Source organism: Leucopleurus acutus, assembly GCF_964270905.1.
Source record: "Leucopleurus acutus genome assembly, chromosome: 3".
NCBI lineage: Eukaryota > Metazoa > Chordata > Mammalia > Artiodactyla > Delphinidae > Leucopleurus > Leucopleurus acutus.
Window position 1 is genome coordinate 50954437 of NC_139145.1, and position 144179 is coordinate 51098615.

General features: G+C 43.7%; 2 protein-coding genes across 2 annotated transcripts in view; one reads left to right on the forward strand and one right to left on the reverse strand.

Moving 5' to 3' along the window:
* Positions 1-5079, reverse strand: part of ABLIM3 (actin binding LIM protein family member 3) — a 143912-nt gene extending 138833 nt beyond the window's left edge. Inside the window, exon 1 of the mRNA XM_082835738.1 lies at positions 4641-5079. Coding sequence (XP_082691864.1) covers positions 4641-4653 — 13 coding nt within the window. The 5' untranslated portion in view covers positions 4654-5079. The remainder of the gene's footprint in view (positions 1-4640) is intronic.
* Positions 5080-56093: 51014 nt separating this feature from the next.
* SH3TC2 (SH3 domain and tetratricopeptide repeats 2) lies at positions 56094-119550 on the forward strand (the record flags this gene model as incomplete). Its single annotated transcript, XM_082835736.1, has 17 exons — positions 56094-56160; positions 73304-73402; positions 76855-76982; positions 80146-80251; positions 81896-82039; positions 83097-83298; positions 84076-84149; positions 86327-86522; positions 92032-92165; positions 94952-94993; positions 95130-96827; positions 96936-97116; positions 111983-112133; positions 114202-114324; positions 115563-115713; positions 117492-117688; positions 119359-119550. Exons 1-17 carry the CDS (start codon positions 56109-56111, stop codon positions 119548-119550), a joined length of 3870 nt encoding a protein of 1289 aa, XP_082691862.1. The 5' UTR covers positions 56094-56108.
* Positions 119551-144179: the final 24629 nt, after the last annotated feature.

Genomic DNA, 144179 nt, shown 5'->3' on the forward strand with positions numbered 1-144179 from the left:
TTGGCATGTCAATCCATGATAACAACCAAGGAAGGGGCCATCAGAAGAAGCCAATGAAATGAGGGAGAATGCCTCTTGGTACCACTGTACATGGTATGCAGGACGCTCTCCAACCTCAAGGATGAGCCAGCGCTGGCTCTGTGCCTAGGAAAGCCACAGGCTTCAGAAGCTCTGGGAGTTCCAACCCAAGCAAAGCACAGCATTTTACGACACACAGAATTGACTCTGGTGCTCAGGGCCTCTGATGCTCTGGGGTCAACTCGGTCTCCCCTGGCTTTGATTCCCAGGTCTTGGGAACTCCTGGGGCCAACAGGGAATGGGAGACACTGACAGGGAATAACCAAAGACTTACTGTTGCCTAAGAAAATGCACATTAGGTAGTGAGGCCCTCATGGCTCTGGGGATTATGTGAGAGCAAGGGGTCTGGGGTCAGCTCTTTTCTTGCTCTGTAGGTTCCGGAAAATGAGACCCAGGGGTGAGTGTGTGATGACACAGACAAAGCTCTGAAGGAACAGGGCCAAGGTGCACAGAGGAGAACGTCATCAGGGACTGTTAGCTGGACTGGGGCTGGGAAGGTAAGGAGGGGCCATCCTGGGTGAGCAGGGGTGGTGGGCAGAGGGGCTGGTGCTGGTGGCAGGGAACTTTCCAGGAGGGAATTGAAGGAGGCAAACATGACAGGAACATGGAGACTGTAGAGGCACATGTGGATGAGGTTGGGCTGTGAGCAAGGCTGGGCCACAGGGGACCCTCCAGGCCTTGCTGAGGGGTTTCCTCTTGCATCTTAAGAGCAATGGGATCTGCATTTTAAGCGAAGTGTGATTCGGAGGGTGGATGAGGAGACTGAAGGGGGCTGGAGTAGGTGAAGGGAGACCAGTTAGGAGGCTGCCTCAGCAGGTTGGAGTCAAATAACAGATCCCTGGAATTAGGTTGGGTGTGCAGGGGGAAGGAAAGGTTGGACAGTAGACACACCCCACAGAGGCCAAGGTACAAATGATGACTCTGTTTTCCCAGAAGCCCTTGGCCCAGGGGAGGTACCATCTCAGTACTAGCCCTGGGTGGCCTGCTCATGCCTTTGGTGTCTTGTTCTCTCTGCAAGGAGCCCTCCTCCCCTTTTCCTTACTGGCTCAGAAGGCTGGAGCCCACCTGTTGCATTCTGCCAGGTCTGGACCACCATCCCACTCTACATCTCCAAAATTACCCATTTCTCTCATAGCCCTGCTTTGTGGTGTGCTAAAGCTCAGCTAGAATTCAGAAGAAAGAATTCTGATGAAACTAAAATGTACTCTGAGGAGTCACTGACTTGGCACTCCCCTGTTTTTGCCATCTGAGACGTGTTTCTTATTAATAAAAAAAAAATTACAGGGGCTTCCCTGGTGGCACAGTGGTTAAGAATCTGCCTGCCAATGCAAGGGACACAGGTTCGAGCCCTGGTCCGGGAAGATCCCACATGCCACGGAGCAACTAAGCCCGTGTGCCACAACTACTGAGCCTGTACTCTAGAGCCCGCGAGCCACAACTACTGAAGCCCACGAGCCACAACTACTGAAAGCCTGCGCACCTAGAGCCCATGCTCTGCAACAAGAGAAGCCACTGCAATGAGAGGCCCGTGCACCACAACGAGGAGTGGCCCCCACTCGCCACAACTAGAGAGAGCCCGTGCACAGCAGTGAAGACCCAGAGCAGCCAAAAATAATAAATAAATAAATAATAAATTAAAAAAAAATTTTACATATACTTACAAAGCAATCTCTCACAATCCTGTTTAATCCTCAAGATCACACTTCCACATTCCTTTCAATTTATGACAAAGATGTGACATCCGAGAGGTTGAATGACCTGCTCGCTAATTTCATCAAGTCAACAATGACAAGAACCACACTGACTACTGCAGTGACAATGACAGCCTGGCCACCATCGCTGACATGATGCCAGCTATGTCCCGGTTACCACTCTCTGAACTTTACACGACACATGAACAACTATCTCCATTCCACTCTGAGGTAGGTCCCATCATTCCCATTTTGCAGATGACACAACCATGCTGAGGAACACACAGTTAATAAGTGAAAACAGGAGAACTAGAACCTGGGCCCACCTGATTGCAGGACCCACCTGATTGCAGGGCCCGAGCTATATCAACTCTTATGAGCTGTAAGACTGTAGCCGAGGCTCCTCTTCTCCAGATGAAGTGATTAGCAATGTAATAATAAGCGCATGCTTTGCCCCCACCTCAATGGTGACATCTGAACTGTTGGTTAGGCATGGCACACACTGTCGAAAATGCTATGCATCCAAGTACGTTTCAAAGTCCAACAATCACCTGCACTACTTGAAGAAGTTATTGAACATTAGCTAAAAGGTTTCACCTGTAAAACTGGAGCAATAATGCCCATCTCACAGGTTGGATGTGAGAGCCTGGGTAGATGGTGCAGGTGAAATGCATAGCCCAGTGGCTGGTAAAGAGTGAGGACTCAGTAAGTGGAAGTGAAAGAAAAACCGAGGAACAGTTTCTCTTAGGTTCAATTTCAGGCATGATGAGGACTGAGTTAAGAATTTCACATCCTAAAGGGGAGAGCATTTTTGCTTACATCAGGTCACTCCAAGGACCTCATGCCAACGTTCTGTCCCTCTGACCTTATGACCCTGTCACTCCTTCACTCCTGCAATGTCTGATTTCTACCCTCTCCTTTTGCAGACTCCCAGGGTGGGGAGGAACCTCAATGATGATGAAGCCCAGCCTCTAAGCCTGAGCGTGAGTTTCTCCAGTGTGCCCCCAGGCAGCCCTTTAGAGAAGCACTTCCTCTTAGGGAACCTCAAGAGCCCCCAAGACTGTCCAAGTCACTCTGTTTATTTTCCACCACTCCCAGAAAATAAACACACTCTCCCCACTTAGAAAAAGTATATGAGGCTGGAATGGCATTTTTGTTAGTCCTCTTCTTCTGCAGTATTCAATTCTATTGGTTGTTATTTGAAAATTTAAAAGAAGTAAAATCTGTTTCCTTCTTTCAGGAATACTCAGTGTTGCTAATGGGACAAGAGTTCCTTATGATTCCAAAGAGAGAAAAGGGCAGGGTCTGTTGCTTGTTACCTTATTTCTTAGTTCCTTGAAAAATAAATGAGCCACCTTTCTCTCCTGTCATTTAGTGAGAAAGAACTCCCATAAAAAATTTTTTCCCCTGGAGACAGTGAGAAGCGACAGGCAGTTCACATCCTTACTTGTCTGAGAGCACACAGATGCAAATATGTGGCCCATTAGGTGATCAGTTCTACCTAATTTTTGCTCTTTTCCTGAGCCTGGTGTGAAGCCGCAGCCCTGTTCCAGATTGTCAAAATCAAGAGGCAAAATTCTTGGGCTGTAAGAGGCAGAGGGAGTCCAGCTACACTCGCTTGCTTAGCATAGCTATGTAATACACAAAGGAAGACAGCAGAGAGATGAGTCATACAAATACATAGTAAATAAATATATTTCATTTCCATCTCCCTGGCTTTCGCTTTGTTTTCCCCCCTTCCATGCCATAAGCCTTAAAATGGAGGGAGGGTGAGGAAACTGGGTTTGGTCTGGGCACAGCCTCAGAAGGTATTGATTTCTATGGCCTTGCTTCTCAGCTCTAGCTTTTTTAGAAGAAACTTGCAGATTCTTAGATTAGAAGGACCTCTAATTCAACCCTTCTCATTTCACAGATGAGCAATTTGGGATCCAGAGAGGAGATGGCAAAGTCATAGACCCAGGGAAGTGAATGTTCCTAGGGGTTCTCTGGTTTAACAACCCCGCCTGCTGCTAAATAACCCAGACAAGCAAAGCTGGCCGGGAGGCAGGAGGGGGGACTTGAACCCCGACCTCCTTCCAGGTGGCACCCATGCCACCCGCCCCAGCAGGTGCCCATGGTCAAAGGTACTATATTGAGGAGAAAGGGATTGGGCCTCGTATTTCTTACTGCATTTCTCAGCAGCTGAGGCTCAGCCCAGCAGCAAAATGTCTGGTGCTGGCTCTGCAGAGCAGTTGCTGCTTCTGGGATGTTAAGAGACCTTGGCCGAAGGGCTTGTCTCTTTTCTCTCATTCGCATGATGGCTAAAGAGCCTGCAGGTGTGTGAAAAAATCAGCCCTGTGCCCCTGGGGCTGCCTGCACACAAGAGCAGGATATTTCACAATCTCCAGACCCAAAGGTGGCTTCCTGATGATTTGTTTATCAAACTGCTCATTCCTATCCCACGGCCTGCCCACATCCACTCACCCACCCACCAGCCCGAGGCCAGCCTCCCTGCTCCTCCCGGCTCCAGGACAAGCAGGGCCTTCCTTGGCTTTCCAGCTGTGAGCCCAGAGGTCTCCTCAGAGCCCCCCGAGTCAGACAATGGCCACACTACTGCTTCCGAGGCCTTGCCAGGCATTGCTAGAAGGAGACAAGCAGCCTTCCCCACACAGACAAGTGGCGCTGCCAATAAAACATGAGCACATCATCATGAAAAGCCGGAGCCACATCCCTGTGCCCAGGAGGGAGCACAGAAAGGACCAAAGAGGAGTCTGGGGGCCATGTGTCCCCCCGTGCCAGGCTTCTTCCTCCTTCCAGGCAGCCCCAGCGCCGGCTCCTGCACCTCCCGCCCCCACCCTGTTCCCATGGCAAAGAAGAGGAGGACCCACTTACTGCTCGTGTTCATGGTGATGCCTTCGCACTGGGTCTTTCAATACGGAGACTCCAGATGCTTTTTAAATCTTGCGATCTTCCGACCTCACTCATCACCTGGGGGTGAAAAGGGCAGTCCAGTGTCAGCTCTGTATCCTCAGGTGCTCTCTTTCTGCTGTCCCCCTGTCAGTCTGGGCTGTAGCCCCCGGCCTTGAAGGCGAGGGGGCTAATAGGCGCAGGTGAGAGCAGCAAGGAGGAGGAGGCAGAGAGGACGCGGGAGCCGGGTCCGTCCGCTCCTGGGACCCGACTGCCGGGCAGAAGCAGGGCTGGCAGCGCCTGCTCGCGCGCACCCCGACTATTGCAGCCCAGCGGCTCGGGAGCCCAAAGGGGGTGTGGACCACAGGGAGGCAGGGCGGGGGCAGCGCGCGGGGCGCCGGGCTCCGCTGGACAGGGCGTCCCCACCCGGGGGCCGCGAGCAGCGACCCGCCCCAGGACCCACCTCTCGGCCAGCGTCGGGAGCCAGAGGCCCCTGCCCGGGCCCCTGCGACCGATTCATGAATCCTGGTCCTCGTCTGAGGTCTCGAATTCCAAGGCGAGCGAAGCGAAATAGGAGAGCTCGACATCCATGATGCCGGCTCTCGGGGTGGCTGCGCAGGGGGCGCGGCCGCTCGCTGCTGCCACCTGCTGGACGCGTCGGCGCGTGTCCAGGCCCCGCCCCGCCCGGGCTTCTCCCTGGGTGCTGGGCTGTGAAGGGGGACGGATGGGACCCTGTGTCCTGCGGCCAACAAGGGGGTGCTTGAGCGCTGCTTCCCTTCCTTGATTCTGGGTTCTAAGGACTAGACCATGATAGGAGAATAGACCCTTCATCGGGAGGGGCTGTGAAGAAAGGATTGGCTTTGCAGGAAGCCAGTGTTCACTTCCAACTCTGCTTCTCACCAGCTGGGTGTAGTCTGGTCTTGAGCAGGTGACTGCTGTCTCTGCCTCTTCGTCCCCAAGTGTAGAAGGTGGCGACTGGACACGTGGATAAGAGATTAGGGGTTCCTCCAGTCTGCTAACTTCTGTCCCTACCTCCCCCTTCATACCCCTTATCACTGACCCATTTGTTACAATATTTTTAATCATCCCTCCTCTCCATGAGAATATTAGCTCCATCAAAGTATGGGTCTTGTCAGTTGGCATCACTGCCAGGCCCTCAATACCTAGAAGAGCACCTGGCACATAGTGGGTATCAATAAATATTTGTTGACAGAATGCCCCAGGTCTCTCCTGGATCTAATATCGTGCAGCCCTCAAGAGTAGAAGCCCCAGGAACGCCCGCCTTGAAACACCTCCCTGTCTGAGGCAAACAGCAGGTGAGTACCCTCATGACTCAACCTCACTGGTTCACCCAGTTTTGTATGGCCAAAAGTTTTCTTTTTCCTGGAATCAGTTTTTGTAGGTGTGTATTAAAGAGACCTAAATTCTGATTCTCTTGGTCATGGTGAATTCAGTGAGGTGAGATTTTTTACATTCCCCTGACTACTTGCCCTGTCACCTTCTGAACCTAGTTCGTCATCACAGAACCATGATTTTGGAGTGTAGAAGAACAAGACTGAAAGGACACATAATCCCTGTCTATACCATGTCTCTGGTTAGAGCACAGGTAGAATAAAAAAGCTGTGAACACTCACACCCCCAATTTGTAGACAAGGAAACAGTGGGTCAGAGAGGCTGAGCCACCTGCCCTCAGACACACAACATGTGGTGGCAGAACTGGACTAGAGCTTCTCGTTTCTAGGTTTGTCCCTGTGAGAGTGAGTCACTGCATCAGAGTCTGTGAGGCCAGGGTAAGGGTAGGTGGCCACCCTCTTAAAACTGGGGAAAGAACATCTTTTAGGTAAATACAATGTTTCTACCTTACACAGGGTGAAAAACTTTGATATGGCTCAGGACTCCAAGATGTGACAGCCATTAAAGGATCTTTAGATAAATTGAAGGGTAATGGTTGAAACACGTTTCGATAGCTTATTAGGAGTTGTTGCCAATGGAGGGGGAACCTCCTCACAATTTTGTTTGTATAATAATCACCTGAGAGATCTGCAAAAATGGCTCCTGGTTCCCTTGCTCTGCATTTTAAACAAGCATCCCAGGTGATTCACCACTCTTTGCTACTGAAAAGGCCTAGAATAACTTTGAAAACATAGTAGTGCTTAATACATACTTAAATGATTCCCAAAGATCTCTTTAGAGACCCCCTACATTTTCAGATTGAGATTCTTTATTCAATTCCCAAGTTACATGTAACTTGCTAGGTTCTAATTTTTTTTCCCCCTGGGAGAAAGTTCAGGTAAATTTAATATGTAAAATTAAGACTTTTCAGTGAACGTATTTAGTTATCACCCAAAACCTCAATGTTCAGAACTTTTCAGATTTCAGGTTTACATAGTCAAATAAAAGCATATCATTCATTCAGCAGTCATTTATTGTGTGTCTACTCGGTGCTAGGCCCTGTGCTGACAGCTGGGGATACAAGAAGACAGACAAGGACCCTGGCCTCCTGGAGCATAAATCTTTGGGGAGGAGTGAGGATAGACGGTAACTAACTAAGCCAAGTGTGAATTAGGTAAACCAGACGGTGGCTTGGTTAAGAGCTCAGGAGCAGTTTCCAGCCTGGCTGATTTTCAGTCTTAGCTCCATCGTTTACTAGCAAGAGACTCAGCCTCTATAAGCCTTAAATTCTTCATCTGTAAAATGGTTATAATAGGGTACCTACCTCATGGATTGTTGTGTGTATGATAATATTCAGTGTAATGCTTGGCAAATGAAGACGATGTATGCTAATTATTAATATCATCCCTCATTTATACCTACCCTCAGAGACAGCCCTGTCATTTTCTACTGATGTAGAACTTTTGGGCTTTTCCATAGAGTGGTGGCCATGAAAATATGCCTCAGGATTTTCCAATTACAGGGGGCTTAACTGACCAGTTCTTCTTGTCTAGGGTTCTTTTAATACTACATCCAGCTGGGTGCCGATGAATTCAGCTCTTTGGAGAGACCATTGGTCCAGTCTAAAAGCTCCAATTAGCTTCTGTTGGAGAAACAATCTTATCTTCCCTGCGCAGTTATTAGGATAGGAAGAAAAGGGTTAAAAGAGGCTAAAAAAGCAATACCCGTGAGGATGTCCACAACAATCAGAGGCAGCCAGGAAGGACGCAGGAGGAAGCTGGGGGTGGGATCCTTGGTGGAATCAGCTGTGAAAATCATCAGGAAAGCAGAATCTTGGCTCTGCCCTCACAAGAGAATGGAGCTGAGAACCGCAGAGCAGAGGGTCCCTTTGTTTGGAAGTTTGTTTTGAACTTTATGACTCCAGAATGGAGATAAACAAGTCTCACTCAGGCGAATGCTCCTGGTGTTGGAAAACCAGGTGGCAAAACCATTGGGAGACAGATAATGGGAAAGAGGAAAACTTGGGGGCTTCACCCAGGCCGCTGCCCCCACTATGCTTCTCTTCTCCTCAAAGAGCCCCCTTCTTTCCTGACTTCCTGTCCCTAACTGGGGTGGTCCCTGGCTCTCCTCTCCACTTTCTGCCCCCTCATTGCTATTATTGCCTAACACGGCCCTAGGCCCCAACTTTTCTTTCCAGTCGCGTTTCTCTTGTTCCCATCCAGCTCCATCCTACACTTCTGTCCTCCACATCAGCCTGCCCCCCTCACCCCACTCCTGTGCTGCTCCTGGCCATTCATGAGTATACTCTCATCCATCCTCATTTTGAATACAAAAATCCTTCTGGCCTATGAGAGGTGGGAACAGTGGGCAGAGATAGATACTTGTGATCTGACAGTTTCTACTTGCCATCCCTAGACTATTTGAATATCCCTCCAAGAGGGAGTACTATACTTATTTTTATTTGAAAAATAATATGTAGTTTTTAATGACATGAGACAGATCTACATGCAGTAGTGAGGGAAGATTTTCACTGTATATGATTAAGTAAGAAAAGAAAATTGCAGAAAAATATATACAGTATGTCCTTCTTTAGGATAATGTATATATGTGGGTATATTGTATTATATATGATATAATACATATATAATACAGAGAACATACAGCATATACAAAATATATCATGTAAAATAGTTAAACCATTTTTTCCACAAATGGGATCCTATATAGGTGCTATGTATACATAGATCTATAATGCATAGAGAAAGACCTGGAAGGGCACACTCCTAATTACCAGGCCCTCGGTTCAGGTGAGATTTTGGATTATGTAGGTTTAACAAAATCATTTGGACACATGTAAGACGAGAGATTTTGGCAGTAATTTATGTAAAGAACTAAGGTATGCCTTCCTTTTTTAGTTCATTCATTCATTTGTTCATTTATTCAACAACTTCTGATTGAGTGTTTCTTCCATGCCAAGCACTGTGTGGCCAGGAACAGTGGGGAGGACACAATACATAAACACACAGACTTATTATTGCAATCTGCAAAGTAAGAGAAGAGGGGGCAATCATGGACACTAAGGGATGGGTGTCTCCCTAACAGGTGACATTTGAGCTGAGGCTAAAGAGGAAGGAACCACCACCATGATTTGGTGTAGGGCTGGGGGAAGGAGAGGGTGCAGAATTAAGCGGCAAAAGAGAATCATAGGTCCGTGGGGGAGGCAGGACAGCACACAAGTGATGGGTCTCAAGGCTTCTTTGTGGAAGAGCTGAGTGGAATGCAAATAGTCAAGACCACGTTCAGGATTAATGGACCTGGAACGGAAGTGGCTCCACTGGGCTGGGAGGTTGGAGGTCCTGCTTACAGTCCTGACGCAGCAGGATGTGAATTAGCCTGGAGGCGGTGGAATAAAATGGTGTGAATTAGAGTCCTGACTCTGCTCTTCACAGCTGTGTGACCTTAGGGAAGTGACTTAACCTCTCTAGGCCATAGCTTCTTAGCATGTAAAGCTGAGATTATAGCAATACCTCCCTCACTGAGAGCATCAACAGCAATGACAGATATAACGACTTAGCACCATGTCAGGCATCCAGTACGTGCTCATACACCTGGCTCTTACTTGCTTTGGAACAACCAGACTGACTGGTAAGGTGACACTCTCTGGGCCAGAGTTTCTACATCTACAAATGGAAGACTGGACCACATGAGTTCTGAGGTTCCTTTCACTCTAATGCTATTGGTTCTAAGCATTTGAGTGTCCTGTGGTTGGAGTTTGGCAGAAGGTCTGACCATGTTCTAGGCTGGTGCAGGGACCCTTGATCCCCCAGGTTTGTGATGAGACCCAGGTCTGAGTGAAGAGTCATCTTCCCCCCAGGAGAGGTGTGGTAATTCCTAACCCCATGTCTGCACCTCTTTTCTTCCTGGGGAAGCTCCCAAAACTAAGTGGAATTGGCAGGACACAGGCCTGTTTTTCTGAGACAGCTTTGTGATGGGGGCCATGCTTTTCCTCTTGTTCCTCATATTGTTTTGTGGAGAAATGTTAAAAAAAAAAAAAAATCAAAGGGGTTCCTGAGGTCTTTGGGACGCTTCGGGGGGGAACAAAGGAACTGGCTTTGAGATCAGAGTGTCGGGGGCTGCAGCGCTGGCTGCGGGGGGCTCCGGGCAGACGGTCCCACTGCAGGGTTCTGCTGAGGACTCAAGCTCACATCCGACCGCAGCTTGAACCTCCTTCCTGACAGCCACCCTGCCGGCAGAAGCAAGGAGCTGGGGTGGAGCCAGCTCCGGATGGGAATCTGGGAGACATGAGAGCTGGACTCAGGCCTGCCGTTCCCTTGGCCAGCCTTCTCTGGGCTCAGTTTCCGTGTTGGTACAACCTAGAAGGGACCTCAGTGAACCTATCCTACTCTTCCACTTTACGGATTAAGAGATTGTCTTACCCAATTATTATTCACCAATAATTTCTCTTCTGCCTACGGTTCTGCTGGTAGTGCCCTCTTCTGCTGTGCTTCCCTTAGATAAAGTCAGTCATTTCCTTAAGATTCCCTCAAGTCTCATCTTCTCCTGGAAGTCACCCTCTGGGCTCAGATCAGTCATTAAGGGGGCCCCCTTATCTTAGACCCTCCCTCCCTTTGGCTCCCAGCACAGAGGGATTCCTTGGCCTTTCAGTGAGTTTGTCCATCTTGGAAACTGCACACATGCTCTTTGTTCCCTATACCTGGTTTGCTTTTCTCCTGTTTCTTTGCAAAGCTAGAATCTCCTCATCCTCTAGGTCTTAGCTTAATTGCCACTTCCCTAGAGAGGCCTTCCGTGACCAGCTAGCTAAAGTATCCCAGAAAGTATCTTTAATTAATGGGTGGAGTAAAAGCCTCTCAGACAACATGGACTTATTCACCTCTTCTTAGAGCTCAGTTACATTAGCTCCCATGGCCTCTTCCCCCAATTTTGGTTCTCTTCTCTCTTTATTCACTTGGCTCTTTAAGAGCTAAATTCCATTTTAAAAAAAAAAAGAATGTCTATATGTGTATAACTGAGTCACTTTGCTGTACAGCAGAGATTGGCACTACATAGTAAATCAACTATACTTCAATTTAAAAAATAAATATTTTTTTAAAAAAGAACTGAATTCTATCTCTGAATATGGTCTTCCACTAAGCCCTTTAGAATCTGCTGAGGATGCATGCCTTTCCCAGAATTAAGGATTACAAATGGGTCTTCACAGCTACACAGCTGGGAAGAACAATGCTACCCTGTGCACAAGAAAAGGACTGGGAATCAGAAGACCTGGGTTCCAGGTTTGCTCTCACGTCCTAGCTATGTGACCTTGGGCAACTAATTGATTCTTGTTGTCTCAGCCTCCTCAGCTATAATGAATAACAGCGTCCATTAAACATTATTATATGTATTATAATTCTCCCTTTCTTGTGTGTATCTCAAAGTTGTTCCAGGAATGAAATGAGAAACTGTGTGCTTTGTAAATTAAAGTGTACGCAGAGTAAGTAGTGATTATTTTTCCCTCATCTCATTATAACTTAGCGATTCAAGCTCAGTTATTTACTCAGAATTTGCAAAAGGTGACATCATATCCCTTGATATCCAGGAAGGCCACGGAAAAGGGCAAGCAGAACTCAGCAGTATGTGTGCACTAGACATTTCCCCAGGAACACCATTAGAGTGCATGCCACTGCCTGGAGTGATACATTGCAATCCATGGGCCTCCTGCAACACCTTATAACCTCTGAAAGGGAATCAAACCTCTACTTGTGAGAGAAACCTACAGGTTCACTACCTGGGATCATCAAGGTTTAGATCGCTATTACTGTGAGAGCTCTTAGTATTCATCAAAAATAAGTTCCTCCTCCTATGGAGTCCCAAAGGCGGTGGGAATTGGCTAACGTCATGCAGTGAACTAACGGTGAGGAAAGGTCTCCGGGGTCTAGATGACCACTAGGTTGCTAGAAATTCTCATGACTGATTTTCTTCCATTTGGGAATTGCATCTAAGAGTAAAGTCCTCCTTCTGTCATAGAGGAATGCCCACAAAGGGGACAGAAAGGAAATCCCATTGCAGCATTATTTCATTTGTAATACAAAGAGAACGGGAAACAGTTTAAATGACAATCCATAGGGAGGTTGTGGCATATCATACCAAGGAATATTACACAGCAATTAGCAAAAATGAGGTAGGTGTTTATATAACCTGAATAGCTATTCAAGACCTATTTTCTGGTGGGGGGCAAAAACAAATTGCAGAGCCACTACATACAGTATGCTACAATTTATTAAGATGAACCCATAAAAATCCCACTATCTTTTTCCAGGAGTAAACACATATGCATTTTAAGGCATAAGAAATGGTCTGGAAGGCTTCCCACTTAACTGATAATAACAGTATTCAGCTCTAGGTGGGACAGAGGTGCAGGGCTGACAAGATGACCAGGATTGGAGTAGGGGAGTTTAGGGGACATAAGCCTTAGGGACCATGTTTTATTTTATTTCATTTCTTTCTTTTTTTTCTTTTTAAAGAAACGTATTCATGAGTTCCTGTATGATTAAAAATTAATAATAATGATTAAAAAAATTATCTTCAGGGTCTATTGAGCCCTTCCTCTGGGTTGGCAGGGCTGATTCATGATTGACTGACGTTGTATGGGTCATGGTGACTAATGGGAAGGGAGGGTCCACTTTCCATCGCCATGCTGTCTGGTCACTCTGCTCCTGGGGGCTCCCTTGGCCTTTGGAGGCCTGTTCCATGCCAGGTCCTGAGAGTGAGCATAGCGTGGCCAGAGTCCAGTGCCGCAGGGTCCTCCCGTAACTGACCTGGTGACTCAACATGATGGGAAGGTCTGCCCATCACAGAACTATAAAAACCGTGAGCCTGGAGGCTCCAGTTCAAACCTCAGCCCTGCTTCCATATTCCAGGGGGATGTCGGGCCAGTACCTGCAGTCCCAGCAGGCTGCCTTGCCCAGGCTCTGACCTTCTCTCCTGGCATCTCCCCCTCACTCACCCTGTTCTACCCACACAGGCTTCCTGTCTGTGCACCCTGCCTCCCACCCTTGCCCTGGGCGTTCATGCTGCTGTTCCTTCTGATCTGAACTTCTTCCCTCCAATGTCCATGTGACTGGACATTCTTGTGGTTCCGGACTTATCTCTAGTGAAAGTTTCCTCCTCGAGAGGCTTTCCAAGTCATCCTTCCCTGGCAGTCCCTCTCTGTCACAGTGTGCTGTTTTATTTTCCCCAGAGAATGGACACCACTGGAAGTTATGTTGTTCAATTTGTTTGTGCACTTTTACCCACTGTGTCGTCCACTGGAAGCTAGGGGCATTAGGAGCAGGCACCTGTCCTGTCCTCCTCTGGAGCTCATGTACCAAGAATAGTGTCTGGCACATAGTAAGTGCTCAGTAAAGATTATGGGAACGTGCAACCTTTACAAGCCCAGTGAGAAGAGTGCACTTGGAGAAGAAGGACCCAAGTTTCCTTCCAGTCCCCTCCAGTCTGGAGTTGAATCCCTGCGTCAGGCCGGATTGGACCAAGGGACAAGCCCCATGGCTCCTCTTCCCAAGTTGGCCACCACAAGGCTGAAGGTGTGGGGCTTGTGACTTAATGCCCAGATGCTTTAATTTGCTCATCTGGAAGATGAAGGGATTGGACTAGATGCTTCTTTTCAGCTCCAAGCTTTTGCTAAGCTATAAAATATAAATGGTTTGGGTCCATGTGCTCAAATCAAGATATATGCTTGAATACACTGTCTTTAATATGCCCTTAATATCAATTTAGTGTTGTTTTTTTCCCCATTTTCCTCTTTCTCATAAAAAATGGAATGCAGAGTGTGTGGCAGCATGGTCTCTAGTGCACTGTAATACGGAGCCCTTTATGCAAAATTCATTATCGAATCAAAGGCTGCAGTTTTCTCTCCTCATTTGTTTCTTTGCTCTCCAAACAATTTTCAGCGTTGACATCTTTATTAGTGTCCTTTGGCCTTTTAGCAGAATGAAAATTCTGTGTATCTAGTCATTGGGGCCGTATTTTGAATATGACTAAGTGGGTATACAGAAGAATATGGAATTTTTGTTCCAAAACCGCTCGTTCAGGTACATGGAGTGGGGAGTAAGAAGGGTGAGTCCCTGAATTCCCATGCAGCAGAAAGGAGCTGAGTCAGCTTGGTCTCTGGGGCCAGATTCTGACTTCAGTACTGTGTCTTTACTTCTCATTGGAGAGGTAACTGAGCAAGGTGCCCTTGATTTGGAGGCTGGAGGCCAAAAGCATTATAAAGCTTCCTTTTACTGAGAGACTGCTGTGTGCCAAGCACTGGGCTAAGGGCTTTGCAGACATTATCTCACTTAACTTAAATTTTTCCAAGCGCCCTATGAGGTAGGAATTGTTATTACCCCATTTTTCAGATGGAGAGTTTGAGACTTAGGGTCAATCAAGCGTCTAAGCTCATGTAGGAGTGGAGCTCAGATTGAAACCCAGGCTGTCTGATGCTAGAACCTACAGTCTTTCCCCCTACCGATACTTGTACACGTGTAGTACAGGATTTAATGCATATCATGCAGTGAGGTCTGGCTCTGCTAGGACAAGGTGCAGTTAATAAAAATAATCCCTAACACTCAAGTTTCTAATTAAGATTTTAAAAGTAGCAATGATTTCAAAAAATGATTATGTTTATAACAAAGATACCATTCATTCCTTCTATAAACACACAAGCACTTGCTATGTGCCAGGAGAATATGTATACTTTGCTGCCCCAAATAGAGACAGTCCCTGCCCTCATGGGGCTTATAGTCATTTGACACCTGAGGAAATGAAAATTGAGACATTTTGCACAACATGTCCATTTTCATCCACCTTGTCAGTGACAGAACTGGCATTCAAACCCAACCATGGGACCCCTTAGCTACTAAATCTCCTGCTCAAAGGAAAGCAAGAACTCTAAGGTGTCCAATTTGAATAACTGCCTATAATCTCTTTCCCCTGATCTGTGGAAATATTCGAATAATTATTCGATAAGTTGCCAAAGATATGGATCAGTATGAGTGGATGGAATAGGGCAGGGTTTCTTCACAGTGGCACCACTGATATTTTGGGCTGGATAATTCTTTTCTATGGGGACTGTCCTGTGCATTGCAGGATGTGTAGCAGCATCTCTGGCCTCTACCCACTGGAAGGCAGTGGCCAGCTGTGACAACCAAAGATGTCTCCCAATATTATCAAATGTCCCCCTGAAGGCAAAACTGCCCCTGGTTGAGAAATACTGGAATTAGGTAATGAAAAATAAAGCACTCACCAAAACACCTTCCGTTGCTTCACGCCAATGTAGTGTTACATATATGGGATGCACATCATATCAGAGGTTAGGACCCCAAATCTCATTTAGTTAAAATAATTCTCGGAATGACTTAGAAGCCTGGGGTTGTGGTACGACCATAGTTTGCTCAGGTGTGATTATTTTTTCTGCAGCTCAAATGCCCTGCCTGTGCTACTCCCCTGCTGGTTAAGTCTTTAATTCTGGCGTGGATCAGAAGATTAAGAAAGGAGAGCTAGTCATTGAAAGATCCCTGAAGTCTATACTCTGTCCCTCATCCCTGTGAAAGGAACCCCTGGGACAGTATTTGCCAAAATTTCAGCTAATCAAAATCGTCTAGGAGGTATATAAAAAATTTCCATTGACCTTCTCTCCAGAGATTTTGATCGCCTGTTGTGCTGTAATCCTTTAAGGAGACACCTCGTGCTTCCTTTCCAAGGTCACCTCTGCCACCCCACACTTAGCTATGAATTTCTCCTCCTCTTCTTGTCTCCAACCACCTTCTTCTTTTGTTTATTTACATATTTACAATGACACATTCACAAGTAAATTATAGGTGCTAAAAACCTCAAATAATACAGAGTTCTTAAAAAAAAAAGGGTACGGTTATCCCTTCTCCTACCCCCACCCCCTCACCGGGCTACAGGAGACCAGGATGTTGTCTGCCCTGCTCACTGCTGATCCCTCATCCAGCGCAGTGAGGGGCACAGGGAGGGCACTCGATGCGCATCTGTGGAATGAATGAACAAATCGCTATCCTCAGGCAATGTGAGCCCTTTCCTATACAGCCGAAGTCACATATATAGTGTGCTTCTGTACGTAAATGGGACCACACCGTATGTGCTATATACAGGTTTCTTCAGTCTTTGCCTCAGAGTATGTCTTAGAGGTCTTCCCTTGACTCTCTATCTAGACCTGCTTCATGCTTTTTCACTGCTGACTAAATGCACCATCATATTTGCCCACCTCCACACTGATGGGCATTTAGGTTCCTTCCATTTCTCACTATTTCCAGCCATGCTGCTGCACGGGCTGTGGGTGCCCAGGTGCCCAGGAAAGACACCTGAGGTGGACTCGCTGGATGGAAGGGCTCCCCCTTGCTCTCCCATTCCCTGAAAACCAGACTTCCTCTTCAAGATAAGCTGGACTGAGGAGAAATTCTCTTCCCTGGGAGGGGTGGGGAGTGTCAGACCCTGGGCTTGTACTTGGCAAACATACACACACACCCCATCCTATCCCAGCCTGCTCACTAGGGAATCTACTTTTAAAACATGAACTGATTAATTTGTCATGTTTTGTGGAAGCATGCTGAACTGAGAGTCCTGAGGTTTGAGGTCTGAGGGAGGCTTTGCCACAAAATTGCCTAAAAGTGTTGAACGAATGACTTAGTCTTTATGGGGCTCGGTTTCTTTTATGCGGTACGCGGGCCTCTTACCGTTGTGGCCTCTCCCGTTGCGGAGCTCTGGACGCGCAGTCTCAGTGGCCATGGCTCACGGGCCCAGCCGCTCCGCGGCATGTGGGATCTTCCCGGACCGGGGCACGAACCCATGTCCCCTGCATTGGCAGGCGGACTCTCAACCACTGCACCACCAGGGAAGCCCTAGGGCTCAGTTTCTTTATCTTTAACTGGGGTTGGGGAGTGGACACGTTACTGTAAGGACACTTTCACGGCTCACCTTCCAGGGTGAGGCGTCGGTTGCCTGCCCTTGACCCCAGGTTGGATGTGGGAGCCAAGAAACAGGAAACTGACGTTTTGGAAAGAGCAGTCAGCAGTCCTGGGTGAGGTCAGAGCTGGCAGCGTGGTGACCTCTGCCCCAGTCAGCAGGTCAGCAGCCAGGCCTCCTCCCTAGCTGCTGGGCTAGTTCCTCAGCTGACCCCTGGCAAGGGCTCACTTTCACCCCTTGCAGAGGAAAGTCTGGGCGTCACCTTGCCCGTGGTGTGGTGACCTATCTGCACCTGTGACGGCCGCGTGTCTACACCGCACAGACGCAGATCAGTCCTCCTGGCAGAGCTTCGGGCACTGACCAGAGTGGTGAGGACCAGGGCCCCGCATTTCCCCTCCTGGGCTCAAGCCCTGACTCTGCTGTGCCCAGTGAGCGGGTAAGCTGGGGTGAGTCACCCAGACTCTTAGCTTGCTGATCTCTAAACTAAAGATAATGTTAGTATATTTCTTATGGGGCACTGTAAGGATTAAGTGAAGATCCTTTTCTTTTGTTTTTTACTTAATTGATCAAAATGTATTTATATTATTACACATAATATAAAAAGTTTTCATCATGAAAATATAAAATTTTAAATAAAACATTAGTTGTAAAAACCAAAGAATTGGCATCTGGGAGTCTTGACGTGGAAGGCAGAGTAGAAAATAGTTGAGAGATAAGCGGCCGTTGGACTAGGGCTGTAGGTGAGCCTTCAGAAAGGGCCCCTTCTTGCCAGGTGGGTCTTTGCTAAAGCTGGACAAACTTCACTCTGAAAGTTACACAATAGTAGGGATCTTGGTCCATTTCATTTCTTGGTCTATGCCTAGTGCCCAGAAAAGCATCCAGCACAAAGTTGGTGTTCTGTAAATATAGTTACTTTTTGGTTTTTACTGTCCTTCTATTTTTCTTTTTTTAAATTACATTTTTGCCAGTTTTATTGAGCTACAGGTGACATATAACATTGTATTAGTTTTAGGTGTACAAAATAATGAATTATTTGTATATATTGCAAAATGATCACCACAATAAGTCTAGTCAACATTCATCACCCCACATAGTTACAAAATATTTTTTCTTGTGATGAGAACTTTTAAGATCTACTCTCTTAGCAACTTTCAAATATACAAAACAGCATTGTTAACTATAGTCACCATGCCATACATTACATCCCCGGACTTATTTATCTTATAACTAGATGCTTGTACTTTATGACCACTGTGACCTATGTTGCCCACCCCATCATCCCCTACCTCTGGCAACCACCAGTCTGTTCTCTGTTTCCATGAGTTTGGCTTTTCTGGACTCCACATATAAGTAAGATCATACAGTATTTGTCTTTGTCTGACTCATTTCAGTTAGCATAATGCCCTCAAGGTCCATCCATCTCGTCACAAATGGGAGGATTCCCTTCTCGTTCATAGCTGAATAACATTCCATTACATACATCAACATTTTCCATTTATCTGTCAGTGGACATCTAACTTGTTCCCAGGTCTTGGCTATTGTAAACAATGCTATAATCAACATGGGGGTGCAGTTATCTTTTCAAGGAGTGACAATTTACTTCAGATATGTACCCAGAAGTGGAATTGCTGGATCATATGGTAGTTTTATTTTTAATTTTTTCAGGAACCTCTATACTGTTTTCTGCAGTGCCAGCACCAATTTACATTCCCACAAACACTGCACAAGGATTCCCTTTTCTCTGCATCCATGCCAGAATTTTTTAATCTCTTGTCTTCTTGATGCTGGCCACTCTAACAAGTGTGAGGTGATATCTTATTGTGGTTTTAATTTGTATTTCCCTAATGAAGAGTGATGTTAGCATCTTCTCATGTATCTGTTGATCATTTGTATGTCTTCTTTGGAAAAATGTCTATTCAGTTCCTCTGCCCATTTTTAAGTTGAATTCTTTGGGGTTTTTTTTTTGCTATTGAGTTGTATGAGTTCTTTATATATTTTGGATATCATCCCCTTATCAGATATATGACTTGCAAATAATTTCTCCCATTCCACAAGTTGCCTTTTCATTTTGTTGATGGTGAAGTTTTGTTTTTTGCATGGAGTACATAATTACTGCTCATTAAGTGTTTTTATTATAATATTCAGAACAGAGCATAGCTCCTAGGCCAAGTAGGTGGTAAATAATTGTTTGGTGAGTATATGACAAATGCATGAATGAACTAGAAGCGAGGAACCACGCTCTAGTTCCATTTCTGCCCTGACTTCCTTGAACAGCAAGGCTACAGCCCCTCCCAACTCTACTGGCCTTCCCCAAACATGCCTCCAGTTTCCTATCCTGGCATTATTACTAGTGGCTTTCCCTCCACTTGGAATGCTTTTCTCATTTATTTCTGCTGTCAAAATTCTATCGTTCAAAAGAGGAGGGAGAGGAAGAAAAAAAAAATTCTATCCTTCAAGATGCACATTACATGCCACGCCCCTCCCATGAAGCCGTCTTTTTTTCCCATTTGGAAGTGTTTCTTCCACCTCATATTTTCAATATATTCCTCTGTTGATGATTCCCAAATTTACATTTTTAGTTCAGATCTTTCTTATGAACTCCAAACTAGTCTATTCTACTGTCTACTTAGCATCTTCATTTGGACATCTAATAGACTCAAACTTAACATGTCCATCGCCCACCCACCCACCCATCCCTCCGTTAAATTAGCTTCACCTGCAGGTTCTCCTATCTCAGTTAAAGACAACTCCATTTTTCTAGGTGCTCAGACCAAAACATTAGTCACTTTTTTTTTAACATCTTTATTGGAGTATAATTGCTTTACAATGGTGTGTTAGTTTCTGCTGTATAAAAAAGTGAATCAGCTATATGCATACATATATCCCCATATTTCCCCCCTCTTGCATCTCCCTCCCACCCTCTCTATCCCATCCCTCTAGGTGGTCACAAAGCACTGAGCTGATCTCCCTGTGCTATGTGGTTGCTTCCCACTAGCTATCTATTTTACATTTGGTAGTATATATATGTCCATGCCACTCTCTCACTTCATCCCAGCTTACCCTTCCCCCTCCCCGTGTCCTCAAGTCCATTCTCTATGTCTGCGCCTTTATTCCTGTCCTGCCCCTATGTTCTTCAGAACATTTTTTTTTTTAGATTACATATATATGTGTTAGCATATGGTATTTGTTTTCCTCTTTCTGACTTACTTCACTCAGTATGACAGACTCTAGGTCCATCTACCTCACTACAAATAACTCAATTTCATTTCTTTTTATGGCTGAGTAATATTCCATTGTATATATGTGCCACATCTTTATCCATTCATCTGTTGATGGACACTTAGGTTGCTTCCATGTCCTGGCTATTGTAAACAGAGCTGCAATGAACATTGTGGTACATGACTCTTTTTGAATTAAGGTTTTCTCAGGCTATATGCCCAGTAGTGGGATTGCTGGGTCGTATGGTAGTTCTATTTTTAGTTTTTTAAGGAACCTTTTTACTGTTCTCCACAGTGGCTGTATCAATTTATATTCCCACCAACAGTGCAAGAGGGCTCCCTTTTCTCCACACCCTATACAGCATTTACTGTTTGTAGATTTTTTGATTGATGGCCATTCTGACCTATGTGAGATGATATCTCATTGTAGTTTTGATTTGCATTTCTCTAATGATTAATGATGTTGAGCATCCTTTCATGTGTTTGCTGTCAATCTGTATATCTTCTTTGGAGAAATATCTATTTAGGTCTTCTGCCCATTTTTGGATTGGGTTGTTTGTTTTTTTGTTATTGAGCTGCATGAGCTGCTTGTATAAAAACATTAGTCACTTTTGATGCTTCTCTTTCTCTTACATCCTACACTCAATCCATATAGAAATCTTTTGGATCTACTTGGATATATGCACAATCAGAACACTTCTCACCACCTCCACTGCTTACCACTATGGTCCAAGTCAGGGCCAATAGTCTGTACCCCTGTCTTTCTCTCAGCCACAGTCAATTTCTATAGAGCAGCCAGAGTGATTCTTTATAAATTAAAGGTCAAATCATATCAATCTTATGCTAAAAATCCTGCAGTGGCTCCACCTTTCACTTAGAGTAAAAGCTGACATTAAAACCAGAGTCATATCTCTCTGACTTCATTTCCCACTACTCTCTGTCCTGTACATTCTCCTTTTGTCCCTGTAGATTCATTCTCCAGCCTTTTCCACTCTCCTCTCTTTGCCAGGAGACTGGCCACAGGAATCCTCAAACATGCTTCACTGCTTTTGGCTTGGAGTTGATCAGTTGATCAGGCAGGCACTGGTACAGGATGGGGAAACGGGAACTGAGAGACGTTGGGGTATTTAGTCCTCTGTTTCTTTTCTTGCTAATCCTGGTTGTGGCCATGACTGTGTTGCTTTACCAAAGACCACATCTGCCAGCAGCCCTCTCCTACAGCCAGCCCTCCCAGGTCCAGAAATCCTGCTCTCTGCTGCCCCCTTCTGGCCCAGGAGTGCTAAAGCTATCCAGCTACTGCTACCTCTCCAGGTCCTGACCTTGCTGATTTATCTTAACTCTGTGACCAACTTTGTAAATAGCCTTTTTACTTAACACTCTTCAATTACTCCTTTTGAAGGTGCTCTCTGCTTTCTATATAACTTGATCACTTCCTCACCTTGGCTCACTCTGTTCAAGCAACACTTTCCACTCTGGGCTTCCTCTAGCATGCTAGGCACACTCCTGCCTCAGGGTCTTTGCACCGGATCTTCCCTTTGCTGGCATGCTGTTCTCCCGGATATTCATGCATCCCTTCTCATGTCCTTAAATCTCTCCTCAGTTGTCACCTTCTCAGTGACCACATCTCTCTCTGTCCTAATATTCATAAAAATTGCAGCCCCTCTACCCTGGCAGTTCCAGTCTTTATTTTTTTTTACTTAAAAAAAAAATAGGGGCTTCCCTGGTGGTGCAGTGGTTGAGGGTCTGCCTGCCAATGCAGGGGACATGGGTCCGTGCCCCAGTCCGGGAGGATCCCACATGCCGCGGAGCGGCTGGGCCCGTGAGCCGTGGCCGCTGGGCCTGCGCGTCCGGAGCCTGTGCTCCGCAACGGGAGAGGCCACAGCAGTGAGAGGCCCGCGTACTGCAAAAAAAAAATAGTACATATCCTCTTATAACTCACTACATTACTTATTTATTTGTGATTTTTCACTATCTTTATCCTCTCACTGGACTATAAGATCCTTGAGGGCAAAGGATTTCATCTGTTCTTTTCACTGATGAATCTCCACTACCTAGAACAATGCCTGGAATATGGCAGGTGATAAATGCATGTTGAATGAGTAAAAGTTTCAATATATTCCACTTTGTTCTTATCTCTCAATGGATCCCACCATGTTTTCCCTTGAAATGTATAACCCAAGTGCATAACTCACTACTCCAACTAAACTGTGAACTCTCCAAGGGGAAGAATTAGTATTTACACCTGAGGTTGCAAAGCAGAGGCCCTTGGGCTGGACTTGGCCTGCAGGAAAGTTTGTTTGCACTAAAGTACTGGCCCACACAGTGTTTCAAATATCATTTTGATTTATCTTTCCAACATTAAAAAATGGGGATATTTCACTTAAGATGTAGATTTCTGGTTTCCATGCCAAATCGGGTCTGGTCATATTTCACATCGTGTTTCTTATTTTCTAACCGTGTTTCTTATTTTCTAACGGTAAAGCAGGGCTTTCCTCTTTAGACTGGGCATGTCCGCTCCTGTGCATCAGGGCTGTACCTCTTCCTGTTGTTTCCCTGACCCCTATAAAGCTTGTGTCACCCAGCCAACTCCACTAACTTACTCATTTGCTTGGCCCTTGTAGACACAGGAGTTTGCAACCCCTGATGGTGAAACATATCCCAGGGAGACAATAAATGTTTAATGATAATGATGTGATACTGATGATGGAGAAATATGGGTTGAATTTCGACTTCTTTTATTCTTTTTTCTTGTAACTTCTCTTCATCTACTTGTTATATCAATTAGTGTTGATGTTGATGTCTCCAGATATAATTATATCCCCAGATATAATTCTTTTTCTTTTTCAAGTTACATCATTTTACTTCTTGTATTCTCAAATTCTATAATTAGGTACATACATAGTTATGATTATATGACTCCTGAAGAAGACCTGAAGGACACCGAGGGCACTTTCAACCAACTTGACTTAATTAACATGTATAGAACACTTAACAATAGCAAAGTAAACATTCTTTTCAAGTACACATGGAATATTCACCAAGACAAGTCATATTCTAGGCCACAAAATAAATCTCTGCAAATTTATAAGGACCAAAATAATACAAAGCATGTTCTCTGACCATAATAGCATTCAACCAGAAATGAATAAGAGAGAGATACAGCCAGAAATCTCTAAATAATTAGAAATAAAAAGATACACTTCTAAATTACCCATGGATCAAAGAAGGAATCATAAAGGAGATCCTAATACTTTGTGAGTTAGACATATGAAAACACAACCTATAAAAATATGTGTGATATAGCTAAAGAAATGCTATAGGAACATGTAGGACGTTAATTACTCATAAAGAAGAAAAGTCTCATTACAATGAGACTTAGCTGCCACGTTAAGAAATTATAAAAAGGAAAGCAAGTTAAATACAAAAGAATCAGAAGATGGAAATAAAGAGCAGAAATCAACAAAATAGAAACCAGAAAAACAGTAGAGAAAAATCAATGAAACTATAATTTATATTTATAAATATCCAGTATGTTCAATTTAAAAAGAGAGAGAGAGAAAGTACAAATTACCAATATCAGAAATTAAAGAGAAGACTTTAGAGATCCTATGGAAATTAAAAGGTTAATGTGGGAATATTATGAATAACTTTATACTAATAAATTTGAGAATATACATGAAATGGAAAAATTACCTGAAAGACCCAAACTCCCAAAGCTCACTCAAGAAGAAATAGATAGTCCAAACAATGCTATACCTATTAAAAAATTAAATTTGTAGCTAAAAACTTTCCAACAAAGAAAACTCCTAGCCCATATTAGTTCAGTGGTCAATTTTACCAAACACTTAAGGAAAGAATAATACCAATTCTAGAGATGTTTTCCAAAAGTGGAAGAGGATGGAATATTTTCCAATTTATTTTATGAATCCAGTATCAACCTAATACCAAAACCAGACAAAGACATTACATGAAAAGAAATCTACAGCCCAGATATCCCTCACAGACATAGATGCAAAAGCCCTTGGCAAAATATTAGCAAATTAAAGCCAGCAATATATAAAAAGGATAACACATAATGAACAAGTGGTTTTATCCTTGTAATGCAAGGTTAGCTTGATATTTGAAAATAAATCAAAAAAGGAAAGAAAATTAATCAATGTAATCACCGTATCAACAGATAAAAAAAGAAAAATGATTATTTCAATAGATTCAGAAAAAGCATTTTAGCAAAATTCAACATCCATTCATAATAAAATCTCTCAAGAAACTAGAGATAATAGGGAGTTTCTTTAACCTAATAAAGATCAACTATGAAAATGTATAGCTGGGACTTCCTTGGTGGCTCAGTGGTTAAGAATCCACCTGCCAATACAGGGTACACGGGTTTGATCCCTGGTTCGGGAAGATCCCACATGCCATGGAGCAACTAAGCCCGTGCGCCACAACTACTGAGCCTGCGCTCTAGAGCCCCCAAGCCACGACTACTGAGCCCATGTATCACAACTACTGAAGCCTATGCGTCTAGAGCCCGTGCTCCTCAACAAGAGAAGCCGCCGCAACGAGAAGCCCAAGCACCACAATGAAGAGTAGCCCCCGCTCGCCACAAATAGAGAAAGCCCGCGCTCAGTAACAAAGACCCAATGCAGCCAAAAATAAATAAATAAATAAATTAATTAAAAGGAAAAAAAAAAGAAAATGTATAGCTAACATCATATTTAGTGTATGAAAGACTGAATGATTATCCCTAAGATCAGGAACAAGGCAAGGATATCCACTCTCACAACTATTCAAAACTGTATAGAAGACAAGAACAAGAAATAAAGGGTATTAAGATTAGAAGGGAAGGAATAAAAATTGTCTTCACTTGCAGATGACATGATTATCTGTGTAGGAAATCCTAAAGACTCTACAAACGATATGTTACAACAGTACCAAAGACATGAAATACATAGAGGTAAGTCTAACAAAATACATGCAAGATATATATGCTCACATTTACAAAACATTGATGAGAGAAATTGAACTAGACCTACAAAAATGGAGAGACGTACTGCATACATGGATCGGAAGTCAGTGTTGTCAAGATGTCATTTCTCCCCAGATTGATCTATAGGTAAATGCAAGCCCAGTCAGAGTATCAGCACCTGGGTGTGAGCTGGTGCGTGCTCTGGACACTCCTGACCACTCCCATGAGGCCAACGCCCAGAGCATCCTTAACACTGAAGTGGTCCTCCCAGGATATAAACCGGAACAGGCTGCTGCCCTCCTTAATATGCTCCTGAGGCTTCCATGTAGCTGTGAGAATCAAGTTCAGAATCCAAGCAGCCAGAAACACAGGCCCTGTGTTTCATGACCTGGACCAACCTTCTCACAGCATGCATCTGCTTACTCTCCCTCCAGGAAGACTCCAGGCTTCTATTTTGGGACAGATTGATTTAGAAAACTTTCTGTCACTAAGTGGAAATCTGTGTTCCTGTAACACCCACCCTGGATTAAACTCCCAGAGACCAGAGAAGTACAATCTCTCACTCTCATGAGAGACTTTAAGCACTGAAATGTGACTATTCCCTCTGAGTTTTTTCTCATGTTTGTTAAAGGTCCTCTGTTAACGGAGGTATTCCTTGATGTACTGACTTGCTTTACTATTAGTGGCCCTTTTCTCAGGAAGTTCCAGTTGATAAATGTCTATTTTAGTATCTGTCACCTAGAGCTGAATGCATGGTCCCATCAGAGGGCTCAGAGTACAGCAGAATTTGCCATTTTGTTATCTTACACAGTAAGTCTCCTTGTTTGGTCTAAATTGCATTAATGTTTGGTAGCCTCATTTACGGATAATTCATGCTTGGAACTTGAGAGTACCTAAAACTCTGATGTGTTCCTTTTATGTGTTGTTTTTTAGCCATTTCCCCAGCTATACTTGTGTCGTATTTTTGAGTGTATTTTGAGTTAACATTTTTACATGTATTTTATTTGCTTGTTATTTACTGTGACATTTCCTTCAAACTTTCTGAGACAATGGTGAATTCTGTTTTTTCCTCTGCACTCTCTGTCCCCCCTCACCAATGGCTTTTTTTTTTTAACATCTTTATTGGAGTATAATTGCTTTACAATGTTGTGTTAATTTCTGCTGTATAAAAAAGTAAATCAGCTATATGCATACATATATCCCCATATCCCCCCCCACCCCGTCTTGCATCTCCCTCCCACCCTCCCTATCCCACCCCTCTAGGTGGTCACAAAGCACTGAGCTGATCTCCCTGTGCTATGCAGCTTCTTCCCACTAGCTTTCTATTTTACATTTGGTAGTGTGTATATGTCAATGCTATTCTCTCACTTCGTACCAGCTTACCCTTCCCACTCCCCACGTCCTCAAGTCCATTCTCTACATCTGCGTCTTTATTCCTGTCCTGGCCCTAGGTTCATCAGAACCATTTTTTTTTTTTTGATTCCATATATATGTGTTAGCATACGGTATTTGTTTTTCTCTTTCTGAGGTACTTCACTCTGTATGAAAGACTCTAGGTCCATCCACTTCATTAAAAATAACTCAATTTTGTTTCTTTTTATGGCTGAATAATATTCCATTGTATATATGTGCCACATTTTATTTATCCATTCATCTGTCGATGGACACTTAGGTTGCTTCCATGTCTTGGCTATTGTAAATAGTGCTGCAATGAACATTTTGGTACATGACTCTTTTTGAATTATGGTTTTCTCAGGGTATATGCCCAGTAGTGGGATTGCTGGGTCATATGGTAGTTCTATTTTCAGTTTTTTAAGGAACCTCCTTACTGTTCTCCATAGTGGCTGTATCAATTTACATTCCCACCAACAGTGCAAGATGGTTCCCTTTTCTCCACACCCTCTCCAGCATTTACTGTTTGTAGATTTTTTTGATTGATGACATTCTGACCCGCGTGAGGTGATACCTCATTGTAGCTTTTTTCTTTTTTTTAACATCTGTATTGGAGTATAATTGCTTTACAATGGTGTGTTAGTTTCTGCTGTATAAAAAAGTGAATCAGCTATATGCATACATATATCCCCATATCTCCTCCCTCTTGCGTCTCCCTCCCACCCCTCCTATCCCACCCCTCTAGGTGGTCACAAAGCACTGAGCTGATCTCCCTGTGCTATGTGGCTGCTCCCCACTAGCGATCTATTTTACATTTGGTAGTGTATATATGTCCATGCCACTCTCTCACAGCTCTAGGCACTGGGGACACAGCTGTGAGCAAAATAATACAAATTCTCTGCCCTCATGGAGCTTATATTCCAGCAGATGAGTGCAGCTCCTTGTGGCTCCCTGTACCGTTGGCTCACTGGCCCTTCATTCCTTCACACTAGTCATATTCCCTCCTGGCACAGGGCCTCAGAGGGACAGGCTGGTCTCTCTCTCTGGAATTCTTTTCCCTCTTGTCTTTGTAACTCTTAGGTATCTTTCAGAAATTAGCTTAAAAGTCACTTCTGTAGGGAAGTCTTCCTTGCTTTCCCCACCTAGATGAAAGTCTCCTTTGATGTGCTCTGACAGTACTGACCTTCCTCCCTGTCACAGCTCTTACTGTACAGCCATTTGTGTTATACTCTGATTGACCTCTAAGTCCTCAGGGGATTTTGGGTTCTGTGAGGACAGGGGCTCTGTTTTCACTCAACAGTGCCATGAGTGCCCAGTACAGAGTAGGCACCCATTCAATATTATTTAAAGGAATGAATTTGTGCCTTCATCCAAGACTATTAAAATTTGGCCTGGAATGGAATGAGAGCTGCGACTAAGAACCTGATCTGAAGATAGCATCCAAGGAAGCATTAAGTAATTTATTAGTAGTCTTTAAATCAGTCATCAATCTGTCTAATCTTATTTGGATTCCACCCATATTTTTTTCCATCTCATTTGCAAGCTCTCATGGGAGGCTTTTCTAAAGCTCAGCTCACTGTGTCAACTGCATCCCCCTGCTCGGCCGACTATCCAAAGAGCAAATGAGGTTTGTTTCATGCAACTAGATTTCATGCATAGCCTTAACATACTGGGTCCTCCATCCTCTCATCTGTGAGATGCTGGGCTACATCAGGTGAATTCCTGGATTCCTTCTGACAAAGACTGGGAGCCAGTGCTGGGGGTTGGCTCATTGATGCTGCTGGGGGTGAGGTGAGATGCTATGCTTCCAGCTCCAGCCTCACCCGGATAGCCAGGGGAGGTGTTTGCAGACAGAGGCTCGGTGGGGACCCCTTTCCCAGTGGCAGATGAGTCAGTGTGGGCCAAGCCAGTCAGGGAGGGAGCAGGAATAGCAGCTTTGAATCCTGGGATGCTCTCTGCCCTCCTCCCATGCCTTGGCTGCACCCACAGGAACCAAACTGTGTATCTCAATCTTAGAATGGGTGGAATGTGCCACAGCCTGATAGGCATGAAGCAATCTGCAGAGAGGCAGGGAGGAGCTCTACTCCCCAGTCAGAGGCCTGACAGTGCAAGGACTACGGGTCCTGAGGGCTGGGCTGCCCCTCCCATCCTCCCTGGGCCTCCTGCTGCAGCCAGGATATCAAAGGCTGCGTTGTGCTTTGAGAAGGACTTTGGGTCCTTCATGTATCTGGCGACCCAGAATAGCCAACACAGTATTGAAGGAGAATAACAAAGTAGGAGGACTGACACTACCTGACTTCAAGACTTACTATAAAGCTACAGTAATCAAGACAGTGTGGTATCGGCAAAAGACAAATATATCAATGGAACAGAATAGAAAGCCCATGAAATAGACCCCCATAAATATAGTTAACTGATCTTTGACAAAGGAGCAAAGGCAGTACAATGGAGCAAAACTAGTCTCTTCATCAAATGGTGCTGGAATATCTAGACCTGTATCTGTTCTAGACACAGACCTTCCATTCTTCACAGTAATTAACTCAAAATGGATCACAGACCTAGATGTAGAATGTGAAACTATAAAGCTTCTAGAAGATAACTATAAAGCTCCTAGAGAGAGAATGGGGCAGACGCTTTCTCAAAGACACAGATCCAAGAAGCTCAGCAAGAGAAATTAGAGAAAATTGTATCTAATCACATAATAGTCAAAATGTTGAAAACCAAAGGTAAAGAGAAAATGTTGAAAGAGTTAGAGAAAAAGACCCACTACACATAGTGGGATGTGACAGACTCTCTCCTTGGACCAAACTTGAATCAAGCGCCTCTGAATCCTCTTTCTGACTAGGATCCAACCGTGGGATTTGTCCTGGGTCCATTTAGTCCAGTTTTAGCAAGAATCCTGCTGAGTCAGTTTAGCAAAATCCCTCACTCAGTGTCTGATCACTCTCCGTATCTGACCAAATTCCTCATTCCCAATCCTCAATATCTTATCACCCTGGCATGGCTTCAGCAAGAATCCCCCTATCCCTGATTCTTTCCTCTTAGTAATTTTCCATTTACTGACCCCATCCTGTTCCTTGGCTGTAAGTCTCCACTTGTCCTTGTCGTATTTGGAGTTGAGCCTGATCTCTCTTCTCTGCTGCAAAACCTCACTGCAGTAGTTACTTCTTGAATAAAGTCTTTAACAAGTGTCATGAATAATTTTTCCTTAAAAAAGTCCATTCCAAAGACCTCTGACTTCTCATCACAAACCATGGGAGCTAGAAGCCTGTAAAACAACACTACAGGGAACGTCAGAATTGATTTTTAAAAAGTGAGACCCAATTGTATGCTATTCACCAGATACATATTTTAAATACAAGATAGGTTAAAAGCAATTGGATCGAAAAAGATATCATGTAAGGTGTAAGCATAAGAAGGTTGAAGTGGCTGAAATGGTACATGAAAAGACATACAATCAGTAATGTGTGTGCTGATAACAGATCTTTAAAATATACAAAGAAGCAATTGAGAGAATCAAGGGGAGAAACAGAAATTCTATAATCACAACTGGGGATCTTAACACCCTCTCTCAGCAATTAAAAGGACAACAAAATAACACACAATTGAAAGAACACAGAAAATCAGTAAAAATAAAGACGACCTGAAAAACACTTGCTCATTTTGACATAATTAATATTTATGAAACACTAAATCCTGTAACTATAGAATAGACATTTTTTCTCATTTACATGGTACTTTTACCAAGGCAGATCAAATTTGTGGGAGAATACGACTCATGCTCAAACTCATACCTCATCTGCAGATGATCTAGACACCACAACCAAATATATCTTTGTATTTTTGTAATACAAAAATTTGTAAATACATTAACTTTGTAAATACATCAACTTTAACTGGGACATTTCCTTAATTACAAATCTTCCATCACTCTCCATTGCCTACAAGGTTAATTTAAATACTTTCAGGCTGACATATAAAAAGTTGTGCAACCTGGCTGCCATTCTCACCCCCCTGTCATGACTCATTATACTCCATTCCATACCATTATTTTGGTCACAGTTGATATGGACTCTATATTATCAGTCAAACCTACATTGCACATTTGACTGCCAAGTCTTCAGACATTTCTTTCCCACAACTTTTATGCTCTCCCTCACATCTTCAGTCAGGCTTGCCTGCATCCTCCAAGGTACAGCTCAGTTATCTTTTCCTTCACCGTGTCTCCTCTGATCAGAGGCTGGAGCTTCTCTCTCTCTCTCTCTCTTTACTGAGCTTCACTGAATTGAGATTCTGTCACCTGTCACACACTGGTCAACTGGCTGATTCTTGATAAAATGACCTGACCTTGAGGAGAAGGGACCTTTGGACTATGGCTAGTTACAGTCAGAAGCAGAATTTTGGGCAAGCATGGAGCAGGCAGGCAAAGCGACAGCCACTTCCCAGCTCAGCCAGTCTGTAGGACTTGACATTAAAGAATTAATCTGGCTCTAAAAATTGCAAGAAGTAAATTCCTGAAGAGGACATGGCTGGTTGGCTTTTGAAACATCTCAAATAGTCTGTAAGTAAATCTAAAGTAAATGTTAACTATTCCTCTGAAATGCCATATGAAGAATTTGGCTTCTTTGTCTCCAGGGAGACCCTTCTTTATTAGATAACCAATCAAAGCTGGCAAAGGATTATTGATCACCTACTAAATGAGACTGGCGGCTTCTTAAAAATAAGGAACTAGCTTTGAGCAGTAGCAAAGAAGCAGTTCAGAGTATAGAAGTACCAGATACTCTACTCCATAGCTTTGGGTAGGAGATGGGAATTATCTGCTTACAGCAGGCTCAGGCTGCAGGGTTTTGCAGAAGGTAAGTAAGGATACTGGGGCACAGCACCAGTACTGCTGTGTTGGGAAATGGCTCACCTACCCTCTCCACGGAGGACAACTCATGATAGGAAAGTTACGGTGACAGAGCAAAACCAAGCAAAGCAAGGGGATGCCGCCTGATTTGATGCATGTTTAACATCTTCCAGAAAATAGTGGCTTCGTGTAGATTTACGCAGGAAGCGACCTTGTGCAAAGGGTAAAGGGTCAAGATGGCTCAAGTTTGAAAGGAATAAGGGAGAGATTTTTCTACTACAGTCTTGGAGATCTTTTGTTCTCCACACTCAACATCTCTTCCAGTGAACACTACAGACTCTCACTATTCAAAGTGTCGTCCATGGACCAGAAACCTCAGGATCACCTGGGAGCTTCACCTCAGACCTACAGAACTTGCATTTAACGTGATTTCAGACAAATGTTTTGCACATTAACGTGTGCAAGCAGCACAGTCATCATACATACCCAAGGACCAAATCTGGACCCACAATAGCCAGAACAAAAAGAAACAGGTATTTGTCTCTTAGAGATCAAGCCTAGAAGGAGGAAAATGTCAGTACACATAAATCATGTTTGTAAGTGTGCTTAGAGGGCTAGAAATTATTAGAATTTTAGAATTTCATAGTTTTCAGTCTGCTTTTTACAAGAAAAAGCTTACTGGCCATAGGATGAGAAAGAACGTAGGGCAAGCATCAATGTTGGAGTAAACCCTGGCTCTTGTGTGGGTTGTGTGCAGTCCGTTTTATGGGAATTTGAGCCCAAGGCAGAAGAACTTTAAGGAAGGCACCAGGAGATTGCACTCAACTTTGTAAGTCTGGAGCATTCCCATCCTGAATGTTTTAGAAGAGGCTGAATTTGGTTTGGACATCTCATTAAGCATTTAAGGAGACCCATAACATGTTAATAAATGTAAAGATAATTTCAAAACAACTTATATCTCCTAACTTAGGAAAGCACATTCATTCCAGAAATTTTCTAGCTGCCCCCAACCCTAACTCTCTCGTGTTCTTCCGATCCTACCACCAGGTGGGGCTAGTGTGCAGCCAAGGTGAGAATCACTGATCTAAACCACCCCCTCACTTTACTGCAGGGGGAAGTGAGGAACCCAGGAGTGAGAGGGATGAACCTAAGGCCTTGGGTCTGGAATTCCAGCGTCCTGACATTAAATCCAATGGGTGCTGCAACCAAGGTCCTGGTGAAAGGGAGAAAGAATAAAGAGGCTGGAAAATAGGCTTGGTGGGGGTAGAACTGGGAGGATGCCTCTATTTACAGAACAGAGGAAGAAAACATAGCAAAAGAGACAGGAGCAGGCTGAGAGGAAGCAACCAGCCACCAGGGAGGTGAAGGGATGGTTAACACTGTCGCAGGCCTTAAAGAGGTAAAGCGAGTAGACGGAGGAAAGGCCTTTGGGACTGGCCATTGGGAGGTCATTCGCATACAGCGCAGCTTCATGGTTTACATAGTTCCAGGGCCAGGCTGCCTGAAAAGCATTTTGGGGCCATGTGAGAACATCATGTGTCTCCGTTAGCTTACCAGCTCGGTAACTTTGGACAATTTATCTTTCTATCTCAGTTTTCTCATCTGTAAAATGTGTATAAAATATTAGTACTTGCCTATTGGGACTGTCGTAAGTTTAAATGAGCTAATACATGTAAAGCACTTAGAATGGCGCCTGGCACAGTGTGTGTGTATCATCAATATATATTAGTTCTTATTATTATTGTGGTTATTGGTGGTGAGCTTTGAGACATGATTTCAATTAGATGGTGGGAGAGGTGTCTGATTTTATAATGTTCTTATGGGGTTTTGCATCTCATCCAGCATCTCTGCAGAATAATCTCCAAGTTAGCAGTTACTAAAGAGTTCAGAAAGATAACTGCAGTCCTGTTTGCAGAAGTGAGGCAGACCTAACCAGGCCTCACCGAGGCCTTTTTGTGATAGAATGGATTGTCTACCCTGGTACTCCAGTATCTTATACCCCACCCTGAACTTCAGTAACCCAGTACTACTAAATTAAACTGATCATCACATTTTAGCTGGCTTAGTTGTACAGGATACAATCATCCTGCAGAATATCATCCCCTGTATCGCAGTGCTGGCAAGAGACCTACTCCTTACTTGCACAGAGTTGCCTGTTGGCCTCTACCTGGTCACCCGTGGGACCTCATGCACCAGGGACTGCACATTCGGTAGGGAAGGGGAAAGTGGACAGGACACAGGGAGGGGTGGGAGAGGGAGAAGAGAGGGAAACTGGCTCATTGCACACTCTAGAAATCACTCTTTAGATTACAGATACCCCGAAACACAACAATTGGAGGAAAACCCCACAAACAACCTGCTACCAGCAGCAGCCAGAGTGTGGAAGTCCTGGGAACCAGCCCTGTGTGCTGTGGTGTCCCTGTGATCGGGCCACTGGGTGTCACTCTTAGTGTATGTTCATTTGGGGTCAGGTTTCTGAAGATGGTCCAGCATTTGCTGAAGTCTCCATCCTCTTCCCCCAGCTTCCCTCCCTGTGCTGGGTGTACCGCCCCTGGAAGGCTTTTCTGACCACATGGGCAGTATACTGAGAGTAAAACTGCCCCAGAAGCTGACTTCTGATCTACACATGGGGGAATAGCCTGTCTGTCATGGAAGTAAGCAGAGTCCAGCAATAGTAACTAACTTATAGCAGTGGCAGCTTGAAAACGAGGTTGTTTTTTTTTTTTTTTTTGGCTACATTGGGTCTTCGTTGCTGCGTGCCGGCTTTCTCTAGTTGTTGCGAGTGGCCTCTAGAGCGCAGGCTCAGTAGTTGTGGCGCACAGGCTTACTTGCTCCGCGGCATGTGGGATCTTCCTGGACCAGGGCTTGAACCCGTGTCCCCTGCACTGGCAGGTGGATTCTTAACCACTGCGCCACCAGGGAAGCCCCGAAAACGAGTTCTTAAAACATAGAATTTCATTAATTTTGTCATTCGTCATTGTTATTTCCTTCTTTCTATATTCTTTATTTTATTAATTTATATTCTTATATTTTCATTTAATTCTTTCATTCTATAAAATCGAACACTTAGATGAAATAGAAATTAAACCCAGAAAGAAGGACTGGGAGGAAAAACAAGAACAGATAAAACCTTTAGAGAAACAGAAATCATGTTTAAAAAAAATCTTATACTGTTATTTACCCTCTTGAGAACTTAATGTACTTTTTCAGTATGAAGATTCATGTCTTCATTCTGGAATATTCTCAGTCATTTTCCCTGTGAGTACTGACTCCCTTTCAGCCTTTCCTTCTGGGAGTTCTATTAGATTATGCTGGGCCTCTCATTCTATTCTGTCTCGCTTGGTTAATCCTTTTGTAGTTTCTACAGCTACATTCTGGGTGATTGCTGCAGATCTGTGTTCAGGTTCCTGGATTTTTCTTCCTCTGCTGTGCTGAATCTTGTGTTTAACCTATCCAGTGGATCTTTAATTGCAGTGCACTTTTGTTTGTTTCTAGGAGTTGTTATTTGGTTACTTATCAAATGTGTCTTTTTTTAAATCAAATTTGCATTTTATCAAATCAAATTTTATCAAAAAAATTTTTGGTTGCTGTATTTGGCTATTGATCAAATTTGTCTGTCCATAATGCTCTATTCTTTCATGATGGTTCCTAATTTTAAAAATCTTTTAAGTTACTTTAACACACTTATTTTAGGTCTCTTTCATTTCCTGTTCTTTTATTTCCCATTCTTGCTATGCTAATCCACTGGCTGGTTACAACTGCTGGTCCTCCCTCCAGGTAGTTAATTTCCTTTTGGATTTGTATCTCTTTAACTGTGAACTACCCTGAATGAGTCTTCAACATTTAAAAGAAAAAAGGGTGTGGGGGCTTCTAATGAGCCTTGCACTGTGAAAGTATCCTTATAGAGTAGTTTTTGCAATTGTTTCGGTTGTCTTCCTAGAGAATCAACATCCAAGGGCCAGTTTTAATCACTTACTCCCCTGATTGGGATTCCTGTAGAGTGCAGGGTAAATTCAGATCCTACACCTTCTCAAGTAGCAAGTCTGGAGGTTTGATTTTTTCCTCACAGATGCATGGCTTCTTCGGGGTTTCCTTGGAAGGTGGAAGTAAGTTTTCTAATTCCTTTTTTGATGGAAAAACAACACTTTCAGGCTTCAAGCTTCACACAGGGAGCAAATGTCCAGCTCTCCTGCTTTACATAGGCCCATGGTCATGTCTAATAAGGGAGGGTGGGGTGGTGGTGGACATTAGAAGACCAGCCCAGCTCTGAGGACCAGTGTTCAGGCTGAGAACCCTCAGGGTCCCCATGGCATCTACTCCCATGAACTTGTAGGACTCTGAATTCCGCACTTGTTTCTGGCTCCCATGGATTTCCCTTTCTTTCTTTAAAGTTAACTGTGTATTAAAATATTTATATTTGTAACATTTTATCCTACCTTGACATTAAGCCATTCAGTTTATCTTCTGGTTTTCTTATCAGAAGTTTTCAAACAGGGTCCTCTGAGCTGTGGGGGCAGAAGGAAAAGTGACAGGGTTACTGACCCTTCCCCACTCGAAACCCTTCCCTCTACCTTGGTTTAAACAGGCAGCTCTTCTTGTACTCTGCTCTACAAGAGACTAGCAGTGTGACTCTGGCAAGCACTTAATCTCTCTGTGCCTCAGTTTCTCCATCTGTAAAAAGGGAACAATAACAGTGCTGCCTCACAGGACTATTGTGAGGATTAAATGAGATAATATACATGAAGCAGTCATGTTGTGCCTGGTTCAAAATAAACACTCAGTAAGTGATCTTTTTTTTTTTTTTTGCGTTACGCGGGCCTCTCACTGCTGTGGCCTCTCCCGTTGCGGAGCACAGGATCCGGACGTGCAGGCTCAGCGGCCATGGCTCACGGGCTCAGCCACTCCACGGCACGTGGGATCTTCCCGGACCAGAGCACGAACCTGTGTCCCCTGCATCGGCAGGCGGACTCTCAACCACTGCGCCACCAGGGAAGCCCAGTAAGTGAGCTTTGAGCTTTGAATTACTGAGCTCCAAGTTATATTTCTTTTTAAAAATGATTCTGAACAAAACAAACAAACAAAAAAAACAGTATCTTTTTAGATCTAGATGGGCCTTTCAAAACTATCTAGATATATTCTAGACTGGATACTTTCTAAAAGATCTAGTTTGAAAATTCTTTACTTCTACATCAACACTATAGTAGGAAGGTTAGTTTTAGCCAAGCTTGGCACCTAGCAGGGTGGGCATAAAGATCTCTATTGTTTATGATCATTTTCTTCCAGCCCCCTGACATTCTTTCAACCCCACTTCCCATCCCTTAGCAATTCTATTCTTTTCTTAATGATTTACAATGAACTTGTTGTAACATTTGTACAAGCTTCCTTCTGACTAGAGTCAGCCTTGCTTCACGGTCTCTCAACGTGTGTCACCTGTCCCCAGATTTTTTTGCTAAAATCGCCTATCTATAATGTCATTTAATGGTCTAACTTTACATATATGGTAACCTCTTCTACATTTCCCACGGAAGTGGGGACTATGTAGTTTCAAGGAAAAGACAGGGTTAAGGGAAGGGCTTTGCTTCGTTTCATGAAAGAAGGTGATTTGGGGAGGGGCACTTTCATTTCTGCTTTGATCTACTCAGCAATTATTCAGCTCAGTTCTGCACTCATGAGCCAGTAACAGCTTTTCTTACTTGGGAGCATGATACATTATGAACCAATGAGATGATGAGTCAGGGTTCAGCCATGAGCAATGTGGGTTGATGGTCTTCCACCACATCCCAGTGTGAAACGCAGAAAGTGGCAGTTCTATGGCCTTAATTCAGGTGCAAGAACTCTGTCATCTTCAGTGACAAGGTGAGATGCTCTCTTTGGGTCCAGGGAAGAGACAGGAAATCAGAGTACGCCTGCTTCTCTGCAGGTTGCTCATATTGATATAACATCTGCATAACAGCTATGTTCCTAGTATCATCTGAAGGTCCAAGCCCTTCAAGGTCAATAGGGTCTTTTTAAGTGAATAGGGTTGTTCCAGTGCTACCAAAAATTTGGAGCTATGGTCACAGTTGAGTTGGTGACCTGGATAATAGTTGATGGGTACAATTGGTATGAAACATCCAGGGCTACACAGAGCATGTTGTCAAATGTCCAGTGGAAGTAGAGAGAATATTAAGCCAGGTGCATCCAACCTCTTAATGCTACTGTGGTTTGAAGATATAATGTGGTTGAGAGTAGGATAGAAGTCTCAGTATCAGAAGGTTGTGATTATTTGAATGGAAGGCTGGTGACCACATCAGCTTACCATGGAGTGTCTCAGCTTACAGCACAGTCTAAGCAGCAAGTCTGACATTCTAATACTCAGAGAGGGTGGTCAGAGCCAGTCCTGGAATGTTGTAGATATCATGTCAAAGGCAGGACAGCAGGGAAAGTATGGGCTCTTTCTTCCCAGTCTTTTAAAGGGCCAAAGCCTGACACTTTCTTCAGAAGGCCAATAGCTGCCTCATTGCCAAAATAAATCAGGGCCTCCTTGGTCAAAAGCAAGGCTATGTTTGCATCACTGTAAGTTAACTTACATATATGATGTGAGGTAATGACCCAACTTCATTCTTTTGCATGTGGCCATACAGTTGTCCCAGCACCATTTGGTGAAAGAGTATTCTTTCCTCCATTGATTTGGCACCTTTGTGGAAAATCAATTGATCATAGGTACATGGGTTTATTTCTAGACTCTCAATTCTATTACAATGATGTATCCTTAGATAGTACCACACTGTCATAATTTCCATTGCTTTATAATAACTTTTGAAACTGTGAGTTCTTCAACTTTGTTATAGCCAATAGCTTTGGCTATTCTGGTTCCCTAAAGTCTCCATATGAACTTTAATATTAGCTTGTCAATTTCTATTAAAAAAGAGAGCTTCTGGGCTTTTGATAGGGATTGCATTGAATCTGCAGATTAATTTGGGGGTATTGCCATTTTAACAGTATTAAGTCTTCCAAATCCATGAACATGAGATGTTTTTCCATTTATTTATATCTTTAATTTCTTTCAACAATGTTTTGTAGTTCCCAGAGTATAAGTTTTGCATTCTTTTGTTAAATATATTTCTAAGTGCTTTATTATTTTGGGGGCTTTGGTAAATCGTTTTCTTAATTTCATCTTTGGATTGTTCCTTGCTAGTGTATTGAAAACAACTGATTTTTGTACATTGTTTTTATATCCTGCAAACTTACTAACCTTGTTATTAGTTCTAATAGTTTTTTAAAAATTGGATTCCTTATGACTCCACTTATAAGATTGTCACCTGACACTAGAGGTAGTTTTACTTCCTTTCTAACCTGAATGCCTTTTATTTCATTTTTTTGGCCCCAGTTTCCTTTAAATCTTGCGATATTCCGACCTCACTCATCACCTGGGGGTGAAAAGGGCAGTCCAGTGTCAGCTCTGTATCCTCAGGTGCTCTCTCTCTTTCTGCTGTCTCCCTCTCAGTCTGGGCTGTAGCCCCTGGCCTTGAAGGCGAGGGGGCTAATAGGCGCAGGTGAGAGCAGCAAGGAGGAGGAGGCAGAGAGGACGCGGGAGCCGGGTCCGTCCGCTCCTGGGACCCGACTGCCGGGCAGAAGCAGGGCTGGCAGCGCCTGCTCGCGCGCACCCCGACTATTGCAGCCCAGCGGCTCGGGAGCCCAAAGGGGGTGTGGACCACAGGGAGGCAGGGCGTGGGCAGCGCGCGGGGCGCCCGGCTCCGCTGGGCAGGGCGTCCCCACCCAGGCGCCGCGGGCAGCGACCCGCCCCAGGACCCACCTCTCGGCCAGCGTCGGGAGCCAGAAGCCCCTGCCCGGGCCCCTGCGACCGGTTCATGAATCCTGGTCCTCGTCTGGGGTCTCGAATTCCAAGGCGAGCAAAGCGAAATAGAAGAGCTCGACATCCATGATGCCGGCTCTCGGGGTGGCTGCGCAGGTGGCGCGGTCGCTCGCTGCTGCCACCTGCTGGACGCGTCGGCGCGTGTCCAGGCCCCGCCCCGCCCGGGTTTCTCCCTGGGTGCTGGGCTGTGAAGGGGGACGGATGGGACCCTGTGTCCTGCGGCCAAAAAGGAGGTGCTTGAGCGCTGTTTCCCTTCCTTGATTCTGGGGTCTAAGGACTAGACCATGATAGGAAAATAGACCCTTAATGGGGAGGGTCTGTGAAGAAAGGATTGGCTTTGCAGGAAGACAGTGTTCACTTCGAACTCTGCTTCTCACCAGCTGGGTGTAGTCTGGTCTTGAGCAGGTGACTGCTGTCTCTGCCTCGTCGTCCCCAAGTGTAGAAGGTGGCGACTGGACACGTGGATAAGAGATTAGGGGTTCCTCCAGTCTGCTAACTTCTGTCCCTACCTCCCCCTTCATACCCCTTATCACTGACTCATTTGTTACAGTTATTTATCATCTCTTTCCCGAGAATGTTAGCTCCATGAAAGAATAGATGTGTCTGCTAACTTTACCACTGTACTTACGTTCCCTCCTAAACCTATATTAGTGAATGCCCACCTCATAGTTGGTGCTTAATTAATATTTGTTGAATGAAACCCCCAGGTCATCTTCAATATTTCTTCCACTCTCCATACTTCAGGGTTCTATAAATGTAGATTGTATTATTCTTTGCTAAAGTATTAATTAGGAAAACTCCATGGTGCCCTGGTCAAGAGCCCAGCACTGGATTCATCCTGTCAGGCTCTGAATCAGGGCTCCATCACTTGCCAGATGTGTGTCCTTTGCAAATTTACTCAGCCTCCCAGGGTCTCAAATTCTTCATCTGTAGATGGAGATAATGACTGTACCTGCCTGACTGGGTGATTGTGCTGTGTCAAACAAGTAAACTCATTGAAATACTTAGTATAGTGCATCCACATGAAGCTCTCAATATACGTTAACTATCACTATCACTGTTTACTTGCACCCATCCGGTTGGAAGTGAACCGGTGACCAGCCCACCATCTCTCTTTCTCCTTGGGCGGCCTGCTAGACCTTTCCCCCATCCATTCCTGTCTGTTTGCATTTCCCTGCCTGGGAATGGGTGGTGAGCTCTGCTGCCATGGGGATTTCAGGGTGTGGTCCTTCCTCTGGGCCAATTACGTTGCCAAATGAGGCTGGCTTGTGTCCCTGTTTCCATCTCCTTGCAGTGTAGTACTCAGGCAGGGACCAGGCAAAGAGGAGCAAGCTTCTGGTTGCTTCCCTTCTCAGTCTCCGGCCCTTCTCATGCAATTGCAGTAAGAATCTAACTCTGTCTCTTTATTTCACAGGCTTGTAAGTATCTGAATCAAAGTGCTTTCAAAGCAGCATAAATTCATATATGAAGGTGCTATGGTCCTGAGTCCTTTCTCTCTATTCCAGGCTGAGATTAACTTCCTTCTCTAGGACTAAACATTTTCCCCAGTTGGGTGAACTCAGCTTAATGAAACACCCCAGTGCTTCCCAGAACCTCACAATTAACAAAATGCTTCCAGGGATCTTTCTGATTTTTCTCCTCCCAACCACTCTGTAAAGCCCACAAGGCAGGTGTTACATTTGATAGCTAAGGAGCCCCACCCTTGGATAGCAGCTCAGCCTCTCAGCCTCACACTGGGGCATGGGGAGCTCCAGATTTGAATGTGGGAACCCACACCTCTTTGTCTAGGGTACTTTCCACCTTACCCAGCTGGCTGTGATGAATTAGACTGTTGAAACTTGGACCATTTAAAAACCTCAAATAACTTCTAGTGGGAAAACAATCTTCTTTTCCCTGCATAACTATGAAGATATGAAGAAAGGGGTCAATAGAAATTAGATGGTACTACCCCCATGAGGATGTCCACATCAATTGGTGGCCACCGGAAAGGGGTAAGAGGAAGCCTGCGCTGGGTTTCTCCATGGGGCTCGGCTGGGAAAGTTGTCAGAAGACCTGTATCTTGGTTCATTTCCTGCAAGGGAATGGAATCAAGACCTGGGAGCAGAGGATTGCTTTGTTTAGAAGTTTGTTTTGAACTTTGTTTTGATTCCAAGAAGGGTGATGAACAAGTCTCATCCAGAAACAATAAAATATTCCTAGATGTTGGAAAACCACCTGGTGAAACCTTTGGGACACACTTCTTCTACCTTTAACAAGGGGAAAGAGGAAACGTCTCTGGGCCAGCTTCACCCATGGCTGCCGCCTCACCCTTCACAAGCTGCTGCCTGGGCTGCCCTCATTAAGGCTCTCTACTCCACAGAGAGCTCCTATCATTCCTTCTTGAGGGGTCCTGCGACAAGTCAGGTGAAACAGGCCAAGTCAGAGTTGTCATCCTCACGATGTGGGATGATCCCAGTGCTGAGAGTGAAGCAGTAAGCAAACTAATGTATGGGATAATATATATGACCCTATTTAGGAATGTTTATATATATATAATGTGTAAATAGTATATATATATATATACACACACACACACATATATATAATCTTTCTCACAGAAATGGGATCATATAGGCACTTCCCTGGTGGTCCAGTGAGTTAAGACTCCACACTCCCAATGCAGGGGACCCGGGTTCGATCCCTGGTCAGGGAACTAAGATCCCACATGCATGCTGCAACTAAGAAGCCCTCATGACACAACTAAAAATCCTGCATGCCACAATGAAGATCCCGCATGCCACAGCTAAGACCTGGTGCAGCAAAAATAAATAAATAAATAAAATAAATATTAAAAAAAAAAAGAAATGAGATCATATATACGAGTGTCTGGAATGCAGAGCCAGAGGTCTGGAAGGATGCTCCAAATTGCCAGTGGTTGCCTCCAGAGAGGGGACTGAGCTTTGGTTAGGGGTGAATTAGTTTGAAAGGGGACTCACATTTTTACTCCATATACAGTTTGAACTTTTCCATGCATATATTACTACTGTAATGATGCCATTTTAAGCAGAATACCCGGCTTTCCTGCAGGATGGTACTTGCCTCACCCCTCTCTGCAGGGGCTCCTTCTTGTCCTGCACCTTTATAAACACCTCCGAAATTTCCCTCTGCAACCTCCACCTTTCAGCTCTCCCTCTCCCTGAATCCTCCTGAATCTGCTGGACATTCTTCTTAGGACCTTGTGGCAAGCCTGTTTTTTGGGTTTTTTTTTTTGCGGTACGCAGGCCTCTCACTGTTGTGGCCTCTCGTGTCGCGGAGCACAGGCTCTGGACGCACAGGCTCAGCGGCCATGACTCACAGGACCAGCCACTCCGCGGCATGTGGGATCTTCCCGGACCGGGGCACGAACCCGTGTCCCCTGCATCGGCAGGCGGACTCTCAACCACTGCGCCACCAGGGAAGCCAAGCCTGTTCTTATATCCCTTTCCACCCATCTTGGCCTCTTCATCCAGCCGGACTCTAGGGCACCCATTTTGGTGACTCACCAGCCACTGATTCTCTCACCCAGTGTCTCCCTGCCACACCCGCTTTGCCAGCTGGGAACTGTCTGCTGTCCCTCCTTTGTTTCAAGGCTACTGGAAGAAAGACATAAGCTCCCATGACTGGCCCCCTGCAAACTCCTAGTAGCCAGCCCAGCCCATCCCTCACTGTGCCCAGCAATCCTCTTATTCCTTTCTAATCAGCTTATTACACTGCCCCACATACCCTTCCCCGCCTTCTCCCTGTTTATATTGTGGCCTTACCTGTGGCCTACCCCAAATGCCCACCTCCTTCCTCCACATTCTTGACGCCTTCACACATCACATTCTCCAGCTGGCCCACCTCAGAAGAACCCTGTCTCAAGACAGGCTCTGTGGGTACACCCTCAGGTCCACGCCGGTTTCCCTCCCTCTGGACCCTTCCACATCAGCATTCTTCTCCTTTTTGCATCTCTAGTCTATTCCTCTCTGGTTCATATTGGTGTGACGCAGAGCTTTATCCTGGCTTCTAATAGTTTCTTTTCCCCCAGTGACCGAGGAAACAAGGCATGCGTGGTGAGTGCGGTGGGTCTCCCTAAATTCTCACCTATCACCACTGGCCCACTCCTGCCCCCAATTCTGGGAAGCTTTCGGCGTTGACACCTCCCAGGTGTCTCCCCTCCCTTCTTTGGGGCTTACCTAGAACTGAAGGGTGCCATCTCCACCTTGTGCCCCCTTCTGGGGCAGCCTGTCCTCAATGACTGGTTTCTACAGGAATGTAACCAGTCCAGTGACTGGTTGTTACTGGGCACCTTTGCCCCAGTTAAGGACAAATCTGAAGGGCCATGCCTACTCCCTGTACGAACCAGTGGAGGACATTGTTGGGTCTGCATTGCAGCCCACTCCTCCCTCTGCCCAGTCCTGTTTCCCTCATCCCCTTTCTGTATGGATTGTGTGAACATGTCCCCACAAGCTTCCTGCCTGCAAATCGTCCAGAGTCTGCTTCACAGGAACTGACTTCTATTTTTTTTTTTTTTTCGGTACGTGAGCCTCTCACTGATGTGACCTCTCCCGTTGCGGAGCACAGGCTCCGGACGCGCAGGCCTAGCGGCCATGGCTCACGGGCCCAGCCGCTCCACGGCATGTGGGATCTTCCCGGACCGGGGCACGAACCCACGTCCCCTGCATCGGCAGGCAGACTCTCAACCACTGTGCCACCAGGGAAGCCCAGGAACTGACTTCTATAGCAGGCTTTTCAAATTTGGGGAGAAATCTTGAACATGGGTGAGAAAGATCAATAGACTGATTTCATCTGCTTGGAATATAGAGGCCAGTCTGAGAAGATAAACCTCCTTGGATCATTGTAAACTTTTGGATTCTGTAGCTTAAAAAATTCAGTTGTACAAATAAGATGTGAGAGATTTTGGCATTTATTTTGAAAAGAACTAAGGGATTCCTTAATTCTTTAATTCATTCATTCATTCACACAGGAGAGTCTATTCTGTGCTAGGCACTGTGCTGCACAGTGGGCATGAGGCAGCAGATACATGAGGAGGGAGATGATAAGCAAAACGCCCAGACTTACGATTATAATCTGTGAGGCAAATAAACAAGGGGCAGAAATAGAGAATAAAAGGGGGTTAGCTCTCAGAACAGGTGACATTAAATGTAAGACTGACAAGGGGCCTGCACCATTTTCAAGTGGATGGATGCTTGGGCCGTCAGAGGTAAGGAACTCAGGGGTCTGCAGGATCAATGCTTCCATGCTCTGCTAAGTGGAGGCCTCCAGTCATTGGAGGAACGGTTACAGGGGATTTGCTCATGGCCTTGCTTGTTCAAGGTGTGGTCCAAGGACCAGCACACAGGTAGCACACCATGCTCCCAACAGAGTTTCCCACGCCTTCCTAGACCCAGGATAAGGATCTGCATTTTACCAGTTTCCAGGTGTATTCATTTCCTAGGCCTGCTGTAACAAATTAAAAACTTGGTGGTTTAAAACAACTCAAATTTCTTATCTTAAAGTTCTGATGTGAGAAGTCTGAAGTGGGTCTTACTGGGCTAAATAAAATCAAGGTGTTGCCTGAGCTGCGTTCCTTTTGGAAGTTCTAGGCAAGAATCCATTCCTTGCTTTTTCCAGCTTTTAGAGGTTTCCCACATTCCTTGGCTCATGGTCCCTTCTTCCATCTAAAACCAGCATTATAGTAGCATCTTTAAATGACTTCCTCTGATTCTAACCTCTGCTTCTAGTTCTGCCATCACATCTGCTTCTGACTCTGACCCTCCTACCTCCCACTTATAAAGATCCATGTGATTACATCTGGATAATCCAAATCTCCGCTTCTCAAATTCCATAACTTAAATCATATCCAACGAAGTCTGTTTAGTTGGGAAAGGTAACATTATTCACGGGTTCTGGGGGTTAGGGCATCTTTGGGGGCCATTGTTCTGTCTACCACACCACATAATTCACATCCATGTTAAAGTCTGTGAAGGCCTGGCCACCCTATTTAAATGGTTTTTCTTTCCTACTTTCCCTGGGTGCTCACGTATTGTTGAAACCTTTAGGTTATAATGCATGTATGATAAACTTGTTTTGCTTGTTTTCTTGACCCCTGTACATATGTGGTTCTGTGTAGGTTAAAATAATTCTGATCTTTATTATTAGACAGGGGTCTAATTGACGAAGTTGTTGGTTCATGTCTTCCTGGACGTCTTAAGTGGTGAAAGCTACTCCATGTGCTGGTGCTGGCTGGAATGTCTGAGAAAATCCATCTCTGCCAATTACTAATAGTAAGACCTTGGAGAAGTCATCTGACCTCTCAGACAACACTTAGATCACTTGCAAAATGACAGGTCCAACCCCTATGTCACAGGTATGGTGTGAGGATGAGGTGGGATGGAGGAATTTGTCAATAGGGAACTCCTGTACAATTGTAAGTTGTTATTTGGTTATTTGTGGACCTTGAGGAATAAAAGCAACGCTCTCACATTCTTTTCACAGTGTGATGCCCCTGCGTGTGCTGCCTTCTTGTGCTTAAGGCTTTTAATTAACTTTGGTGTGGATCAGAAGGAAGGAAATATACATCCCTGAAATACATACCTACCTGCCCTTCATCCCTGTGAAAGAAATCTCTGGGGTATTATTTGCCAAAATCTGGATGCACAGTAGAATCACGTGGAATGGATCTAAAAGAAGACCTCCAATCACACCGCGTCCAGAGATAATGATACGTTGAGGTTGGACAAGATCTAGGCATCTGAATTTTTTTTTAACATCTTTATTGGGGTCTAATTGCTTTACAATGGTGTGTTAGTTTCTGCTTTAAAACAAAGTGAATCAGCTATACATATACATATATCCCCATATCTCCTCCCTCTTGCGTCTCCCTCCCACCCTCCCTATCCCACCCCTCTAGGTGGTCACAAAGCACTGAGCTGATCTCCCTGTGCTATGAGGCTGCTTCCCACTAGCTACCTATTTTACATTTGGTAGTATATATAAGTTCATGCCACTCTCTCACTTCGTCCCAGCTTACCCTACCCCCTCCCTGTGTCAAGTCCATTCTCTACGTCTGCATCTTTATTCCTGTCCTGCCCCTAGGTTCTTCAGAACCTTTTTTTTTTATATTCCATACATATGTGTTAGCATACGGTGTTTGTTTTTCTCTTTCTGACTTCCTTCACTCTGTATGACAGACTCTAAGTCCATCCACCTCACTACAAATAACTCAATTTCATTTCTTTTTATGGCTGAGTAATATTCCATTGTATATATGTGTCACATCTTTTTTATCCATCCATCTGTCGATGGACAATTAGGTTGCTTCCATGTCCTGGCTATTGTAAATAGAGCTGCAATGAACATTGTGGTACATGACTCTTTTTTTTTTCTTTTTTGCGGTACGCGGGCCCCTCACCGTTGTGGCCTCTCCTGTTGCGGAGCACAGGCTCCGAACGCGCAGGCTCAGCAGCCATGGCTCACGGGCCCAGCCGCTCCGCGGCATGTGGGATCTTCCCAGACCGGGGCACGAAACCGTGTCCCCTGCATCGGCAGGCGGGCTCTCAACCACTGCGCCACCAGGGAAGCCCCATGACTCTTTTTGAATTATGGTTTTCTCAGGGTATATGCCCAGTAGTGGGATTGCTGGGTCGTAAGGTGGTTCTATTTTTAGTTTTTTAAGGAACCTCCATACTGTTCTCCATAGTGGCCGTATCAATTTACATTCCCACCAACAGTGCAAGAGGGTTCCCTTTTCTCCACACCCTCTCCAGCATTTATTGTTTGCAGATTTTTTCATGATGGTCATTCTGACCGGTGTGAGGTGACACCTCATTGTAGTTTTGATTTGCATTTCTCCAATGATTAGTGATGTTGAGCATCCTTTCATGTGTTTGTTAGCCATCTGTATATCTTCTTTGGAGAAATGTCTATTTAGGTCTTCTGCCCATTTTTGGATTGGGTTGTTTGTTTTTTTGATATTGAGCTGCATGAGCTGCTTGTAAATTCTGGAGATTAATCCTTTTGTGAGTTGCATCATTTGCAAATATTTTCTCCCATTCTGAGGGTTGTCTTTTCGTCTTGTTTATGGATTCCTTTGCTGGGCAAAAGCTTTTAAGTTTCATTAGGTCCCATTTGTTTATTTTTGTTTTTATTTGCATTTCTCTAGGAGGTGGATCAAAAAGGATCTTGCTGTGATTTATGTCATAGAGTGTTCTAGGCATCTGAATTTTGATAAATCTCTCCAAGTGAATAGAATATGAGCTGTCTCCTGACTCAGTAGGATGATGTAAGCTTGGGATCCTTTAATAGAAGTACAGTAAGTAAAACAAAGGAGGGGACAGTGCCTCGGAGCTATATACAGAATACAAAGCTGGATTGGCCAACTGGATGGAGATCTGGGCACCCCACTTCCAGAGGAACTTGGACAAAGTCTTCACTGGAGCAAGACATGAATGGTGTGGGGACTCAAAACTACATTACATAAGGAAGAGGGGAAAGAACTTAAGGGAAAATGGCTAACTCATCCAATGTCACCCAATGAAATTTATCAGTGAAAACACCAGAAAAGAAAGAAAGATGGAGAGAGACAGACAGACACATTTCCTTTTGCTTTAAAAATATTTACTAGGTCACAAAGCCAAATATCATAATGATGAAAATAGTTAAGCATGAGATTTTGGTTTTTTTTCCTTAAGTAAACAGCTTGTAAAATTCCTGTCTGTTGAAAATGCTAGCCAATGTAGGAGTAAGGACTGAAATGCAGCTAGGGTGGCCTAGGCTGGATGCCTTTGCCCGAAGTAACCAAAAGGAACCTTTCTGATTTTCTCTGAGGACAGGCAGATCTGGTTTTACTTGGAACTGAAATTTTGTCTCTGTCACAGCTGACAGGCACATTCTGCTCACCTAGGATGTCCCTTTATCCTCAGAGTCCTGCCAGCTCCAGATGCATGGAGAAAATGCCTAAGACTAGTAGAACAATGCACACACACACACACACACACACACACACACACACACACGCAAGATGTGCACACGTGAAAAACAAACATCTATAAACACCTGTATTCTCACAACCACTTTTGAGGGAGAATTTTTTTGTTACCTCCATTTAATTATTATTATTATTGCTATTTACAAAGTTAGAAACATGCCAAAGAGCATACAGCTTGAAAATGGCAGAGCCAGGATTTGAACTTAGGTTGTCTGACCACAAATCTAATGCCCAAGTTGATTGCTGAGACCACAGGGTGGTGGTAACATTTCTGTTAACTTATTGGCCAATAGCTTGTCTTGCCGATTCTTCTGCCCAGAGAAGACAAGCCCCAGCGCTGGGAGGTGCTCAGGTGGGGAAGGGCATGCCCTTCTGTGTATCCATAAAACCGACTGTGCAGTCGGCTCTCAGGTAGACTATCTGAGTAGAGATGTAGCACCTTCAAGAAAAGAAGAGGGTTCCTCTGCTATTAGTCATGGATCCCAGCCCCACTAAGGCCCTTAAACAGGTTGCTGGTCAGGTGGAGGCACTAGGTCAGGGGAGGAGGGTGTAAGGCCCTGTCTGTAAGACTACATTCCCAGAAAACAGCGTAGTTATTTTCACGGCATCAGCCCCAGAAGATGATCCGTGGATTAAAAAGTTGCCTCTTCTGGGAGCTATAATCAGCTACAGGCAGTGCTCTCTGAAGACCATCAAGAAACTGTGAGGAGTTTCAGGGCTTTCTCTTACTGGAATACGCCTTCTTACTTCGAAGATGCTGCAGACATTGTGTCTGGCATTCTCCAGTTGATATCGTCCTTCTATGATGCTCAGTACAAGAGACCATCCCTCAAGTCAGACCCAGAGTGCTAACAGCTTGAAAGTCACCCTCTCACGACCACCCCTGACACAATGTGGTTACCTATGCCTCTCTCCTCCTCCTCTTCTTATTCCACCTTCTTCTCTTTGTTCCTATGTTTTGTATTTATTATGACATCACCATGAAACATTCTAGCTGAAAAACTTGCCATAACACAGAAGTACGTAAATAAAAAGACATCATGTTCCTTTTCCCCTACCCCCATTCCACCCCCTCACCGGCCTACAGGAGGCCAGGATGTTGTCTGCCCTGCTCACTGCTGATCCCTCATCCAGCGCAGTGAGGGGCACAGGGAGGGCACTTGATGCGCATCTGTGGAACGAATAAACAAATGGCCATCATCAGGCAATGTGAGCCCTTTCCTATACAGCCGAAGTCACATATATAGTGTGCTTCTGTACGTAAATGGGACCACACCGTATGTGCTATATACAGGTTTCTTCAGTCTTTGCCTCAGAGTATGTCTTAGAGGTCTTCCCTTGACTCTCTATCTAGACCTGCTTCATGCTTTTTCACTGCTGACTAAATGCACCATCATATTTGCCCACCTCCACACTGATGGGCATTTAGGTTCCTTCCATTTCTCACTATTTCCAGCCATGCTGCTGCACGGGCTGTGGGTGCCCAGGTGCCCAGGAAAGACACCTGAGGTGGACTCGCTGGATGGAAGGGCTCCCCCTTGCTCTCCCATTCCCTGAAAACCAGACTTCCTCTTCAAGATAAGCTGGACTGAGGAGAAATTCTCTTCCCTGGGAGGGGTGGGGAGTGTCAGACCCTGGGCTTGTACTTGGCAAACATACACACACACCTCATCCTATCCCAGCCTGCTCACTAGGGAACCTACTTTAAAAACATGAACTGATTAATTTGTCATGTTTTGTGGAAGCATGCTGAACTGAGAGTCCTGAGGTTTGAGGTCTGAGGGAGGCTTTGCCACAAAATTGCCTAAAAGTGTTGAACGAATGACTTAGTCTTTTTTTTTTTTTTTGCGGTACGCGGGCCTCTCACTGTTGTGGCCACTCCCGTTGCAGAGCACAGGCTCCGGACACGCAGGCTCAGCGGCCATGGCTCACGGGCCCAGCCGCTCCGCGGCATGTGGGATCTTCCCGGACCGGGGCACGAACCCATGTCCCCTGCATTGGCAGGCGGACTCTCAACCACTACACCACCAGGGAAGCCCTAGGGCTCAGTTTCTTTATCTTTAACTGGGGTTGGGGAGTGGACACGTTACTGTAAGGACACTTTCACGGCTCACCTTCCAGGGTGAGGCGTCGGTTGCCTGCCCTTGACCCCAGGTTGGATGTGGGAGCCAAGAAACAGGAAACTGACGTTTTGGAAAGAGCAGTCAGCAGTCCTGTGTGAGGTCAGAGCTGGCAGCGTGGTGACCTCTGCCCCAGTCAGCAGGTCAGCAGCCAGGCCTCCTCCCTGAGCTGCTGGGCTAGTTCCTCAGCTGACCCCTGGCAAGGGCTCACTTTCACCCCTTGCAGAGGAAAGTCTGGGCGTCACCTCGCCCGTGGTGTGGTGACCTATCTGCACCTGTGACGGCCGCGTGTCTACACCGCACAGAGGCGGATCAGTCCTCCTGGCAGAGCTTCGGGCACTGACCAGAGTGGTGAGGACCAGGGTCCCGCAGTTCCCCTCCTGGGCTCAAGCCCTGACTCTGCTGTGCCCAGTGAGCGGGTGAGCTGGGGTGAGTCACCCAGACTCTTAGTTTGCTGATCTTTAAGTAGGGGGTGATGATTAAATGTGGACTTTTCACAGGAACATGAAAGAGCTCAGTAAGCATTTATTATTAATGTCCACAACAAAAATAGCCTTTAAAGTAAGGTGACCAGTAATGTTCAATGAAATAGATAAGCGAATGAACCAGAAGTTAAGAGGCTTACATCTTGGCTCCCTCCATCAGTCCTTCGGCTCATTCAAACGCAATGACTTTTTCCTAAACTTGTCCCCAGTGCCAATCCTAGCACCTTTGCTAATGGCTTTTCCTCGGTCTGGGATTCTCTTCCCACCTATGTCTGCCTGTCAAAATTCCATCCTTCAAGGCCCCCAGTCACACCTCCTCCATGAAGCTTTCTTTGCTGTTCTCATTAGGACATGCTAACCTTCTCCTTATGTCTCCAGTATATCTCTGTATACTGATGATTCCAGTAGAGGCCTTTCCCCTGAACTCCAGACTTGTGTATCCTACTGCCTGTTCAATGTCCTCAAGCCGATGGAGAATAGACTTCTTATACTCAACCTGTTCACCCAACCACTCAGCCAAGCTTGCTCCCCCTGTGGGACCCCCATCTCAGGTCATGGCTACCCTGCTCCTTGTAGGTGCTGAGGCCCAAACATGGGGAGCCATCCTTCACTCCTCCTTCTCTCACAGCCTGCATCTCATTCACAGGCAGTTCTGCCTCTACCTTCAAAATATGCTGGAATATCGCCACATCTCACTACCTCCACTGCTACAACCCTGGCCCATGCCACCCTTTCCTCTTGCTTGGATTATTGAAGTAGCCTATGATAGCTCCTCTGATTCTTTCAGATTGTAAGTCACATCATTCTTCTGCTCAAAACTCTGCAATGGCTGCCATTTCACTCAGAGTGAAAGCCAACCTCCTTAAAGTGGTCCAGTAAACCCTGCATCTTCAGGATGCTGTTACCCCTCCCCTTGTACTGGATAATCTTCAGTTATCCTCTGGAATCACCTCTCCACCCTTCTCTCCCCTGCTCTGTGCCCCCCGGGAGGCTGGCCTCTACAGGGCTCCTCAACTCAGCTCTCTCACCCTTTGGCTTCCAGTTGTGTTCAGTCAATGGAAGATGGGAGGTGAACGGATGGAGTATTTATTCCTCTGCCCCCTGTGCACATATGGCCTTGGCTAGGCCACAGCTGTGTTCCACTATTAATAACACAGCTCCTGTCATTAGTCCTGGCCTGCATCCAGCTCTTGCTAGATTCCAACAGCCATTCTCTTGTCCCGTCAGGCTTCCCTTCAGGATGTTAACGGCTTTTTAGTCTTCCTAGCCCTGGGGTGCCTCACCATCCTTGCTGGTTTTCTTTAACCCTGCCCACACTGTTGTAAATAGCTTCTTCTTTGAACTCTCTTCAGTTACTCCTTCGGGGGTACCCTCTGCTTCCTGCCCCGTTTTCACTCTGCTCAGGTTGCGCCCTCCCTTGCTCTCCCTCCAGCATATGCCCGCTCGCCCCTGCCTCAGGGCCTCGGCGCTGGTACTTCCCTTTTCCTGGCAGGCTCTTCTCCTGGATGCCCATGATACCCTCTGCCCCCCAGGTCACGCAGCTGTCACCTTCTCAGTGACAACTCTCTCTCCGCCCTTTTGAACACTGCAGCCTCTCTACTCTGGCAGTTCCATTCCTTTTTTCTGTATAATTTTCCATCTTTTTAACACACTGCACAAGTTACTTATTTACTGTTTCTTGTCTTTCTCCCCTCACTAGAATGTAAGCTACACAAGGGAGAGTCTTTTGTCTGTTTTGTTCACTGCTGTATCCTCACAACTTAGATCAATGCCTAGGTATAGCAGATGTTCTATAATTATTTGTTCACCGAATAATGTGATTGAATAAGTGACCTGTTGTTCTTCTCTCTCATGTGGCCTACATTTGTTTCCTTGGGCTGCCCTCACAAAGTGTCACAAACTGAGTGGTTAAAACAACAGAAACTTACTGTCTCATAATTCTGGAGGCTAGAAGCCCCAAATCAAGGTATTTGCATGGCTATGCGCCCTCTGAAACCTGCAGAGGAAGGATCCTTGCCTCTTCCTAGCTTCTGGTGGTTGCTGGCAATCCCTGGCATCCCTTGGCTTGCAGCTGCAGAATTCTAATTTCTCCATTCATTGTCACCTTCTGTGTCTATCTCTTCACAGGGTGGGTTTATTTTTTGTTTGTTTTTTTAAATAAGGAAGCCAGTCATATTGAATTAGGGGCCTACCCTACTCCAGTATGAACTCATCTGAACCTAAATAATTACATCTACGACAATCTGTATTTCCAAGTAAAATCACATTCTGATGTACTGGGGGTTAAGTCTTCAATACATCACTTTTGGGGGCCGCAATTCTACCCATAACATGGTCTTTCAGTTCTTCCGCTGAATTGTCGTACCCCAGTGCATGTATTATTGTCCCAACTAGATTGTAAATTTTACAAGAAAAAAATTCAATTTTTCCTCTGAAGTGGCAAACTGGCTGGTCTTGGGCTGGATTTGGCCTGCAGGCATGTTTATCTGCCCTGAAGTATTGGCTCACACAGTGATTTGCAAGATGTTCTGAATCAGTTTGTGAATATTTAAAAATTTGGAAACTTTACCTGAAAATCTGGGTGTCTGGTTTCCATAACAAATCAGAATGCCTGGTCACATACCAGAGGAACATTGTACCATGTTTTCACATACACACACACACACACACACACACACACACACACATATATCTCCTATTGGATTTGTTTCCCTTAGACAACTTTGACTAATATGCTCTTCATTCAAAAATATCCATTGTTATTACCCTGGTTCAAGCCATCATCATCTCTCTCCCGGTTGTTACAATTGCTGCATACTTGGAATTCCAGCTGCAGCCTATTTTCCAAGGAGCAGCCAGAGAGACCCTTTAAAAATCATAAGTCAGTCACATGACTCCTCTATTTAGTGTCCTCCATCGGCTCCCATCTCACACAATGTACAAGCTGAAGCCTTTAGATGGCCTTCGAAGTCCTACACAACCTGGCTTCTTGCTGCCTTCACTGACCTCATCTCTATATCCAGTCCTGCCTCGCTAGACTCCGACCACACACACTTTTCCTTTAGCTTTCTAAGCAAGTTCCAGCCTTAGTGCCTTTGTACCTGCTGCTCTCTTGCCTGGAAAGCTCTTTGTTCTTGCTAATTCATCTGAGCTATCCATAAGCAGAAGAGCACTGATTTCCTCCATCTCAAGAGAAGCAATAATGACTTTTTCCAAAATGAACCATTTATTTCAGATTTGCCAAAATGTGTGTGTCTCAACCAACTGCCTCAGGGTGTCATCTCTGACAGATGGCCTGGGGTTCCTTCCATTGGTTGGTCTTGATCATTTACAATTTCTGACCTCTGTTGCTGCACCTGTATAGAAATGGTGTGCAGCCAAGTCAAGGAGAAACGTTAAGTCTGAGCATTCATCATCATGTGCACATTAGACCATGGTTTCTCTTCACTGATTCCCATGTACCTCCCAAAGTTCTTAGTGGCTGCTTTCTAAAGGAACCCTTGCCCTTTTATCCTAGGCCCAAGAAAACATCCTAATTCATACTTAAAACACTGCTTTGGTGAGGGGAAAAGACATGAGACACATTATGGGAAGCGGAAACTTTAAACAGATGTGTGCAAGGAAAACATCCTCCATGGCAGTTCTGTGATCAGAGAGACCCTGTGTCCCTGCATTCCTGGCCCCATCCCAGCCCTCCTCTCCCGGGCCCTCCATAAGTGCTCAGCTAGCTCCAGAGGGCTCAGCATCAGATCACCAAATCCTTCCTCATTGTAGTCATGGAAAGAGCCTGAATATTAGAAAAGAGAAGCTCCTGGGCTGTGGAATCAACTAGACCTGGTTCAAGCCCTGAATCTGACAATCATAAATGGTGGGGCCTTGGGCAATTATACTTGCATTAGCTTTCTCACTTACAAAATAGAGATGATAATGCTAATATTATGGGGCTGTTATGGGATTTAAATGAAATAGTGTATGATAAGTGCCTGACCTATAGTGAACATTCAGTCACTAGGAGTCAAGACAAGTAAGCACTGAAATTGAAGCCAGACTTCAGAGACATGGCCCTGTCACCTGGGGCTGAGCTGGGATGTGCAGTGGACACCCCTGATCACTCCAGTGAGACTGACCCCTAGGCTATCCTTCACACTGTCATCCCAGTGCTCCTGACAGAATATAACCTTGACCAGGCCATCTCCCTCCTTAAAGTGCTGATGAGACTAATCGCAAGTTCAGCCTCAAAGCAGCCTGCAAGTCAGGACCCTTGCCTTCCCTAGGCCACACCTCCTCACTCTTTGGACCACTCACCACCGACCTTTGCTTTGGGCATTAAGGAAACAGTAAGTAATTAATGATCCTTGAGCTAGGTTGTTGGATCAGTCACGCCTCTAACATTGTTGGCATTCAGCTATATTTTCTCCATCTCCTTCAGGAGATGTCATGGGAGGTTTTCTGAAATTCAGCCATAGCGTATCAACTGCATCCCCCTGCTCTGCTCCTTATCCAAAATGGAAAAGAGTTTGGTCTGGTGTGACCGTTTTTTGTGCATACTTGTGGCCTTAACATACTTGGTCCTTCATCCTCTTATCTGTAAGATGCTGGGCTACATCAGGAGATTTCCTGGATTCCTTCGGACCAAGACTTTGGGAGCCAGGGCTGGGCGTTGGCTTACTGATGCTGCTGGGGGTGAGGTAAGATGCTGTGCCCACAGGTCCAGCTTCACCCAGATAGCCAAGGGAGGTGTCTGCACAGAGAGGATGGGTGGGGAGCCCATTCCCAGTAGCAGGCAAGTTACTGTGGGCCAAGCCAGTCAGGGAGGGAGCAAGAACAGCAGCAGCCTTGATTCCTCCTCCCCCCGCAGCCCCCCCCATCCCATCCACCCCCATAAGAACCAAACTGTATATCTCAATCCTAGAATGTGTGGAATGTGCCACAGCCTGATAGGCATGAAGCAATCTGTAGAGAGGCAGGGAGGAGCTCTACTCCCCAGTCAGAGGCCTGACAGTGCAAGGACTACGGGTCCTGAGGGCTGGGCTGCCCCTCCCATCCTCCCTGGGCCTGCTGCCTCAGCCAGGATATCAAAGACTGCATTGTGCATTGAGCGGGACTTGGTCCCTTGTGTGCCAGGGAGGAGGCGGGAGGAGGGACACCGCTGGGAGGCTGTCCCCTCCCAGTGCTCCTCTGGCTGGTGTTCCCAGGGGCCTTGGCCCGGGGAGGATGGTGCACACATGGGTGGCTGCTTCTGCATCCCTTGGGAGCCGAGTCTGTCCTGGGGGCCAGGTGAGTTTCCTGGGGTGCCCCGGCCTGTGGCTTGGCTGAGGTGGTGGATCCAGTGAAGGCTTACGGATCTGCTGGGTTGGGGGAGCTACTCTTCTAAAGATGGGGAGATGGTTGTACTTTCTGGCTTCTTCTTCTCCCTTCCTCACTTAGTATTTGTCATTCTGGCTTTGTGAAAAGGGAGTGAAGCCTGGGAAGCATCTACGTTTCCTGAAGAAAGAGACTTTGAGCTTGCTCTAGGAGGAGGAGAGAGTGCTGCTTTTGGCTGCCATTCCCAGGGTGTGACTAAGCCCTTCCTTCCTTTCTTCCCAAGATTCCCTAGTTCAGGAAGAAAGCTCAGGCAGTTAGTTCCTCTGGGGCCCAGGAGTGGTCATAAACTTGGCCTAAGCCACTCAACCCTATTTTTGTCCGGGTTAATGTTACTGGAGAAAAACAGGCAGCTTCCTGCCTCCTACCTGTTATAGTGTGATTTTTTCTTTCTTTTTTTTTTTTTTTGTACGTCAAATTGAGGTCACAGAGTTGTTGCTCTAAGAATTGTCAAATCATCTGAGACTTGACACAGGGTGACCAGCCTTGCCGGTTTCACTGGGACCCAGGGCTTTCCCAGGATGCATTCAGTGCTAAAACCAGGACAGTCCCAGGCAAACTGGGGTTGTTGGTCACCTTAATGCAAGCTCCTTGCTTCTTTTCACAGCAAGACCAAGGTGAGGCCCTGTGGTCTCGTGTATGACATTTATTAGGATGAGTGGTGGCTTTGGAGGAGGACTTGCTTGGGAGACAGAAGAGCATTACACCAAGAAATCATTCCTAACCCTTGTCAGGATTCCATATCTTCCTGGAGCACTGCCATGTTTCCTTGGAGGGGGAGCCCAGGAGAACCTCTAGCTAAGGCCTTCTACTCTCTGAGAGATGACTTCCCCCTGTAGTCTTGTGACCTGGGCTCGACAACATGGAAGGCACTAGAGGTTCCTAAAGCGAATCTGAAGCAGCCACGTTCTGCTTCCTCTGCTTGAAGTCTCAGCCTAGGCACCTTGGTACCTCCAGCAGGGAAAGGCTCCCAGACTAAGCAACCCTAGACTTTATAAGCAAGCAAATGCCCTTGGCACAAAGGCATGACCTTCAGCTAGGAAACAAATCTGGAAGAAAGATTCTCCAGATTTCTAAGATGTATATACTTTTCAGACCCTCCCCCTAAATCCTGTTGTCATTGCACCCCATGGGAACAGACGTTGCATGGGAGCTGTGGGAACCTGAAGAACCACCGGTCTGTAAGGCAGGGACCTGGGTTCTAGATCTGACTCAGTCTACTTCCTCTTAGGCAGGCATCCTCACAGTTAATCACCTGACCTTTGAGGCCAGAGTGTCTGGATTTGATCTTAGTTCTTTGATTTGGCTTGACCAATTTATTTAACCTTTCTGTGTTTCAGTTTCCTCACCTGTAGATTTTATGATATAATTATGCCTTCCTCACAGGGTCGTGGTAGGGATTAAGTTTACATGTGAAACAGTTAAAACAACCTGGTACACAGTTAATTAAGCGCAATAAATAAAACAAGGCACATTAATCACATCTCTATGACTCTGGCATATCATGCTCTCTCTCTAGGCCTCCCTTTTCTCATCTATAAAATGAGGGGGTTAACTCTGCCTGTGAAGGTATCTTAGGGAGCTCTGCTCCTAGTCCCTGACACCCAGCTTCAGCTGGAGCAGCTCTGCTCCTGTTTGACATCCTGTTGTTCAACCCAAAATTTCATGTAAAAGAATTCTGCAGCTCAAAACCAACCAACCAACATTGAAGAAAACATCCTCAAAGTTCTTATAATACTATCATTCAATTATCTTATCTTATTGTTTCACCAGATTTTTGCCGTCGAATCGGTTGGCATCCTGGATTCACTTTTTCACCAGGAGTCAGCCTGATATTTATTTCTACTGAGGCTTTTCATGCCATCTCCCTAAACTGTTTTCTGTACTTGTCAGGGGATTTCCCTAGGGAGGATGATATGGTGTTATAGGTCTGAGGCCAGTTGTTGTAAACATCCCCTTCTAGGTTCCCCCTATTTATCCTAGAGAAATGGAACAAAGTATGAGACACATGCTGGAGTGACCTAATAGTGTGTGACTTTGGGCAAGTCTCATATTCTTCGAACCTCAGTTTTCCTGTCTGTAAAATGAATCTAATGATAGTATCTATCACACGGAGCTTTCGTGAAGATTAAATCAGATAATTCATCTCATGGATTTAGCAGAGTGTCTGGCTTCTGATAAACCCTCAGTAATTGTGGGCTGTTTTATTGTTAGCTAATAAGGACCACTCCCACATTCCTTCTTCCTATTCCTTACTCTACTGGAGTAGGAGTCTGTGCTCCTGCTTCTTTGGCTGCTTCAGTCATTGTGTCTGTTTCAGTGGGAGTAAACAGTGAGGACCAACAGTCCTCAAGGGTTAGGGAGGCAGGAAAGAAGGCTTGACAGTACTAAGCCCCAGACAGCTGCCCAGCTGGTTTGCCTTGGTGTGACACAATGACAAACATTGTCCCCGACACCCCCCAGGTGTGCTGCATTCTCACACATGGACTCTGCCTGCAGCATCTGTTTCCGTGATGTTTCTTACTTACTCACATAAATCTCCTGATTGCATGTGGGCAGGGGATGGGTTTCTATAACTAGAAATAACTGCCATTATTTCTGGCTTCTGGACCCCTGGAAATTCTTGCCACTGTTAAACTACAGTTGCTCACTTAGGATCACAGAGCAAGTCATGTCAAGATTTGTTGGTCTAAAAGCTTCTAGCACTGCCCCCTTATCTTTCAACACTATCTTGAAGACATCTGGCAGACTTACACCCTTAAACAGAGGATGTGGGAGAGATACATTTGCCTACATTGATCGCTGTTGTTTGTAACTTTCCTTTCAACATTTTTGGTAAATACGAATCATCAGTAAAATTATAGGAGATGGGGGGGGTGAATGCTGACAATAGCAAACCATGCTTCACATTTGAGCTTTAAAAAGCTCGTGAGGTGCTTTGAACATACTGATAATAGAGACTATGAGAACAATATGCAAATTTCTACTTTTTGTCATATTAGCTTCAGAACTTCTTTCTTTCTTTTACTTTTTGAAAAAATAAAAGATTACAGATACAATTAGGGTCCCCTGGTAGTTCTTCCCAATCTCACTACCTACTCTCCCTCCCCCAAATTAATCACATTCATGAATTCAGTGGTTTTGTGCTTTTATTACATATTTGTGTACTCGTATCATTGCAAAGAATTTATTTTGAAGATTTTTAAACTTAAAATGATATCATTATGCAAACTGCTTTTATTTTTTTGCTCAACATTATGATCTAAGATATATTCATGTAGATAAATGTAGCTGTAATTCTAATTTGGTATTTGTTCCAACAGGACAATGTGGGTTTACATCATAAAAATTGCTGGTTGTATGCTTGTCAGGTCAAAGGAAAAAAACGTGGGTGGAGAAGAAAAGAATGCAGGGAAATGTTTACTGTTTAGTTATCTTCTTAAAGTTGGGAGTGGTGGTGGATGGGTGGAATCAAGGAGAGACTGAGAGAAGAGAAATAGGAGTGAATTCTCATTTCCAGCAAGTTTCTGTGAGTGAAATATTTCCCAAGTTGGAAACCATAGATCTCAGCATTCTGAGGTTGGGTTTATGTAGTGGAACTGGCAAGGTCTGCACCCAATGATCTGGATGGCCTCTGACTCTATTGCTGACTTGCTGTGTGACCCCGGTAAAATCATTACTCCTCTCTGGGGTCTTAGTTTCTCAACAGTAAAATTAAGAGTGGAACTCAATGGTCTTTTATTCCCTTCAAATATTCGTTTTCTGTAATTATTGCCTCTCCTCATCTTTATCTCTCATATTTAAAATGTCAAGATGCCTTCCCTTTTCTAACTTTAAAATATAGTGTCATTCACTTTATTCCCTGACTTCTCATTTGCCAAGATCACAGTCCATATTCTCACACTCACACCCGTGGACTGCCATACAATTTTTCAGCTATCCTCCTTGCTTCACCTCCTTGCCTCTCTCTGTCCTTCCTGTGCTATCCCAGGTAGAATTTCCACTTTTGTTTTGCCACACCTATGCGCAGGAATGTTTCATAGCTCCATATTGCTTGCTATATCCAATCTAAATTCCTCTGCCTTCCTTAAAATGCTCTCCCTATCCTGACTCTACCATATTTATCAATTTTAGCCCCATGACCACTCACCTCTCCAGTATGTCCTCCGTCAGCTCATGTGCATGCAAAGTTCATTTACCCCTATCCTGCTGAGCTCTTTACCAGTAATCCAGCTTTTCTACCACCTATATGAATCGACCAACAAAATAAAGAGGAAGCCATAGACTGGGGGATAATATTTGTAAACCACATATCTGACACTTGTATCCAGAATATTTTTTAAAAATCTTATAACTCAGTGATGAGAAGGTAAACAACCCAATTAAAATGTACAGACACTTTCATTCAGAAAATACAGGGATGGAAAATAAGCATGTGAAAAAATATTCAACATCATTAGTTATTAGGGAAGTATAAATTGAAACAATGAGATAAAACTGCAAACCTACTAGAATGGCTACACTTAAGAAGACTGATACTATCAAGTGCTGATGTGAATGTGGAGCAACAGGAACTTTCACACATTGCTGATGAAAATGCAAAATGGTACAGCCATTTTGGAAAGCAGTTTGGCAGGTTTTCTTTTTTTCTGTGCCAAAGTCAATTTTATTTTATTTTTTTGATATCTTTATTCGAGCATAATTACTTTAAAATGTTGTCTTAGTTTCTGTTGTATAACAAAGTGAATCAGCTACATGTATACATATATCCCCATATCCCCTCCCTCTTCCATCTCCCTCCCACCCTCCCTATCCCACCCCTTTAGGTGGTCACAAAGCAATGAGCTGATCTCACTGTGCTATGCAGCTTCTTCCCACTAGCTATCTATTTTCCATTTGGTAGTGTGTATATGTCAATGCTACTCTCTCATTCTGTCCCAGCTTACTCTTCTCCCTCCCTGTGTCCTCAAGTCCATTCTCTACATCTGTGTCTTTATTCCTGTCCTGCCCCTAGGCTCATCAGAACCTTTTTTTTTTTTTTTAGATTCCATATATATGTGTTAGCATACAGTATTTGTTTTTCTCTTTCTGAGTTACTTCACTCTGTATGCCAGACTCTAGCTTCATCCACCTCACTACAAATAACTCAATTTTGTTGCTTTTTATGGCTGAGTAATATTCCATTGTATATATGTGCCACATCTTCTTTATCCATTCGTCTGTCGATGGACACTTAGGTTGGTTTCATGTCCTGGCTATTGTAAATAGTGCTGCAATGAACATTGTGGTACATGTCTCTTTCTGAATTATGGTTTTCTCAGGGTATATGCCCAGTAGTGGGGTTGCTGGGTCATATGCTAGTTCAATGTTTAGTTTTTTAAGGAACCTCTTTACTGTTCTCCATAGTGGCTCTATCAATTTACATTCCCACCAACGGTGCAAGAGGGTTCCCTTTTCTCCACACCCTCTCCAGCATTCATTGTTTGTAGATTTTTTGATGATGGCCATTCTGACTGGTGTGAGGTGATATCTCATTGTGGTTTTGATTTGCATTTCTCTAATGATTAGTGATGTTGAGCATCCTTTCATGTGTTTGTTGGCAATCTGTATGTCTTCTTTGGAGAAAGGTCTATTTAGGTCTAGTTTGGCAGTTTTTAAATAAACCTCTGTGTTTTTTGAATTGAGTGTTAGTAACTTTCTCTAACCAATAATAATAATAAAAATAAAACTAGTTTTCAGAAAGTAATTTATTGATTCATAAATAAAAAGTTCAGGGGTTGTTTGTTTCAGGTATGTCTGGGTCAAAATATTCAAATGATATTATCTGGAAGTTATCTTTCCTAAGCTCTGTTTTTACTGGGTTGGCCTCAACCTCAGGCAAACTTTCTCCCTGCAGTGGGCCCCATAGCTCCAGACTGTCATATTCACAGCTTCAAGTGCAGTGGAAAGGAATCTTTTCCTGAAGAGGTCTAAGGAGAGTCCTAGGACCAGTTCTCACTGGCTTAACTTTGGTCACCTGGCCATGGTACAGCATAACCTGACTGGCTTACGCTTGAGTCACGTGTCCACTTTTGGAGCTAGGGATGGAGTCAGACCCATCTGAATGACATAGACTAGGTTTACATGGGTCACATCGCTAATGAGGAAGCCAGGGATTGAGTCCAGAACTACCTGATTGCAGATTTTTTTCCTAGCCACTTCTCTACCTGCCTCCATTTTTAGAAAACAAAGCATGTCCATTACAGAATATTTGGAAAGTAGATAAAAGTATAGAAAAAATGGTTAAAAGTGACCCAGCGATATCTATCATGGGCTTTTTGGTTTATTTCCTTTGTCATTTAAAAAAAATCATATATTTTTCCTAAAGTACTTTATTCTATATGATAGTTTTTTTTTCCAGTTTTATTGAGATGTAACTGACATTCAGCACTGTATAAATTTAAGGTGTACAGCATGATGATTTGAACTACATACATCAAGAAGTGATTACCACAGTAACTTTAGTGGACATCCATCATTTCCTACAAATATAAAATTAAAGAAAAGGAAAAAAAATTTTTCCTTGTGATTTGGGCCCTCTCTCTTTTTTTCTTGATGAATCTGGCTGAAGGTCTGTCAATTTTGTTTATTTTTTTAAAGAACAAGCTCTTAGGTTATTGTTTTTTCAGTTTCTATTTCATTCATTTCTGCTTTGATCTTTATGATTTCTTTCCTTCTACTAATTTTGGGTTGTGTTTGCTCTTCTTTTTCTAGTTCCTTTAGGTATAAGGCTAGGTTGTTTGTGATTTTTCTTGTTTCTCAAGGTAGGCTTGTATTGCTATAAACTTGCCTCCTAGAACTGCTTTAGCTGTGTCCCATAGATTTTTGGATCATTGTGTTTTAGTTTTCATTTGTCTCCAGATATTTTTTGATTTCTTCAGTGATCACTGGTTGTTTAGTAGCATATTGTTTAGCCTCCATGTGTTTGTGCTCTTTGCAGTTTTTTCTTTCAGTTTTTTCTTTCTTGTAGTTGATTTCTAGTCTTACAGTGTTGTGGTCAGAGAAGATGCTTGACAGAATTTCAATTTTCATAAATTTCCCAAGACTTGTTTTGTGGCCTAGCATGTGATTTATCCTAGAGAATGTTCCATGTGTACTTGAAAAGAATGTGTATTCTGCTGATTTTGGATGGACTCTTCTATATAAACCTATTAAGTTCATCTGGTCTAATGTGTCATTTAAGCCCAGTATTCTGTACTGATTTTGTCTAGATGATTTGTCTATTATTGATATAAGTGGGGTGTCAAAGTCCCCTAGTAATATTGGGTTACTGTCAATTTCTCCCTTTACGTCTGTTAATACTTGCTTTATGTATTTAGGTGCTCCACTGTCAGATGCATATATATTTAAAATTTTTATATCTCCTGTTGGATTGATCCCTTGATAATTATGTAGTGCCTTTCTTTGTCTCTTGTTACTGTCTTTGTTTTTTAAAGTCTATTTTGTCTGATATAAGTTTTGCTACTGCAGCTTCTTTTTCACTTCCATTTGTATGGAATATCTTTTTTCATTCCCTCACTTTCAGTCTGTATGTGTTTTTAGATCTGAAGTGAATATCCTGTAGGCAGCATATATGTATGGGTCTTGTTTTTGTATCCATTCAGCCACTCTATGTCTTTTGATTGCAGCATTCAGTCTATTTACATTTAAAGTAATTATTGATAGGTAAACTTATTGCCATTTTGGTAATTGTTTTTGGAGTTCTTTTTTGTTTCTTTCTTCTTCTTTTGTTCCTTTCTCTTGTGATTTGATGACTATCTTTAGTGCTATGTTTGTGTTTGTATCTCTTTTTTGTGTGTGTATCTACTGTAGATTTTTGGTTTATGGTTACCATGAGGCATTTATACACACACACACACACACACACATATAACTTTTGTACTGTGTATTCTTTACTTATTGTGGCTACAGATGATTTTACTACTTTTTTCTTTTAACCTTCCTACTAGCTTTATATGTAGTTGAGTTACTACTTTTACTGCATGTTTGCCTTTACTAATGAGCTTTTTTCTTTCGTAATTTTCATGTTTCTAGTTGTGGCCTTTTCTTGTTTGCTTGGAGAAGTCCCTTTAAAATTTCTTGTAAAGCTTGGTGGTACTGAACTCTTTTAGCTTTTGTCTGTAAAACTTTTGATCTCTCCATCAAATCTGAATGAAAGCCTTTCCAGGTTGAGTGTTCTTGGTTGCAGGTTTTTCCTTTTCATCACTTTAAATGTATTGTGCCAGTCCCTTCTGACCTGCAGAGTTTCTGCTGAAAAGTCAGTTGATAGTCTTATGGGACTTTCCTTATAAGTAATTTGTTGTTTTTCTCTTGCCCTTTTAATATATTCTCCCTTTATCTGTGATTTCCAACATTTTAATTACAATGTGTCTTCGTGTGGTTCTCTTTGGGTTGATTCTGTTTGGGACTCTCTGTGATTCCTGGACCTAGACGTCTGTTTGCTTTCCCAGGTTAAAAAGGTTTCAGCTATTATGTTGCCTGCTCCCTTCTCTCTCTCTCTTCTCCTTCTGGGACCCCTTTAACGTGAATGTTAGTATGCTTGATGTTGTCCTAGAGGTCTCTTAAACTGTCTTCATTAATTTTCATTCCTTTTTCTTTTTGTTTTCAGCTTGAGTGATTTCTACTACTCTGCCTTCCAGCTCACTGATCTCTTCCTCTGTGTCATATAATCCACTGTTGATTCCTTCTAGTGTATTTTTTATATCAGTTATTGTATTCTTCATCTCTGTTTCGTTCTTTATATTTTCTACCTCTTCGTTAAAAACTTCTAACTTCTCACTCTGTTCATCCAATTTTCTCCTGAGTTCTTGAACATCTTTATGATCCTTACCTTGAACATTTTATTAGTAGATTGCTTATCTCCACTTCACTTAGTTCTTCTTCTGGAGTTTTATCTTGTTCCTTCATTTGGAATATATTCTTCTGTTGCCTCATTTTGCCTAATTTGTTTTTTTTTTAATTCTATGCAGGGCTTCCCTGGTGGCGCAGTGGTTGAGAGTCCACCTGCCAATGCAGGGGACACGGGTTCGTGCTCCGGTCCGGAAAGATCCCACATGCCGTGGAGTGGCTGGGCTTGTGAGCCATGGCCGCTGAGCCTGCGCGTCCGGAGCCTGTGCTCCGCAACGCGAGAGGCCACAACAGTGAAAGGCCCACATACCGCAAAAAAAAAAAAAAAAAAAAAAAAAAATTCTGTGCATTTGATAGGTTAACTACATTTCCCAACCTTGGAGTAGTGGCCTTCTGTAGGAGATGTCCTATGTGTCCCAGCAGTGCACTCCTCTCTGGTCACCAGAGCTATATGATCTAGGGGTGCCCCTTATGTGGGTTGCATGGGTCCTTCTGTTGTGGCAGGCTGACTACTGGGGTAGTCTGGTAGGTATGGCTGGCCCCCAGTCTGGTTGGTTGCCAGGTCACTGGTAGGCATGGCTGGGTAATCTGAGGCAGCTGGCTGTGGAGCCCCAGCACCGCTGGGGCTAGTGCTGGTGGGTGGAGCTGGGTTCTGGGTGGGTGATTGCAGGGTCAGGGGTCCTGGATCTATTGTTAGCCTGCTGTTGAGCAGGGTTGGTTCCTTACATTGCTGACTGCAGGATCTGGGGTTTCCCTAAGCTAGTGTTGGCCTACTGGTGAGAAGTGCTCGGTCCTCTGATGGCTGGCTGAGGGGCCCAAGATGTTTCAGAGCTGGTGTCAGCCTGCTAGATGGTGGGGCCATGGCCTGGAGGGTCCCAGTGCTGGTGTTGACCTTCTGGTGGATGAGGCCAGATCCCAGGGCAGCTGTCTGTGGGGCCCAAGTTGTCCCAGAGCTGATGCTGGCCTGCTGATGGGCAAGGCTGGGTCCCATGGGGTCCTGGGCCTGGTGCTGACCTGCTAGTGGGTGGGCTGGGTCCTGACATGGCAGGCTGCAGGGCTATAGTGGTGCTGTGGTTGATGTCTGCCAGGTGGTGGGTATGGTCAGAGCCCAGGGGATCCCAGAGCTGGTACTTGCCCATGGGTTGGTAAGGCTGGGTCCTGGGGCTAGTGCTGGACCACTGGTGGGCAGAGCTGGGTTCTAGGGTCTCTGGCTGCAGGGCCTGGGGATCCTGTAGCTGGAGTCAGCCCTGTGGTAGACAGGGCCAGCTCCTGGGGTGGCTATGAGCTCAGGGGGTCTTAAGGCAGCCAGCCTGCCAGTGGGTGGCCTGTTGCATGGCCTGAGACATCACAGTACTGGTACTGACAGGCTGCTGGTGGGGCCAGGTCCAGCACTAATAAGCTAGAGGGAAATTCCAAAATGGTGCTTGCCAGTACCAGGGTCCTCATGACAGAACAAGATTCCAAAAATGTCTGTCCCCATTGTCCATGTCCCCATGGTGAGTTCCAGTTGCCTCCTACCTCTCCAGGAAGCTCTCCAAGATAATCAGGTAGGTCTGACTCAGGCTCCTTTCAAGCGGTAGCCTCTTTCCTGGGTCCCAGAGAATGTGAGATTTTGTGTGTGCCCTTTAAGAGTGGAGCCTCTATTTCCTTCAGCCCTCTGGGACTCCTGAAAATAAGCCCCACTGGCCTTCAAAGCCAAATGTTCTGGGCGTTTGCTTTCTGGTGCAGGACCCCTGGGCTGGGGAGTCCAGTGTGAGCTTGGACCCCTTACTCCTTGGGGAGAACCTCTGCAATTGTAATTATCCTCCTGTTTGTGGGTTGCCCACCTTGGGGTATGGAACTTGACGAGACCATGCCTCTGCTCCTCCTACCTGTCTTACTGTGTCTTGTTTCTTCTTTATATCTTTAGTTGTAGATTTTTTTGCTAGTCTTCTGGTCTTTCTCATCAGTAGCTGCTCTGTAAATAGTTGTAATTTTGGTGTGCCCGTGAGAGGAGGTGAGCTCAGGGTCTTCCTACTCCACCATCTTGGCCACTCCCTGATATGATAGTTTCTTGTTGTGGTCTCTGGTTCTTTTTCAAGGCCCAGCTCAAGTCTTCAAATCTTTCATGCTGAAATATAATTCCATGTTTAAAAGAGCTCTGTAAACTGTAAATCCCTGTGCAACTATTAACTGTTCTTCACATTATAGAGCTCCCTCTGATTTCCAGATTCTTTACTGTTTCTCAACAAGCTGTCTTCTGGCTCATGGGTCCCAAAACAGTTGGTGAATTAGCTCTTTCTACTCCAGAGATTCTCACACTATAGAGAACATCAGAAATCCTCAAAGTGCTAGGTAAAAATACATGTCTCCAGACTCTACCCCTAGATATTTTCAGGGGAGTAAGTGAGAAAGCTCCAGGAATATTTTAAAATTCATCTTTTTATTGAAATTTATCATTCATACAGAATTGTACATGAAATTATATGTACACAGCTTGTGAATTTTTACAAGGTGAATATATCCAACTATGCTGCTTCCTGTGGCTGTAATTCATTACTTCTCATTGGTATATTGTATTTAATTGTATATGTCATCATTTACTTATCCATTCTAGTGTAGATGGACATTTGAGTCATTGCCAGGTTTGGGCTGTTATGAATTACTACTGCTCTGAGTAGATATATTCTTGTGACGACATGTATGTATTATTTGGGATAATAGTGGAGTGGAACTGCTGAATCTTAAGCATATGTACCTACGCATATGTTCAGCTTGAAGTGATACTGTCAAACAGTTTTCCAAAGTGAAAATTTTCAAAATTTATTCTCACACTTGCAGTATATGAGAGTTCTGGTTGCTGTGTATCCTTACAAACACTTGGCTTTACCAGTTTTTTTCATTTTTGCCAATCTGTGTAGAGGTGTTCCACTGTGGTTTTAATTTTCATTTCCCTGATGAACTTGAGAAAATTTTCATAAATCTACTGGCTGTTTGGATATTATCTTTGGTGAAATGCCTATTCAAGGCTTTTGCCCATTTTTCTAGTGGGTTACCCATCTAGTTCTTAAATATTTTTAGCATTCTTTATATATTCTGGATTTAAATTCTTTGATGAATATACATATTGTCTACAGTTTCTTCTATTCTGTCACTTTTATCACTCTCTTAATTACATCTTTTGACTAACTGAAGTTTTTCCTTTTAATGTACAGTAAGTCCCCTACATACGAATGAGTTCTGCCCTGAGAGCGAGTTCGTAAGTGTAATTTGTTCATAAGTCCAACAAAGTTAGCCTAGGTACCCAACTAACGCAATCAGCTATATAGTACTGTACTGTTGTAGGTTAATAATACTTTCCACAAAAATAATACATAAAAAATAAACACAAAAAATAAAGAAACCATTTTTAATCTTACAGTACAGTACCTTGAAAAGTACAGTAGTACAGTACAACAGCTGGCATACAGGGGCTGGCATCGAGTGAACAGGCAAGAAGAGTTACTGACTGGAGGAGAGGGAGGAGGTGGGAGATGGTAGAGCTGAAGGATCATCATCAATAGGAGACAGAAGGCGAGCTGCAATTTCACTCACAGCTGACGCTGATGGCACAGCTTCTGGTTCCTTGCTGGGTTCAATTCTATCTACCCTCTTGAAAAAATGATCCAGTGATGTCTGGGTAGTAGCTCTTCCTTTCTCATCCTAGATAACACGGTACCACTGGATTGCATTCTAAACAGCTGCTGCAACCTTCGTGTACTGTTCTACGTTCGGGTCCTGTGCCTCAAAAACTAACAGTGCCTCCTCAAATAAAGAAAAGCCCCTTGCCATTTCCTGCATTGTGAAACTCTTTGGTTCTTCAGTTACTTCTTCTTCCTCTTGTCTCTCTTCATACTTTCTCTGGGCACGTTCGCATCTTTGAAAGTTCACAACTTGAAGGTTCATATGTAGGGCACTTACCGTATTCCAATCTATCCATTATTTCTTTTGTGGGTAGTACTTTTTCCATTCTGTTTAGGAAATTGCTGGCTACCCCAAGTCATGTAGATACTTTTCTAACTTTTACTCCAAATTTTTTTGGTACAGGTATCTTTTAAAAAACAAGCAACTAAATAATTCTGATGCAGACTATCCACAAATCACATTCTGCAAAACTGCGATTTTCTGCTCTAAACCTCATGTGTCCTTTAAGAGCTGTGCGCCCTACCCTCTCCCCCAAACCAGGGTCACCATCATGAACTTCCTTCTTCAAGGTAGGCTCATGCCACAGGCCCTCATGGTCCTCAGGCCATTGTCTCTTCTCATGGAGCCTTACAACAGGGACAGACTCACAAAGTTTGCCAGGGCTGGGTATAAATACGTGAGCTGTCAGTTTGGGGACCGTGATAGGCAGAGGACAAATGCCCCATAGTGGTGGCAGTGACTGCTCAGTCCCAGCTGACTGTTGCCAGATAATCATGAGGGCCCCAGACCATAGTTCTTCCAGTTTTCAAAGCAAAGCCAAGCATCTGGGTTATGTAAAACATCCTGATTTCTAAATGATGTAGAGCAATTTAAACCTTAAAAATTCACTGTGCAGTAGCAGAAACTAACGCACCATTGTAAAGCAATTATACTCCAATAAAGATGTTAAAAAAAAAACAAAAAAAAACCCCAATAGCTTGTTAAAATAATTCTTAAATTCCTTTAGCCTCTCCCAATATTTTAGTTACTTGTCCTCAGTTGCTCGTGTTTGCTCAACTTAGTATAAAATCCTTTAGGTTTTTCCCCTTCTTTAGATCTTCATTTCCTCATGTGGACTTTCACATTATATAAAACGTACATTAAATAAAATATCTACGTTTTTCTCCAGTTTAAAAAAAAATTCACTGTGCAGGGGGGAAAAAAGAAAAGAAAAAAGAAAAATGTGGGTTTTCTGTGGCCTGTGGCCTCTGGTATACCAGTTTTCAAACTCTGTCCTAGTGTAAGGAAGCAGGCTGCCACTCCAAGTGTGATCCTGGGACCAGCGGGATGGTCACCTGGGAGCACATTAGAAATGAAGAACCTCAGGCTTCCATCTACTGAGGCAGAATCTGCAATTTATCAATAGCCCCAGGTGATTCATACATTCATTAAAGTGTGAAAACTTTACGTAGATGTATGGTTTTTTATTTTTAATTTTTGAATTTTATTTTATTTATTTTTTTATACAGCAGGTTCTGATTAGTCATCCATTGTATACACATCAGTGTATACATGTCAGTCCCAATCTCCCAATTCATCCCACCAGATGTATGGTTCTTAATACTGGCTTAAATCAGAATCATTTGGGGAACTTAAGAAAAATACCTGTATCGATGCTAGATGATGTCTAGCTCTTCTCAGCCGGGCCCAAGTCGCGACTGACGAGGGACGGACGTTCATGGCGACCAGGACCGCTCTTCTTGTTCGGCCCCGGCCCCTTGCCTCTCCTCCCTGCCTGCTGGTGGTGTGTGTAAGGCAGAGGTGAGGAATCCCCGCTGGACCTTGGTCTCCCGCCCCCTGCCTCACGGCGGTCGCCGGGCGGAGCGGATCCGCTCACGCAGCCGACACTCTAGCCTCGCCTTCTCGGAGAGTCTCGCGAGGCGTCCCACAGCTCACCACGCGCCCCCGTCGATGCGTGAGCGTCCCGCCTACTCCCTGCGGTGCCGCTGGCTGGCTCCAGGCGTCCCTCAGGTGACGTCGCTTCCTGTTCTCAGCGAGCCCCTCGGGTTCCCCCTGTAGTGGTGAGTCTGGTGAGCAGCTCTCTTGGGGAGTCCAGGTGATAAGGAAGGCACGCCGGTGTCCCTCGTAGGGGCAGGTGCCTTGTGGGGGTCGTCCTCATATGTGCAGGGGGACTGACTTGGCCGTGTGTTCCACCTTCGCCGCCGAGGTTGCACGCGGGAGTGTGAGCTATCGTGACCGGCCGGGTGATGCGAAGGGGGGCTGAGGCAAGCCCCCTGGTTAGGCAAACGCAGGAGCCCGAGGCTTCGAAGGCGTTGCCCGCCCCTGACCATGAATGCTTATGTTGACCCCATGCTTACCCAACCGCAGACCGCCCCCCACCCCAGCCGAGAACTGGCATCTCCCGAAGTGCGTCCGTGGGCCTGATGGGGAGACGATGGGTGGGGGACTGGGGGACGACGCGCCCTGGGTGGGAAAGCCTTCTCTAGCGATCTGAGAGGGAGCATTGGGGCGCCGTACCTCCTTGCCGCCGCCCCTCCAAAGCTCACAGTAGCCCCTGCAGCGTGTGTGGGCAGAACCCCTCGCCTTCCGGTGAGTGGTGGGCTGGCCCCGCTGTGAGTCCACGTGCCGCTTTTCAGGGGAGGGAGGAGAAAAAAAGAAAAATACCTATGACTGGGCAGCACTATGAACGATGTAAATCAGCATTTCTGGAGATGAGGCCTAGGCACTGATATTTTTAAGAAGCAACCTGGGGGATTTGAATAGGCAGCCAGGGTTGAGAAGCGCTAATTTAGATCAAGCCCTCACTTATGACTGGGAAATGTGAAATCTCAGAAAATGAATGGATGAAATATCTTGACCCATGTTACCTACCTAATGTATCAGAGAATCTGATTTGTGCAAACTCATATCTCATGATTCCCAAGCCAGAGCCTTTTTGCTATAGTTACTTCTGGTTCCTGGAGGCAGAACGACAAAATGATCCTGCTAGACTATGGCTCATTACTGCCAGCTTTCTAGCTAAGCTGCCTAACTTTCAGCACTGACCCCTAACAAGATTTGCTAGATGAAGAGCTGTGACCGAATGGGCCTGTCCTTCAGCCCATTCAAGCCAAAATCCATTTCATTCCCTGTTCATTACCCAAAAAAGTGCTAACTGTTCCTGCTATGAAGACATGGAAGATCCTCAGCTCGGGTCTCAAAGTCCCACCGTATAGGCACAGAAGAAGGCAAAGACTTCTGGCAGCAATTTGAGGATTTGGGTTCAGTATTAACCAGCAGGGATTGGATGGAGCGCGATTACTTCATCTCTTATCACTCTTGGGCTGCATCAACAGAAACACAGGTCCAGAATGCAAACGTGGTAGGTCTGCTTGAGTTTGATCCACCAACATTTTACAGTTGAAGAAGCTGGATGGATTAGATGAATGACTGACAAATGGTGGTTGAGCCAAGTTTCCTAATCCCTATTTCCAGTATCAGGTAATGCTTATAATCTTCTGACCTCATGGTGGAGTCCTTGAGCAGTGTCATGTTCAAAAGAACAGAGTAACCAACAGTAATGTGTTAAGGACTTGAGTTCTCTTGTTGTATTTTGAGGATACCATGAAGGAGGCCCACATCACATATCAATACTTGTGAATTTCCCTTTTTTTTTTTTTGGTATGCGGGCCTCTCACTGTTGTGGCCTCTCCTGTTGCGGAGCACAGGCTCCGGACGCGCAGGCTCAGCGGCCATGGCTCACGGGCCCAGCCGCTCCGCGGCATGTGGGATCTTCCCGGACCAGGGCACGAACCCCTGTCCCCTGCATCGGCAGGTGGACTCTCAACCACTGCGCCACCAGGGAAGCCCTGAATTTCCCTTTTATTTATTTTTACCTGCTGCCTTGTGCTTTATAGTTGTACTCTTCTTCTCTTTTCAACCCCATGCCATCAAAATAGCCTCCTTCTTAACCTTAGTCTATGCTATGATTTTCTTTCCTCTCCTTTTCACTCCAATTTTACAACTGCAAAGACAGGAACACTTTAGAGAGCTGGGGAGGAAAAAAGTCCCATACAGGACTCTGTATAGTGGGCAGACAGAAGAGCAGTCTGGGGACAATCATACATTTCAGGGCCATTACAGCCATGCCCCAGCCACCTCCCTTATGATGCTATTCTCACTTGCTCTGCTCCAGCACTTGCGTTATCCACCTTGCTGTAGTCACATCTATAATGACCTTGTAGGCTCAGCATATATTGAACACATTCAGTATACTAGGCCATGGGACTCAGTCTGACCTGTAGGTGGGAAATTTTTTTTTTAATAAAGTGGGGACACCCAGGCTGCTATAGGATTGAGATAGTATGCTTTAGTTGAATACTAAATAATTATTAGGTGATGGTGGTAACAATTAGAGTACTTCTAGGCCACCAGCCCTGGAGAAAAAAATGATCACTTGATAAAAACTTGCAATCCTTGCTTATAGCTTTCTTATACTCTTGCAAATGATCTTTCATTTGATCTCCTCCAGGTAAAGAAACTTCTTCCAAGGATCCAACCATATCCACTGAGATTATATCCTCATCTGAAAACAAGGAAAAATGTTTCCTGCCACAGAATATGACTCCAGGTATCTAAACCCCAAAGACAAAACCTAGTTAAAAAATATTTTCCATGTAGAATATTACAGTAATCCCCTTATCAGTCCCATCTGCAAACTCCCTCCCTCTGATCCTTTCTAGGCACCACCATCAAATACATCTTTGTAAGCATGACCTTGACTATGATATTCACTTGCTCACAAATCTTCCAGTGCTCTCCATTGCCTGTAAGATTAAGCTAAGCCATCTCAAGCTAACACTCAGAGTTCTTCACAATCTGGCATATATTAGGAGCTCCATACATATTTGCTATATTAAATAAAGTATATCATCAAATAGATTTTAAGGTGCTGAAGGGCAGGGGTAATTTTTTGAATAATTAAGTATTCTACATAGTACCTAACAGAGTTTTTTGTACATAATTGGTGCTCAGGAAATGTTTGGTAAATAAATACATGAATAATTGAATAGGTCCATGGGGGTCATGTTTGTATTCTGTATACTACCAAAACAGAGTTTTGGTAGTATGCAGAATACAGAGTTGGTTATACAGAATTGGTTAAATAAATAGGTGAATAAAGGGTTGAGTATGTGGGGTGAGATTGGCTGAGCAGAAGGATGTCTGTCTGAATCTTTCAGAAGGAGAAAAAGATTTTGAAATTAAAGTGGAAAAAATCTTTTTCTCAGGACATATCTTTCACAGTGTTCCCCTTAAGAGACTTCAGTGAAGCTGGCAAAGAGAGAACCATCCTCAGAGAGAGAGGGCTGAACCTTGTACTGGAAACTCTGAGGATAAACCTGTAGAAGATACAGTTTCTGTTATCCAGTAACAGGGACCACTTTTGAGGGCAAATCACATGCCAAGCACGTGCTAAGTCATCCCTGCATCTACTTCTCAGCCTCACATGCTCACCTCTAGAAGGTGGCACCACACTCTGCATTTCAAAGGTGGCAAACAGGGACTCAGAGAGAGAGGTGACTTCCCTAGTGCTGCACAGTTAATACGTTATAGGAAAGGCATTCAATCCCTGGTCCTTGTTTGTAACCAGGGTGTTCCGTTGCCTCCCAAACATGTACTTTTATCCAGCATACAAAATCGAGATTTGTGAAAAAAGATTTGCATTATGAATGTTTTGAAGGATATACACTATGTAAACAGTGTAATGTCATGCCATATTCTTTCTTTTCCCAATTTCAAATTCTGTCAGACTTTTGGTTGACAATAAGAAAAACCTTGCCCTCTGTTTTTTGGTGTTGCATCAGTCTGCTTATCTGTCTGTCAGCTTGGGCCATCCCTGAAAAAGCTGAATCACCCACCATCTGTTGTCTCATGAACACAGTGGAGTCAGCATTTTGTCTTATCAGTGCATGAAGGCAAGTGAACAAAGGGTACATGTAGGTGAAACTTAACCACCTGAACCTGAACTTGTCCGTCTTTCAGCATTTTCTGCCATGATGCTGTTTCCAGGAAGGTCATAGGGTGAGAAGGGGAGACTCATCTCCAACTGCCACCCTCTTCTTTATGAGGAAGAGTCCCAGACAGAATCAGTCAGATACATTATCATGACTAAACCACCGGTTTTCAGAAGTATTAAAAAAATGACAAAATGCACTTCACACTAAGACTAGAGTGAACTTGATTTATTCCCCTATCCAAAGAGGGCACTGTAGGATCCCACAGTGGCACAGAGATGCTGCTCTGAGTATCAGCTCTCATTGGTTGAGATCCACAAGCAGTTTGCTTATTTAAATCCAGGTCTTTTAAGTTCTATAACCATGGATTCAAGTACATGGCAAGGAGGGTCACATTGAAGGGGTCGTCACTTATCAGGAGCTTTTCCCAGGAAGATTCTGGAGGGGAGTTTAGATCAGGCTTTGAAAGGACAGGAGGTTTGGTGAACAGAAATCACAGAATCAATTAGTGTCAAGGTTAATTACATTGTAACAAGTTGGGGGCTGCGAGCAGTAACTGCTGGAGCACTGGGGTGGGGGGTTGCAAGGGGCAAAAGCTAATGCTCATGTGTGTATAGAACATTTAGTATGCACCCAGCACTGAACAAAATGCTTTATGCACATAATCTCATTTAGTAAGCCTCTTAAAAACCCTGTGGGATAGTACTCTAAAAGCCATCTTATTAATTAGAAAAGTCAAGCATAGAGAGGTAATTAACTGCTGAGGGTGGTGCAGTTAACAAAGGCAGAGCCGAGCCTCGAGTCCACGTCTGTGTGACTCCTCCTCCCTGGGCTTTACCTCCTCCTAGAGATCAGTGGTCAGTGAGGCTACCAGACAGTCGTTGGACCTGGACTGCGGCAGATGGAGGGCTTGCGTGACATTAGAACACAAGCCAGGGAGGAACGGAATGGAACAAACATCCACCCAAAGCTCTCACCGATGTCAGGTCAGCTGGGCATGTCGTATCAGAGCTGGCCTGCAGCCACAGCATTTCCATGTCTTCTTGGTTAGAGACAGGAAGACAGAAATGCAGGCTGCCTGTGTTCTCAGGCCAGCATGACAGGGGCTGTCTGTAATGTGCTCAGGAATTTGCAAAAGCCCTGGCAGGTTAGGGCTAGAAGACAGACCTCTGTGCCTATCTAGTTGCTGCCTTGAAGGTTCATTGTGTTTGATAATTATTAATGTGATTGGTACGTATTGTCTGAAGAAGACACATGGCAAAGTGCAGTTATAAGATGAACCTCCTCAGTGTGGCCTTTCCCAGCAACACTATCCACTCTCTAACAGCTCCATCACTCTGTCTCTTTACCCTATTAACATTTTTTTTTTTTCATAGCACTTTTCTCCATCTGAAATTACTGTGTTCATGGAATTGGTTACTTGCCAAGAATACAAGCTCCATGAGAACCGGACCTTGTCTGTTTTGTTTCCTGCTGTATCTCAGCACCTAAAACAGCCTCTGTTCACAGTATTGAATGAATGTGCATTTTGAAGATATTAAAGATAGACTTTAATATATTAGCCACTTACCCTGACGAACAACAAATGCATAATCAGAAAGAAGCAGGTTGGAGGAAATGCATGTGTATATGTATAATGCATGTAGTATTAATATCTATTACATATGATAAATCTGACATATAAATATACTTCCATAAATATGGATAAATTAGTATTCTTTGGAAACTTTCACAAATCATCCACAGGAGGAAATACATGTTCTAGCTGGTTCTGTGTGGCACTGTTCCCTCAGTGCCAGGCAGAGCAGGAATATACTCTGTACAAACAGAAATAACCAACCCAACTGCAGCAACTCCTGTGATTCCAGAACATTCTGTGCTTCAGCATATTTTCTTCTGGGGGAGGAAAGTTTAAAGAATGTGCTCAGAGAATTGTTAAGATCACTTGTAATCTCTGATGAGAACATCAATTTAGGGGTTGGGTGTGGGAAACATTGGGGGTTATCTAATTCTTTCTTCCCTGTTTCTGCATTTCCATCCTGATCTTTCTCACTCTGTTCTCTTTAAGATCTGACGCTCTCCTTCAGTGTGAAGAGCCGCTCCAGGAGGTGTGTAAATGGCCCCTTGCAAGAAGCAGCCAGGAGGCGGCTCTGGGCGCTGGAGAATGAGGACCAGGAGGTTCGTGCATTGTTTAAGGTGAGCTTCGCAGAGCAGTGCAACCTTGTGTCCACCTTGTGTCTGTCCACAACAGCCTCTCCAACACCTAGGACAGTGCTAGGAAGAAAGTCGGCCCTCAAGAAAACATCTGACTGACTGAATGAACGAAAATGTACACATTCTCTGCTCAGCAGGAATGGGTCAAGCCTTGGAATCAGAGTCAGAGAAGACTTCATTTAAAATTTGCCACTATTAATTTTTTGACCTTCAGCAAGTTACTTAACCTCTGTAGAATGAGAATCGTTATAATACCTACCTCATAAAGTATACTTTTTAAAAAATGTGGTGAATTTGACTTTTTAAAATTGTGATAAAATATACATAACATTTTCAGTTTTAATAATTTTTACTGAACAAGTCAGTGATAGTAAATGCATTCACATTATTGTGTAACCATCACCACTGTCCATTCCAGAATTTTTCATCATACCAAACTAAAACACTGTACCCACTAAACAGTAACTCCCCTCTATCCCCTTTCCTCAGCCACTGGTAACCACTGGTAAGTGTACTTCTATTAAGTACCAAAATTGCTAATCAAAAATTAATAGTTATAAATATTAGAATGAGAGGAGGAAAAGGCAATAAAATAAACCAATTTCTCATCTTTCATAGTAGGTAGATAATATCTTCAAGTGCTAAACCAAGGAAGAAGGGTATGACTAAATTATTTATACTTTAGGAGGTACTTACTAGGAGAACTAAAGTCAGGAATGTTTAAAATTCGCTGCAACTAGAGGTGGGGGAAAGAGAACATTGCTTTACATAATAAATTAGTATGTTCTAGTTATTTTACAGTTTCTGTATGAATTGATAGAAATTAAAAAGAGAAACATACTCTATTATTCTGTCATGTAACAAAAAATATAGTGTTTGGTTTGTTGGGAGGAGTAAATGAGATAGTATCTGTAGAGAGCTTGGTGTTGTGCTTGGGTGGTAGGATGTGCTCCAGAAATAGTAGATATGTTAAAAATAGCAGAGTCATTTTGTTTTTAAATCTCCAGAATTCAGGAACTTGGAGGCATTAGCTACTAACGGGCACCATAGAGTTTCTTTTAATTTGAGTCGCTTTTGACACAGGCAAGAGCTGGGTTTGGTTGTGCAAACTGGCCTGCTGGGCTGAGTCTTGAGTGGGCAGGCTTGTGGGCCAAAGCTGAGGCCTGGAGTCAGTTGGAGCTGAGATCCAGTTTGGGTGTCACAGCTCCCTTGACTTACCCTGTCTGCACCCTGGCATCCTTGAGTATAAAACAGGGACAATGCCATTTTCTATTAAATGTGAGGTGCCATTTGATTATAAACACACTATTTTAAGAAAGAAAATAAATGCTGCCCATTATTTATGATGCCACACTTCCTTTTCTTTTATTTCAGAAATGGTGAAATGTGATAAAAGTGCATCTTAGAATGGGTTAACTCCTATAATTACACTCTTTCATAGGGTTATTGTAAAAGTTAAATGAGGCATTGCTCATCAAACTCTTGCTGAAGAGCCTGGCATGTAGTAAATTCCTTGTAAATCAGTTTTTACTTAGGACCCTCTTCCCTGTCTACCAGGATCTGTATCCTCCAAGGATCCGGGGCCTCCTGGGGCCTGGTATGGGAGAACCCCAGAGTTCTGACTTTGCTGAAGTAGGGGCTTTCCCTTGGATCCTTCTATCCTCTTCTTCTTTCTCCAGGGTTCCCTCACGACAGGGATCCAGGGGTTGATCACTGGTGGTAGGACTGGCCTGGAGGGAGAGGGACATTCTGATCATCACTTGTTATAGTCAAGTCCAGATGCTTGGACAAGCAAAAAAGATTTTAGGGGAAAACCAAGTCTAGGCAGTGATTCAGGCCTTTTCATTCAGGTATTTAAAAAGGGGGTGGGGGGGTGTTACAGGTCTCTTCTTTCTCTGCTTGTGAGTGTGTAAACTGGCACAACCTTTCTGGAGGGTAGTTTGGCTCCTGCATTTTAGGATTGAAAATGTGCATTCCCAATTAACACTTCTTGGAATCACTTGTGTCAAAAAAATCAAGGGTGCATACAAAGATTTAGATATGAGATGTTTATCACAGTACTGTTTAGGATGTTAAAAAATTAAAACAACTCAAATGTCTAGCCGTAAGAAAACATTAAGAATTAATTATGTTAATGTGACAACAGCATATGTAACCATTAAAAATAATGTAGATTATTTAATGACATGGGAGATGGTTCACAAAACATTGTTTAGGGACGAACGATTACAAAACAACTTACTAATGTGATTCTATTTATATAAAAATAGTTACATAGGAACTCATGTACAGAAAAAAGATTCAAAGAATACACAAAGTTGTTAACATTGATGATCTCTAGGAGGAGGGATTATGGATACTTTTTATTTTTGTGTGGTTTGGTTTTTCTGTTTGCTAGCTTCGTAAAAATAATTATTAAACATAGATTCACAATCAAATTTGCTTCCAAGGTGCCTTCTGTGATTCATTCTCCACCCTCTCACACATACTTCTTTTTTTTTTTTAACACAAAAGATAACATTCTCTGCACACAGTTCTATACTCTGGTTCCTTTTTGTTTCTGCTGTTGTTTCATTCAGCAGTGAATATTTGGAGCTTGTATCAATACACAAAGAGCTTCTTTATTCTTTTTTATGGATGCATAATATGCCATTGTATGGATGAAACATGATTCATTTTAACCAGTCTCCTATTGATGAACATTTAGGTTATTTCCTTTTTTTTTTTTTTGGTGATGTAAAAAATCTATGCCAAAATTGGTGAAAGTGGTCAAAAGGTACAAACTTCTGGTTATAAGGTAAAAAAGTCCTGGGGATGTAACATACAGCATGGTGACTGTAGTTAACAATACTATGTTGTATATTTGAAAGTTGCTAAGAGAATAGATCTTAAAAGTTCTCATCACAAGAAAAAAAGAATCTGTAATTATGTGATGTGGTGGATGTTAACTAAACTTATTATGGCCATCATGTCAAAATATATACATATGTTAAATCATTATGTTACACACTAAAAATTAACATGATGCTATATGTCAATTATATCTCAAAAAAAGAAGTTCATACACAGCATGTTGTATATACGTGAGCTTGTTCACAGGACGCTTTTGTCATCCCAGGCTGACTCACTGTTCTTTTTTACTCAGGACCTCTCAGCTAGGTTGGTGTGTATACAGTCCCAGAAGGCCCAGTTCCTCATTACCTTCAAGACCATGGAGGAAATCTGGAAGTTCTCCACCTACCTGAACTTAGGTATGACATGGAGCAGGCAGGTAAAGGAGCACCTGCTTCTCAGTTTAGCCAATTTGCAGAGCTTGACATTAAGGAATTGGTCTGGCTCTGATAATTTAAAGCGGTAGAGTCTAACGTGGATGGTTAACCTTTGAAATATCACAAACTGCCTGGAACTAAATCTAAAGCAAATATTGCTCTAAAATGTCACATGCAGCCCTTCTTTGTTTCAGGAAGAGAGTATTAGATAATCAGTTAAAACTGGCAAACAGTTTTTGATCATCTACTAGATTCAAAGTAGAGCTAGATTAGAAATTAATGGGTAAAAAAAAAAAAAAGAGAGAAAACAGTCTCTAGTAGGATCTAAAAGTTCAAAAGTTCCAGATCCATGTTCCATGTATTTGGAAAAGTCAAAGAAAGATATGGGGGACTTATCTGCTAAAGGGGCCTCAGGTTGCAGGGTTTTCTAGAAGGTAAAGAAGGATACTGGGGCACAGCACCAGTACCGATGTGGTGGGAAATAGTTTACCTGCCCTCTCCATGGAGAATAACTCATGATAGGAAAGTTACAATTGCAAAGCAAAACCAAGCAAGGCAAGAGGAAGCCATTTGAATTGATGCGTGTTTTACTTCTCTTACAAAGTGCTGGGCTCCATGCAGACTTACACAGGAAGCGATTTTGTGTAGGGGTGGAGGGTCAAGATGGCTCTTGGCTAGAAGGTATAAGTTCTCCTCTTGTAGTCATGGTGATTTTTCTGCTCTCCATTCAACACATCTCCTTCTGTGACCATTAGAGATCCTTGTTATTCAAAGTGTGCTCCATGGACCAGCAGCAGCAGCAGCATCACTTGGGACTTGTTAGAAACATGGAATCCTAGGCCGCAACCCAGACCTACTGAACCAGCATTTGTATTTTAATAAGGTCCCTGGGTGATTTGTGTGCACATGAAAGTACGTGAAGCACCATTATAGAAGATACACAGGGCCTAAATCAGCACAACGGAGAGTGGAAAAGAGACAGGTTCTGCATCTTAAGAAAGTGAGGATGTCTAGAAAGAAGCAAAATTTTCATAAAAATAATTTAAATTTATAGAAATGTGTAAAATACTATCCATAATTGTTACAGTTTTACAGTTTGCACAGTTTTTAGTCTGGTTTTAACAAGTGATATCTTACTGGGCATGGGGTGAGGGGCAGGGTCAGAGGGATGTTGAAGTAAATCCTGACTCATTTGTGGGCCATGGAGAACCTCCCCAGACACTGCATCATCAGGGGTACAAGAATTCGAATTTGGTCGGGAGAACTTTAAGGGGGAACCAGGAACTCCCAGTGTCAACATTGTAATCTTGGAGATTCCTCCCTGGATGTATTATAAAAAAGTAACTTGGTCTGATAATCTTATTATGCATTTATGGAAACCCATAATATGTTGAAAATAAATATCATTCAAAAATGATTTGTACTTCCCAACAGATGCTGAGAAGAATCAATTCATTTTAGAAATTTTCTAGCTACCCCTCTTATGCTCTTCTAATTCCAGTTAAGTGGAGTCAGATTAGGGATGGAGGTCTGGGGGAGAAATTCAGGAGGGAAATTGCTCACCCTAATGATCAGCTAATGGCAGAAATCGTGCCCTTGAGGAATCTTGTTGGTTTGACTTCTTAGGCTACGTATCCATGTGTCTGGAGCATCTCCTCTTTGATCACAAGTACTGGCTTAACTGCCGACTGGTGGAGGATACAGAGATCCACGTGTCAGTAGATGATAAACACCTGGAAACAATATACCTGGGACTTCTGATCCAGGAAGGTGAGCATGGTGTAGGGGTGGGGATGGGGGTCTTATCTGGATATATGTTATCAGAGTCCTTGAAATAATTAGGATACAAAGGGAGGCAAAAACCATTCAAACATGAAAATATTCACAAATGAACCCACCTGTTACAATATTACTTCAACCATCTCTCTCAGTTTAACATCAATATCACATGAACAGCTGTGTAGGCCAGTCTCACTGATTGTCTGATGTTAGAACCACCCTGGAATTTTAAGAAGATGCCCGTATCAGGGCTCAGCTGGGGCCAGTTAATCTCTAGCGATGGGGATCAGGCTTTGGTATTTTTTGAAAGTTGCCCAGGTTATTCTAATATGCATCCAAGATTGAGAACCACTATTCCAAACATGTGATATAATTTGATTGTAAAATAAAATTGCAGATCTTGCAAAACCTTCATGATTTCATGAGATCGAGGAAAGTGATATTGGGAAACTGTTTGGAGCACCCACCAGTCTGTTTACAAGGAAGGATCCAATCAAGGCTGCAGCCAACTGGTTAATGACTGATGACATCATAGACACAGTGAAAGAGCCATATTTGCATAGAATATTTTGCATAATGATTCCCTTTCTGATTGTTTTGCATGAATCATATATGAAGGAAAAACTTTCATACTGTATGACTGTGAAATTTAGTTGGAGAAATTATATTCACCCAAATCAACTTAATTTATTCTTTTTTGGTCCTAAGATTAACATGAGGTTGCAATTATAACTGAAGTTCTGTTAAATATATTTTCATGAACTCTTGTTTCATTTTTTTCTCAAGGTGAAGTCCCAATTAAACCTCATTCTTGAGAATTGTTTGGAGTTTTTGGTGTCTATTTTAAGTGAATTCCCTCTCAGTGGCTTTTTTTCCCTGGTACCAGTTTTCCTGGGGTCACAAAGGCCTCTTGTAGTACCTCCCCCTGGACTGTGTACTTTACTTTCAGAAAGAAAAGTATCTGGGCTCTGATGGAAATATACATAGTAGGATACTCCATTTTCACTTCCTGCTACTCCTTGGAAAGAGCTTTTCTCATTCTCTGCAGGTCACTTCTTCTGCAGAGCCACGTGCTCCATGGCTCAGCCAGCTGAGAAGGAAGGGGAGTATTTGACACTTTGCAAGAATGAGTTAATCTCGGTGAAGACAGCTGAAGGCGAGTTCGAGTGGGAAGGCGTGTCCTTGGTGACGGGTCAGCGGGGCTTGGTGCCAGTGTCAGCCTTGGAACCCCTGCCTCTCCCTTTCCACCAGTGAGTAGCCACTCACCTCCTGGGAGAGGGTCTTAGAGCGCACTGAGGTCTGCAGAACAGAGTAGGCACATTCGCAGATGTGGACATCCATGGTGCCAGGGAGGGAACAAACCTGGGGGGCTTTTTATCTTTTGTTATTTTTTTAAGTCAAGATTTGCACAATTAGATGAAATGGAGACAACTCAAAGTTTCAGATGGACATTGTAGGAAAGAAGAAATACACTGCCTGGTCTCCAATGCAGTGTTTCTCACTGTGGGGACTGGGGACCATTTGCACCAGAGTTGCCTGGGGATTCTACTGCAAGTTTATACCCTCTGGCCCTCCTCAGACTCTCTTGAGGTTGGATCCAAAAATCTGCATTTTATATAAGCTCCCCTTAAACATCAGGGGATGTTTTTCACACTAAAGTTCCAGAATCCTTGCTGGAAGATGTTGTAAACTCAAACAGAGAGAGTGACAGTAAGCATGATTCCAGGCTGTGGGTTCTGTGTGTGGCAGAGAATCTGGCAGTGAGAATGGAATGGGATCCTTTGTTAGATATTTAACTGACAAGCTAATTGCTGAGCCAGAAAACATCCCAGGCCTGCTGAGCTTCTTTATTTTTCACAGTGCTTGATAAAAAGTAAGTTCTCATTAAATGTTTGCCACTATTATAATAAAAGTAACCAAAATTACAAGAATACTTATCATCATCAGCATCATTTTAATGGATTATTCTGCTCACTGTTCAAATTTTTTGAAATCCATGTTTGCAAACCCCATGTTTCCATTGGCAGATGGTTCCTAAAGAATTATCCAGGAAGCTGTGGCCTTTCCAGGAAGAGGGATTGGACAGGCTCCTATCAGATCGGTACGGCTGAGTTGAAGGCAGTATTATTAGGGAGATAATATTGCTCTGCCTCCTCCTTTTATCAGCAGATTTGGAGTCAGTGGATGTGAATTCCTGTCTCACCTCTGCTGCTGACTGAATTTGGGGAACCCAATTATACCATCTGTTCCCATGGGTTTCCTTGGCTGTGAAATGAGAGGTCTCAGATGAGGGCTGTACTGTAGATATAAATACCTCCAGGGACAGGCAGAACATACAGATGCGTGGAGGGCCTGGAGGGAAGATGTTAGGGAATGGTAGGGACCATAGGGATTTAAAGATATGTGGGGAAAAAGAAAAACCCTGTGTGGGCCAGATGTGGCGTGCAGGCTGCCTGCTTTCAATCTCTAGTCAAAACATTTTCTAATTTCCTTCAGAGTTTTGTGAAGTTAATCTTGAATTAAGGAAGATTAAGAATGCTTGTCACATAGCGGGTGCTCAGTAAATATTTGTTGAATAGATGAAATACATACACATATATATATATATGTATAAATACATGCATACATTTTATGTAATCTCTATACACATGTGTATGTATGTATGTATATTTATATATACACATACACACATAAATATATACCCATATATCTATAAGTATATTTGTATCTACTGGATAAGGAAATTTAATGTTTTCTATGTATCTAGAATATACATTCCTTTCATCTTCATCCTTGGAGCTGCCTTCTCACACCTAGCACAAAGTGCAAGTTTTAAAGTTCTAAGCCCAAGTACCACTTTAAAAAAAAGAAACAGAGGGAATTATGAGACCCAGACATTAGATCTAATTAATAATCAACCACAAACAAGACTTTTAGCTATCTGAGGCAGTATGGCCTTGTCGTTAGGAACATGGGGCTGTGAAGTCCTGTTCTGGGTTCCAATTCTAGCCCCACAACTTAAAACCAGTGTGACCTCGGCCAGTTCATGACGTGCTCTCACAATGTCACAACTTCCTCATTAGTAAAATGTTACTGTAAAGCCAACTTTAAATGTTGTCATGAGAAACTAAACTAAATGACATCTGTAAATCACTTAGTACAGTTTTCTCACATTCTAAGTGTTTAACACATGGTAGATACTACCAAAGCAGTGGGAACTTCTGATTCTGAAGACAGAGTCAACAGAAACTTGACCAAAAATGTCAGGAAAAAAAAATCCAGTAGCTTTAGCAGGGGAGCTAAAGCAAATATGGAAGCTGGGGCATATAAAAACTGCTACCTCAACTAGAGCTGGATTAGTGGAAAGAAGGGTTAACAGCAGTGGAGAGACTTAAGTTCTAGTTCACACACAAACTCCTTGGACAAATCACGTACCCTCTCAGTGCTTCCACCTTCTAATCTATAAAAAGGAGATTCTGATAGTTGCTCTGCTTACCCTTTGGGGCTCCTAGAAAGATCTGAGAAAAGGGACATAAGTGTACTTTGTAAACTGGAGAGTACAATTCTCATAAATATATCATTACTAGATCCTAGCGTGGCAGCTGATCAAGCTAGGTAGTGACCATAGTCAGAAGAGGAGTCTTCCAGAACCCTCTGGGTAACCAGCTGTTTTCTATTCGCCAGTGATATGAGGCTAACATGTATTGAGGGTTGCCTAGGTACCAGGCATTGTGCACTTTATCTCTTTAACTCTTCCTGATATTTGTAAGAGACAGGTATTCTCATTATCCCCATTTTATAGCTGGGGAAACTGAAGGTCATAGTGGCCAAAGGAGCCAGAAGGAAATGGAGAGATCCTGCAGTAGTCCTCACCCTGGTCTGTGGATCTGTGCCAGTCATGGCAAAGTGTTTACATAATGGCAAATCAGACAAAGTAGGACAATATAGTGAGCTTTCCAGTTTGACATAAGCTACCTTTATTCTGTTTTAAGGTATACCTAGTATTCTGAGATTATATTTACTACGTTTGTTAAAATTTCTTTTATAAAACAGTGGTAAAAGTGGATGGGAGTTCCTTTTTTGAATTTCCTAACTTGGCCAAATGAAAAGCCAGTTACCCTATATCATTCCTGCCAATTTATTTTTTTGAGGGGGGCGGAGAAATTTTACTGGTCCTTAAAGTTCTAAAGTCTGGGAACTCTTCATTACACTGGAAGCTAGTGGAAGGCTCCGCTGTTCCTGCCTTATTTGGTTGACCTGTGTGCTGTTTTCTCTCAGGTAGAGGAAAATGTAAGGCCTGGAAAGAATATGAGAGGGAAGAAAAGGATGAACTGAATTTCCACCAGGGAGAAAGCATTGAGATCATCGGCTTTGTCATTCCTGGGCTTCAGTGGTTCATTGGGAAGTCAGCGCTCTCAGGAGAAGTGGGCTTTGTCCCCACCAGGAACATAGATCCTGATTCTTATTCCCCAATGTGAGTATGACACACAGACCCTCTGGGATGTGCTGGAGCAGGGCCACCTTACCCTTTGGTCCTGTCCCATTCTGAGCAGGTTTGAAGATGAGCTTCAGGGTTTCCTGGTAACATGAACCCAGAGGAGCACATTCTGACAATCAAGGCAACATGAGGAGTGATAGGAAAGAAAATATGAGCGATCAGGGAAGGAGTCAGTTCAGTTCATTTCAGCAGATGGTCATTGAGGCCTTCCTCTGTGCAAGGAGAGAAGCACAACCCCCCAAACCCAGGGCCTGCTCTTAGCCTTTCCCACCCAATCAAGGGGCCCCATCAGGGGAGTACACACACAGGGACCTATAGACTGCAGCTTAGTGATGGAGAGTCCCTCCCACATAGGTCTGTCTGCTGAAAGCTTAATGTATGGGAAGTCAGTGTTGGCCAGGATGGCAGAGTGCCTCTTTCACTCTTTCCTGCCTTAAGTATAGAAGGGCTGGTTCTGAGGAGCAGAGCCACCACATGACCAGTCAGCAGCAGGTGGCCAGCCTGCTCCATCCACCCTGTCATGGAATGCTGGAGTACTGCCCAGTCTCTCTGGTTGGGCATCCTGCATGGGGATAGCAACAGTAGAAAGCCTGGGCCCAGGAAGTACAAGAGGGAACAAAGAGTTGGTGGCTAACCTTGAGACACTGTAGCCCTCCACATGGGGAAAACACGGCCCAAGCAATGCCTAAGGCTCTGAACACTCCGACTGGAACTCCTTCCCTTGTGGAAAGAGCCACTAAGGAGAGTGGACCAAGGGCAGAAGCTTCCTCTAAGCCCTGTCCTTTTTAGGGAGAGGGGAGAGAAAGTCGTTTTCCCTACACAGAAATGTGGGAACCCAGGTACCTCTATAAGAGGCAGATCACTCACTATGCTCCTGGAGAGGTGTGGAGAACAATGAGAGTTTAGAAGGAGGTAAAGGGTGTCAAGAGAACTTTCCTCAAAAAGGTAACCTGTGAGTTCAGCTTTGCACGGTGTAAGACATTTCAACAGACGTCAATAGGGAAAGGAGGTCACAGGTAGGAAAGTAAGGGGGATGTTGAGGAACGATTCATGTTGTTGGGGGCCGGTCACCAGGAGGGTGCTAGTGTGGCAAAGGCTCAGCGGGGCCATGATAAAGACGGGAAACGCCTATGCCATGGGCCTGTCAGGGCATGACGAGCCACTGAATGTATCTGAGCAAGGGTGACGTGATATGACTGGGACTTCTGTCTAGGAAGCCAGCCCTGGCTTTGGCTGAGGTGTGCATGGTCAGGGGAGAGCCTGGAGGCAGAAGACCAATGAGAAAGCTGAGGTTCGGGGCATTTGGGAAGGGGCAAGGGGAATGGAGAGGAGAGGGCACTGCTAGGACCAGTCAACAGACTTTAGAGATTCTGGGAGCTTACAAATACGGATACCTGTGTTCTGCCCCCAGCAGTTCATTCTCATTGGTCTGCGTGGGGCCTGGGCAGCCATGGTTGTAAAAGCTCCCCAGGTGGGGCTGGTGTGCAGCCCAAGTGAGAACTGCTGCTAAAACTACCCCCTTAATTTACTGCAGGGGTAGTTGAGGACCCCCGGAGTGAAACAGCTGAACCATGGCTTGGGTTTGGAATTGCAGATTGCTGATGTTAAATCTAGGGTTCTTTTTCTTTTTTTTTCTTTTTCTTCTTTTTAAAATTTATTTATTTATTTATTTACTTTGGGCTGTGTTGGGTCTTCGTTTCTGTGCGAGGGCTTTCTCTAGTTGTGGCAAGCGGGGGCCAGTCTTCATCGCGGTGCGTGGGCCTCTCACCATCGCAGCCTCTCTTGTTGCGGAGCACAGGCTCTGGACGCGCAGGCTCAGCAGCCATGGCTCACGGGCCCAGCCGCTCCGCGGCACGCGGGATCTTCCCAGACCAGGGCTCGAACCCGTGTCCCCTGCATTAGCAGACAGACTCCCAACCACTGCGCCACCAGGGAAGCCCCTAGGGTTCTTTTTCAAAAACAGAGTCCTGCAGCTGAGGTCCTAGTGAAAGGGAGGAAAAATAAAAAGAACAGAGACTCCATGGGGAAGAACCATTTATAGAGCAGAGGAAGGAAGAATGTATCAGAGGAAGAAAGAAGGACAGCTGAGGGGGAGGAACCAGCCATGTGGGAGGTGGGGGATGCTTAACACTGTGGAAGGCCTTTGAAATTGACCATTGAGAAGTCACGGGCCCTGGGGAGGTCACTGGTCATTGGGCGGCAGCATAGGTCAGTAATAAAGAATTCCAGAGCCAGACTTCCTGGAAGGCATTTGTGGCCATGTGAGCACATCGTGTGTCTCCATTAGCTTACCAGCTGGGTGACTTTGGATATGTTAATTTGTTTCTCTAAGCTTCAGTTTTCTCATCTGTAAAATGCATACAGTGTTAGTATTTGCCCATAAGATTGTCTTGAGTTGAAATGAGCTGATACGTGTAAAACACTTAGCATGGTGCCTGGCACTGTGTGTGTGTGTGTGTGTGTGTGTGTGTGTGTATGATCAATATGCATTAACTCTTATTGCTGTTACTGTTGTGGGTGGTAATCTCTGAGAGGCAGTTTTAACAGGATACTGGGGGCCGGTGTCAGATTTAATCAATTATATTGAACTTCTGTACCTCATATCATGCCTCAAATGACAATAACCCAGTACTACTAAATTAATCTGATCATTACATTTTAGCTGGCTTAGTTGTACAGGATACACTCACCCTGCAGAATATCATCCCCTGTATCCAAGTGGTCAGGAAACCTTCTCCTTACTTGCACAGAGTTGCTTGTTGGCCTCTACCTGGTCACCCGTGGGACCCCATGCACCAGAGATTGCGCATTCGGTAGGGAAGGGGAAAGTGGACAGGAGACGGAGGGGTGGGAGAGGGAGAGAAGAGGACAACTGGCTCATTGCACACTCTAGAAATCACTCTCTAGATTATAGATACCCCCGAAACACAGCAATTGGAGGAAAACCCCACAAACAACCTGCCAGCAGCAGCCAGGGTGTGGAAGTCCTGGGAACCATCCCTGTGTGCTGTGCTGTCCCTGTGATCAGGCCACTGGGTGTCACTCTTAGTCTGTGTTTGTTTAGGCTCAGGTTTCTGAAGATGGTCCAGCATTTGCTGAAATCTCCATCCTCTTCCCCCAGCTTTCCTCCCTGTACTGGTGTATTACTCCCTGAAGTGTTTGTACCCTGTTTGTACATATGAATGCATGTATGAATGTATATATGTATCCATGCATGTATTCTTTGATTTATTCATTTAACCAAATTGGCAGTGTATTGAGAATGAAATTTCTCAGAAGCTGTTTTCTGAGTCAGATTTAGTCTTTGCCTCTGACACATGGGAAAGGGATCCTGCTTATCCGCGGAAGCAAATTTTTGTGGGTTTCCTTTTTTACAGCCCAGATTTCAACATCAGCTTCCTAATTTCACAGCAACAGCAGCTGGAAAACCCATTCTTAAACCTCAGGCAGGCCTTTTATCCGAATAGACAAAGTGTTTGTATTTGGCCAGAGTGACTTTGAAGACTCTCAGTATCCCCGTGTGGAGCACGTCAGCCTGCCGTATTTCTAGAAGCTCTGCCACACTCCTTCTAAGCCTGTCTCCATGCTGGGACAGCCCTAATGTAATTTGTCAAGCTTCCTAGACTCTAAGTATCTGGGACTCAGGACATTAGCAGATCAGCCATGAGGCAATGGACACAGAGGCAGAAGACCTCAGCTTCAGTGTCAGCTTTACCACTTTCTAGCTGTGTAATTCTGAGCGTGGCACTGAATTACTTTCTGAATCTTCATCTATAAATATGGATAAAAATACCTATATCATAGGATTATTATGAAGAGTAAATGAAATAGTAAATTCAGGAATGCTTTGTAAAATGCAAGTGTTCTACAGAAATTTGGGATCATATTCTTTTTATCTCAAATGAGTTTAGATGTAGAATTCAATTACATGCTCTTTTGAGGATGGAAGCTCTTAGAGTGCTGGGGAGAATCTGGAGGTCAAGCCAGAGAGATGGGGGTTCAGTAAGTGTGTCAAGAGCCATAGATGTCAGGACACAGCTTTAGTGCCAGTTCTGCCACTAATTAGAGGTGTGACCTTGAGCAGTTCACATTAATGGCTAGTTTTCTCATCACTGACTTTCCAACTGCATTTATCTGAGCTATGGGGATAATGGGTAAGTGGCAGACCATGGCACTCCATCCCAGCCCCTCCGTTAACCCTGCTTGAAAGAGAGAACCTCTTCTTACATCCTACTTACGTCCTGCTCTACCGCTCCCTAACTACCAACTTTATTTTTCTGTGCCTCAGTCTCTTCCTCTGTAAAAAGGGGATAAGAATAGTATCTGTATCATAGGGCAACTGTGTAGATTAAATGAGTTAATAGTGTGTGATTCATAATAAGCCCCTCCCAAGTGTTAGCTGTTATTAACTCTTAGGCTTCTAAGTTATTTTTGTTTTAAAACTGGATTCTAAAGTTTAAAGAATATTTAGAACTGAAAGAGATATTAAGTGTTGTCCAAATAGGCACTGGACTGAATACTTTCCAAGGCACTTCTAATTTTCATATTCTTTGATTCTATGACAGACCTCTAGTGAGCAAATTAGTTTTAACAATTAGTTTATACAATAGAGTGAATATACAGAACTCTATTATTTATAGTCATTTCTTCCAGCCCCCTGGCCCTCCTTCTACCCCCTTCCCACACATTAGCCTTCTTTCTCTATCTTTTTTTTTTTTTTTTTTTTTTTTTTTTTGCGGTACGCGGGCCTCTCACTGTTGTGGCCTCTCCCGTTGCGGAGCACAGGCTCCGGACGCGCAGGCTCAGCGGCCATGGCTCATGGGCCCAGCCGCTCCGCGGCACGTGGGATCTTCCCGGACCGGGGCACGAACCTGTGTCCCCTGCATTGGCAGGCGGATTCTCAACCACTGCGCCACCAGGGAAGCCCTTCTTTCTCTATCTTAATGCTACATAACACTGTTCTGTGTCATGGAATCAGATGTCAACATCCAATGTGAAAGGTTCATTCTGACCACAGTCAAGTTTTCTCCATTGTTCCTCTAGATTGTGTCATTAGTCCCGAGTGTTTTCTTGAAATAACCTGTCAAAGAAACATCTTGTAGTGGTCCTTTTCCAACTCTTACATTTAGGGCAGCCAGTTCCTATATCTTCCCTTAAAAATAGTCACCATGTGATCTCAAAGAATGGGTAGGAGTCGAAGGAAGGGGCTTTGTTTTTCTTGGGAGATGCCGTTTTAACAGGAGGGGTGTTTTCATTGCCACTTTGATCAATTCAGCAACGGCGTAGGTCAGTTCTGCACAGATGAGGTGCTACCAGCTCTTCTTCCTTGGCAGTATAAATAAATACATTATACAACAGTGAGATGAGGAGTCTAAGTTCAGCTCTGGGCACGTGGGTTGATGGCTCCTCTGTGTCCTTCACTAGAGAAGAGGTAGTGTCTGGAACCTTGCACTGATCTGTGTCCATGTCTTTTGCCTCAATACAGGAGCAAGAACTCCACCTTTTTCAGTGATGAGGAAAGATGCTCTCTGGGGGTCCCGGGAAGTGACAGGAAAGCTGAGTGTGCCAGCTTCCTCCACACGCTTGCTCAGACTGACATAACATCTGTCTACCGGCTTAGTGAGTGTTCGCTCCTCAGACCCTGTGAAAGCCCAGGCTCCTCAAGATTAAGGGGGTGTTCCTAACTAGAAACAGAATATCTCTAAAGTATAATCCTATGCATGAATGTGAGGCTATGACCACGGTTGAGTTGATGACCTGGGTCATATTTGATTAGCAGCATTTTCACTTTGCATTTCAGACAGTTCTGGAGTGGAGGGGGACTTGCTGCCTAGAAACTCTGAGATGTGATGAAATCAACTCAGCTATAGCATGGGAGGCTGGCCATATTGAGCCTCCCATTCTAATCCTGGAGAAGAAAACTTCCTGAGTTGTGGCTGAGCGTTTTCCTTCTAGGGCTGAAGTAGGTCTGGCTCCCCAGTAATAAAGGTGGAGCCATAGAATGTCATAGCTAGAAGGACCCTAAGAGATGACTTCTCCTCTTATTTTACAGATTAGGAAACTGAGGCCCAAGTGAATTAGTGCCTGAGCCAGGATAAGAACTGCCCTCCCCTATCTTCTCGTTAGGACAATCCCTACTTCACCACACTGCCCCTGACACAAAATGACATGGGACTGTCGGATGTGTTAGCTTTGGGTGGGTGAGGGACCTCAGTGCCTAGCACAGTTTTCAGCAGTGTCTGAATGACTGACTGAGTGAATGAATGATACTCTTTTCTTTTACTTTGGGAGGGGCCCACTGCTCTGTGTCAGGAAGTGCATTCATTGACAGGGTTTGAGGAGGGATTCCTGTTTCTCCTCTCTCTTCAGTGATGGTGATGGTGTGTCTACTCCTGTATGGCCAGATTAGATGGCAACACATTTCATGGGTGCAGCCAGAGATTCTGCAGAAGGGACCCTCAGGCCAGCTCCCGGAGCAGAGGTGGGAATTGCAGAGTTTCTCCCAGGCACAGGAGCATTTGTGAAGAGCACCTCACCCAGGCGTCAGCACCAGCCCTGGCAGCACTTTCTTGCCGCAAGCCGATCACACTGCCCCACCAGGCTGAGCCCGGAAGCTGAAGCTATGGATGCAGCCTGGTAGGCAGGAGGTCTGAAAGGTCTAAAAATCAAGGACTACTTGGGGTCTGCCTTGAAGGCAGGGTGGCTACAGGCTTGGATCCAGGGTATCTGCCAATCGTTGATCCAGTGGTTGAGAGAGGTCCAGGGGCAGGTCTCAGGCAGTCCATTAGCTCTTATCTGCAGACCAGGAGTGCAACTCTGCTGGGTGCAGGGCTACGCCTTATGGCTGCACAGGCTATCCCTGGCACCAAGGCAACCAGCAGAGGGTGCATCCTACTGGGAAATTCCAACTCCCCCAAGGCCTATGCCCTGTAATTCTTCTTCCCAGAGGAAGCATTTTTTTGGTAACTCATGTATCATTTGTGCTCTCGGTGGTCCTGGCCTGCAGAGAAATGACTGCATAAGACTGGCACGTGTTCCGCAACGTCAGGGAAGGCCAGGTGCATGAACAGGTCTCCAGAGTCCAGCTCTCTAGCTCTGCTGTGTTTGGCTGTGGGACCTTTGGGGGTTACAGATCTTAAGTATGTGCAATGACACTCACAGAAGAAGCCTTCCCTAGAGAATAGCAAGTGGAGGCTTGACTTGGTGAGGGGCCTGCTACCCTCAAAGTGCACTGGAGAGCTCAGAGTGCAGGCACAGGTGGCTGGCTATTGCTTCTTTGCCAGGAAGAGGTAGAATCTTCTTTCTAGCAGCCCTTGTCCTATGGAGCATGAACCTGGCCTTCGCCTCCACAAGCTCCCCTGTGGCTGCTTTAGCCAAGGGGGTCAACTTCTTTGCTGCCAAACCCCAGGTTGACTTCTTGGTTCTCACCTTGTCTTATTTCACTTTTGTTATGTTAGGTGGCTGCACCATAAGCCACCTTGGTCTCCTTGACTCCTCTTTTCTCTTTACAGACTGCCTTTTCAGTCTCCTTCGTTGGCTCCCACCTGCAAGTAAATGCTAAAGTTTTTCTGGCTCATTCAGAAATCCCTTCTCCCCACTCCTCCCCCGCCTGCTTTGTATTTCCTTCCAAATCCTTCTTCTGGGACTTTGTCCCACTCTTTGTGACTGTTGTCAGTCACAAATCCATATTTGCAAGTCTCCACTTTTCTCCTTGGCTGCAGATCTATTTCATTCTCTGCTAGAGCTCCTGCAAGTACCGCAAACTCAAAACGTCTAAAACTGCTCAAGACAGTCCCTTCTCCCACCTCATCCCACCAAGGTACTTTAGGGAACAAAACTTAGGAACTGTAGATGCTTCTTTACCTTCTTTTCTTCATTATTTACATTTGGTCGCCTCATGCTGTCAAATTTACAAAGCACATTGTGCACACTGAGTCTGTCTGTTGAGTGGATGGATGATGAATGAATGGAGGAAGGAAGAAGGCTGTACATACATAAATGGGAGGCAGTGCCACGTGCCAGAGTGCGCTGCCCTTGGAGTTCTGTTCATGGCTTTGTCATAAACTTGCTGAGACATTTGGGCCTTCAGATTCCACCCCTTGCCCCCCCACCCATACCCACACCTCTTGTCATAGAGCTTATGTTTCTGGCTTTTCTTCTCTGACTCTGTTCTCGTTTCTACCTCAGTTCCCAACTGTAAGGTGAGTGAGTTAAACAAGATGATCTTCAGGTCCCTGCAGCATTGATGGTGAAGGGAAGATGCTGCCTGGTACCTTAGGGATGGCAGATGGTCTGAAACTGAAACACAAAGTGTCCTAAGGGGCCACTGGTCAGGGAGCACCTGTAGGCATAAGCATACTGGGCCATTCTGACCTAACATAGGTTCGTCCTTCATCTCTATCCAGGTGGGTTTGAATCCATCCAGAGTCTTCCAAACGATCTGAGCGGTGAGTAGAGATCATGCTGAACCTGACCTCCCGTCCTGTCCAGTCCTGTCCAGGATAGCGTCCTGTCCTCTTGCCAAGAGCTGGCCACCATAGTTGCAGGTACTTAGAGTTGCTCAATTCTGCCTGTCCCTTACAGCGTCCCAGCCCGAAGGCTTCAAGGAGACCCGGCCTGGTGGAGCCTGGGAGGAGCATCAGGCCGTGGGCTCCAGACAGTCCAGCAGCTCCGAGGACTCCAGCCTGGAGGAGGAGCTCCTTTCAGCCTCCTCAGACACCTATCACCTGCCAGAGCCTGATGACCTCGATGACCCGGAGCTGCTCATGGACCTGAACACCGGTCAGGAGGAGGAGGAGGCTGAGAACTTCACCCCCATATTGGCTTTTCTGGATCACGAGGGTTATGCTGACCACTTTAAGAGCCTCTATGATTTTTCCTTCTCTTTCCTCACGACTTCCTTCTACAGCTACTCTGAGGAGGATGAGCTCGTGGCCTACCTGGAGGCCTCGAGGAAGTGGGCCAAGCGCAGCCACATGACCTGGGCCCATGCCCGGCTCTGCTTCCTCCTGGGCCGGCTAAGCGTTAGGAAGGTCAAACTCTCTCAGGCCAGGGTGTACTTTGAGGAGGCCATCCACATTCTCAACGGGGCATTTAAGGACCTATCCTTGGCGGCTGCCCTGTACATCAATTTGGCGGCCATCTACCTGAGGCAGAGGCTGAGGCATAAAGGCTTGGGCCTGTTGGAAAAGGCAGGTGCCATGTTGGTCTGCCTGCCTGACCGGGAGTATAGTGCCAAGAGTGAGCTGGATGTGGTGGCCTATGTGCTGAGGCAGGGCATCGTGTCGGGCAGCTGCCCCCTGGAGGCCAGAGCCTGCTTCCTGGCCGTCCGATTGCTCCTAATCCTCGGCCGGCACGATGAGGTCCTGCCCTTCGCTGAGCGCCTGCAGCTCCTCTCTGGACACCCTCCCACCTTGGATGCTGCAGCCACTATCTTGAGTTTTCTCTATGACAAGAAATACCTGCCACACCTTGCGGTGGCTTCTGTCCGGCAACGTGGTACTCAGAGCACCCAAGGGATAGCCCTTCCAATTTGGCAGGTCCACCTGGTCCTCCAGAACACCACCAAGCTCCTTGGCATCCCCTCCCCAAGCTGGGGTGAAGTTTCTGCCCTGGCGTGCCCAGCACTCAGGCAGGCACTGGCTGCCTGTGAGGAGCAGGTGGATCAGAGCACCCAGAGGACCCTGTGTCTCATCCTGTCCAAAGTGTACCTCCAGCATAGGTCTCCTGATGGTGCCATCCACTACCTGAGCCAAGCCTTGATGCTAGGCCAGCTGCTGAGTGAGCGGGAAGCTTTTGAGTCTTCCCTCTGCTTGGCGTGGGCCTATCTCTTAGCTAGCCAGGCAAAGAAGGCTTTGGACATCCTTGAGCCACTCTTATACTCCCTGAAGGAGACAGAGAGTGTTACCCAAAAGGGAGTGGTCCATAACCTCCTGGGACTCGCACTTCAAGGTGAAGGCCGGGTGAACAGGGCAGCCAACAGCTATCTTTGGGCCTTGAACAGAGCTCAGGAGGCAAGGGATGTGCGCAACCAGGCGGTGGCTTTGGCCAATCTTGGCCATCTGACCCTTAAATCCTGGACTCAGCAGCCAGCCAGGGACTATCTTCTGCAGGCTGTGCAACTCTATTCTAAACTCCAGGCCAGCATGGAGACAGACATGGAATTAGTACAGGTGCTTCTCTGGTTGGCCCAAGTTGAGGTGTATCGACACCAGCTGGCCAGTGGCCGCTTTTGTTACGAAATGGCATTGCTGTTTGGATTAAGGCATCAACACCTGAAGAGTGAGTATATCCCGTGCTGCTGGGATGCTTTAGAAATAAGTGTTAGAAGACATTTTTTCTTTTGTCCTATCTCCAGTCATCTCATCCGTGTTCCTGCTTTATGTTCAGGTCAGCTTCAGGTCACCAAATCCCTCTGCCATTTCTACAGCTCTGTGTCCCCAAGCCCCGAGGCATGTATCACCTACCACGAGCACTGGCTGGCCCTGGCTCAGCAACTCAGGGACCGGGAGATGGAGGGGAGGCTGCTGGAGTCCCTTGGGCAGCTCTATCAGAACCTAAATACGGCCAGGTGAGTCCAAGCTCAGGGATAATTCTAGAACATCTTTTCTTCCTTAAGGAGAATCAGTACTCTTTCCCTCACGAAGTCAAGTCCAAATGCACGTGATATGTTTATGGCATCGTGGAGAAGAACGTGGTCTCTGCAGCCACATGGCAAACTCAGTGCCATCCATCACTTACTAGCTGTGTGACTTGGGGCAAGTTTTTACACTTCTCTGTGCCTCCGCTTCCTCACCAGTTAATGCACATGTGGTACTTGGAACAGTGCCTGGTAAACAGGGCTCAGTCATGTTGGTTATGTTACAATTACCTGTGTGTTTCTATAACAACCTATCAAGTGAATGTGGCTGAGGGTGCATAATTCAGAGAGGTGGCAGTTACACTGAGGACTGTGGAACCCTCAGGAGGTCTTCGTTACCTGAGGAAGTTGGTATTAGAGAAAGGACCAATGTAAATAAATGCACAGAAAGCAGGGGTGTAAAATTTCACAGTAAAAATTTTTGATTGGAAACTTACCTTTAAAATGAAACTGGAGGGCTTCCCTGGTGGTGCAGTGGTTGAGAGTCCGCCTGCCGATGCAGGGGGACGCGGGTTTGTGCCCCGGTCCGGGAGGATCCCACATGCCGCGGAGCGGCTGGGCCCGTGAGCCGTGGCCACTGGGCCTGTGCGTCCAGAGCCTGTGCTCTGCAGCAGGAGAGGCCACAACAGTGAGAGGCCCGTGTATCGCAAAAATAAATAAATAAATAAATAAAATGAAACTGGAAAGGGTGAAACTAAGTTTATTTTCACTTTTTAGTTAAGAAGGCTTAGGTTGTCATCGCAACTATGCACTAAGCTGTAGAATAAATACACAACAAAAGAACTGTTAACTTTTCAGCTTAATTGTGTTGACAGAACTGTATAATAGCACAATTAAACCTCCTTTGTTTTGTGATTGACTTTTAGCACTCTCTTAGAAAGACTCATTTTTGCAAAAATATCCCAAAACTTAACTTTTTATCCAAGCCTTTTTTTTCACACTTTGATATTTAAATTATTCTCAAGTGGATTATCCTTCCATCTTTTGCTGATTTTCCCTTTTCTATCTTTTACTGGTCAAATCTACCTGATCCTCATTTGCCAGTGACATGGCCTGCAGTTCTGCTTTCTAACAAGCCTTTAATTGATTCCATTAAATTCTACATGGTTTGCAAGATATTTAATTTCACTTTGTGACAGATTAGCATTGTAACATTGTATTCATAATTATGACTGACTTCTAATGTAGAGCAGGGATAATTGCTAGTGTTGAGCAGAGAGAGGTGATTGAGGAGAAGCTATTTAAATGACAATTTTTGCTTTTCTAGGCAACGTGGTAACTTGGGCACCTGGTCCCTCAGATCACTAATAATCAGATAATGAATTCTCTCTTTCTCTTTCTCTCTCCCATTCTGTCTCCCTCTCCCTCATCTCGTCCCTCTAAGAATCAGGTATCCTCCAAATATCCCATTGCTTTAGTCCCAGGAAGGGAGTTTTGGATCCTTGCAGCCTGTGAGGGGACAGGAAGTTGGGCCCCAGCCGTACCATGCTTCTATTCAGAACACCCTAGGAGTTTGTATGGTTTTGGAGCAGATCCAGAAGGTATGCTTGAATTAACCTTAGAGATGAAATAGTCATATATTCATGGTGAGGCATAGTGAGAATGGGCTTTGGGAAAGCTGACTTTTAAGGAACTGGAGTATGGGGGGCAAACATGTGTCAGGTTTATTGCCACCCCTCCCTGTGTACAAGTTCAGTCTCTGATTAATCACTGTCCAGTCCACCTACCCAACTGCCATTCTTTGTTCACAGCCTTCCTCCCACCTCCAGTTGTCAAAACCCACTGAAATCCTAAGGGGAAAACCAAAGAGTAAGCCCTGGATGCTCTCAACACAGAGTGCAGAGGCATTTCTTAAGGCAGTGTGAAGGACCACTGGACTTCTTAGGTGATGGGAGTGATAGGAGAGAAGGAGTGGGGCTGCGCTTGCTCCAAGAAGTGTCTGGAGGAAGTCACAGGCCACAGAGAGGGAGAGGAGTGACCAAAACTGGACTAGGAGTCAGGAAACCTGAGCCTGCCATGAACTAATAACATGTCCTTAAAGAAGTCTCTTTGTTGCCCCATTTATAAGGTTAAATTGAATGAGGTGCCTTCTAGTTCTAAAATGTTAGGCCTAGGACCAGCCAGCTATGCTATGCTGACATCGGCAATAGCCCTATTAGTATAAGAATTCCTCCAGAGAGTCTTGAAGTTTGGAGGCAGATTCTTAAAGATGTGGGGCTTCAAGATCAAAGACCTAAACTTTTTGGGGTTTTGAAAGACTCTGCAGTAGCTTCAGAAGGTCTTGATGTAGTAACCATAAACTCCATCTGGGCAGACCTCGTGTCTGGCATAGAACAGGGAGACATACATGTTTGTGTGGGCAGCCAAGTAGTTAGTAAATTATTTATTTAGTCCACTAGCTTACAGCCCTGAGCTGCAGGCTGCACACTGACTTGGCTGACTTGGCTGCCAGAGAGGAGATTCAGATGGAGAATGAGGGAGTTTGCCCGAGGGAGCCCTTGGTTTCTTTGCACAGGATTCAGGTAAGGGAAAAATGGTGCTTGCAACTTGGAGGCAGACTTTCTGGTCTTCAGTGACAATTACAGTCGGCAGACGGCTGTCAGTGGAACCTCAGACGCCCTTTCCAACCGCCTGTTTAGAGCCTGGCCTACAGAGCATTAGCTACAGAACAGAGTGGGTCTTTTCTCAGGGAGTTTGCACTGATACGGACCCAAATAACAGATAGTGAACTGGAATATCAGGGATTACCACCCAAATCAAAAATAAATTTTTTTCCTAAAATTTAAGTTGTTTAAAATTCTATTATAATATTTGCTTATGGTAAAAAAAAAATTAAACCAGTACTGAAGGTTATAGTTGAAAAATAAAGGTCTTATTGCAACCTCCCTTTCCCTAAGACTCTTCAGAAGTAACTACTTAAAGATTTTTAAATATCCATCAAGAAATATTCTATACATATGAAAGATTATATATGATACATGTCCTCTATATTAAATATATGTTAGGTATATATAATTTGCACATTTTTAGTTACTTAAATGGGATTATGATAGAAGCTCTGTTACATAATATACTCTCATGTTACTTTTTTCATTTAAAAATATCACTATGAAATGTTGATCCAGCATTTTATTCTACTATAGGAGCCCTTCTGATGTACTGGGTACTGTGGTAGATGGTGGGGAATTTAATGGTTAGGAAAACAATTTTCAAAACAACTGTCCAAAAATGGAGCAGTCTACCCTATGTAGATGAGAGAGTGTTATCATTACAAGTATTCAAGTAGAGGCTGGTTACTCAGGACTCTTATAGAAGAATGCCCCGAATTGAGCTTTTTATAATAGCTTTATTGAGATGTAATCATATAGCATAAAATTGTCTTTTAAATATACAGTTCAGTGATCTTTAGCATATTCACAGAGTTTTGTAACCATTACCACTATATAATTTCAGAACATTTTCATGGCTCCCAAAAGAAACCCTATACCCATTAGTAGTCACTTCTCATTAACCCACCCCTACCTAGCCTGGCAACCACTAATCTACTTTCTGTCTCTATGGATGTGCCAATTCTGAACATTTCATATAAATGGAATCATACAAGATATGGCCTTTTGTGACTGGCTTCTTTCACTTTGGGTAATGTTTTCAAGGTTTATCCATGTTGTCGCATGTATCAGTACTTCATTCCTTTTTATTGCTGAGTATTAGTCTGTTGTGTGGATATATCACGTTTACTTATCTAGTCATAAGTTGAAAGACATTTGAGTTGTTGCAACTTTGTGGCTATTATGATTAATGCTGCTGTGTACATTCCTGAACAAGTTTTTGTGTGAATATATTTTTCCAATTCTCTTGTGTATGTACCTAGGAGCGGAATTTCAGGGTCATATGGTAACTCTATAGTTAAACTTCTGGAGAACTGCCAAAGTAGCTGCACCATTTTGCATTCCTTTGAGCAAAGTATGAGAGCTCCAATGTCTCTACATTCTTGCTAATACTTGTTATTTTGTGTCTTTTTTATTTTAGCCATCCTGTTAGGTATGAAGTGATATCTCATTGTGGGTTTGATTTACTTTCCCTAATGACTAAGATGTTGACCTTCGTTTCATGTGCTTACTGGTCATTTGTATATCTTTGGAGAAATGTCTCTTTAAATTCTTTGCCCCATTTTTGTGTTGTCGTTTAATTTTTGAGCTGTAAGAGTTCTTATTTTTGAGCTGTAAAAATCTCTTATCAGATATATGATTTGCAAATATTTTCTCCCAATCCATATGTTTTCTTTTCACTTCCTAGATGGCATCTTTTGAAGTACAAGTGTTTTTAATTTTGATGAAGTTCAGTTTATCTATTTTTTTAATCGTCGCCTAATCTAAGGTCACAAAAATTTACCTCTTTGTTTCCCTCTAAGCGTTTTGTCATTTTAGCCCTTACATTTGGGTCAATCAGCTGTTTTGAGTTAATTTTTGATTATGGTGTGAGATAGGGGACAAGTTTGATTCTTTTGTGTGAATATCCAGTTGCCCAAGTACCACGTTTTGAAAAAATTATTTTTCCCCATTGAATGTTTTCAGCACCCTTGTTTAAAATCAATCGACCATAAATGTAAGGGTTTATTTCTGGGTGCTAAATTCTATTCCATATATCTATATGTCTGACCTATGCCAGACTACACTATAGTGTTTATTATTGCTTCATGGTAAGTTTTAAATTGGGAAGTGTGAGTCTCCCAAACTTGTTATTCTTTTTCAAGGTTGTTTTGGCTATTTTGGGTCCCTTGCCTTTCCATATGAAATTAAGCGTCAGCTTTCAATTTCTGCAAAGAAGCCAGCTGGGATTTTGATAGGGATAATGTTGAATCTGTAGATCAATTTGGGTAATATTGCCATCTTAACAGCATCATGCCTTCCAATTCATGAACCTGGAATATCTTTTCATTTATTTAGGCGTGGTTTAACCCCTTTCAACAGTGTGTTGTAGTTTTAGAATATTATTTTTGCACTCCTTTTGTTAAATATTCTGAAGTAGTTTTTGATGCTATTGTAAATGGAATTGTCTTCTGAATTTCACTTTCAGATTGTTCATTGACAGTGTATAGAAATACAGCTGATTTTTGTATGTATTCTTTTTATTTCTGTAATTATTTCTGTTAGTAGTAATGTCACCACTTTAGTTCATAGTCTTTTATCTTATTTTTCTTGACCAGACTAACAAAAGCTTTTAAAGGAACCAACCTTTGATTTTATTGACTTTCTCCATTGTTTTTCTATTCTCTACATCTTTTTTTCTGATTTAATATTTATTATTTTTCTTAATTGTGCTTGCTTTGGTTTTACCTTGCTCTTTTTTTTTTCAAGTGTCTCAAGGTAGAATGTTAGGTTATTGATTTGAGATCATTCTTCTTCTTTAATATAAATATTTACAGCTACAAGTTTCTCTCTGATCACTGCTTTCACTCCATTTACTCCAGTTTTGGTGTGTTGTATTTTTGTTTTCATTCATCTCAAAGTATTTTCTAATAGCCCTTGTGATTTCTTCTTTGACCCCTTGGTTATTTAGGAGTGTGTTGTTTAAATTTCACATATTTGTGAATTTCCCAAATTTCCTTTTGTTATCAATTTCTGATATCATTCAGTTGTGGTGAGAGAACATACTTTGTATGATTTCCTTTTAAATTTATTGAGAAAGGCCTACCATATGGTCTATTCTGGAGGATGTTCCATGTGCACTTAAGAGGAATGTGTATCTGCCATTATTTTCATTGTTTTTAGAGATGTCTGTTAGGTCTAATTGACTTATAGCTAAAGTATTCTATTTCCTTTTGTTCTCATGTCTAGTTGTTCTATCCATTATTGAAAGTGGGGTATTTAAATCTCCAATTATTGTGGTTGAATTGTCTATTTCTCCCTTCATGTGTGTCAGCTTTTTCTTCATGTACTTTGAGGCTCTATTTTTAGATGCATTATTTTTCTAATTGTTATGTCTTCCGAATGGAATGACTCTTTTATCATTATAAACTTTTCTTTATTGTCTTTCGTGGCAATTTTGTTATTTTTATCTGATATTAGTATAGCCATTCAAGGTCTTGTTGGATGGTATATCCAAAAGTTTTCCATACTTTTACTTTTAATCTATTTGTGTCTTTCAAACTAAAGTGTATCTCTTGTAGACAGCATACAGTTGAGTCATATTTTTTGTTATTGTTGTTTGTTTTTAAAAATCCATTCTGCCAATCTCTGTCTTTTGAGTGGAGTGGTCAATCCATTTACACTTGATGTGATTACTGGTAACGTGGGATTCATGTCTGCCTGTTTTGCTATTTGTTTTCTATGTTTCTTATATCTTTTGAAAATTCTTCCTTTTCTTCTTTCTTTTGTGTTAAATAGATATTTTCTGTTGTTCCATTTTAAATTTGTCATTTCTTTTACTATGTTTCTTTCAGCTCTTTTCTTAGTGGTCACCCTGGGGATTATAATTAACATCTTAATTAATAACAACCTCAGGGGTTTCCTTGGCATGCACACAGTTTTATACTTGTGTGGTCTTTTAGATTCCTGGGATTACGTTGGAGCTTTTCAAAGCCTCCAGTGGACATTTCATTTCCCAGCTTTTCCTTTTGTTTTTTATTTTTTGTCAGTGTATTGTTTGCTCCAAATGTTTTCACCACCTCAGACAGCAGCAATGTTAAACAATTGCTGCTGATCTTTTTGGACAAACACCTCAGGGAAAAGATTGTTTTATACTGAGCCATCTCTGAGTTAGTTTATGTAAAACAAGCCCTGTGAGTGGAGGCTTTCAATGAACTTCCAAGCAGGTAAAATCGTGACAATTCCCTGGGGATAGAATGCTGGGGAATTCCACACTCATTGTGCTCTTTTCAGTGGCGCTAGGCTGCTTGTTTTCCCAGCTACCATGGTTGAGAGGCTTTTAGTTTTTAAGGCTGTCACAAAGCTGGGGGGAGAGAAGATGTCTCTAGAGAAACTTAAAAAGCAACAAAAGTCACTATTCTTAAGGAGATTCAGCTGTTGTTCTTGAGTAACCACTCCTTGAATAGTTGCAAGCCTTTTGTTAATTTCCAGAATTCTGAAAAGTTGGTTGTGACAATTTTTGCCCAGGTTCTCATTGCTCTTGTGGGGGACTGATTTTCGGAGATCCTTAGTTCATCATTCTGGAAGTTGATCCAGATTAGGATTTCTTAATCCTAGTATTCTATAATTCTAATATCTGAGATTCGTATTTGTATAATTGGGAGGAAATAAACATCCACTTTTCCTCCTTTCCCACTAATATGAGCAATACTAAGAGGAAGATGGGAAGTACCTTAGGTGTCAGAGGAAGCCTCTGCAAACATAAGGTGGTTATCCCTTTTCAGGATGCTCAGTTCATCAAGGAGAACTGCTATTAATGCTATATTTATTTAGCATGTATAAATCACCTACTCCTACAAAGCCTTCGTGAAAAAAAGGAAAAGAACAAAGACCAGCTAACAGATGTAGATTAACAGGTGTTTCCATGCACCTGGAGGTGGTTACTGTAATTTTGCTCTAAGCTTCCTGGTAGCTGAGGTAAAAGGGGAAAAACCATAGGAGGCTCCCACTGTCTGATAAAAGAATATAAACAAATGTATCTGTTGGAGCAGATTTGTTCCTGGCACTGATTTCTAGGAGAAATTTATTAAGTGGGTTTTGATGTAATGGACACATTTTTTCAACTAAACTACCCCCATGGGATTTCCATTCTCACAAAGCTCAAAGCCATAGCAGGCAAAGGCAGGAAGCGTTCATGGGGGAGATGACAGGCATCTGCAGGGGCAGGTTTGGAGGGGAGAGGAAAGAACACTTTCAGCTGCCGGTTGGCGCATCTGTCAGGGAAAACTTCATAAAGGTGATAGCATTTAAAGATGCCCTGGAGGGATAGGAAAGATTTTGAAAAGTGGGGAAGGGTAAGAGAATACCATTTTGGGCCAAGGGAATAGCCATAGCAATGGAAAGGTGAGGATACATTTGAAAGATATTCTGTAGGTTTCACAGACTGAGTTTGATGTTTCTCTGGGTATAGGTACTAAAGGAGAGAGAGGACTACAGCCTATCCTCCAGGAGGGGATGTGGAGGTTGGATGGGGGCAGGGGGTTGCAGTGGGCCTCTGGACTGGCACAGTCAGCATCCCTATTGAAAATGATGGTCATAATAGTAACAGAAGGCATTCAGTGAGCATGCACTGATTACCAAGCAGTGTGCAATCTCAGGATGACCATATGAGGGAGAAAGAGTCATAGAAATTGAGAACTAGACATATCTCCAAAGAAGATATACAGACTGCCAACAAACACATGAAAGAATGCTCGATATCATTAATCATTAGAGAAATGCAGATCAAAACTACAATGAGATACCATCTCACACCAGTCAGAATGGCCATCATCAAAAAATCTAGAAACAATAAATGCTGGAGAGGGTGTGGAGAAAAGGGAACACTCCTGCACTGCTGGTGGGAATGTGAATTGGTACAGCCCCTATGGAGACCAGTATGGAGGTTCCTTAAAAAACCACAAATAGAACTACCATACGACCCAGCAATCTCACTACTGGGCATATACCCTGAGAAAACCATAATTCAAAAAGAGTCATGTACCACAATGTTCATTGCAGCTCTATTTACAATAGCCAGGACATGGAAGCAACCTAAGTGTCCATCATCAGATGAATGGATAAAGAAGATGTGACACATATATACAATGGAATATTATGCAGCCGTGAAAAGAAACGAAACTGAGCTATTTGTAATGAGGTGGATGGACCTAGAGTCTGTCATACAGAGTGAAGTAAGTCAGAAGGAGAAAGACAAATACCATATGCTAACACATGTATATGGAATTTAAGAAAAAAAAATGTCATTAAGAACCTAGGGGTAAGACAGGAATAAAGACACAGACCTACTAGAGAATGGACTTGAGGATATGGGGAGGGGGAAGGGTAAGCTGTGACAAAGCGAGAGAGAGGCATGGACATAGGTACACTACCAAACGTAAAATAGATAGCTAGTGGGAAGCAGCCGCATAGCACAGGGAGATCAGCTCGGTGGTTTGTGACCACCTAGAGGGGTGGGATAGAGAGGTTGGAGGGAGGGAGACGCAAGAGGGAAGAGATATGGGAACATATGTATATGTATACTGAGTCACTTTGTTATAAAGCAGAAACTAACACACCATTGTAAAGCAATTATACTTCAATAAAAATGTAAAAAAAAAAAAAAAAGAGGTCAAGTAACTTGCATGAAGCCACACAGCAGAGCTTGATACCCAATCTGTGTCTAGAACAAGAGTCAGCACACTAATAAAAACTCAGGTAGTAAATGTTTTAGGCTGTCTGTCCATGTGGTCTCTCTCACAACTACTCTGTTCTGCAGTTGTAGTGTGAAAACAGCCATAGATAATATATAAATGAATGTGGCTGTGTTCCCATAAGACTTTGTTTACAAAAGCAGGTGGAAGGCTGGATTTGGCTCATGGGCCATAGTTTGCCAGCCCTTGGCCTAGAGTGCTTGTCCTTAACTACTCTGTATGTATTCTGCCTGCTCAGCCAATCATTTTCACCCTCAATAAGCAGTAGGTGTAGATGACGGTATGGTGAAACCTCTCAGAATTGTATGGATGAGAATGGCCTCATTTGTCTTCTGCTCTGACCTCCGCCTGCTATGGAGAGTCCAGACTGCTTATACTACCTGCCTCACCGGTATTAGCGCAGATCCCTGAATCCTTAATTTAAGGTGGTTTTCACCACCCATTACTGCTTTTTTACTTATTTATATTCCTCCTATTTGAAAGGTTTTCTCTAGGGTTTAGTGATGGTGGATAGTAAGGGAGGGCAAGTAGATGGTGAAAACTTTGGCTCAGCCTTCAGGATTTTGTCTTGGGACACTTTGCTGTCCCTTTGTTCAGTACCTTCTGAGTCTTGCTTTCTCTGCCTTCAGGGTGATGACTACAGAATTTAGTTTGATGACGTTTTTCAATCTCTCAATGAGAAAGGTCTTTAGGGGGTCTTGTCTTCTGTCCCCAGGTGACACAATACAGACTGTACTCTAGAATGTCTATAGACTCAGTTCCAGAGCTGAACCAGGTGGGGTCCATGAGAACTTTGTGGCTCTATTGGATAGATTCAACAGATACTTGCTGAACATCTACTATGGCCCAGGCACTGTGCTAAAAACTGGACAAATGAGATATAGTCCCTGAGCTCACAATGCTTATCATCTAGTTCAGGAAGTAGATATTATATACATAATCGCCAGAGGTATCACATAAATGGTGCTAAGTGCCACAAAGGGTGTGCATATTATTTTTTAGAAAGAAATGCCTTGCATGCAACAAGTCTTTGCAAAATAATGATTCTTTGCATGTGAATACAATAGTAGCCTATAAGTCCTTATTCCTGGCTCTTATTCTTATCCTGTGCATCTTACTTCTGTGGAACTGAAAAAAAAATGCTTCAGTGTTTGGTTTTCAGTATAGTTAATATGACTAACCCCTAACATTTTTAGAATCATAAACAAGGAAAGAATTGCTTTTGCTGACACGTTCTCGTTTGATCACAAGGCTAGGATGTACCGCACCACCCAGTTTTTGCCAATGGGGGCGCTTTGTTCAGGGTGTGAGGTAGCCTATGTCCTTCAGAATTTTGAAGTTGTTAAAGTGGTAAAATAAGCAAAACCTTCCCACAAGCTGATTTCTGAGCCAGAAATTGAGCACTGCTTGAGGGTTTGTAGGGGGCTCTGGAGTCCATTCTCAGGGTTAGATCCTGGGATTTAGATCTCAGGGTTTATTACCTGGTCTGTGTTACTTACCCTTCAAAGCCTTATTTTTCCCATTTGTAAGTAGATATGATAATAGTACTGCTCTCTTAGTGGTGTTGTGATGATTAAATGAAATTAGGCATGTAAAGCCCCTAGCACATGCTAAGTGCTCAATAAATGTTAAGTAACATTTGCTGTCATTGCTGTTATTACAAGACAAAACAGCAGAGAGCTCAACATAAAACTTTAGAAATGAGGAGTGCAAACATGGACACGTTTTTAAAAACACACTGGGTTTCTTTATGTACGAAATGGGCTAAGAACTCTCATGGCTTGGGGTTTCTGTGAGGAGTAAATGAGAGAATGTGTACTGAAAGTTTGTATCGCAGCACCTGGCCCAGGGTCAGCCCCTTGTGAGTGGCAATTCTCATTATGGAAACAGGATAAGACCAGTTAGTGGAGGCTGGGCTCTGGCCAGAGGTCAAACATTCATCCAGGCAGGGCAGGGATCTGGAAAACCGCAGCAGGGGTTGGTAAGAGGAAGTCTGGGAATGCAGGTGTATTGAGGTCACCTCACCACAGGCTCATGGCTGATGTCCACACAGGAAGGAAGAAACAAGGACTCAGCCACAGAGATTGAACTTTGGGGGCAGGAAAAATGAGAAAAAGAGAAAACTGAGGGTTTGAGAGGAGAGGAGATACCATGCCAGGGCCCAGGCATAGCTAGCCGGGAATGCATGAGACTTCAGATCAAGACTGAATTCGTGCTGTTCCACCAGCCGTGCTCCTTACTTCTTTGATTTGGGAGCTGAGCCCACACCTAGAGCCTGCAGGTGGTGGCTGGAGGAATTGGGGTGCTGGGACATTCCAGGCCAAGCTAGTGGCTTATCTGGTGGGTGATATAGTGACAGATACAAACACACGGGGTGGTGAATGGTGATAGGAAACAACCAAGGAAGCTGGAGACCACTTCCCAATTCTAGACCATAAGGCATTTGTCTTTTATTGGAGTCATGGATCAGGTATAAGACTTAGTGGAGGCAGTGGTCTTTGGAAAACCCATGCACGTAGAGTCTTTTTTTTTTTTATACATTTATTTTATTTATTTTATTATTTTTGGCTATATTGGGTCTTTGTTACTGCGCATGGGCTTTCTCTAGTTGTGGCGAGCAGGGGCTACTCTTCGTTGCGTTGCGCAGGCTTCTCATTGCAGTGGCATCTCGTTGCGGAGCACGGGCTCTAGGCACATGGGCTTCCGTAGTTGTAGCACGTGGGCTCAGTAGTTGTGGCTGGCAGGCTCTAGAGCACAGGCTCAGTAGTTGTGGCGCACAGGCTTAGTTGCTCCATGGCATGTGGGACCTTCCCGGACCAGGGCACGAACCTGCATTGGCAGGCGGATTCCTAACCACTGCGCCACCAGGGAAGCCCGCACATAGAGTCTTGATAGTGCAATGTGAGCATCTGGGTCTCTGTAAGTCCTGCCTTCCCCCATGGGGTGTTTCCTGGAGAGGAATACTGACCTCCTCTCTTCCACAGTCATAGTGAGCTCAGAGAGAAAAATTCTAAGATCGTAATGCCTGCTCTGTGAGTTGGCTTCTCTGTGATAACCCAAATGTTGCTCCCTGGAGGTCTGGAGAAAACAACCATAGCCCAGGGGTCTCCCAGGACAGCAAATGGTAATAAACAAAAACAGAGCAGGAAATAGGATCAGGATGAGATGTATGGCTCCTCTCTTCATTAACTCTTCCAGTGGGAGTAGGGAGAGCAGTAGAGGCCAGGCCTGCAGAACCTGTTAGCCCTGCTGGGCATTTGGTGGATACGGAGTGGGTGAGAGAAGAACAGGGCTTCCTATAGTAAAGGAGGCCTGTGGTTATCAGGCCAAGGAGGTTGGTGACCACCTCAGCACAGTGTGCAGCTTCTCAGCTCACAGCACAGTCTGAGCAGCAAGTCTGACATTCTGATTCTTGACAGAGGGTGGCCAGTGCCCATCGTTGATGTCAATAAATATCATGTCAAGAGCAGGGCAATAGGGGAAACTAGAGTTCTTTCTTCTCAGGACTTACAAGGGCCAAATGCCTGGCACTTTCTACAGAAGGCTAATAGCTGCCTCATTGCCAAGATGAATCAGGGCCTCATTAGTCACAAGCAATGCTTGTTTCCATCACTGTGCACAAGGGGGCCTGGGGGCTGGGTTTCCCATCATGAGATGGTAGCCATGTTTGATGAGGACCTCCTAACTGTTTACAGACTTGGGGGGTGACGGTCAGTGTTTCTAGAAGGATTTGCATGGTTTGGTGCAGTGGTTCTCAAACTTCAATGCACAGGAGCATAACCTGGGTGTGTCTAAGAAATTCAGATTCCTGGCTGGTTACCATGATGATTCTGATTCAGTCAGTCTGAGGGAGCTCTGGGAGTCTGTGTTTTTAATAAGCTCCACAGGTAATGCTGGTGCAGGTGGGCCATGAATCACAGTGTGAGGAATATGGGTATTGTGGGACGACTCCTGGACTGGGACTCAGGAGAGCAGAGTTCTGGCCTTTGATTGTTCCCCAGTGTGGTGTGCAACCTTGTGCAAGTCACCTCCCATCTCCGGGCCTGTTTTCTCTGTAGAAAAAGAAGAGAGTCTCAATCCAAGCTGCACAATAGAGTCACAATAGTAACTGATAAGGAGCTTTGACAAAATGCTGGTGCCTGAGCTAGAGTGTCCCAGGCTAGCATGACATGTCAACACATTGGGGTGACTTCGCCTGTGTATGCATGTTTAAAGAGTTTCCAGATGATTCTAATTACTGCTGGAGTTGAGAACTACTATCTAGGTGATGCCCAGGGCTGATTCTTGTTCTGGAATTCTGAACCTGTTCAACACTGCATTACCTATGCCTCATTTCTTCATTAATTCCTGACATGGAGCAAGAGTTTTCCACATAAACAATTTCCAGATAATTAAAGAGTACTCTGTTAAGCACCAAAACTTTCACCCTTCTTTGATTTTTCTTCTTATACAAACATCAAAATCTTTTTGATGATTTAAAGTTACCACTATGGGACTTCCCTGCTGGCGCAGTGGTTAGGAATTCACCTGCCAATGGTGGGGACACGGGTTCGATCCCTGGTCCAGGAAGATCCCACATGCCGTGGAGCAGCTAAGCCTGTGTGCCACACGTACTGAGCCTGTGCTCTAGAACCCGTGAGCCACAACTACTGAAGCCTGTGCTCCTTAGGGCCCACGCACTGCAACTACTGAAGCCCGCATGCTCTAGGGCCTGCGTGCTGCAACTGCTGAGCCCGCGTGCTGCAACTACTGAAGCCTGTGTGCTGCAACTACTGAAGCTTGCGTGCCTAGAGCCCATACTCTGCAACAAGAGAAGCCACCGCAATGAGAAGCCCGTGCACCGCAACGAAGAGTAGTCCCAGCTCGCCACAACCAGAGAAAGCCCGCGCGCAGCAATGAAGACCCAGCGCGGCCAAAAATAAAGTAAAATTTAAAAAAAATAATAAAGTTACCACTGTGGTCATTCTTTTGTGATTTATTCAATAAATATGCATTTGGCATCCACTGTGTTAGGGTCTTATGAAAAAATGTTATAGAGTAGTCAAAAGTTGGGTGGACCATAGGCCAGTAATAATAAAAATGATAACTAACATTTAAACATTCATCAAGTGCTTACTCTATGGTAGGCACTGTTCTAAGCACTCTATCTCATTTAATCCTCAAAACCATCCTCTGAGGCAGGTACAGTTTATCCCCATCTTACAGATGGGAAAACCAAGTCACAGAGAGATTCTGTACTTTCTCAAGTTCTCACAGCTGGTTTAGGCAGATCCAAGATTCAGATCAGTCCTCCATCTCTCTGTGTGTTCTGAAATAATGTTGTTCCCCTGCCCCTCAATCTCTCTGTGTGTTCTGAAACAATGTTGTTCCCCTGCCAGAGCTTCAGTTTCCTCCTGTGCAGAGTGAGTCTGGGCCGCTTTGAACCCTCATACCTTATGAGTCCATGTCCACCCCCAGGTCCCTTAGGAGGTCCCTCACCTGCATCAAGGAGAGCCTGCGTATCTTCGTTGACCTGGGGGAGAGAGACAAGGCTGCTGAGGCCTGGCTTGGGGCTGGGCGACTCCACTACCTCATGCAGGAAGACGAGCTGGTGGAGCTGTACCTGCAGGTAGGCCTCCTGCAGAGCTTATCTGCTGACCTGGGCCATGCGGGGAGGCAGCTGTACCCTCCAAAGTGATCAGCTAGAACTAGGGAGAGGTGATGTCCTCGTCAAGCCCTTGGAGGGATGGTCAACTCTGGGCTGCTCCCTGAACCCAAGATGGAAACCAAGGTGGTCTGGCAGGGTGAATACAAGCAGTAAAGGGCCAGTCCCTGAGTCCCATATGCACGTGTGAGCTCGCAAAGAACATGGTGGGAGACTCGTTCATCTGTCATGTCAGGTTTATCCATTTTTCCAAAACTTGACACACACCTTGACTTCAGGGTTTTGCTGCAGTCTGAGGGAAGGTTGACATGTGTGTGGTATTAACATTATTGTTCTTTTATGATTTTTTGGTTTGCATATCTTTAATATCTGAGATATAACATAGTATAGTGATTAAGTACCTGGGCTTTAAAAAAGATAGGTCCGTGGAATCAAATCACAGGGCCATTGATTATGAACCGTGTGACTTTGGGCTTGCTACGTGAGCTCTCTGGGCCTCAGTTTCTTCATGGCTGGACCTGTCTCTAATAAAGATTAGGTATAACATTTGCATAGTAAATGTATGCATATAAACATTAACTAAGTGCTTGGGACCTAGTAAATGCTTAATAAATGGTATTTCATCATCATCATTATCTGTACAATACTGACACAATGGTATATAAGATTTGCTCCATCAAAAATATACCTGTTATCTTTTTTTCCTTCCCATTTCTCATTTTCTCCCCTTTTACTCCCCCTTACTCTATTACTTACAATCGCACAAATTCACTTCCACCGAGACTTAATAATGGGGTTGTATAGCATTGATTGAAGCCTTACTATGCATGGGAGACTTTGCTAAACGCTTCACGTGCTTGATATAGTTTAATCCTCATTACAAATGCAGCAGGAGTCTCTACTGAAATTCCCATTTTACAGATGACACTCAATGAGGCTGAGTAATTTGCCTAAAGTGATACAACTAGTAAGTGGTTAAAACTGCACACCAGCAGTGTGACTTAAAGCTTTTACTTGCAGACTCTATTCTGCCTTGGGATTTTAGAGCTGGAAGAATTATCAGAGAGCAGACAATTCAGTCTTGCCTTTCTGTCTCCGGGAGACAAATGCCCAGAGGGAGCTATTGGGGTTGTTCATTGCTTGGTGGCAGAACTCCTGACTCTAGGATTCCATCTCACTGCTTCTATCTTTGTGTAGCAGCATATGCAATAAAAATAACTGAGGGATCTTGCCCCAGTAATTCACTGTCCAGAGCTGGTCCCAGGCACCCACAACCCTAGACTGCCACCTGACTTGATGTTCTGCAGTTATTCCCACTGAGGTGAATAATTTCTACCTAAGGATATTTGAGGTCCTGTGGCTGTGCTGCAGATGTTGTGGTACATCTTCTACTTTCTCATCACATTTTGTTTAGGTGCAAATGTGAAGTAGCTTGTTCAAGATAAAGGGGTCATAGGGGCCAGGAGAAGGGTAATGGGCTGAAAGATACTAGCATTTGTTTGCCACTAACTATTGATGTAAACTTGAAAGCTCCTTATTCTCAGCCTCAGTTTCTCCATCTAGGAACTGTAGGTGTTGGATGAGATCACTCTTTCCAAATTTCAGTCATTTATACATCAAGTTTAGTTTTGCCATATCCAGGTACCTCTGTACCATTATTTACTTATTTTTCTTTGGCTCAACTTCAAATCAACTTAGCTTTTTACACTAAACAATGCTATCTAAAAGCAGAGGTTTTGAATATGATTAATCTTTTTTTCTGAAACACATTAAAATAAATACTTAACTATTACAAGATGTTTGTGTGCTGCTGAAAACCATTTCTAGGGCCACCAAAGTAATCTCTCATAGCATGGTGGGGAAATGCTGGACTAGTGAATCTTACTAGCCTTATGAGTGTAAAGACAATCTAGGGTTCAGGGAACTTTAGCAGAGGGTTAAGCTAGATGGTCAGGATCTCATTCTTGCCAGTCCTGTGGACATTTGGAAAGTCCTTCTCTCTGCCTTTGACAGCAGTCTCTGTCCCACTCAGGCAGCCATCCAGAAAGCCCTGAAGTCAGAGGAGCCCTCCCTGGCTCTCAGGCTCTACGAGGAAGCAGGTGATGTGTTCTTCAATGGGACCCGCCACAGGCATCGTGCGGTGGAGTATTACCGAGTAAGTTGTGGGCTGCACAGTCAGCAGTATCCCTAGCTAGGTTCTGGCACAAACATGGGCAGGGCCACTTGGACTTCGCCTGGCGTCCCCTTCCCCTGTCTTGCTGGTATTTCTTTGTCTTCCCTTCCTCATCCAATGCCCACAGGCTCTCCCTGTCTTCAGTCTAGCAGGCTCTCAAAGAAGGAGCTGATAAACTCTGTCATTCTCAGGCTTGATAAATAAAGTATCTTTCCTGACAGAATATATCATAATAATTACAACTTTTGGGTGCATAGTACTTTACAGTTGGTAGCACACTTTTATGTTGACCAGAATGTTCCTATGTACATGGTATGGTGGGAGATGATTGGTCCATGGGTGAGCACTTGCTTTACTATGTTTTCATTAAGTATGCATTAGAATATATTTAAAAAATTAAAGCTGTATAATACCAGTTCATCAAACCTATGCTATCACAGATATTATTGCAAAGAATGAGGCAAGAAATAGAAGACCGTTGATTTAAGTAATAATACTAATTAAATAAATGTCCAGATGTTAAGCAGATATGTGAAGAATCATAATTGTTCGTCACTGACTGAAGTTTGGGAAAACTCATTATCTTATTTGATCTTAATATTTCACTTATTCAGATACTTATTCATTCGCTTGTTCAATTGTTTATTCAGTCATCAAACATTCATCAAGACCCAGTATGTGCCAGGCACTGAGCTAGGGGTGAACAAGAAACATGTCCCTGACTATTGAGGTGCTCTTGGTCATATGCATTTTATAGATGAGAAAACTAAGGCTCAGAGAGATGAAGTGACCTGCCCAAAGTTCTATCATAATAAAAATAATAGAAATGACTATTTACTGGGGACTCTCAGACACTATGCACATACTCCACGTATGTACTTTGTAGATTAGCACTGTGGGCGCTAAGGGAACGTGTAGCTGGCGGGTGAGTAACTTCTCATGTGACCTTGAGGAAAGTCATCATCCCTTTCCTGCTGTCAGTTTCAGGGAGCCTGATGACCTCTAGTTCTTCCACCTCTGAGGTCCGGGCAGAGCAACCAAGAGCAAGGACCAGGAGAGGGAGTTGAGAAAAACCATGCATGGAAGGTGCCATCTCCCCCTTGGGTTTAGTCACTGCCATCCCTCAACCCCTGGCAGTAGGATGCAGTACAGCCTCCTAGAGTATGGTATGTGCCAGTGATTCTCAGCTAGACTAAGGTTCCTTGTGCCTCTGTTCTCAGGCTGGGGCTGTTCCCTTAGCAAGGAGGATGAAGGCAGTGAAAACCGAGCTCCGGATTTTCAACAAGCTGACAGAGCTGCAGATCAGCCTGGAAGGCTATGAGAAGGCTTTGGAATTTGCCACCTTGGCGGCCAGACTCAGCACAGTCGCAGGTTGGTGGTCCTAATTGTCCAGGGTATTGAATGGGAGGGGGTAACACTCCCTAAGGAGGGACAACAAAGTTGTAAGCGCATAGGCTCTGGAGTCAGACTCCATGGGTTCAAATTCCAGGTCGAAGTGTCAGGGAGCCCCCAGTTAAGCAAGCTACTTAACATCTATAAACCTCAAGTTTGTCATTGGCAAATCAGGATTAAAAATGGCACCCACAGCATGCAGTTGTTATGAAGACCGATGATAATACAGGTAAAACCCATAGCACAGTGCTTGGTACATAATAAGTCCTTGATAAGTGTTACCTGTGCACACTAATTATTATATTATAGTTGATATTATTGGTAGTATTCTGAGTCCAGGGTAAATGGTATTTTATCCTATGCACAGGCAATGCCCCATTACAAAAGCACTGTGCCTTAACTTTTTAATTATTAGTCAAGTACACATTTTCTTATGGAATTGAAATGTAAATGAAGCTCAGATTCCTGTTAACCTAACTCCCTCAGTAGCTGAAATACTTGGCATTTACAACAAAAGCTAATGAGAAACAATGTAAGTCATTAAAACAGAAAAAAAAGAGGCAGAATGAAAAAAGATAAACTCATCTTGAATGTTGGTGCTTGAGGAAAAGCAGGTTTTATTAGAGGAGGATTGATTAGATGTAAAGGCAAATGGAGTCTTCTGTGATAATTCTAGAAGGGACCTCTGGGCATTCTCAAGGGCATGAGATGTGGATGGTACTGGACTTCATTGTATTTAATTGCACTTCAGGGCTCTCTCTCTTTTCCTACCTCTCCCTTTACTGCAGAAAACCTTATTTGTGCAACTGTAGGCTAATCTCAGGAAGACCTTGGGGGCCCAGGCAGCTCCCTCTGGAGCATTCTTTGTCCTTCCTTGGACAGAAGCTGAAAGGAGGCTATATCCACCATTTCATGTGATTCCCTGTGACTGGACTTTTCCATATCAGAGAGTTGGATTTTCTCTTTTAGCTTTGGCTTTTGGCTCTTTGAAGCCTAAAAGCGATGTTTTTAGATTGCATCAAATAGCCACTTTGCAAATACTCCAAAAACACAATTGGAAGCATTTGTTCTCTTTAAATGCTACTTTGTGTTAAAAGAGTTAGTTATTGAAACAAGAAATCCCCCAAACCAGAACAAGTCAAAGATCCCTTAGACACCAAGATTCGAAAGCATGAGTTAAAAGTGAGTGGGTCTCTGTAGCTTATTTGAGACTGAAAGCTGGTGAAGGGTAGAGGGTGACTAGGGGCTGCTGATGACAGCCCCAGAGAAGAGCTCTGAAGAGAGAGACTTTCATGTGGAGAAAACATTTGTTATATGAAGTTATTCATTGTCAGAAATTCTTAGCTACTCCATCGAGCTAGTCTTGTCACCATTCCCATCACAGAGATTTGGAAATAATTATTTCCCAGAATTCTGAGTTACAGTGACATCCACAATGAGAAAATGTTCCTCAGGAATTGTCCCAGAAAACCTTGTCTAGAACACATACTCCACTTAGTCACTCTCACAGATCCCTGTGTTTTCTTTTGTAGCACTTATCACAGGTGTAATCTTACCTTTGTGGGATTATTTAAGGAATGTCTGTGTCCTGTGAGACAGTAAGCCTCATGTGGGCAGGACTTCTGCTTTGTTTGCTATGTCCCAAGCTCCGTCCCTGATACCTAGTAGATCTTCAAAGAATTGTACAGAGTGAATGAGTGAACTAATGATGCAAAGTGTTGGCTTCAGGATATCTCTCTCAGTCTTCCAATTTCTAGGAGATCAGAGGCAGGAGCTGGTGGCCTTCCACCGTCTGGCGACTGTGTACTATTCCCTGCACATGTACGAGATGGCTGAGGACTGCTACCTGAAGACTCTGTCGCTCTGTCCACCCTGGTTGCAGAGCCCCAAGGAGGGCTTATACTATGCCAAGGTGTATTATCGCCTGGGCCAACTCACCTTCTACCAGCTGAAGGTAAGAGCCAGGCTTCCAAGGTCATCTGAGAGCTACTGTCCAACTATATTCTTTCCTCACCCTGAGCCTTAAGGGTAAAGTTGAGAGGGGTAAGATGGGGAGTGTTGTCTCATAGGGTGGGGAGTGGCTCCTCTGGGAACGCAATGACTCTTTTCACTTAGCCCCCTTGGAGACCTCAAAGAGGCTCCCATCTCTGCTGAGGAGACAGGCCCTAGTTCTTCTCTTTCCTTGCCCTGCTGTGACTTCTGGGCCCACTTCATCTGTCAGGCACTATGGGAACATTGGTCTAGTGCCTGTGAGCTCCTCTAGGACCTATGAAAATATATGAGACCCAAAACAATGCATGAGACCCCCAAACAAAAGAACTATAAGCTCCAAAATTAAATCAAAATTAATTCTTAACTGTACGTCTAAAAATGTTATAGATTAATTAGTCAATTGCAACTCACTTCTTACAAAGTTGTATAAACTATTTTAGGAGAAATCTAGGTACGTGTTAACGTGTTTGAGATAATAACATGCAGGGTCTTAGAATGTAAGTAAGCCTAGGTCCTAAGAAGACCATAGCCCTGACTCTCCTGTTTGCTCTGCTGGAGTTGAATCCAGAACTTCTTATTTTTCCAGCCACTTCTAGAACTGTGTGTGTGGTCGGTAATTCTCAGTTACAATTCTGGCCCTTGAACCTTGTCCCTGGGCACTGGCTGCCCTTACCGGAGGTCTCTGTCTGCTCCAGCACAATGCTTAATCTCTTCATACAGTGGCTTCTGAGTCACTCCTGTGTTTGGCCCCCAGGGGACCCTTAGGGCAGCTCTGTTGTCTTTTTCTTATTTGCCACAGTGTTTCTGGCCTAAATTTATTATTGACTGATGAAGGTTAACGGGAACCAGTCATCCCTTTTTGAGTCTCACCGGAGGAACCACCTGTTCTGCATCCCAACCATTAGGGAGGGACGATGGGGTAGTGAAGGACTCCCCCACAGTGAGCTTGCCTTTGTCCCACAGCTCCCAGGAAGTGGGACAATGTATGTGTGATCTGATTGCATCAACCGAGGGCTCTAGGGATTTCAAGGGAAAGAGCTCAACTCAAAGTAGCTTAAGCAAAGCAGGAGATTTTATTGGCTCAAGGAACGAGGAAGTTCAGGTATAAGTTTAATTTCAGGTAGTTCTGGATGCTGGTACTCAAATGTCATCATGGATTTCCCCACCTCTCTCTGTATCTCTTGGCTCTGAATGTTTCTGCTTCTCTCTGTTTCCTGGCCTCTTCTCCTCTAGTTATTGACAGGCTCAAGCACCCATCTAAAAGGGTGAGCATCCATTTTCTCTGTTAGATCACACTTCAAAGGTCCCAGAGAGTGACTTGGGACAGGTCAGCTTGAGTCATTTTCACATACCTGAAGCTCTGTGCCCAGGGTGATGCTGCTTCATGATTGTCTGAGCTTGGGTAAGGTGCCATTCCTGTGCCTGAGGAGGAGGGCCGCCAGGGTTAGCACTGTCACAGAACTGCAGTGGAGTTGGTAGGAGGAATTCCCCCAAGGAACCAGGAGAAGAGGGTGGGAAAGGATGTCAGGCAGACAAAAGCTAGTGTTCTTAGTTTTTCCTGCACTGCCTCTTAGCCTTTCCTGGAAATGTCTGCTAATGCTATCTCTTCTCTGCCCCCATGCTGGGGGTTAGGATGCCCACGATGCCACTGAATACTTCCGGCTGGCCCTGGCTGCAGCAGTCCTGCTGGGTGACGAGGAGCTGCAGGACATCATTAGGACCAGGCTGGACCACATCTGCCAGAGCCCCCTCTGGCATAGCAGCCCCTCTGGGCGCTCCTCAGAGAGGGCGCGGTGGCTGAGTGGCGGGGGCCTGGCCCTCTGAGGACAGCTGTCCCATCTCTGACCAGTTGCATGATCAGAAGCTACCTCTCTGCTCTAGGCTGTTAATCTGGGGGCGGGGTTCAAGTCATCACCTGGCCCAGCCTCTCATCTCAGAATGGGAAGAGCATAGTCCAGAGGGAGAGGGCTCATTCCAGGTCACACAAGGCATGGACGGTGGAGCAGGGATTAGGGGTCCTGGCTTTGTGTCTAGAACCTTTCCAGTAGACTGTGGCCCTTCCACACATACAGACCCTGAAATGCACTTTCTAGACACACAGTTCTAGAGAAAATGAGACCCCTGCCCCTAGGAAAGCTGTCTCCTTCCCTCAGGGAAGAAATCAGGCATTGCACTGGAGAGAAGACCAGCCCATTGGACTTTGTTCCCTTCACTGACTTTTCTCAGGGAAAGACCCCTCCCCTTGCCAGCAGAGAAACTAGTCACTTGTTTTTTTTCTCTATTCAACCAGAGGGGGTGCCACTCCTCCTGTCACGGGGACTGGCAGGAGGGAATTCACCATGCTATTAGCTCAAAAGACACAGCCTGAGGATGGCCAGGTGGAATGCACAGGAGGTGAGGTCTGATGTGGAAGCACCATCTCCATCCTGCCCCGAGGCTCTGCTCCCTTATAACCTCCCATAAACCCAGGAGAAGGCTCCCAAGCGTCAAAGCCTAAAAATTGAGCACTAAGGAAGTTATGACGTAAATTACATGTAAATAGTGTCTATTATTAAATATTGCTCATTTACATTTATTCACACATTTGTCTCCTTAATAAGAGGGAAGATGAAAACTAGTTATTTTTGCATATTTTATTAATTATCTATGAGTCACTAGGTCCGGCCCACACAGATAGCGAGGGAAATACCAAGGGTGTGGATGCCAGGAGGTGGGGAGAAGCTGCCTACCACAGTATATGAGTCCCTTGATGACGGAATCAGGAATTTGCTAAGGCAGTGAGCTCCAAGTATGGTCCACTTACTGGCTGGGCCAGCAACATAAGCGTCACCTCTGAGATTGTTTGAAATGCGAATTTCAGGCTCCACCTAAGACCTCTGAAGCACAGTCTCTGGGGCCAAGGATCCCTGGCTTTACCCTGTTTTCCAGGTGATTCTAATGCACGCTGAAGCACAAGAAGCACTCCTCTGGAACCATAGTTCTCAGAGAATGTGAAAAGGAATCACCCGGGGAACTTGCAGAAAATGAACTTTCTGGTTCTTACCCCAATAATTCTGATTCAGTAGACCTGGGAGACACCCCAGGAACATGCATTATTAACGAGCATCTCGAATGACCCTGATGCTGGTGGTTCACTCTTGCTCGGAAATGTGGACACATGTAAGAGCTAGCTATAGGGATCGCCATCTGACCCCCAACAGCTTAGATTTATGTTAAGACCCTCTGCCTTTACTTTCTAGCTCCTTGGAGCAACCAGATGATTGGTGGTGTGGTGGTGTGGGATGGGGGTGGTGAGTTGAGTCAATAGTGCACCTTCTAGTCACCAATGCTGTGTACATATTGGTACATCTTATTTTCTCTTAGGAGCTTGGTTGGTTGTTAAAATGCTCTCTACTCTAGAGTATTCTTCACCAGAAAGGAAATGAAGTGACTTAGTCCACTACCACGTGAGATAGATGTGGTTTTGCTCCCACCACAAACCATAAAATCCCCAAGGGAGGGATGTTGAAGATGAGTCTAACCTCCCATGCAGAGTCCTTTCAACAACATTCCTGGGAGACCGACGGGGCACAGGCATGCCAGAATGGTTAACGAATCTCGTGCTTGCAGCAGGCTTGCTTGGCTCTGGGACCCATGCCATGAACCATTCCCCATTTGTCTCAGGTTACAGACCCTCTCTCTTTTTGCGACTGACCTATTACTCTCCTCTGGCCAGATGCCAATTTCTGTCCCTCTGATAGTGTGGTTCCTATAACTGGTATTGGCTGGTGGGTGGAGAGCAAAGAGGGTCATTACCATACTTAATGTGATTTAATGTTTTATTTTAACATTACATTAAGATTTTTCTTCTCCCCATCAGCTACATCTTACTGTTGGCTCACATTGAGCTTATCATTTGAAGTCTCTTCTCACGTGAGTTTCTGTTTGGCCAGATACTTCTCAATTTTTACAAGTATACATATGTGTATATATATATATACATAAATACATATACACACACAAATACCTACACACACATATATATACGTGTATGTAGCTATACATGTATATATATACATAAATACACATAAATACCTACACACACATATATCTATACATGTATATATATTTAGGTGAAGGGCATTATATCTACCCATTTTATACTTCATTGGGAAATTTGGTTAAACTTTTCTGATTCTGTGTAGTTTTTAAAATTGAATTATAGTTGATTTACAATGTTGTGTTAATTTCTGCTGTACAGCAAAGTGATTCAGTTACACATACATATTCTTTTAAAAACTCTTTTCCATTATGGTTTATCACAGGATATTGAATACAGTTCCCTGTGCTGCACAGTAGTACCTTGTTGTTTATCCATTCTGTATATAGTGGTTTGCTTCTGCTAACTCCAAACTCTCAATACACCCCTCTCCGAACCCCTCCACCTTGGCAACCACAAGTCTGTTCTCTACGTCTGTGAGTCTGTTTCTGTTTTCTAGGTAGGTTCATTTGTGTCATATTTTAGATTCCACATATAAGCGATGATAATCATATGATATTTGTCTTTCTCTGAGTCCATCCATGTTGCTGCAAATGACATTATTTCATTCCTTTTTATGGCTGAGTAGTATTCCATTGTGTATATATACCACATCTTCTTTATCCATTCATCTGTTGCTGCACATTTAAGTTGTTTCCATGTCTTGGCTATTGTGAATAGTGCTGCTATGAACATAGGGGTGCAGGTATCTTTTTGAATTGTAGTTTTGTTTCGATGTATGCCCAAGAATGGGATTGCTGGATCATACGGGAACTCTATTTTTAGTTTTTTAAGGAACCTCCATACTGTTTTCCATGGTAGCTACAGCAACTTACATTCCCACCAACGGTGTAGGAGGGTTCCCTTTTCTCCACACCCTCTCTAGCATTTGTTATTTGTAGACTTTTTAATGATGGGCATTCTGCCTGGTATGAGGTGGTACCTCATTGTAGTTTTGATTTGCATTTCTCTAATAATTAGCTATGATGAGCATCTTTTCAGGTGCCTCTTGGCACCTGTATGTCTTCTTTGGAGAAATGTCTATTTAGGTCTTCTGCCCATTTTTCGATTGAGTTGGCTGTTTTTTTGTTGTTGAGTTGTATGAGCTATTTGTATATTTTGGAAATTAAGCCCTTGTCAGTCACATCATTTGAAAATACTTTCTCCCAGTCTGTAGGTTGTTTTTTGTTTTCTTTCTCATTGCCTTTGCTGTACAAAAGCTTGTCAGTTTGATTAGGTCACATTTTGTTTATTTTTGCTTTTATTTCTGTTGCCTTGGGAGACTGACTGAGAAAACATTGGTACGATTTATGTCAGAGAATGTTTTGCCTATGTTTTCTTCTAGGAGTTTTATGGTGTCATGTCTTATATTTAAGTCTTTAGGGCATTTTGAGTTTATTTTTGTGTATGGTGTGAAGGTGTGTTCTAACTTCATTGATTTCCATGCAGCTGTCCAACTTTCCCAACACCACTTACTGAAGAGACTGTATTTTTTTCTATTGTATATTTTTGCCTCCTTTGTAAAAGATTAATTGACTGTAGGTGTGTGGGTTTATTTCTGGGCTGTCTATTCTGTTCCATTGATCCGTGTCTGTTTTTGTGCCAGTACCACACTGTTTCGATTACTGTAGCTTTCTAGTATTGCCTGAAGTCTGGGAGGATGATGTCTCCTGCTTTTGTTCTTTTTCCTCAGGATTGCTTTGGCAATTCTGGGTCCTTTATGGTTCCATATAAATTTTAGGATCGTTTGTTCTAGTTATGTGAAAAATGTCATGGGTAAACTGATAGGGATCTCATGAAATCTGTAGGTTGCTTTGGGTAGTATGGCCATTTTAACAATATTAATTCTTCCAATCCAAGAGCGTGGGATATCTTTCCATTTCTTTGTGATTCTGTGCACTTTGGTAAATCTGGTAAATTTGCCCTTAACCAGGTCAGTTATAGAAATGTTCAGCACATTTCCAAAGACAAGGATAAGGCTATTTTTTAAAATGAGAAAAACATTGTGTTGTATCATTGAAATGACTACATCCTGTATGCAAATTACTCTGCTGAAATATTCTTTAAAAGTCTCTGAAAATTCCGTTTTAAAAATGTGGTGAGGGCTTCCCTGGTGGCGCAGTGGTTGAGAGTCTGCCTGCCAATGCAGGGGACACGGGTTCGTGCCCCGGTCCGGGAAGATCCCACATGCCGCGGAGCGGCTGGGCCCGTGAGCCATGGCTGCTGAGCCTGCGCATCCGGAGCCTGTGCTCCGCAATGGGAGAGACCACAGCAGTGAGAGGCCCGCGTACCGCAAAAAAAAAAAAAAAAAAAAAAAAATGTGGTGAACTGTTGCTCCTGGAATCATGTTGATGCTGTTTTTCATGATCCGCAGAGAGTTAGTGAAGTGGTGTTTGGGCCTGGTTTCTATTTAAACAGGTTTTATTATTCATAGGTTGTAGCCAAAGATGAATCAGTTACCCTCTTTTATCCTAATCCTCCCCCAAAACTTAGTGACCTGCCTGGCTTCTGGCTCCTTGCATCTAATCTAAATAAAGAACAAGGAGGGAATTACAACATTGTGGAAAACCTGTAACATGTTTTATCAGCTTTCAGTTACATTACTTCCCTATTCAACTGAGCTAATGCTTTGAAATCTAATACTGCTTTTATCCTTTTCTTATTTGCTTTTGCATTATTTAAGATGTCTTTATATTGTGTGTGTGTTTGCTTGTGCTTTGTAAGTAAAATGTAACTTTTTTTTTAACATCTTTATTGGAGTATAATTGCTTTACAGTGTTGCGTTAGTTTCTGCTGTATAACAAAGTGAATCAGCTATACGTATACATATATCCCCATATCTCCTCCCTCTTGCGTCTCCCTCCCACCCTCCTTATCCCACCCCTCTAGGTGGTTGCAAAGCACTGAGCTGATCTCCCTGTGCCATGCAGCTGCTTCCCACTAGCTATCTATTTTACATTTGGTACTGTATATATCTCAATGCTACTCTCTCGCTTCATCCCAGCTTACCCTTCCCCCTTCCCGTGTCCTCAAGTCCATTCTCTATGTCTGCATCTTTATTCCTGTCCTGCCCCTAGGTTCATCAGAACCTTTTCTTTTTTTTAGATTCCATATATATGTGTTAGCATACAGTATTTGTTTTTCTCTTTCTGACTTACTTCGCTCTGTATGACAGACTCTAAGTCTATCCACCTCACTACAAATAACTCAGTTCCGTTTCTTTTTATGGCTGAGTAATATTCCATTGTATATATGTGCCACATCTTCTTTATCCATTCATCTGTCGATGGACACTTAGGTTGCTTCCATGTCCTGGCTATTGTAAATAGAGCTGCAATGAACATTGTGGTACATGACTCTTTTTGAATTATGGTTTTCTCAGGGTATATGCCCAGTAGTGGGATTGCTGGGTCATATGGTAGTTCTATTTTTAGTTTTTTAAGGAACCTCCTTACTGTTCTCCATAGTGGCTGTATCAATTTACATTCCCACCAACAGTGCAAGAGGGTTCCCTTTTCTCCACACCCTCTCCAGCATTTATTGTTTGTAGATTTTTTGATGATGGCCATTCTGACCAGTATGAGGTGATACCTCATTGTAGTTTTGATTTGCATTTCTCTAATGATTAGCGATGTTGAGAATCTTTCATGTGTTTGTTGACAATCTGTATATCTTCTTTGGAGAAATGTCTATTTAGATCTGCCCATTTTTGGATTGGGTTGTTTGTTTTTTTGATATTGAGCTGAATGTAACTCTTTTGACAGAAGTTTATCTGGGGAAAGAAGTATATAGGGGTGGACGGTTTCAGAAATGAAGGGAGAAACAGTTCACCACGGGGTGGGAAGACCTGGATCTTGGTCTTGAATTTGACATTAAATTATGATGTGACCCTTGGGCATGTCACTTAACCTCTATAAACTTCAGATCTCTGATCTCTAATATAAAAAGTATGACCTCCTGTAGGTTCCTTTTCAGAAATTTCCAAGCTGGTTATTTCCAAGCCATATGAACAGGAAGAGAGACTTGTATCTGGAAGATGAAATCATGTTTTTATGGCCCAGTTTTTTTCTCTTCTCTTTTACAGGTGAGTAAACTGAAAAACAGAAAAGTAATTTTCTCCCTGCCACACAGGTAGTTGTGGCAAAGACAGCAGTACCCTGGGTCCAAGGACTTAGCTGCACAAATGATTCCTTCCGGGCGATTTTCACAGTTTTATGCATGCGTGCATACGTGCACATTTGTGTGCACGTATGTGCACATGCATATGCACACTTGCATTTATCACCATATGTGCCATCTGAACAACCACTTACCAGTTGTTTTCTAAATTGATTTACTTCCTTTACTCAATTTTATAAAGGATGACTGGTCTATGCAGAAGAAAAACATATTGCTTTCTGAAAAAAGAATTACATAAATTAAAACAAATATAGTGAAAACAAACAATGCACTAAATTCAAGCTAGATCCTGTTGCTTATGGCAAGTGCCCAGCCTAGGCTTGATCTGGCATTATTTGAAAATAAAGAGATTAACATTTGGCAGGGAGTGTTGAAGACAAACTAACACAGTTATCCTTGAGCAATCAGGAAAACAGAGCAAGCAGTGCAAACGACTGACCTCCTCACAGTCGGAGTCAGTGCTATTCAATGCCATGCCTGGCTGCACACTTCCCACTTCAGGGAAGCTGGGACTCAGTTGTATAAGAGGGAAGGGGCAGATATGAATATGATCCAGGATGGGAAGCACTGTGATGGGAGCTAATTACAGGGTGCAATGAGAATTCAAGGGAGAGGATTTAACCCAAGCATGGGAGCAAGAGTATCAGGGAGGGCTCCCTGGAGGAAGTGACATCTAAACTGAATCCTGAGAGAGAGAGATATCTACTTAATTCTACATGCAGCCTGGGTGGGGTTCACAGACAGGGTATGTGTCAAGAAAGGTCCAGAGGGTGGAGGGGGTCTGGTGTTTTCTGAGAACAGCAATGAGTTGAACAAAGCTGGAGCACAGTCAGGGCGGTAAGGAAGGGAAGTGAGAGAAGACTCCGGAGAGGGGAGCTGGAGACAGATCCTGAGTGTGAGGGTGAGCCACGAAAAGGTTCTAAGCAGGTGAGAGAGCCATGCTCAGATTTGTGCTTTGGAAAGATGAATCTGGAAGCAGCCTGAGAACAGATTACAGAGCAGCAGGAGGGAAGGTGGGAGACCCATTAGCTGGATATTGCAACAACACGCTCCAGCTTTTATTTGGATTTCACCAGTTTTTCCCCTCAAGTCCTTTTTGTGATCCAGGGTCCAGGGTACCACATTGCATTTAGCTGTCGCATTTCCCTAGTCATCTCTGACCTGTGATAGTCTCTCAGTCTTTCTTTGTTTTTCATGATCTTGACCTCCTTCCCTTTTGATAATTGCTCCCATTGGGATGTGTGGACAAGGGGAAGGGAAGAAGGAAAAATTAAAGAGGATGAGTCGTGCACTCACCAAGGTAACAGTTCCTAGTGGAGGCAAGGGAGTCAGGCATACGTGGGTTAGAATCTGTCTCTTACTAGCTGTGTGACCTTCAGCAAATTAATTAACTTCTCTGAGCCCAGTGTTGTAAGAATTGTATCAGCACACGTAAAAGTACTGAACACACTCAATGCCTGGCACATAGTGTAAACACTAGGTGACCTGATAGATTTGTTTACCTTCTTTATTTCATAGATGAGGAAATGGCTGAGGCACATCTATCTTTGGGAGCAGGGCTTTACCTAAGGAAGAAAGAATCTTGATCCAAGACTTAAGACAAATGAGGCTATTTTTAAAGCAAATTAATAAAATGGTTTATGTTCTAAAAAATGCCTGCTATGACCCAACCATTAGTCTATTTATTTTAAAGTTAAGATTTACTCTTTTCTATACTAGGTTTTATTTGCCACTTTGCAATTCAGTCATATTTTGTTTCTTTCTTTGTGTAAGTCCTGAAATTCGGAAGTGCAGCCAGACTTAGAGCAGTGGCTGGGAATGCTGTCCTGCATTCAAGGGCACCTGGGTCTGAAGTTGGCTGAGTGACTGGGCAAGTTACTCTATACTCTTCAATCTCAATTTTAACTCTGCTTCGAGTTTTACTTGAGACCTCAAGTATGGATGACTAGGTATGAGCCCTCAATTCATGGTAGCTCTGATACTGAAGCAGGACTAAGTAGATTCTTAGTAAGTGTATCTGGTTCTGGGCTCCATATCTTAAGACAGGGGTGTGTGTTAGGGTTGCTGGTCTCTTGGGCCCTTTACCTCTTGGTGAGACCTCTTGGTGGAGGCCTATCTCTTGGATGGGACAGCACATCTTTCCAAGTCTGTACTCCTCTGGTCCCCCAGCCCTAGTCAGTTATTTTAGAACTCAGGGGCATTAGAGGATGGAGGCTGCTGGCGGTCCCAGCTCTGAGAACAGGCAGTCGGTTCACCTTCCTCCAAGGGGTGTAGTCTGCTCAGTGAAGCAGAGACATGTGGCTGCTTAGGGGCTGGGGAGGCTCTGCCCAGCTGTGATGTGTGATAGGGCAGAGGTGAGACCAAGGATAACTCAGTCACGGGGCTGCTCAGCTTTGTTTTCGGGAGAGACCGTGGAGGCAGGTGGGAGGGGAGGACACTGTGCTTTCAGAATTATTTGAAAGGTGAGAACGCTGGCTGCCACTTCTAGTGCTGCCTTGGACTCATTGCACAGGGCATCGGGATAGCTCAAGGGATGCATTCCCCCCCAGGTAAGCTTCCAGACAGGGTATGGGAGTGGATGGCTGAGGTCTTCCTTCTCCATGAGAAATAAAGAGTTCCAGCAGGAGGCAGCAATGTCTCTCCTAAGTAGTATATCATTACCAAAGTGTGTTCAGGAGCTCTGGATCAGCCTACAGCAATGCCTTTCAAATTTTTCATTTGTTTGTTTGGTTTGGTTTTTACTATGACACACAGTAAGAAATACCTTTTACATTGTATCTCAGTATGCATATGCACAAATATACCTATAGTATCTGTTTGACAAAACACCATTTTGTGCTTACACCATGAAATACACTTTGATCTATTCTATTCATTTTTAAAAACATTCTATTCTAATTAAAAAATATCCAGCTTATGACCTGCTAAATTGATTTCTAGATTCACTAATCTGCAGTTTGAAAAGCACTGACCTGGAGGGCTCTGGCTTTTGTTCTTTCATATATATCATTTGATGGGACAACTTTATTGAGACCAGAAAATGTGTACATATCAAAACAAAAATAATGGTTGAGATTTCTGAATGAACGTTATGCACTAGCCCCTATGCAAAACCTTTTTGAGAACTCTCTCATGTAATCCAACAACATTTTGAGGAAGATACTGTTGTTTTTATCTCCATTGAGGTTTAGAAAATGGAAATGGCTTGCTTAAGTCCACAGTTAGTAAGTGGTCGAGGTGAGAGTTGAAGTCATGTCTCCCTGATGCTGGAACTAGGGTGCGAACCCATTACATTATACTGTGTGTCTCTATCAGTTGACACATCACTGGGACATGTACCATCACTAATGTGATCATGAATAGAAACAAGGTTAAAACTTGTTTCAGCAGCCTGGAATGTTAGGCTGAAATCAATATGGTGATTCTGGTGAGTCAAAAAATTAATTACTCTAGAACAGGATTGGAGAGAACTGATTTTCTAGGAGATCTTGAAAAAATATGAAGGTTATCACTGACCACAGACAAGTAACAGTCCAGAAGAAATGATAAACCATCTTTCCCAAATGGAAAACGAAAGGAGGAATAGAAAGTTTATAATGTCACAATGGTGATAGATCAGAACAAATTATAAATTAGATTTTAAAGATTCCAGGTGAGAAGTGGGGTGAATTTGCAAGAGACCCCTAAGCCAATAGTAGAAGACTGTGGATACCTGAGCAAGTGAGGCAGCCAGGTGAATGGAGTTTTGTGCGGCTTGAATGGCAGCAGCAGAAGGGAGGTCACAGACGTGAGAGAATTACCTACTTTTGATATCATGGGAAAGCTGGTGGGGATACCATCATCCTCCAAATGTGTCTTGTGAAACAAATAACCAGGGAGAAGCCCATGCTCATGTTGAGATGTTTTAATTCTTATGCATAAACTGTGTTAGGAACAGGTTTTTTAACCGACTCACAATGTTTAGGAATGCTTATCTATTTTCTTAAGCTTCTATTTTATTTTTATTTGGGATTGCAAATTTTTGCCTATGTAAATTTTACCTATTGCAAATTCTTTATCTCTGGAAAGAATTTTTAAGTAGGTGATCTCTTCTGTCTTTGATTCTAACATTTTAGATGTAGACTGTGATATTTAAACCTAATGTATATGACTCTCAACTACTTTACCTTTCTTTCATGGGCCAAATATTATGTGTGAAGCTGACATTTTTGTTCTTGAACTTTCTTGTAAATTGAGAACTTTGATGTTTGTTCATCTGGGGATATATTGGACATCTGCTTCATAGAGATGCTCATAGAAATGCCCCTGACGTCTGCACATTGCCCCAGACAGCAGTGACACTACTTACTTCTGCTTTCCTCCCCAGGGCAACTGCCAAGGGCCAGGCTGAAATAACAGCTGCCTGGTGATCCCGGTGACCAAACAGCTAATTATTCATGAGCTAAACAAAACAGACTTGTCTGTCCTAGAACATGTAGCTTTCGAACTCTGGTGGGTGGAGGGAAGGATAGCCAAACAGATGACTTGGAGGATCTGCATTTTTGGTTGTTTTAAAATCCTAAGGGATTATTTAGATTTATAATCTGACCCTCTTCCAAGTCCTGTGGCATTCCTTTGTTTTCTTTCCAGTTAAAGTCTGTGTCTCCCTTTCTTTCTTCTTCTATCCTTAGATTAGACTCTCCCTCTTTCATGTGCTTGTAGATCCCTGTACTTTTGCATCAGGGCACTTATCACAGTTTATAATTATACTGTCTGTTTGGCTTTTTAAAAAAATCCCTGTGCACCACCTAGATTGGAAGCTCCATGAGAGCAGGGACCTTGCCTGTGTCACTCACCTCTATATTCCCAGAGTTGTTACCAGTGTCTGACACATGATAGAAGCTCAATAAAGGTTTGATGAATGGGTCAATAAAGAAAAAATGAATGAATGAAACTTTTGATTCAGGTAGTGACCACTTCTCATCACTTATGAGAGGGAGAAAGTATTAAGACCATAATCTACCTGCTTTTGGCTCACGAGAGACATAGGGAATTAGGTGATAAGGCTGCTCACACTCATAGCAGGTGCTTAGTAAAAGTTTATTGAGAATAATAAGCATAATTTTCATTTGTTGAGGATGAATTGCTATAGATGTGCTGGTCTCTTCCTAATTTTCAGTGAAGTACCAATTACAATAAGGGATAATCACAGTCTTTTGCTGAGTCCCTGCCCTGTGCTAGGCATGGTGCTAAGTAATACACCTATAGTATTTGACTTGATCCTCCTAATGACCCTACAAAGAACGTGTTATTAACCCCACTTTCCAGATGAAAGAATCTAGGCTCAGAGTAGTTAAGACACTTGCAGAGATTCAAAATCAGTTCTATCTGATCTGAAAATCAGTGCTTTCAATAACTATGTAATTCTGGTTTCACATTTTCTTTTTAGAACTTAGGATCTTGAAGAGAACAATTTTCCTTGTGAACATTTGATGGTTCCCCTTTGTCTTAAGGAGGGGAATGACCAGGAAACTCGGTATATACAAGCATTAATCCACCAAGCATTACAAGAAATCCCTTCAGTCCTGAAAGTTCTTTGGAAGTAAGGGTGCCAGGGGACAGGTGATAATTTTAGGATATTTTGGGACCTGAGTGGGCAGAGTGTTTTTTCAGAATCCCAAGGCTCCTTCCTTGGTGAGTCATAAGTTGAGGCTGTGGTGAGATGTAGGACAAAAGACCCAGTCCCTGCCTTTGAGTATCTGTTGGTCTTGTTGGGCGAGACTGGATATGCATATGAGAAGCTCTAGGAAGGAGAGTCTGAGTCAGGGATAGCTCCTGTGGGACAATGGAAACAGAGCCATCCATCTATCTATCCATGCAACCAACCAACCAACCCAACCATCCAATATTCAACACCTCTTATGTGCTAGGTTCACACTCCAGTGAGCAAGGTAATCATGGTCCATGACCTCAAGGAGCCTGTGGGCTCTTGGGTGGGCCAGGGTCCCAGATGTGTGGTCCCATTATATCACTGACTCCTCTTAATGGTCTCACCCCACCCAGGAAATAACTGCATAGTATAAATGTTCATATAGAACACATGAGGAAACAAGTTCAGGGAGGTTAAGTAAGAAATTAACTCTTACTCAAAGTCCTGCAGGTGGAAAGTGGCATAAGGATACCAATCTAAGCCTCATCTGTACTGCAAGTATTGCATAAAACTGAAGATAGACGTTTGCTAAATTTCATGGAACTTCAGCTAGATTGATCCTGTTCACCTGAACATCCTGCCCAGGATGAATGGTGGTACCATTGAACAATTCCACTGCTTATCAAATGTGTGATCTCAGAGAAGCTTTCAAGCTCTTGGTAAAATGAAGGTGATAATAGTACTTCTCTTGTGGGATTCTTGTGAGGATTAAGTGAGTTAATATATGTAGGTGTTTAGACTAGTGCCTGGCACATGTTATATAAGTGGTGGCTATGATGTGGTTCTCTTGACAGGTATTTAAGAAGAGTATTTGTTTGTGTGAAGAAGATAATGAATTCAGCTTGGAACATGTAGAGCAAACACTTAGAGTTTGCATCCAGCTGGGTGTGAAACCAGTTTAATGTCCATATTGTCCACTTGATGTTATGCGCCATGAGGTCAGAGATTGTCTGGGTCACCCCTGTACCCACAGCACGAGAACAGTGCCTGACACACAGAAGGTACTTGATATTGATTTATTGGATAAATGAATGAATGAATATGTGAATGCATGGTAGGCATTATTTAGGATATAAGTTATACATGGATAAAATAATGAAATAAATAAGTACCCCCTCTGTCCTCCGGCATGAAGGACACCAGCAGATATGAGATAGAGAGGTATGTGAGTGAGTGTGGGCTTCCTGCAGAGACTCCAAATGATGTATGGCCTCCAGGAAGAAGTAGGGTCATTCTCTTTCCAGTTCTTACATGAGCTGTCATTCCAGGGCCCTGAGATGTCCTGGGGCAGGGCTTGCCCTGGAGTTCTCTGCCAGCCAAACTATGTTGCCAATCCTCATGGAAGTAAAGGATCTTTCTTCCTGTCCTTTGACTTCAAACTGGGGTCAAAGGCCTTAGGCTGGTATAAAAATAAATAAAGGCCCTGAATAGACGAAGGCCATTCTGCAGACAGCCCTCACTGTAAACACTGGCCTTCCCTTCCTCTAGCCTGAAGCTTCCAGGTACTTCCCTGGGCCCATATGACCTCACCTGGCCTAACGGCCTGGTGGCTGCAGCAGGTCCTGGTGGTCTTGTGGTAAGAGAATGAGGGGCTTCTGAGGGAAGTCAGAGGTAAGTGACAACTCTGAAAATGTGTGTATATGCATACTCAAGGTTATGATACATTTTACTTTTATAAAGGATGTACAGTACCCAATTTACAAATAATAAAATATAAATGCTTTTATTGTAAATTTCACATAGCCAGTTGATTCTCAGAAAATGCATTTGTTGATTTATTCAGAACTCTTGTATCTAGAGTCAACCATGGTTGCAATTGGATAACAAGAACAGTTTTGACATGAATGTTCATTGAGATTTTCATTAACAAGTTAAGACGAAAGTGAAACAACAAAGAGGTTGGAAATCACTCATTTGTCAATAGTGTGAATGACTTTTTTCCTGAATTCGAAAGAATATTGCCTCAGTTTTTTGTGCTCATCACCATGGAACAGATATAGACTTGACAGCTTTAAGTATAATCTGCATTATTAGCATAGCTTTCTTTCTTTTTTTTCTTTTTTTTTTTTTTTGCGGTACACGGGCCTCTCACTGTTGTGGCCTCACCCGTTGCGGAGCACAGGTTCCGGACGCGCAGGCTCAGCGGCCATGGCTCACAGGCCCAGCCGCTCCGCGGCATGTGGAATCTTCCCAGACCGGGGCACGAACCCGTGTCCCCTGCATCGGCAGGCGGATTCTCAACCACGGCACCACCAGGGAAGCCCCAGCATTGCTTTCTTAAATCTAGACAATCAACAGATCCATAAATTAAGTCTTGATTTGTAGCATTTTCAAATTTCTGTGATATAAATACTCCTACCTTGGCTGATTTCAAGCTGCTAATGTGATGTTGCTGAATATGGGGCTGGGGAAGATGTGCACACCACCATATAGTATCTACCATACACATATGATAGGTGTGAACAGCCTTAGTAGCAAATTCTACTAAACTAATTAGGAAGTGATGAGTTTTGAGTATTTATTACCTTTTTTAAGGTGATATATTTGATCATAAGTTTATATTCTTTATATAATTTAACTTTTAATAAAGGCTGTGTCTAACAACCAGCTCACCAAATTCCTGAAATTTAATAATTGGCTCTCAGGAGTGGGTTGAGCCAGCTCTAGCATGGCACTGACCCCAGCCTTGTCAAAGAAGACAAGGCTAACGGAGTGGGTGGGCATGAGGCCCACAGGTCTGCCTAGCATTGGAGATGACCTGGGACACGTAACTCCTGGGACCACCAGAAAAGGACGACCAAGAGGAAGGAGACCCCCCCCTCTTGTTCAGGAAGAAAAGTAAATTCTCCTGGAACCCCCTTGCATGTTTGAGAAATTCTTCACTCACTCCACTCATAACATCTACTCCTGGTGTTTCGCATCTTCATGGACCTCCTAGGGTTAAAGCATGCCTAGAATAATATAGTCTGTGATAGTTGCTTGGCTTTTCAAGTGAGCTTTGCAAAGGCAGTGGTCATGTCAGTTTGCCCCATCAGAGCATTGCCTGCAAATGATTGCATCGTCACTTACAAAACACAGCTGTAGGAATTTTTGACCTCACTGTATTGGCACTTTCCTTTTGACCTGTGTTTAACGTGGCAGACATTTTGACCTCTGTCCTTTGGCACTGAGGATGCTTTGATTCCATGCTTATAACTGCAAGCATTTAAAGCACCAACATGGTTGAATTTTTGTCAAGAAAGTATTTTTCTTAATTGTCTCATTAAGCCATTTTAATTTCAATATCAGTGTTCAATATAGTGCAGTGAAACCATTTCTACTTTTTGTCATTTCTTATTTTATCAAAATCAATTTTATAGGGATTCATTCCTTTATGTGAATTTTTACAAGGCAGGCTTTATTTATCAATTGTGATTTATCTGTATCAAATGTAATCATATCAAATTTTAGTTTCTGCCAGAGTGAATTTTCTATTGTGGCTTTATTTCTACTAAGTCCAGTTTTCCGGGTACACATTTGGTTGATCTGAACTTTGTCAGGACAATGTGATTCCCCTGTCAGTGTTCAGTCATTAACACATTTTTCTTTGTGTAGTTTAGCTGTTGTCAGTTTTATTTTGAACTGATTATTTTAAACAAAGTAATGAGATACAAATGCCCGACCACTTTAAGTATCTGTGGAGGCCAGGAGTGGGGCCAGTATAGGCAGACTGGACTAGATATGAACGAAATGCCATGAGCTAAGTTTTCATCCATAGCAGACAAGCAGACAGGCAGATCAATGTTAGTTACCAATGACAAGAACTTTAGAGAAATGGCGCAATGCCATTTTGCATTAAACATGAAGCACGACGATTTTCTAAAACTACCCAAAGCTTGTGAGCCGTGCGTATAATCCCCACTAAGGCATCTCGACCGTGGCAGGCCCTTGGTGCATGTTGGAGGGTATCGAGTTGAATCGGTATGATGTAACCGAAGAGCCTGGGCTCTGGGCCAGGTGATCTGGGGTCTGAACCCAGCTCTGTCACTCCTTGCTGTGTGTACTTGGGCAAGTCCATTTTCATCCCTAGGTGTCAATTTTATCAACTATCAAAACATGGGCTGATCTCTAAAAGTTCATAGACCTTCTTGAAAATCTGAGGAAATCTATGACATCTGCCTTCAGAATTACACACACCCTCATTTTGCACATAACTTCAGAGAGTTCATGTACCCTTTAATGGCTGCCCAAGGATAATGAGTTAAGAAAACCCAGCCCAGGTGATCTGTCAGGACCTGTCTGCGGTTGACATGCCAGTACTTAGGTAGGTGATGTATGTGTACATCTTCCAGGTGATGCCTGAGAGCTGACACACACACTGTTGATGGAATAAAAATGGAGAAATCCTGAAAAGAAGGATCTGGAACCCTTACTATACATGACTGGTTCATTAGTATTTTCATTAATATTATTAAAGTTTAAGAGCATAGACCTGTGGGTTGAGCTGCTTGGGTTAAAATCTCAGCTCTGTGCAAGTTCTTAGGCAAAACACTTAACTAGGCTGGGCCTCAATTTCTGCATCTGTAATATGGGAATATTAATAACTTCATAGGGCTGTTGTGTATGAAACAGCTAGATATTAAATTGTTACTTCTTACTACGTCTTAAATGAACCAATGCTCAGAGAATTTTATATCATAACAAGTGGTAATTGTTACAGTCTGTGGGCTTCAGAGACCATCTAGTTCAAGTCTTTCATTTTACCAAGGGAGGATCAGAAAAGGGAAGAGCCTTTCCCGAGGTCACCCAACTCACTGTAGTCAGTGTTGCTCCCTGAAACTATTCTTGGACACTGGGAAAAATATAAACTAACATGATGATCATCGGCCTGCCACTTTTCAAGGCAAGAGGAGGCCCGACGCCTTGGACCAGGTCCCATGTGATTCTGTGCTGTATTTGTAGAGTTCTCTGATGCCAGCTGTTTCTGCTTGTGAGTGTAGAGTGATTCAGGACAGTTTGGACATCAGTGGGTATGATTTTTTTTTAACATCTTTACTGCAGTATAATTGCTTTACAATGGTGTGTTAGTTTCTGCTGTATAACAAAGTGAATCAGCTATACTTATACATATATCCCCATATCTCTTCCCTCTTGCGTCTCCCTCCCACCTTCCATATCCCCCCCCCCCAGGTGGTCACAAAGCACCGAGCTGATCTCCCTGTGCTATGCAGCTGCTTCCCACTAGCAATCTGTTTTACATTTGGTAGTGTATATACGTCCATGCCACTCTCTCACTTCGTCCCAGCTTATCCTTACCCTTTCCTGTGTCCTCAAGTCCATTCTCTACGTCTGCGTCTTTATTCCTGTCCCGCCCCTAGGTTCTTCAGAACCATTTTTTTTTTTCAGATTCCATATATATGTGTTAGGATACAATATTTGTTTTTCTCTTTCTGACTTACTTCACTCTGTATGACAGTCTCTAGATCCATCCACCTTGCTACAAAACACTCAATTTCACTTCTTTTTATGGCTGAGTAATATTCCATTGTATATATGTGCCACATCTTCTTTATCCATTCATCTGTTGATGGACACTTAGGTTGCTTCCATGTCCTGGCTATTGTAAATAGAGCTGCAATGAACATTGTGGTACATGACTCTTTTTGAATTATGGTTTTCTCAGGGTATATGCCCAGTAGTGGGATTGCTGGGTCATATGGTAGTTCTATTTTTAGTTTTTTAAGGAACCTCCATACTGTTCTCCATAGTGGCTGTACCAATTTATATTCCCACCAACAGTGCAAGAGGGTTCCCTTTTCTCCACACCCTCTCCAGCATTTATTGTTTGTAGATTCTTTGATGATGGCCATTCTGACTGGTGTGAGGTATGATGATACCTCCTTGTAGTTCTGATTTGCATTTCTCTAATGATTAGTGATGTTGTGCACCCTTTCATGTGTTTGTTAGCAATCTGTGTATTTTCTTTGGAGAAATGTCTCTTTAGGTCTTCTGCCCATTTTTGGATTGGGTTGTTTGTTATTTTGATATTGAGCTGCATGAGCTGTTTGTATATTGTGGAGATTAATCCTTTGTCAGTTGCTTCATTTGCAAATATTTTCTCCCATTATGAGGGTTGTCTTTCCGTCTTGTTTATGGTTTCCTTTGCTGTGCAAAAGCTTTGAAGTTTCATTAGGTCCCACTTGTTTATTTTTGTTTTTATTTCCATTTCTCTAGGAGGTGGGTCAAAAAGGAACTTGCTGTGATTTATGTCATAGAGTGTTCTGCCTATGTTTTCCTCTAAGAATTTGATAGTGTCTGGCCTTACATTTAGGTCTTTAATCCATTTTGAGTTTATTTTTGTGTATAGTGTTATAGAGTGTTCTAATTTCATTCTTTTACATGTAGCTGTCCAGTTTTCCCAGCACCACTTATTGAAGAGGCTGTCTTTTCTCCATTGTATATTCTTGCCTCCTTTATCAAAGGTTAGGTGGCCATATGTGTGTGGGTTTATCTCTGGGCTTTCTATCCTGTTTCATTGATCTATATTTCTGTTTTTGTGCCAGTACTATACTGTCTTGATTACTGTAGCTTTGTAGTATAGTCTGAAGTCAGGGAGCCTGAGTCCTCCAGCTCCGTTTTTCTTTCTCAAGATTGCTTTGTCTATTCGGGGTCTTTTGTGTTTCCATACAAGTTGTGCAATTTTTTGCTCTCGTTCTGTGAAAACTGCCATTGGTAGTTTGATAGGGATTGCATTGAATCAGTAGATTGCTTTGGGTAGTATAGTCATTTTCACAATGTTGATTCTTCCAATCCAAGTACATCGTATATCTCTCCATCTGTTTGTGTCATCTTTAATTTCTTTCATCAGTGTCTTGTAGTTTTCTGCATACAGGTCTTTTGTCTCCTTAGGTAGGTTTATTCCTAGGTATTTTATTCTTTTTGTTGCAGTGGTAAATGGAAGTGTTCCCTTAAGTTCTCTTTCAGATTTTTCATCATTAATGTATAGGAAAGCAAGAGATTACTATGCATTAATTTTGTATCCTCCTACTTTACCAAATTCATTGACTAGCTCTAGTAGTTTTCTGGTAGCATCTTTGGGATTCTCTATATGTAGTATCATGTCATCTGCAAACAGTGACAGCTTTACTTCTTTTCTGATTTGGATTCCTTTTATTTCTTTCTCTTCTCTAACTGCTATGGCTAAAACTTCCAAAACTATGTTGAATAGCCGTGGTGAGAGTGGCCAACGTTGTCTTGTTCCTGATCTTAGTGGAAATGGTTTCAGTTTTTCACCACTGAGAACAATGTTGGCTGTGGGTTTGTCATATATGGCCTTTATTATGTTGAGGTACGTTCCCTCTATGCCTACTTTCTGGAGAGTTTTTATCATAAATGGGTATTGAATTTTGTCAAAAGCTTTTTCTGCACCTATTGAGATGATCATATGGTTTTTCTCCTTCAATTTGTTAATATGGTTTATCACATTGATTGATTTGTATATATTGAAGAATCCTTGCATTCCTGGGATAAACCCCACTTGATCATGGTGTATGATCCTTTTAATGTGCTGTTGGAATGTGTTTGTTAGTATTTTGTTGACCTTTTTGCATCTATGTTCATCAGTGATATTGGTCTGTAGTTTTCTTTTTTTGTGAAATCTTTGTCTGGTTTTGGTATCAGGGTGATGGTGGCCTCGTAGAATGAGTTTGGGAGTGTTCCTCCCTCTGCTATATTTTGGAAGAGTTTGAGAAGGATAGGTGTTAGCTCTTCTCTAAATGTTTGATAGAATTCACCTGTGAATCTGTCTGGTCCTGGGCTTTTGTTTGTTAGAAGATTTTTAGTCATAGTTTCTATCAGTGCTTGTGATTGGTCTGTTTATATTTTCTGTTTCTTCCTGGTTCAGTCTCAGAAGGTTGTGCTTTTCTAAGAATTTGTCCATTTCTTCCAGGTTGTCCATTTTATTGGCATAAGTTGCTTGTAGTAATCTCTCATTATCTTTTGTATTTCTGCAGTGTCAGTTGTTACTTCTCCTTTTTCATTTCTAATTCTATTGATTTGAGTCTTCTCCTTTTTTCTCTTGATGAGTCTTGCTAATGGTTTATCAATTTTGTTTATCTTCTCAAAGAACCAGCTTTTAGTTTTATTGATCTTTGCTATCATTTCCTTCATTTCTGTTTCATTTATTTCTGATCTGATCTTTATGATTTCTTTCCTTCTGCTAACTTTGGGGTTTTTTTGTTCTTCTTTCTCTAATTGCTTTAGGTGTAAGGTTAGGTTGTTTATTTGGGATGTTTCTTGTTTCTTGAGGTAGGATTGTATTCCTATAAACTTCCCTCTTAGAACTGCTTTTGCTACATCCCATAGGTTTTGGGTCATTGTGTTTTCATTGTCATTTGTTTCTAGGTAGTTTTTGATTTCCTCCTTGATTTCATCAGTGATCTCTTGGTTATTTAGTGGTGTATTGTCTAGCCGCCACGTGTTTGTATTTTACACAGATTTTTCCTATAAATGATATCTAGTTTCATAGCATTGTGGTCAGAAAAGATACTTGATACGATTTCAATTTTCTTAAATTTACCAAGGCTTGATTTGTGACCCAAGATATCATCTGTCCTGGAGAATGTTCCATGAGCACTTGAGAAGAAAGTGTATTCTGTTGTTTTTGGATGGAATGTCCTATAAATATCAATTAAGTCCATCTTGTTTAATGTATCATTTAAAGCTTGTGTTTCCTTATTTATTTTCATTTTGGATGATCTGTCCATTGGTGAAAGTGGAATGTTAAAGTCCCCTACTATGATTGTGTTACTGTCGATTTCCCCTTTTATGGCTGTTAGCATTTGCCTTATGTACTGAGGTGCTCCTGTGTTGGGTGTATAAATATTTACAATTGTTATATCTTCTTATTTGACCAATCCCTTGATCATTCTGTAGTGTCCTTCTTTGTCTCTTGTAATAGTCTTTATTTTAAAGTCTATTTTGTCTGATATGAGAATTGCTACTCCAGGTTTCTTTTGATTTCCATTTGCATGGAATATCTTTATCCATCCCCTCACTTTCAGTCTGTATGCCTCCCTAGGTCTGAGGTGGGTCTCTTGTAGATAGCATATATATGGGTCTTGTTTTTGTATCCATTCAGCCAGTCTATGTCTTTTGGTGGGAGGATTTAATCCATTTACATTTAAGGTAGTTATTGATATGTGTGTTCCTATTACCATTTTCTTAATTGTTTTGGGTTTGTTGTTGTAGGTCTTTTCCTTCTCTTGTGTTTCCTGCCTAGAGAAGTTCCTTTAGCATTTGTTGTAAAGCTGGTTTGGTGGTGCTGAATTTCCTTAGCTTTTGCTTGTCTCTACAGGTTTTAATTTCTCTGTCGAATCTGAATGAGATCCTTGCTGGGTAGAGTAATCTTTGTTGTAGGTTTTTCTGTTTCCTCACTTTAAATATGTCCTGCCATTCCCTTCTGGCTTGCAGATTTTCTGCTGAAAGATCAGCTGTTAACCTTTTGGGGATTCCCTTGTATGTTACTTGTTGCTTTTCCCTTGCTGCTTTTAATATTTTGTTCTTCGTATTTAATTTTTGATGGTTTGGTTAATATGTGTCTTGGCATGTTTCTCCTTGGATTTATCCTTTATGGAACACTCTGTGCTTCCTGGACTTGATTGACTATTTCCGTTCCCTAATTAGGGAAGTTTTCAACTATAATGTCTTCAAATATTTTCTCAGTCCCTTTTTTTCCCTCTTTTTCTTCTGGGACCCCTATAATTCGAATGTTAGTGTGTTTAATGTTGTTCCAGAGGTCTCTGAGACTGTCCTCAATTCTTTTCATTCTTTTTTTTAAATTCTGCTCTGTGGTAGTTATTTCCACTATTTATCTTCCAGGTCACTTATCTGTTCTTCTGCTTCACTTATTCTGCTATTGATTCCTTCTAGAGAATTTTTAATTTCACTTATTGTTGTTCATCATTGTTTGTTCGCTCATTAGTTCTTCTAGGTCCTTGTTAAACACTTCTTGTATTTTCTCCATTCTATTTCCAAGATTTTGGATCATCTTTACTATCATTACTCTGAATTGTTTTCCAGGTAGACTGCCTATTTCCTCTTCACTTGTTTGGTCTGGTGGGTTTTTACCATGCTCCTTCATCTGCTGTGTATTTCTGTGTCTTCTCATTTTGCTTAACTTACTGTGTTTGGGGTCTCCTTTTCACAGGCTTCACATTCCGTTCATGCTTCCTATTGTTTTTGGTGTCTGCCTGCAGTGACTAAAGTTGGTTCAGTGGGTTGTGTAGGCTTCCTGGTGGAGGGGACTGGTGCCTGTGTTCTGGTGGATGAGGCTGGATCTTGTCTTTCTGATGGGCAGGACCACATCCGGTGGTGTGTTTTGGGGTGTCTGTGACCTTATGATTTTAGGCAGCCTCTCTGCTAATGGATGGGGTTGTGTTCCTGTCTTGCTAGTTGTTTGGCATAGGGTGTCTAGCACTGTAGCTTGCTAGTCATTGAGTAGAGCTGGGTCTTTGTGTTGAGATGGAGATCTCTGAGAGAGCTTTTGCCGTTTGATATTACATGGGGCCGGGAGGTCTCTGGTGGACCAAAGTCCTGAACTCAGCTCTCTCACCTCAGAGGCTCAGACCTGATACCTGGCTGGAGCACCAAGATCCTGTCAGCCACGTGGCTCAGAAGAAAAAGGAGAAAAGAAAGATAGAAAGAAAGAAAAATAAAATAAAGTTATTAAAATAAAAATACATTGTTAAGAGTGAAAAAAAAGCAATAAAGAAAAGAAAGAAAGAAGAGAGCAGCCAAACCAAAAAACAAATCAACCAATGATAAGAAGTTCTAAAAACTATACTAAAAAAATAAAAATAATGGAGAGACAGAACCCTAGGACAAATGGTAAAAGCAAAGTTATACAGACAAAATCACACAAAGAAGCACACACATACACACTCACAAAAGGAGAAAAATGAAAAAAAATATATATATATAGGGCTTCCCTGGTGGCGCAGTGGTTGGAAGTCTGCCTGCCGATGCAGGGGACGTGAGTTTGTGCCCCAGTCCGGGAGGATCCCACGTGCTGCGGAGTGGCTGGGCCTGTGGGCCATGGCCGCTAAGCCTGCGCGTCCGGAGCCTGTGCTCCACAGTGGGAGAGGCCACGGCAGTGAGAGGCCCGCGTACCGCAAAAAAAAAAAAAAAATTATATATATATATATATATATATATATATATATAAAACAACACGGAAGAGAGCAGCCAAATCAATAAACAATCTACCAATGATAATAAGCTCTAAATACTAAACTAAGATAAACATAAAACCAGAAACAAATTAGATGCAGAAAGGAAACCTCAATACTACAGTTGCTCCAGAAGTCCACCGCCTCAGTTTTGGGATGATTTGTTGTCTCTTCAGGTATTCCACAGACGCAGGGTACATCAAGTTGATTGTGGAGATTTAATCCACTGCTCCTGAGGCTGCTGGGAGAGATTTCCCTTTCTCTTCTTTGTTCACACAGCTCCTGAGGTTCAGGTTTGGATTAGGCCCCCCCTCTGTGTGTAGGTCGCCTGAGGGCGTCTGTTCCCCCCCGCAGACAGGATGGGGTTAAACTAGCGCTGATTCGGGGGCGCTGGCTCACTCAGGCCAGAGTGAGGGAGGGGTACGGAATGCGGAGCGAGCCTGTGGTAGCGGAGGCCAGTGTGACATTGCAGCAGCCTGAGGCGCACCATGTTCTCCCAGGGAAGTTGTCCCTGGATCACAGGACCCTGGCAGTGGCGGGCTGCACAGGTTTCCGGGAGGGGAGGCGCAGATAGTTACCTGTGCTTGCACACAGGCTTCTTGGTGGCTGCAGCAGCAGCCTTAGCATTTCATGCCCGTTTCTGGTGTCCACACTGATAGCCGCGGCTTGTGCTGTTCTCTGGAGCTCGTTTACGCGGTGCTCTGAATCCCCTTTCCTCGCGCACCCCAAGACAATGGTCTCTTGCCTCTTAGGCAGTTCCAGAATTTTTCCCAGACTTCCTCCCGGCTAGCTGTGGATCACTAGTCCCTTCAGGCTGTGTTCACACAGCCAACTCCAGTCCTCTCCCTGGGATCCGACCTCAGAAGCCCGAACCTCAGCTCCCAGCCCCCGCCCACCCTGGCGGGTGAGCAGACAAGCCTCTCGGGCTGGTGAGTGCTGCTCGGCACTGATCCTCTGTGCGGGAATCTCTCCGTTTTGCCCTCCGCACCCCTGTTGCTGTGCTCTTCTCCGTGGCTCTGACGTTCCCCCCCCCCACTCCCCCCTCCCCCATCTCTGCCAGTGAAGGGACTTCCTAGTGTGTGGAAACTTTTCCTCCTTCACAGCTCCCACCCAGGGGTGCAGGTCCCATCTCTATTCTTTCGTCTCTGTTTTTTCTTTTTTTTTGCCCTACCCAGGAGTTTCTTGCCTTTTGGGAGGTCTGAGGTCTGCCAGTGTTCAGTAGGTGTTCTGTAGAAGCTGTTCCTCATGTAGATGTATTTTTGATGTATCTGTGTGGAGGAAGGTGATCTCCACGTCTTACTCCTCTGCCAACTTGAAGCTCCAGCCTGGGTATGATTTCTACAAAAGCAATTTGTAAGAG